Consider the following 144179-nt stretch of genomic DNA (forward strand, 5'->3'; position numbering starts at 1 on the left):
GTTGCTTCCTGACCTGCATACAGTTTTCTCAAGAGGCAGGTTAGGTGGTCTGGTATTCCCATCTCTCTCAGAATTTTCCACTGTTTGTTGTGATCCACAATAAAGGCTTTGGCATAGTAAATAAAGCAGAAATAGATGTTTTTCTGGAGCTCTCTTGCTTTTTTGATGATCCAGCAGATGTCGGCAATTTGATCTCTGGTTCCTCTGCCTTTTCTAAAACCAGCTTGAACATCTGGAAGTTCACGGTTCATGTATTGCTGAAGCTGGCTTGGAGAATTTTAAGCATTACTTTACTAGTGTGTGAGATGAGTGCAACTGTGCGGTAGTTTGAGCATTCTTTGGTATTGCCTTTCTTTGGGATTTGAATGAAAACTAACCTTGATTTAAGTCAACTTAAAAAATAATCAGAATTATTTTTACACTGACTGAAGATTTAAGAAAAAATAATCTTGCTTGGTTTCCAAGGAATAAATTTTACCTTTATAATAAATTTTACTTGTAAAGTCATTCCATATTAGAAAGTTCAAAAACATTTTCTTGTATAGTTTATGAGAGTGACCGAAAATGAATTACCTCTTCTCTCAGTGAAGCAATGCTAAAGGAAATTTTATTCACACAAATACACATACCTCTCGAAGAAAAGGAGGAAAGAGAAGAGCCATGTGGAGGACAGACATTAGGGGAAGATAAAGTAGATGAGAGTATATAATATATAAACCATAGCAAGAAAAACAGAATGAAAACAGAACAAAAACTAACATTCTTAGTGCACCAAAGAAAGAATGGCTGTGGTATTAAGAACCACATTAAGAACCACAGCCATTCTTTCTTTGGTACACTAAGAATATCCAGTCTTGGCAATTCAGGGATAGGGTACCAAGTGAAACAGAAGTTAGGTTGATTGTTTCAAGGAATGTTTATAGCTTTTAAAGGCAGTATCCTACTTTTATGTGACAAGCAAAATTTTAGCCCAATGAAAAGAAAGAAGAAATTCAAAATATCCTAAAAAGTGGGGAAAAGCCTATCTATAATAAAATTACATTGACAATCAAGGCTGCTTATTATAAATATTTACTTGACATTAGAAAAACAATTGAGAAATACCTTGAAATTGTTGAAGGTAAAATATTTTTTAACATGATTTTATATCCAGTAAAGCTATCAACTAGGTGTGAAAGTAAAACTAAGGACTGATTTTTTTTGAAATGACTGCTTGAATATATTCTCCTTGCATGCCCACACAAAATATATTAATATATAATATTTACTGGACTTCCCAGGTGGCACAGCGGTAAAGAGTCTGCCCGCCAATTCAGGAGACACATGGGTTCGATCCCTTAGTTCTGGAAGATGCCCTTGAGAAGGGAATGGCAATCATTCCAGCACTTCTTGCCTGGGAATCCCATGGACAGAGGAGCCTGGACGGCTATAGTCCCTGGGGTTGGATTGGAGGAACTGTCACTGAAGTTCAAATACTTTGGCCACTTGATGTGAAGAGCTAACTCATTGGAAAAGACTCTGTTGCTGGGAAAGACTGAATGCAAAAGGAGAAGGGTGTGGCAGAGGATGAGATGGTTAGATAGGATCACTGACTCAATGAACATGAATGTGAGCAAATTCCCAGACACAGTGAAGGACAGGGGAGCCTGGTGTGCTGCAGTCCATGGAGTTGCAAAGAATTGGATGCAACTTAGCCACTGTACAACAACAAAAAAGCTATTAAAATATATTTAATTCCATAATAATATAAAAAATTCCAACAGAATATCAAATGTTGATGCTTAATGAAACCTGGATTGTAATAAAAATGCTTAATACACATTAGTTCTCATAAGAATAATTGTATACATCAGAAAACATGATTTTAATTTGCCCAAGGTCGAATTCATCAAACTGATACATTCAGGAGTCAAATCACTCAAAAAATGCTTCCATAGTCCATATTCCTAAATAATTATTAAAAGATAATTAAACAGCTCTTATAAATATAAGAGCCATTTAAAAATATGGCTGCTATTTCTTAGAACTATATTGATATGAAGCTATGCAAGAAATAGGATAGCTGTTTTATTAGAAATATGAGCCCATGCTGCCATCATTTTCCTCACTCAATGTGTCCTATACATTTACCCATCAAAATTTTTTCATTTGTACAAAAGCATGTACTCATTGGAAAAGTTGGATGCATGTAAAGACTCTGGAGTCTTTCTTCATATGTAAATTATGTATAAATTCTTCTAGCTATCACTTATATGGAACAATATGAACAGAAATCAAGAAAGATCAGACAGAAATTTTACTTCCTGAACTATTTCTGCAACATCATGAGAATTCAGAAAAACAATATTAACAGAACTCCACCAGTAAGTTCTGGGAAGGAGAAAAATTACTCCATTCGGCAGCTAAGGGCTCAACCAGCAACAGGTTTGGTTTGGTCTGGTGTGATTTCACGCTGAGGACCAGCAGCATCCATCAGGGCTGCATCTGTCAGAGATCCCCCTGACACAGACAGTTTCTCCACACCTCCTCATTCCTGTGAATGTGGAAAACCACTGAAATTTGGGACATCAGTTCAGTTCAGTTCAGTTGCTCAGTCATGTCTGACTCTTTGTGACCTCATGGAATGCAGCACGCTAGGCATCCCTTTAGGATGGACTGGTTGGATCTCCTTGCAATCCAAGAGGCTCTCAAGAGTCTTCTCCAACACCACAGTTCAAAAGCATCAATTCTTCAACACTCAGCTTTCTTTATAGTCCAACTCTCACATCCATACAGGACTACTGGGAAAACCATAGCCTTGACTAGACAGATCTTTGTTGGCAAGGTAACATCTCTGCTTGTTGATATGCTGTCTAGGTTGGTCATAACTTTTCTCCCACAGAGTAAGTGTCTTTTAATTTCATGGCTGCAGTCACCATCTGCAGTGATTTTGGAGCCCCAAAATTTGGGACATAATTGAATATAAATATCAAATTGGATAAATAATCTGTATTGGCATTTAATGCCATTTAAAAGTTTAACTAAATGAATATTATTACATTTAATTTAAGTGAAAATAAATGGGACTCTATTTTTATTTTCTAAGTGTTCACATTTACCTTTCCCTTTTGATCATTATTGAAACACTGATTTTTGGCTTTTGACTTGTTTATTTCTGTCTGTCTGTCTATGCTCATACATGGAATGAACAGAGAAAAAATTAAATAAGATGGTACAGAGAAAAAGGACACAAAGAGATGGAAAACTTGTCATGAGGTAATTATAGATGTATGAAGTGCATTAGGGACAAGAAACTAGCTAGAAATAATGCTCAGATAATGAACATTTATAAACTGGTGTTAACAGAAATGTGCCAGGCTCAGTTATGGGATGGTACATATACAGTCCTTATTTAGTGGAGGATCTGGGGCAGGATAGGCAGACATATGTAGCTTTTTCTTATCTTTGTGGTTGTAGGGAATGGATTGATACCAGGGTGGAAGGGTAAAAGGAGAGGGAAGACAGAAAACAATTTAATTTCTGTACTGAAATACATGTGGAGTGTGAGGGGAAAGAACAGTAAACACATGACAATTTTACATTTATCTAAATATCTGTGCTTACTGAAAAGATGTGGGAGGCTGAGCAAGCGAAACAAACATTTATGATATTTAAATAAAATGGTTTATAACTGAGGAAATCTCATAAGCCTTACATATTGTGTACTTCTGTTATATATTTTATTTGCACAAAATTGAGCTCATGCTATAGAAACTAAACAGAATATGTTTTAAATAAGAAATTTACTGTCTTCTAAAAATAATCTTGATAGTTCATAATTTTCTTTTTCCAAGAGTGTGTGTGCCTACATGCTAAGTCACTTCAGTCATGTACGATTCTTTGTGACCCCATGGACCATAGCCCAACAGGCTCGTCTGTCCATGGGATTCTCCAGATAAGAATACTACAGTGGGTTGCCATGCCCTCCTCTCCAGTAGTGTATTTTTTCTAATTAAATATTTTTTCAGAAAATTTATAACACAAATGATGCCTTAATATCTATTTACATGATCTCCTAGATCCTCTGAATACACATTCAAAACCAAATATTAAAAAGGTAACAGATATTATCACATATCTGGATTAGGACTTTTTGACATGAAGCCTTTTAAAACACCGGTGTTTCCAAGTCTGAAATACTAGTACGCTCAGTTGTATGATACAAAGCTAAAAGGAATACCTACCACAAGGAGAGTGTTTTGCAAACTGGAACTGCTAATGAAAGAATAGTTCACATAGGTATTATATTAATAATACCATTTCTTTTCAGCTTGAAATCCACCATGTGTTGCTCATAGTCTTTGATACATAGGTTTGAGTTCCAACAACTAGGTCTCTCTTATCCCTTTGAGATAGTTAAATTGAATAGCAGGCAGTTTTCTCAGTGGGTGTCTTCAAATGAGACCTTAATAACTCAGGACCTGCATTTTGACCATAAAAGTAGAATTTGGATTTATACACTACATGAAGCATGCCACTATGTTGAGATTTGTATAATACCAAACGAAATTTAACAGTGATCTTTTTTACCCTCATAGTGTCAGAATTACCAAAGGGGCATTGTGATACTGTATAAGCATTATCTTGAATATCTGCCTCAATCACTAGCAAAGCATACACAATATGCTTATAAAAAAAATAGATGTTAGCTTCACTCCATTTTATAATCATATACTAATCAAAAACAATTTATTTATTTGACTCTACTCTGTAGGAATTATAACCTAATGGGCAAATTTTCATACAGCTAGAATATTTTTACTGAAGCAAAGGATATTCATAAAACACCAGGTAATGAAAATAAATTATGCTTTTTTGCTCCCCAACAATGCCAGGATGCTAGGAATTCAGTAAAGTCATACAGATAAATTAGAGGGTTGGTATTAGAATTAAAGAAGGAGGAACGAGTTTTGCTTCAAGAGCAAAAAATACTAATTTAGAAGAAAGCAGATAATAACACATTTATAAACATTTCAGTTCTTCTTGAGTGTTTGAAAATGACTCGCATAATTATCTTTAATAACATAAACTAAAAAATAAAACTGATAGAATGTGAATAAAACATGCCAAAGAATATAATACTGTACCAGATGCAGATAATTAGCATACATTTGTTAGTCAAGTCGAGCTTGAGGTTTACATGTAAATAAAAAATTTCTCATATTTTAACTAATCAAATTAACAGTTATTTTCATTTGAAATGAAATATAAACTATTCATTATATCTGTTATAAAATAATAAACTATTTATTATTTCCTAATACAAGAATGTTATACAATTACCCAAATTTGGGGGTGATAGATGGATGATGGATATGGGTAGCGAGGAAAGAGGACCAAAGATCTCACTCTCTCTCTTATGGAAGTAAATAATTCTTGGATGTAAGTCTTAATGTGCCAATCATCAAGTAGTTATTTACTAATAAATCCTTTCAATTGTTGTTTTTTGCATTTTAAATAAAAACTACTGACTGACATATTTTCGAACGCATGTGAGTAATTTTCCTTATTCCGCATCACTTTGTTCTATTGTGGCCAAAGGGATATATTTGCAAGGTGAAGAGCCGATTATGAGACACCATCTGTTACTTTACATAATATTCTTTTTGTTTGATGTGCTGTGTAAGGATCACACCCTCAAAGCTGACCTCATCAGCATCATGATCTAGATAATGGATCTAGTTAGCACCAATAACTCATTCATATTCTATTGCTGAACACACTGCAGTCTCAACTCATATTTGATTAAATTTCCATTAATCATTATTAAAGATTCCTCTGTGCAAATGAAATGGCATTTAATTCATTTAACATGTAATTGAGTTCTAATTGAGCAGCAACTGTTTCATAGAATTGTTAAGTACTTTGAATGTAAAATAATACAGGTACCAATTTTGTCAGTAAAGTGTTATGTACCGCTCATTCTGTTTGCTCATTAACTTCCATTTCTAGGGACTGGACCAATAGTTATTGGTTTATCATTATTAATACTCTCCTTGTCACTAAACTCATTCTTCATCCAGTTATGGGGTATCAGGCTTTGAGGAAAATAAATTACACCTTTGGATATCTTTTTAAAATCACATATTTTCAGTTCTGTATGGAGAGATAAATATCCTTATTTATTGTAAAATAAAAGTAGACACAGGCTTTTCTGTCAGGGAAAATTCTTTTTCTTAGAAGATGTTATCTCTGACTTGTGAGACTGTGAGACATGTCTTCAAACAGAAGAAAAAGAATTTTATTTAACTTGCTCAAAATCATAAATCAAATGTTTCCTGCTCAATTTTTTACTATCCATTCCCGTTTGAAAATGGAAATGCCCTTACAAACAAGGTTCGGTTTTTGTTTTCCTATTTTTGTTTTTACATTTATATTCTGTAGATTTAAGACTCAATTTAATTTTCCTTAATTTTCGTTATCAACTAACCCTCATTATTCATGGATTCTTTATCTATGAATTCAGCAACTTGCTAAAACTATGTGTAACCTCAAAATCAACACAAGAGGCACCTCATGGTCACCCACGAGCATGTGTCTAGTTGCAAAAAACTGAGTCACCTGTTTCACACATTCCCAGCTGAAGTCAAACATGGCAAAGACCTACTTTCTTGTTTCCATTCACTGTAAATAAATGCCCCTTTCATGATTTACTCCATGTCATATTTCTTACAATTTTATATTTTGTTGGTGATTTCACTGCTTAAAGTGGTCCAAAGCAGAGTGTTGATAAATTGTTTAGTTTCCCTAGTTGCAAAATGCTGTGATGCGCTCCATGAAGAAAATTGCCTGGTTTAGATGAGTGTCATTCAGGAATGCATTTTAGGGCTGTTGCCTATGAGATCCATGCTAATCAATCAATATGTTTAATTTATATTAAATAATGTGTCTTAAAACACACATAAAACAAGGTTATGTATTGACTGCTCGAAGAAAATGTTGTGACTGGGATCTTCACCTCTATTTTCCCTAGGAGTACTGGTTCAGTGTTTTAAAATCAGCTTTTGTGATGAATTTGTAGAACATAACTAACTAACGCACATAGTGAAAATCAGCTCTACCAATAAGGACACTGAGAAAGTCAGAGAAATAAAGAAAATAGTTTAGAAGATCCAATAGAATCAGCATTAATAACAAATCTTTTTCTAGTTGTTGTCTGTGAAGTGTTCCAGGCAGACTCTCTGGACTTGAGTTCTGACACGACCACCTGCCAGCCCTGTGATCATGATCATGTAATAAAATTTCTTGTGCCTCAGTATCTTCATTTGACAAACAAGGATAATAACGACTCTTACCGATGGGAAAAGTGGTATGGATTAAAGGAAATGCTGTTTGCAGTACCTTAAAATTGTGCCTGATAAATGAGAAATATTATGCAGATATTTTTAAATGATCCAACATTATTAAGGGGAAAATATATCTAACCAAATACAAATACTTTTCCCCCTAAGTGCTTATGAATAATAGTTTGCAATTTTAGAGAACATCTCAATCAAAGTGAATTAAAAAAAAAAATGCTTACATGTGAGAGTAGCTAAGAATACCTGGAACTTAACATTTTATCTCTTGACTTTACAATTCTTCTAGTGTGAATCATCTCAGAGATGAAGGGGCCACACTCTAGGGCTTCTTCAGCTCACATTGGGGGTATGATAACTGTCAGTTGCTCAGTCACGTCTGACACTTTGTGACCCCATGGACTGTAGCCCGCAAGGTTCCTCTGTCCATTGGATTATCCAGGCAAGGATACTGGAGTGGTTTGCCATTTCCTTCTCCAGGGTATCTTCCTGACCCAGGGATTGAACCCAGGTTTCCTGTGCTGCAGGCAGAGTCTTTACCAACTGAGCTACCAGGGAAGCCCCAGGGTACAAAAAGCTGATTTTAAAGCTGCAATGGAAGAGAGCAAACAATAACCTACGATGGACCAAAAAATGAGAAATTCGGGATGGGGGATCAGTATAGCATTTTTAATAGTCTCATTATTTCTAAATCTCAAAGGTTGAGGTATTTAAAATAGTAAAATAAAACTATATTTAAAAAATAAGTTAACTGAAACTAGACTTCCCTTGTGGCTCAGCTGGTAAAGAATCCACCTGCAGTGTGAGAGACCTGGGTTCGATCCCTGGGTTGGGAAGATCCCCTGGAGGAGGGAATGGCTACTCACTCCAGTATTCTGGCCTGGAGAATTCCACAGACTGTATAATCCATGGGTCACAAAGAGTTGGACAGGACTGAGCAACATTCACTTTGACTTTTCATATTTAAACCAGTTTCAGTGCTCCTGGTGTCAATCTCATTTCCTGACTGCTCACTATATGAGCATAATAGCTTGTATATGCCTCTAACATTCTCTTCTTTTCTACTTCTCAGTTATTTTCAGATGTGTCTCGTACATTATATGACATGCTAGTTCACTGCCTACAGGTTGCAGAAGAGGTAGGGTGAACCTGGAAAGAATTCTGTTGTCTTGCTGAATTGTGGAAATGAGGGTACACAGTTTAGGAAGGCAAAGGTGACTAGATTGCTGGGAAGAGTACCTGACAAGGGGAAGTTACATAGGGAAAAAAATGGCTCTAGGTGTGTCCTGAGGTGTGTCTAGGGGTGTCCTGCCCATTAAGTCCTGCCTGCACACAGAGTTTCACACAGAGAACTGATCTGCATCTGTGTGAGTAGAGACTCCCCAAGACATGGGAAAGACACACCATGGGGCAACAGAGACCAACAATTCCTAGCGCTTTCACATGGCTGGGAATCATTTTGTGTGTCCATCAGCTAGAGTGAAGAGACCTTGCACTATACAAGGCATTGAGGAGAATTCTAGGAGAGTCATCTCTTAGTAGTGGGGTGGATTAGTACCAAATAAGACAAGGTTGTTCTGGATATGCTAAGCAAAAGGCTGAAAAAAAAAAAAAATCATGGCAAGACAAAGCAAAAGTAATCTGAAGTAACAGACCAAAACATATTTCTGGAAATAAAGAGAGACATTGCAAAATTAAAAAAGGGATAAATTCATTAAGAGGGCATGTGTGTTAGTTGCTTAGTCGTGTCCAACTCTTTGCAACCCCATAGACTGTAGCCCACAAGGCCCTCCATCCATGGAATTCTCCAGGCAAGAACACTGGAGTGGGTTGCCATTTCCTTCGCCAAAAGGAACTATAGAAAGAAAGAAAATGAAGTCGTTCAGTCATGTCTGACTCTCTGTGACCCCATGGACTGTAGCCTACCAGGCTCCTCCATCCATGGAATTCTCCAGGCAAGAGTACCGGAGTTGGGTGCCATTTCCTTCTCCAGAAGGTGGCATAATAATTCTACACTACATGTATCTAATAACAGACCATAGACAAATATGAAAAAAATACTTATAGAAATAAAAGGAAAAATGGACCCCATTTATTACAATTAACTTAATTGTAAATTATATTATGCATAATTTTTATTACCTCCTTTCCTCCCATCTTAAAATAAGCATTCTGAGTGCAGATATTTTGTCTATTTTGTTCTCAATACATATTTATGAATAGAAAGAAATAGAATAGTATTCAATATTTTGAAGCAAAGTCTCCCCTCCAAATCTACCATTTCATTTTTGTTCTATCCTTAAAACCTTACTTAGAATTTTTCCATGTTTTTCTCATTGTACATATGTATTATTACTCTAAACTATTTCTACATTTTCAAGAATACTTTCAAACTTCCTAAACTCTCTTTTTCTCAAGTATCTATCTCAGAATTGTTTTTTTAATTGAAGTACAGTTGATATACAGTAATGTTATATAAGCTACAAGTACATAATATAACGCTTCACAATTTTAAATGTTCTATTCCATTTACAGTTATTATAAGATACTGGCTATATTTCCCATGCTGTGTAATATATCCTTGTAGCTTATTTTATGTATAATAATTTATATCTCTTCATCCATACCTTTATACTTTTGCTCCCTCTACCTCTGATGACCCCTAGTTTGCTCTCTGTACATGTGAGTCTACATTTTTTGCTATATTCACTAATTTGTTATATTTCTGGATTCCGCATATAAGTGATAGCATACAGTATTTGCCTTTCTCTGTCTGATTTACTTCACTTAGCATAATGCCCTCTAAGTTCATCCATGTTGTTGCAAATGGCAAAATTTCATTATTTTTTATGACTGATTAGTATTCTGTACTGCCATCATCCTTATCCTTTCATCTACTGATGGACACTTAGGTTGCTTCCATATCTTGGCAGTTGTAAATAATGCTGCTATGAATACTGGAAAGCATCTGTCTTTATGAACCAGCATTCAGAACCTGGGCTTTTTGAGTGTCTGACACACAGAATGAGTTCCTTCTCACATGTTACAACTAACAGAAGAAAGTCAAGCTGAGGTTTCCTCTTGCCTAAATTATCAGTTCCACTTTTGCATCAACTTTCCATCTTCCAAAATGTATTATTATCTCTTCTTTCTTGATTACCCTATTTTAGTACATGTGGTTGGTTTAGTTCTTCAGGATCATACATTTAATGCAGTATCTTAAAAATGAAGGGTTAATGTATGTGGTGAGGCAGCTAACAGAATTAGGAACCTTGCAAATGTGAATGTATTTTCTATGTGTCAGCCTTCATTTCACATTTGAAAGGAAAATACAGAGTATTTTGTTGGAAATCAACTTTGAGCAACAGTTTCAAAATTTGATAAATGTGTTTCTCCTGTTTTTAACTTTTTCTTTTTTTAAGTAATTATATATTCAAAAGGCATTGTAAAGATAGTACACCAGGCACCATGTACCCTTCCTCAACTGAAGTGGGTAAAAGTCCTGTCTTCTCAGGCAGCCTCTTAAAACATCGTCTCAGAGGGAAGCAGAGGGGCGCTCATTAGTGCCAGGTGGTAGGGGTCCAGACACCTCTTGTGCCCCTGCTGGGAGGGGTCAGGGTGGAGCGATAGACGGTAGGGTTGCACTGCTGAGTGTTGGTGAAAGCTCTGGCTTTCCCTCAGTGTACTCTCACACCACCCTGTGGGGAGGGGAAGATGGAAGTCTGCTTCACAAACAGCCTTTGTGAAGGTGTGTATAGGTGGACCACAGGTCTTTCCCAAGGTGTTTATTTGGAGTAGGGAAGTCATATCCAGCAGCTTTCTGTTCTTCCAGGCTTCCCCTTTCCTGGTTGTCTGGCTGGAGAAAAAGGGTTTTTCTTGGGGCTTTTATTTTTTGGTCTGATCTTGATGTTTTTAGGCTGTGGGCTTCTTCAGGACACAATCCAGGATAAAGAAGGCAAAAAGAAAACCCTGTGAACTCACTGCCTTGTCATTCCTCGGTTACAAAGTCTCTAGCTGGTCTGCCTTCTTCTCTCCAGTACGGTCTTAAGTGTATTTTTGTTCCTTCATAATTTTAGCTGTACTCAGCATGAAGAATGCTGAGGAGTTTGGCTATTCGGTCTTGTTGAGGACTTGAAGTAGTCTGTTCCTCTTTAACTAGTTTTAGTGCATGAAAATTAACTTTCAGAGACATTAGGTTATAAATATTTACTTAAAACTAAAATTGTTCACCTTGCAAAATATTTCACTTTGGAATTACAGTAACACCTCTCCTAAATAATGTGCGATACAATTTCACTGAATGTAAAAATACACCTGGCTTTTCAAAAATACATCATTATATAAAATGATGCTATTTGTATTGAAAAGTCTAAGGATGGCACTAGGATGATGGTTTTAGACATTGCTTTCTTAATTTTCTTAAAGAGAAAAACCACAGGTCCCAAATGGCATCATTTGTGTTAAAGTTCATGATACTGTTAAGTTAGGAAGTTAGGCAAGAGCAAGGGGTGGCCTAGCAAAAAGGATGCAAACTGATTTCTAAATCCCACCCCAGACATCCACCCAGGAGAGTTCACAAATACGCTATAAAACTAACCCCAGGGGCTTCTCCAGTTTCTGCACATGAGCCCTTGATGCACAGCTGTGTCCTCAAGTAACCTTAGGCTGCTAGGAGTCAATTAAGGGTTTGTAAATACTCTATACATACATATATATGATTATAACAGACTGAATTATGGGAAAGACAGCACAGTAGAGTCTGTTTCTAGGTAACTTGTAACTGTCAATAGGCCTGAGTATATACCCATTTGCATTCTCTTTCCTTATTGATAGCGGGTGCAAGCCCTATTTTGCACAGGGCAGAACCAAGAGGAGGAGACAGGAAGTATGAAATGGGAAGCCAAGAGGAATCATGGCCACTCTTCTGGGGCTGGCCTGCTCCCATGTCTCAGGAGTGTACTATCCCCTATCTGCTTAATAAAATATCTGTCTGAGCTGTGACTGTTAACAGTCCCTTGCTTTGAGTTATTGGTGTGATGAGACAGGAGCTGTGAAATCCTGCCTGCTTGAGCTATAGTCAGTCCATCATTCCAAATCATTGTTATTGCGAGACAGGAACAGAGGGAGAGAACTAAACCAACAATACCAAACCTAGATATAATACCTAACCTAACTGTAATTCCAACCTTCACCAGAAATGCAGTTCTAGTCAATCAGTCCAAAATTTTCTAGTTTGCAGCAGTGAGGTAATCTGTCTCTATGCCTCAGAGGAAGATAAGTAATTCCACATGGTAAAACCCTTACTGTTCTCTCCCCATCATCAACCACAAGATGTCTTGTCCTAAAAATAATCTCTCTGTTTTTTTGTGTTTTTTTTTGCTAATAGTTCCTGTGCCTGCTTCCTCCTTCTATTAAAATCGTTCACTTTGCCCAATCCCTCTGAGTGCCCTTCTGGTTACTATATGGGAGCCTGTCTAATTCATGAATTGCAAAATTAGAATAAATCCATGAATAAAGCAAATTAAATGTTCAAATTTACTCAGTTGAATTCTGTTTTTTTACAAATTGGTGGCAACAGTAGGATCTGAAGTGAACCTTAAATGGCAGGTGTGGCACCCTGGGAACACTTCTGAGTTCACTATCTTTCTTACCATTTCCAAGGGTTGTTGTGAGTTTCTCTTGGTTAGGTTCCACTTTTGTGTTAAAGCCCTGATCTACCTGGCTTTCCTTTATGGCGGCAGATCAGGTTGAACTGGCAGACAATTCTTCCCAGATTTCAGACAGCAACTCCACAATGGAAAACCCCAGCCCTAAGCTCTGTCCCTGGATCCCCTGTTGGGACCTGCTGACAGTTTAGTCTGTGATTCACCGTTGGTCTGGAGTCTTCTTCTGTCTTCTATGGTGGGAACTATCAGTGGCAACCGCAGCTCTTTCATCTGTGCGGAATTGGTCCATAGTCTCACTCTTTGAGGATTGTTGGTTCAATGGTTCAACTGTTTCTTCCAGTCAAATCTAGACTGGGTCTGATTTCAGAACTGGACTGGGTCCTGGATAAGATTGGGTTCAATTTGAACTGGACAGGGCCCAGTGGGAAGCTTCAGACTGATATTAAGTAAAGGCTAGTTGCTAATGAGAATTTCAGAAGTACCCAGATATTGCTAAGTGCGGCTCTGAGAAATCCAAGGTCCTAGCTAAAAGAAGAGAATCTTTATGTCTAAAGAGTTGAGTATGCCACCTTCTGGTGCACCTGCTTATATTATGTTTAAGAGCCTTGGTCCTGGAAGCTGCAGATATTGAGTAAAATGGCAAAGTTTTATCAAGTCTTGAATTACAATGGCCATTATTGGGAACATTCCAAACAGATTTTTAAAAAAAATAGAAAAAGCACATAAAAGAATTATGTAGAAACCTTCAAAGATTCTGAGATTTCAAAATAGCTTCATTGAAAAATTTATTACAAAAGAGTTATAAAAAATTAAAGAGATAAGATGTGCCTAAAACAGAAGACTATAAGACTGACCTATAAAACTGAGGTAACTTCTACTGCTCCCTTCTATCCTCCTTTATCTGGCTAAAATTCATGTTAAAATTAGACCACCCAAAGCTACAGGCAACACTCTTCAGATACCTTTCACTCCTAAGTCAAAGGCCAACCTACGGGTCATAGTAAAATAATTTCTTAAACCCAAGGAGAATACTCAAGTTTTTGTAAATGAATTATCTCTTGAGATAAGTCGGTAAAAAAGGTGGAAAATAAAATAGAGGCCACCAGTCTGACTGAACTCCTATGCTAACTGATATCCAAAGCCTGGCAGGAATTTTCTCAGGTCTTCTCTCCTAAAATAAATGTACCCAGAGAGAGAGAAACACTTCACAAATGGGTAGATGTGTGAGTTGGTCCTTTTTGCCAATCCAAAAACCTCCTCTATTTTCCCAAAATACCTGTAGATATTAAGACATTACAAACAGAACTGTCCTGAGAATATGTGCCATCCCTCAAAATTCCATCTTGGAGAAATCATGGATCCCTTCGTGAGGTAGGTGTTCCACCCCCATCTTTTCTAGAACTTAAAATCCATTGCTTGAAATGCAAATGCTTTTCATCAGAAGGAGAAAAAGGAGGGAGAGGCTATTTGAAAATCTGGCTAATTAAGAAATCTTACAAATCTTCTCTCTATATATTAGTAATTATAAGGTTTCTGTGTCTTGTCTGATCAACACACATATACATTGAGGATGTGTTATATTTTTCTACCTTCAGATGGTATTATCTAAACTTAATCTGTAAATTGAGCTCTCTTAATTAAAGAGGGCTGAGGGTCAAGCTCCTCTGAAGATTGGCTATTCTAAATCTCATCAGAAACAGAGAAGCTAATCAAATGATTCTTTCAAGTTCATGGGATCTAAAATAATCTTTAATAAATAAAAGGTAGTTTGCTTCTTGGTTTAATTAAAACAGACGTGTTTAGAGTGTGTGTGCTAAGTCGCTCAGTCATGTCCAACTCTTTGTGATACCATGGACTGTGGCCCGCCAGGCTCCACTGTTTATGGAGATTCTCCAGGCAAGAATACTGGAGTGGGTTGTCATACCCTCCTCCAGAGGATCTTCGCAACCCAGAGATCAAACTGAGGTCTCCCCTGCATTGCAGGCGGACCCTTTATCAGCTGAGCTACCAGGGAAACCCCATTTTTAGAGTTATCAGCATTAAGTGCAATACTTTTATGCTGCTTAGTTTCTTACAATTTTTCAGCATAAAAAGTAACTGGATATGAAGACGTTTTCTCAGGTAATCTAAACCTAATTGTTGGTAGCAAATAACTTAAACAGATGTAGCTGTTTTAAGAATTTATAAACTTTTTTAGTAACAATTATATTTTATGGTTTACACACTTGAAAATATCTTTCCAATTATTTTTGGTACCTTGAAACCTTAGTGTTTTGCTCAGTCAAGTTAAATGATGGAAATTCACAGAATAGCTATAGTATTTCAAAATAAGAATAAAAGTACTGAGACATTAATGAATGTAGGTTTATCTACTTTTGGTTTCTTATTATATAGAAAATAAGATGTTCAATGTCATGCTGAGAAACTTTCCATGAGAAAACACTTTTCTAGAAATTATAAGTGATTATAAACTTGTCAGCCTAAAGAACATTAATGTAAGAGACAGTTAATGATTGTTTAGCTTCTAAATGGAAATTACAGTTTCTAGGTGTTAAGGATTCTAATGTAACTAAAGCTACTAAAATCATGAAAGGAAACATTTTTGTATGCAGGAAAAGCAGAATGTGTTTTTGTCTAAGAAGAAGTATGAGGAGTGAAGATGCATTTTGTTAAGGAAAATTAGAGTAATTTTATCTGAATTAGAACTTTAGGTACTAAAGGACAAACTCAAAGTATACAAAAGGTTGAAAAGAAAAACAATTTTACCTTGTGCAATCAAGCTGGCTAAAACTGAATTATTATTATAAAGATTATTCAAATTAAGTTTTACTATCAAAAGTGTAGTTATGTAAAACAGGAACTTAATTTTCTTTCAGATGCTAAATAGACAAATATCATTTCACATGGAGTTGTGATCCCATTTAGACATGTCCAAACCTTTTCATATCTTTGACAATTTTCCCAAAATAAAATTCTAAATATAAAGTGTTTTATGTTTGGTTTTTTTTAAACTTGGAAGAAACTTTAGGATTTTTCCAGAGGGCTCCTGAAACATTCTAAAAGATTTGTTAAACTAATTAGACTTACTAGATACATTAACCTACATGGGAAGCATTGTCAAGTAAAAAGTAACATTAAGCTTTCTTTGGAGAAGACTCTTGAGAGTGCCTTGGACTGCAAGGAGATCCAACCAGTCCATCCTAAAGGAGATCAGTCCTGGGTGTTCATTGGAAGGACTGATATTGAAGCTGAAACTCCAATACTTTGGCCACCTCATGTGAAGAGTTGACATATTTGAAAAAACCTTGATGTTGGGAAAGATTGAGGGCAGGAAGAGAAGGGGAAAACAGAGGATGAGATGGTTGGATGGCATCACCCACTCAATGGACATGAGTTTGGGTAGGCTCCGGGAGTGGTGATGAACAGGGAGGCCTAGCGTGCTGCAGGACATGGGGTCACAAAGAGTTGGACATGACTGAGCGACTGAACTGAACTGAACCTTACGTCTCTACAGGCATATGTCATAATGTTCCAGAAACTGTGTAAAATTCTTTGACTTCTGATGTGTCCTGGCATAAAATTTTGTCTGTCATCATAACTGAAGCTGAAGAACTGATGCTTTCAAACTGTGATATTGGCAAAGACTCTTGAGAGTCCCTTGGACTGCAAGGAGATCAAACCAGTCAATCTTAAAGGAAATCAATCCTAAATATTCATTGGAAGGACTGTTGCTGAAGCTGAAGCTTCAATAATTTGACCACCTGATATGAAGACCTGACTCACTGGAAAATACCCTGATACTGGGAAAGATAGAATGCAGGAAGAGAAGGGGATGACAGAGGATGAGATGGTTGGATGGCATCACTGACTCAGGACATGAGTTTGAACAAGCTCTCTCTGGGAGACTGTGAAGGACAGGGAAGCTTGGCGTGCTGCAGTCCATTGGGGTTGCAAAGAGTTGGACATGACTGAGCAAATGAAAAACAGCAATAACTGAAGCTCACATTAAAAGGACTGAACCTGAGCATCAAGGAAGTGTCCTAGCTGACTTTCATACAAAGGCAGTGATGACAGAATCTATACAGACTGTGGCACCTGTGAGGTGAAGTCCAATGAATGAAGTCCATTCTGCTTCTGCAAAAATGACTCCCTTACCGACAGACTTTCGTCATTCTGATAACCCATATGGCCTCTTGGTTCTTCTCAGCTACCTGTCAAATCCTGCTTATCTCTTTTTACATTCTTTCAGCCCCTACAGTGCAAATTTTATTTTTGTTCTTTGGGGCCCAGACCTCCTTCCTCTGGACTCCTGACATCTGCAACTGGACTTCCTTCAACTGCCACTTAGTATGATTTATTGGGAATATTGGTGGTGGTTTAGTTGCTAAGTCATGTCTGACTCTTTTAACCCCATGGGCTGCAGCCCACCAGGCTCCTGTGTCCAAGGGATTTCCCAGGCAAGAAGACTGGAGTGGGTAGCCATTTCTTTTTCCCGGGGATCTTCTGATCCAGGGATCGAACCCATGTTTCACACATTCCAGGAACATTCTTTACTGATAAGCAACCAGGCGCAGGGGGCGGGGGTGGGAGCAAGGAATCCGAAAGAATTTTTTGGCCAACCCAATTTAGTCTTGCTTCTGTATGCTTCCCATAGAGATTGAAGCCTTCCTCTGTTCCCTGAGGCATTCTCCTTATTTCTTCTCTAATGTTCCAGCCTTAGGGTGCCTGTAGTAGCTTTCCCTGCTGGTCAGCAGTTGTGAACATGCATTTAAACCTTTTGAGAGAATACAATGCACCAGGGGATTATTGCTGTTAACTATAAGCAGTATATTCCCTAATATTTGGAGTGTATTTCACTGCCATATTCTCCAAGACCCAAACCAAAGAAAAACCCCACTGAAGAAGTCACTCGGTTAATCCAAGTGACTTACTAGGTGACCATATATAACTGAGTTTCAACTTCCCCAGAAGTGCCAATCCTTATAGACCCAAGGAGAATGATAACCACCACAGACAAAGACAAGTCCTGTAAGAGCACAGGCCACTTCTGTTTATCATTTATGGATTTGTTCACCAGGACTGACATGTTTACCCATTCAAGCCAGGGGTCAGTGAGCAAGTTGACTTGTAGCAAGTAATCCTAAATTTCAGAGCTTAGCTTCCCATCTTCCCTGCACCCCTATTATCAATGGTCTGGGAGATAAAGAAGTGGTGTGCTTTCTTTCCAGGCTCATGCCAGACTGAAAGAAAGACAAGGAACAAAGGGTTTTACGTTTAGATACAGTAGGAAATCCACTCAGTGCAGTCTGCCTAACTTTGCAGGCTATGGTAGAGTCTGTTTTTCCATCACCTCCCTCTATCTCCTCTACTTTAGTCTTTATCTCCCAGAGTCCTAAACCCTATACTGTTGAGATCTTGGTCACTTTTCAGGCTCATATACAGTTACTATTCTGCTTCATTTTGGAGAGCATCATCATTTTGGCTTCACCTCAGAAAACCGGCAATAGTTTTTTTTACTGGTCCCACTGTGTTACTGCAGCTTCCAGATTCTTTAAAACACACACACACACAAACCATCCTCTTTATAATGTTGAGCACATTGACAACAGAACTTGAATGAACCATGCTCATGGAGTCTGTTTTTCACTCATGCCCAGATCAAACAGAAACAAGGAAAGATGTTGAGGTAGAATGAAAATTTTGTTTTGCCATATGTGGTTTAAAATTTTTAACTTGGTCTTAAATTTACTTCTATCAAAAATGGCCAAGAAGATTAGAAACACGGTCTGTAAAGTCAGCAGGAATTAAACATATGTAATCACACCCCACTCCAGTACTCTTGCCTGGAAAATCCCATGGGTGGAGGAGCCTGGTGGGCTGCAGTTCATGGGGTCACGAAGAGTCAGACACCACTGAGTGACTTCACTTTCACTTTTCACTTTCATGCATTAGAGAAGGAAATGGCAAGCCACTCCAGTGTTCTTGCCTGGAGAATCCCTGGTGGGCTGCTATCTATGGGATCGCACAGAGTCAGACACAACTGAAGCGACTTAGCAGCGGCAGCATCACAGTATATCTACTAATTACTTTTGTATATGAAAACACATAAATACAAATATTTGGCATATATACATATTTATATCATATATTATTCAGTCAAATAAAAATCAAGCAAATGGCCTTCTCCTGAGAAATCAACATCTTAAATATAAAATATCCTGTATGAGTGACTTCTTTTATCAGGATCATAATGAAGTTGTGAGGGAGCAGAGCATAATTTGCTACCCCAAAATGTCTTCTTTGGTGGGAGGATTAATTTAGGCGGGTTCTTTTTAAGAAATATAAGACTTTTGGAGGTCTTTTTTTCGTTTGTTGTTGTTCAGTCACTAAGTCATGTCCAACTCTTTGTATGAACTGCAGCATGCCAGGCTTCACTGCCCTTCACTATCTCTTGAAGTTTGCTCAAACTATGTCCATTGAGTTGGTGATGCCATCCAACCATCCTCTGTTGTCCCCCTTTCCCCCTTCCCTCAACCTTTCCCAGTATCAGTGTCTTTTCCAATGAGTCGGCTGTTAGTATCAGGTGGCCAAAATATTGGTGCTTCAGCTTCAACCTCAGTTTTTCCAAAGAATATTCAGGGTTGATTTCATTTAGGATCGACTGCTTTGATTTCATGGTCTTTCTTTTCAACTTCCCCTTAGTTGCTTAAGAATTTAGATAAAGGGCCTGTCCTTGAAAAGAGCTATTAACAGAGATATCTGCAAGTTATAGGAGTTGAATTTGTTGAGGGGGATGGGGGTGGAACCTCTGCAAAGCCTAAAGAGCAGAGTCTACTCTGTGTCCTATTGTCTCTATATGGCCCAGTAAATGTTTCTTTTCCAAACAATTGCTTCTGCAGCTCCCTGTGAATTGCCTTCTTCCCCTCTGAAGTCCTAAACCACTACCCCAACATCCTCTTTTGTCTTTATCAAGAAGCGTTATTTAACACAAGGGTATCAATTATTTTGGTGAGTTACTCAGTTTTCTTGGGTCTCTCCCATGTATAAATGTTAAAATTTTAGTTTAATTTTCTCTGGTTAATCTGTCATTATGTCAATTTAACTCTTAAGCCAGCCAGAAGAACCTAGAAATGTAGAGGAAGATTTCCTTCCCTCTGACAAAGTCCATAATGAGGCCTACTGTTGTACTTTATACTGCACATTAAGGAAGATGTGGGGAGGGGAGCTGATAAGAAGTAGACACCTAGAGATGGGAGAAGTATAGTTTTGTCACCCAGAGGAAGTGTAGCCATTTGGCTACTCATATCCCTATTTCCCAGAGAAGGCGATGGCAGCCCACTCCAGTACTCTTGCCTGGAAAATCCCATGGACGGAGGAGCCTGGTAGGCTGCAGTCCATGGGGTCGCAAAGAGTCAGACACGACTGCACTTTCACTTTTCACTTTCGTGCATTGGAGAAGGAAATGGCAACCCACTCCAGTGTTCTTGCCCGGAGAATCCCAGGGATGGTGGAGCCTAGTGGGCTGCCGTCTATGGGGTCGCACAGAGTCGGACATGACTGAAGCAACTTAGCAGCAGCAGCAGCAGCCTCCCTATTTATTTTCTTGTTTTATGTGTTATTTTTTCATTGACTAAGTGGACAAGGTTTGAAGACAGTTATGTAGATCCAGCAATCCATTATCTACTTCCTTCAGCTAAAACTGAATATATGAGTTCAAAGGGCTGTATTTTACAACAGGAGATAGGTCAGTATTTTGGACTATAAGGCTAAGCAACACATTTTCTAAGCTAGCTTTACCTTTGGCCTAAAAATTTGCTCTTTCTTTCTGTATACTTTTCTTTGGGAGACATCCTATTTGGCACATAAATCCCAAACTGTAGTAACCTTTAGTAATCTGTATAAAATACAGATAAAAACTCCAGGAATGATGGTAATAGTACTCAGCAAGAACAAATTCAGTGTGTATATATTTTCATTAAAGAGCATTCCAGGTGAAAGAAAAGCGAAAGTCTTGGCTACTCAGTGGTATATGACTCTTTTGCCAGGCTCCTCTTTCCATGGAATTTTCCAGGCAAGAATACTGGAGAGGGTTTCCATTCCCTTCTCTAGGAGATCTTCCCAACCCAGTCTGCTGCAAATGCAGAAGACCCAGGAGATGCTAGTTTGATCCCTGAGTTTGGAGGATTCCCTGGAGTAGGAAATGGCAACCCACTCCAGTATTCTTGCCTGGAGAAGCCCATGGATAATAGTACTCAGCAAATACAAATTAAGAATGTGTATATTTAGTATCACAAATGCTAGTATTGAGGCTGATGTTGTAGATAGAAAAACTGATTGAAACCCAAGTTTCTCACTTGTTTCAGTGAATTAAATTTCAGAGAAAAGCTGGACACTTGAACTGGGGAGACAAAAAGTTTTCATAAGTTTAGTCATGAACAGTTTAAACAGAATCAAACTATAAGGATAAGATATAGAGTGGAGATATATATATACACACACACACACACACATATATATGGTTAGAAACCTATGTTTTATAAGTTTATAAAATTACAAAAACATAACATTTCAGGAAAGGAACAGGTATAATTGTTTGTATTATTCTTCATACCTTTCATAAGTGCTGACTTGAGATATATTTTAAATAATCCTACTCCAAATTAAGAAAAAAGCACTATCCTAAGAAAAAATAAATGCTACTCAATATTTATCAGTATGTATGCATAAGTGCAGGAAGTAAAAATACTAAAAACCATTGCTCTTGACCTATGGTCTTCCAATTTTACTAGAGAACAGAAAGAAGATAGGAGGCAGAAGAGAGGAGAGTGTTCAATGAAAGTGATGTAGAAGTGGAAGAAAACAGAAGACAAAAATGCCTAATAAGGAAGACATAGCATAGTGATGAGAAAGAGAAGCAAAGAAGCTGACTGGTGGACACCGACAAGAGGGTACTACAAAGGAAGGATAAATAAATGCAACAGGAAGGCAGACAAGGATAACGCAGAAAGCATCAGAGGCAAATGAGACTGCAGAGTAGGACCAAAGGGAACAAGAATACAACTAACTGTTCTTATATCTGCTGTAATTAATTCAGTGAAGTCAATGATATGTGCTTTTACTCTGATATCTTCAAGTCAGTAGTAACTAACTTGGAATTAAGATATGTAATTTTGAGATTTCTTTTCAAAATGTTAAATTGGTGGCACTGATTAATAAATACCCACTAGGTAAAACAGTAATGATCAGCATTTAGAAAATAAATACCTGACAGAAACCTGCTGTAATAACGATTGCTATCTTATGTAACAAATACAAAATTACTATTAGCTCCAATTTAAATCAAACTGACAGTTCTCACTAGGAATTTGCTATGAACACTAAATATTTTTGTAAAATTATGTAATAAAGAAAGCTTCCATTACAAAATAGGAAACATACAAATGAAATAAAACATAGATGCTAGTTACCTTTGGCATTAGGGGTTTATAATCAGCCATAATGTATGTATGTATATATATATATATATATATATATATATATATACACATATATGTAATAATGCAATTTGTTCCAAAAGGCACTCTCTCTCTCACACACACACACACACACACACAGAAGTCTTCTATCTGGATGATTTTCATCGCTGTTGACACTCTTTTTAAGTGTCCTTATGATCCGCATTTACTTTTTTCTGTGACTAATTGCTCCCCACTATTGGAATGTAATGAGATCTGATAATAAAGACAAAAGTCATCCACTGGTTTCTCTCCGCTGTTCTCTACATCCCTTACCAAAAATCATCCGCAGCTTTTTTATGCTAATGATAAAAAAAAAACCTGATTAGAGACAGCCTCTGTCTCCTGACTGCAACAGTATATATTCACCATCATCGCACCATAAACAATATGAGATTGGACCAGACACCGGCATTGCTTATTTGTATAGCCCACGCCTCCAGCACTGGGTATGAACTAGCTTCAGGTATGATCTTGCCCTGGGTGGATCTAAGTACATCTATTATACTTTCAGAAATTCTAAAATCTAAAACTGACTAGTGAAAATAAAACACATGCAATCTGGTTATTACCTTTAGTAGATTGTTATTTCAGAATATGCTAAAGAGTGTGGAATAAGTTGTTCATTAATATGTGGGATTGACAATATCTGGAAATGTGCCTAGAAATCAAAATGTAACCTAATGCCATTAAAAAATGAGAATGAGGAAATAATTGCTACTGGGCTGATAAAAAATAAATGTTGTTTATTATCATTTGCTAAATCTTCATCTGAAATATTTTATTAGTGTACGATGACTGACATACAAATAATTCTCATCACTGTGGGGTAAAAAGACAATTAAATTATATGATTACGATCTGAATAAAGAAAGTATTCGTAAATAAATAGTTTGAGAAAAGTGTAATCTTTTATTTCTGAAGACTTAACTGAGTTTCCTAAACAGCCAGTGTATTATTTTAGATTGGGAAGGAGGAAAAATCCAGGAGGGTTTCACCTAGTGGCAACCCATATGAGTATCCTATTTCACATAAATACGTACACCCAATGTGGGTTAACCACTGCCATAGATTTGGAATGTAATGTTAAGAAGAATCATTCTCAAGCATGCTTCTATGTTTAAAAATGAACTTAGCCTTTCTCTGATATTTCAGCTCTACTACAATATGATAAAAATACTTGTCTGCATTTTCTCCCTGTTGTGCTCCTCTGTTACCTGCGTTGTGTTAAATCGCTGTTGTGTCTGACTCTTTGTGACCCCACGGACTGTAGCCCGCCAGGCTCTTCTGTCCATGGGATTCTCCAGGAAAGAACACTGGAGTGGGTTGCCATTTCCTTCTCACCGCATCTTCTGACCCAGGGACGGGATCTGGGTCTCCTATGTCTCCTGCACTGGCAGGCAGTTTCCTTTCCATTAGCGCCACCTGGGAAGTCCTTCTGTTACCTACTGTTTTCAAATAAATTACTCTGTCTCCTGAGTATGCCTCAACTTTCTACCACTCTTACCATGGAGTTCCAGAACCTTTACAATCACTCACCAGTTTCCATGATATCTGGGAACTTATTACTTCTCCAATCTCCTCAGCATTGCTTGAGTCATTTTCAAAAACTCCACTTGCTTAAAATCTTAAAAGATTAGATCATGCATTCCCAAAGGGGTGATATTTCCCCCTAGGTTTAAAATCGCTCTGAGTAGGCAAACCATTCTTAGCTATCACATTTGTTGTGAGTCGCTGAATCCTAAATGTATGCATCCGAATTTTCATTCTTACTGTTTAATTTCATGGGGTGGGGAAGTTATTAAGAAAAAATTCTCAAAAATCTCCTTCTGAGGAGAGGAGTGTTAATAAAAAGAAGACTGAGGAAACACTGGACTAGACTATGTTTCCCAAAATCCCCATGTATTTGTAAAGCTCTGCATCAATATTCACGTTGATTTCTCTGTTTGAAACAACTTTAATTACTACTTGGTTAGCTCTCCTTAGGAAATGATTCCATTTTTCTAGATATAGCTCAAACGATAACAGCTTTCATGTGTACACTCCATTCACCTTTCCTAGGAAGAGTTTTTTTTCACTTATGTTCTTACAATATTTTACAGGTATCTTTGCATCACTATATATATAAATATTTATTTATATATTGCTTTTCTTTCATGAGAATAAAAGTACATTAATCTTAGGGGTCATATGTTTTCAGCTTTGGAAATTCTAGCTCTGAAGATCACATCTGATACTTAGCATGAATTTAATAACTGATAACTGTATTGTTTTCCTACATCCGAATAAGACATTTAGCTTAGTGTTTATACATGTAAGTGATTAGCAAACACATATATATTTAACTTTAAAATGCATGATAATTGGATAAAATACTCTTTCTTCCATAATTTCTCCGTGTCAATCTGTAATTCATCTTTGAGCTGTTTCCAAAGTGAAATGTTCAATTCAGTGTTTTTCGCGTTTTCGTTTATTGCATTTAGATCTCATACATACAACATCAATTATATATGTAACTATTTTATCTCGTTTAATACAGCTTTGTATATCTTTCTCATGATTTTTGATTCACAGAGTTTTTAAGCATTGTGTCATACCCAGATCATTTACTCTTCCTCAACACAAAATGCTCTGGAGGTTCATTATTCATGATATCACATTTAATATGTTATATTACATAATGATTAAAACAGACCAGCTTGTTATAAGTGAATAAAAGTATGTAGAAACACTTACCCTTTGAAAATGGAATGATAGCTCTTTAAACAAGCATGTAGATACCATATTTGTAGAAAGGAGTTTTGCTTTTATAGAAAAGAGCTTATGAGAAGGCATGTATGTGAGTAAGAAAGAAGTAAACAGGTATACTAAGGATATTTTTAGCACAATAGACAAGATGGGAGAAAAAATTATGAAAAGAGGGTACTTTTAATAGAAAAATACAAACTGAAATTTGATGATTTTGATATGAGGAACAGGTAAATATATAGGTTTGCTTAATTCTAGATAAATTATAGCGCATTCTGCTCACCAAGTATGACAAAAAAGAGTATCAAACTTACATTTCCAGAACAGAGATGTAAACTGATTATGTGCTTTACAAACCATACTGGCATCCTAGCGCACTGTATAATGAGCGTAACTATGAGAGTGTGTAGATGACAATACAAAGTCTTACAGGAAAGAAAAACAGGTAATATATATGTATAGACATCTGTATCTGTCTATGTATATCTTTATCAGTGGATCAGTAAATATAAATTAACTGTGTATCTATAGCATATATATTACACTTATAATATATTTACACAGTATATATTTATATGTATATCTTTAATAATGAATATAAAGCATTGTGATAGTTTTATATTTATTAAAATATGTCTTCTAAGTATAGAATAAATTTGACTTAAAGTAAATATTTCTTTATTTTCAAGGGTTAATGAAAACATGAAGTGAACATATTAATAATGAAGGTCAGATTATAAATACAGTCTTTCTGTCAGCTAACTTAAAAATGGCATTTTAAAGAAAAATCAAATATATTAACTAGATCATTGAGGGTAGTCAAAGGGAAAGTTTAAGATACCAACAAAAAAGAAAAACTTTTCATGTTTACTTAAATCACAAAGATAGACAAATGTAATTACAAAAGCCAATGGAGAAATTTAGTAACAGAACAAAATAATGCAAAAGATTAAAAGTAATTAAAATCCCAGCTGAATGTTAGAGAAATGTAGGAACTTGATAAAACACCTTCATATTGGCTTATTTTTCAGACTGGAAAAGATTATAAAACTACAAGGAACCAATATGTGTGAAGAAAACAGGAAATAATGAAAAGAAAAGATTGCAATTAAGATTTGTATCTGATCCCATGGTATTGAACATTTCTAGAGATGATAATGTAAATCCTCCTATATTTCAAAATGTTTCTCAATATATGTGCTGTGCTATACAGCATAAGCATAAATTAACACTGACACTTCTTAAATAACAAAATTATAAAACATTTCTGAATTTAGTTGAAAGTAATATAAATGCCCCTTCTAAGCTGAAATTAAAAAAAGTCCATCACACACATTAGCAGAGTGGGAATTCTAAGTAAATCGGGGTTAGAGATCAAATAAATATACTTAGAACAGTTAGTTCAATCAGCATTCTCAGTAGGTTGCAAACTTCCTTGTTGAATAAAAATTGGAAAGATCACCTCCAATCTTTTCATTTGTTAAGAACTTCACTTATCACATACACAAAATGTTCTCCTATCTTGGTAATTAACACATTTCTTGGTAGAAGCCCGCTAAGTAGAAACAGTTTTCTCCGGTACTGTGCAGTGGACTTAATCTCAACAGGACGCCCCTCTCTGCCCACCCTAATTAAGAGAACTGGCATATGAAACTTTCTGCAGATGGATTAACAGCAGGGGCTGCATAGATTTCCTTCATAGGTTTAATAGTTCTATCAGCAGCCCACATCAATTTAAAACTGGGAGTTCTGTCTACACTTCAGAGGCTTTCTTGAACCCCATAGCTTCCTGCCAATGCTTCCTCTACAATGACTATTCAAATTCCTCTCAGGGTTCTCCAGAATACTCTTCTACTTGTCACTTTTTTTCTGGCACCATTCTATCTTTATTTTCTTTTCCCTTGGCTCCCACACACTGGTGTTGATCTGGCCAAAAGATGCTTTCTGCCATCTTAACAGTCATACTTCAGAAGTACAAGCCACTGGTTTTGCAGAAGATAATGAGCAAAATGGAGTAACTTTTAGCTAAAAAAGTTTACTTGGTTCATTTTATTTTTTTTAATCTTGGAGAGCAACTAGAATGTGTCTTTCTCTTTCTGAGTTTTATATATACATATATATATATATATATATATATATTTTTTTTTTTTTTTTTCTTTTGCAAGTTTCATCTATAGAGGCAGATATCCTGGCTTAGTTCTACCCAATTTATATTTGTCTCCTATGGACAAACTACAAAACAAAAAACAAGTATCATAATTTCATCCCAGCTTCTCCCATAGGATATCTCATCCACTTTTCTTTTTGTGAAACATGATTAGCACAGACCCACTCTAGGTTTCTTACCTCCTCTTAGTGCTGGTCAAAGATGGAGCCTGCTGTAGAATGAGTAGAGCTGACAGGGGTGGTATGTTTTGACCAAGCTCTCATCATCTTTATGGCATCTAGTCTTCACTTAGAAACTCTAATATAAAGAGAGACAGAGAGAAACTTACAGGTACAGGCTGATTTTTGTTATTCTTATCAGCAACATTTGGAAAATCTTGATAAGACTTCTGCATGTATGATGAGATATTTTAATTTTCAATCAAGTCAACACTTTGAAAATGTCTCATGTAAGAGTTTAGAATAATTAAATAAATAAATGTTTTATCAGTCAGAATTATTACTTGCATAAAGCATACCTATTTTATTTACTAAAGTAAAAGGCATGTAATTAAGCCTCTGAATGCTCACAATCTCCAGGAGGACCAGAAAGCTGGGTTTGGAGTTTACACAACCAGGAAGGACATCCAAACCATACAGGTGAGGATGGTACCATGGTGCATCACTCTGATAACCCCTCCCTCCGATAACCCCTCCTCTGGCCAAGAGGCCAACACTGTTGGATGCTGAAGGCTCAAAGATGAGTTTATCTCAAGGCATCACCTTACGCCAAGGGTAGCCTCAGCTAAGACTGTATCCTACCTTAGTGAAAGTGAAAGTGAAGTCGCTCAGTCATGTCCGACTCTTAGCGACCCCATGGACTGCAGCCTACCAGGCTCCTCCATCCATGAAATTTTCCAGGCAAGAGTACTGGAGTGGGGTGCCATCGCCTTCTCCTACCTTAAGACTAACTTAATTCCAATGACTGATTTTTAAGGATACAAAACCTGCCCCATCCCTTCCTTCATTATTGTCATTTGGAAAAACTCTAAATTGCTATTTCAACTGTGGAGTGTCCTGTGGAATAGGCTGAGCGCTCTGATTCACCTTCGTGGCAGTTCTCTTTCTCTCCACTTTCCTGTATCCTTCACTCTTTTAAAATTGTGGTACTTGAAAGCACTCAGTAGTACTCTTTGGCTGGGTTATCTTCTATCATAATTTGTTTCTCAGGAAATTCTACCAAAGACATGGAAAGATTTTATACCAATCTGACCTCACAGATGTTGCCCAGGTCACAGACTGGCACCACTTCAGTGAGCAATGAATTCCAGAAATTGCCACTGGCATACAAGAAAGCCACAATCCTGAATACCAAATGTACTTGCATGTCACCTGCATCCTCAGATTGCTAACTTCCAAGTGAAAGTATTAAAATTTTAGAGATTGTTCAGTTAATTTCCTTGGGTAGGCTTTATTAGCTGCCATGCCTCGTGACGGGTCAGTATTTTTAATTACACTTCCTTTACGAAGAAACCGACTATAGGACAAGTTCTTCTTCTTCAAAGTATAGGCAAAAAACTTCATATCCCAACCTCCTTTGCTGCAAAATGCACAGAATTACAATCTCTGCAATGCTGGTTACCTATATTCAAAGAGACCTTTCTTTTAAGGGGAAAAATAGTGAAAGTTCTAAACTCCAAACATTACATTTTTTTCTATCTCATTCATAAGTTTAAGTTTCCAAATTTTCTATCTGGTGTTATATTACTAATAATTTTGATAAAATAATATCCAATAATTATGTGGAATTCTATATTCAGTGAATCCTAAATAAGGAAATATCTACCAGTGTTTTATTCTTTAATGAAATTATTATAGAAGTGAAAGTTATACAGAAGCAAGGAAGGGAAAATGGACTTGCTGGGGGCTCTGATTCAATTTAATTCTTGAAATTTATCTCCCTTGCAAAGGTAATGTAAATGTCAAATTCCTGCTAATTTTAGAGTTGAACGAATAAGCCTAATTTAGCCAATTTTACCAGTACTTATAGCTTTTATTTCATTTTTATTGTGGTTAAGCAACAATATCATATTCATTTCAGGTGTACAACACAATAATTTAAAATTTTTATAGATTAGACTCCATATAAAGTTATTATAAATATTGGCTATATTCTGTTTTGTACATTATATTCTTGAAACTTCTTTATTTAACACCTAGTAGTTTGTACCTCTTAATTCCCTTCACCTATATTGTCCCTTCCCTTCCCCCTTTCCCCAATGGTTATCACTGTTCTCTCTGTGAGTGTTCTTCCATTTTTGTTATGGTTGTTCATTTATTTTTTAGATTCCACATGTAAGTAAAACATACAGAATTTGTCTTTCTCTGTCTGCTAATACCTTCCAGGTTCAACAATATTATTGTAAATGGCAAAATTTCATTCTTTTTAATGACTGAGTAATATCCATTGTATGCATATCACATCTTCTTTACCCATCCATCTGTTGTTGGGTCTGGAGGTTATTTCCATATATTTGCTATTTTAAATAAGACAGCTATCAACACTGGGGTGTTTGCATCTTTTCAAATTCATACTTTTGTTTGCTTTGAATATGTACCCAGAAGTATGTTTGCTGAATGATATGGTAGCTCTAACTTTAGGTTTTCTGATGGACCTCCATACAGGTTTTCATAGTGGCTACACCAATTTACATTCCCACTAAGAGTGTGCTAGGTTCTGTCTTCTCCACATCGTTATCAACCTTGTTATTTCTTGTCTTTTTGAGGAGCTATTCTGACAGGTATGAGGAGATATCTCATCGTGGTTGCAATCTGCATTTCCTTGATGCTTAGTGATGAAAAGCATATTTCCATGTGCCTGTTGGCCATCTGTGTGTCTTATATGGAAAACCTTTTATTTTCTGAATAAAAAGTACTGTCAAAACCACACATATTTCTCACAGGCACTCTTCCCATATATTAATTATTTTATGATTTAATGTAAGATACACAGTAAGACATTAGATTTGAGTGAAAGATTCTATGTAAGCTGTTAACCAACTACAAGTAAGTAAAATAAAGATCCTTTATTTTTTCATATAATGCAAATATTTTATTGCATAATGTCTGTGGATATTTCTGTTTCTAATATGCTTCCATTCTGTGATTCCAGGTAATGCTGTTGAAATTAATTATGATAAACTTCAGTTGGAGTACTGATGTAAGTTTTCATTTTGGCAGCCAACATTAAATATGGTTCTTTCAAGACAGTAGGAGAAACCAGCACTCTTTACAGGATAAATGTTGATGAATTTAGTAAGCAACAAGACTGGCTGGAGGCAACGTTAGAAGACTGCAACATCTGTGTGTGGCTTGTCTCCAATTCTTCAGTTTTCTCTCATCAGCTCCAGCCATCTTGGTCAAAAGAATCTTTCTAGCTTCAGGCTTAATTGTGTTCATGTTTCTGAGTACATTCTGACTGTAGGGAACCATAATTTTATCCAAGAAACTCTTACGACTTTGCATCTTGTCCAAATGCCCAGACCCAAATTTGTTATCCACTAAGGGTTCCTGGAGTCCAACATTGTTTCTTTATTGCCATAAACCAAAAATGATAACTGTGCCCCAATTTTATCCTATAACTCAGTACCCCTTCTCTTCAAGTTATCTCATTTCTAAAAAATGAGCTTCTGTGTATATTCCCTTATTTCCCTTGCTCTTGCTTTCCCCATCACAAACAGATAATCCTCTATTATTTTGTTCCCAAGTAATTATTCTCTATTGAGAAAAATTAGTGAGTAACTAAAATACGGTAAACATAAAATGGTCACTTTGGTAGCTCAAACGGTAAAGCATCTGCCTGCAATGCAGGAGAACTGGGTTTGATCCCTGGGTTGGGAAGAGCCCCTGGAGAAGGACATGGAAACGCACTCCAGTACTCTTGCCTAGAGAATTTCATGGACAGAGGAACCTCGTGGGCTACAGTTCATGGGGTTGGAAAGAGTCGTACATGACTGAGCGACTAGCACACACACACAACTCTACTATGATCTATGAATTTTGTTCTCATAGGCAGAGGAAGAAAGTATCTCCAGAGAAGCCAAATAAGGCTATACTTCTTAATAATGTTGGGAGTTTAAATGTATATTTTATTCTGCAATTCATTCTTGAAACATCCAGCTGTGGGACAATTACCTAATCTTATCTTTCTCTTCCACTGAGATAAACTGCTTTAATTTTGACTGAGGTTACTAAGTGACTCTGATGGGTAACTACCATATTTCTAGCTATTTAATCTGCTCCCTCATTAATTTTGCCACCTAAATTTTGGTGGGCTTCAGCATTTCTCCATCATAACCCAGAGCAAAATTCCTATTAATTGGTGTTAAAAATAAGCTATCATTTAATCCCAATCTATGTCATTTCATTCATTAGCCTCTACACCAGTGTTGTTACCTAAAACCTTCAGACAACATTAGAGTCATAAGTTTTTGTCAGCTATTCCAAACCCATGCCATTTAACATTCCTTTCTGCAAGATGAGGGGCTTCCTTGGTGGCTCAGCTGGTAAAGTATCCACTTGCAATGTGAGAGACCTGGGTTTGATCCCTGGGTTTGGAAGATACCCTGGAAAAGGGAACAGCTATTGTCACCCTGCTTATTTAACTTATATGCAGAGTACATCATGAGAAATGCTGGACTGGAAGAAACACAGGCTGGAATCAAGATTGCCAGGAGAAATATCAATAACCTCAGATATGCAGATGACACCACCCTTATAGCAGAAAGTGAAGAGGAACTAAAAAGCCTCTTGATGAAAGTGAAAGAGGAGAGTGAAAAAGTTGGCTTAAGGCTCAACATTCAGAAAACGAAGATCATGGCTTCCGGTCCCATCCCTTCATGGGAAATAGATGGGGAAACAGTGTCAGACTTTATTTTTTTGGGCTCCAAAATCACTGCAGATGGTGACTGTAGCCATGAAATTAAAAGACGCTTCCTCCTTGGAAGAAAAGTTATGACCAACCTAGATAGCATATTCAAAAGCAGAGACATTACTTTGCTGACTAAGGTCCATCTAGTCAAGGCTATGGTTTTTCCAGTAGTCATGTATGGATGTGAGAGTTGGACTGTGAAGAAGGCTGAGTGCTGAAGAATTGATGCTTTTGAACTGTGGTGTTGGAGAACTCTTGAGAGTCCCTTGGACTGCAAGGAGATCCAACCAGTCCTTTCTGAAGGAGATCAGTCCTGGGATTTCATTGGAAGGAATAATGCTAAAGCTGAAACTCCAGTACTCTGGCCACCTCATGCGAAGAGTTGACTCATTGGAAAAGACTCTGATGCTGGGAGGGCTTGGGGGCAGGAGGAGAAGGGGACGACAGAGGATGGGATGGCTGGATGGCATCACTGACTCGATGGACGTGAGTCTGAGTTAACTCCGGGAGTTGTTGACGGGCAGGGAGGCCTGGTGTGCTGTGATTCATGGGGTCGCAAAGAGTCGGACACAACTGAGAGACTGAACTGAACTGAACTGACCCCCTCTTGTATTTTGGCATAGGGAATTCCATTAACTGTTTGGACTAAGAGGTCCCAAAAAACAGACAGGACTGAGCAACCTTCACTTAACTTCACTTCTGCAAGACAATATACTTTCTCTTGCTAGTCCTTGTCTCTCTTATCAGTAAAGAAAGAAACAATTGCTTTACATTAACTTTTAATGAGGGCTTCCCTGGTGGCCCAGTGGTAAAGAATCCACTTGCAATGCAGGAGACGCAGGTTCAATCCCTGAGTCGGGATGATTCCTGGAGTAGGAAATGGCAAGCCACCTCAGTATTCTTGCTGGGGAAGTCCCGTGGACAGAGGAGCCTGGTGGGCTACAAGCCATGGGGTCACAAGAGTCAGACATGACTGAGTGACTAAACACCACATCACAACTCTGAGTGAAATGTTGCTTCACAAAGGATTAAGTTGAATTTAAAGCAAATTTAAAGATTTTTTAAAATTGTACTTTGTAAACTTTTTTCAATATAAATTTATTTTAATTGGAGGTTACTTTAAAGTATATGAAGAAGTGAAAAAAAAATAGTATAGTAGCTCTAATCTACCAAGAAGCCAGCTTCAAAAGTTAATTCATTAACACTGTGATTCCAGCTTTACCTCCTTGGAGTATATGGAAGCAAGTATATAATCCAAAAATTGTATAATTCATCTACAAATAATTCTATACATATTTCTAAATTATTAGAATTATTAAAAAATATAATGTCATTCATCACATTATCACATTAATAATAATGTCTTAACACCATAATCCTCTAATCAGTATTCACATTGCCCTATACTTTCTTTGTTTCTTTCTTTTTTTAAGTTCGTTGGTTTACATGAGTACCCAAACAAGTCCACATAATGCATTATATTGACATGTTTCTGAATATTATTTTAATATACAGGTCTTCTGTATATTACATTGTCTTCTTTTATTTTTCTTGTAATAAAAATTTATTTCTGAAAAAACTAGGTAATTTTCTTGTACATGTCTCATATTCTGAATTTTGTATCCCTTGGTACTATTTAATCTTTCCTTGCATTTCCTGTGTTTCAATTAAATTGATATTTTTGGTTTGATCCAACTCAGATTTTGTAGTTTGGACTACAAGTGTCACAGGTAGTATTCAGTACTTCCTGTCACAGAAATTGTGTATGCAGTCTTCTTTCTTTCTCTTTTTCTGTTAATATTAATCAGTGGGTTCAAGTGTAGTTAGCTTAATCCTCTTGAGCCTCTTTCCTAATACCTGGGCAGTCATTGATAACAATTTTCTATGTCAATAACTTCAATAGCTGTTGCAATATGATGATATTCCAATTCCCACATTCTCTTTACCCTTTATAAACTGGAATGCTCAATGTAAAAAGTAACTTCAATTAGCTACCTTTACTTTTTTTTTTTTTCAAAAAAATTTTTTTTATTATTTTTTTAGTTTTAAAATCTTTAATTCTTACATGTGTTCCCAAACATGAACCCCCCTCCCACCTCCCTCCCCATAACATCTCTCTGGGTCATCCCCATGCACCAGCCCCAAGCATGCTGTATCCTGCGTCAGACATAGACTGGCGATTCAATTCTTACATGATAGTATACATGATAGAATGCCATTCTCCCAAATCATCCCACCCTCTCCCTCTCCCTCTGAGTCCAAAAGTCCGTTATACACAGCGTGTCTTTTTTCCTGTCTTGCATACAGGGTCGTCATTGCCATCTTTCTAAATTCCATATATATGTGTTAGTATACTGTATTGGTGTTTTTCTTTCTGGCTTACTTCACTCTGTATAATCGGCTCCAGTTTCATCCATCTCATCAGAACTGAATCAAATGAATTCTTTTTAACGGCTGAGTAATACTCCATTGTGTATATGTACCACTGCTTTCTTATCCATTCATCTGCTGATGGACATCTAGGTTGTTTCCATGTCCTGGCTATTATAAACAGTGCTGCGATGAACATTGGGGTACATGTGTCTCTTTCAATTCTGGTTTCCTCCGTGTGTATGCCCAGCAGTGGGATTGCTGGGTCATAAGGGAGTTCTATTTGCAATTTTTTAAGGAATCTCCACACTGTTCTCCATAGTGGCTGTACTAGTTTGCATTCCCACCAACAGTGTAGGAGGGTTCCCTTTTCTCCACACCCTCTCCAGCATTTATTGCTTGCGGATTTTTGGATCGCAGCCATTCTGACTGGTGTGAAGTGGTACCTCATTGTGGTTTTGATTTGCATTTCTCTAATAATGAGTGATGTTGAGCATCTTTTCATGTGTTTGTTAGCCATCCGTATGTCTTCTTTGGAGAAATGTCTATTTAGTCCTTTGGCCCATTTTTTGATTGGGTCGTTTATTTTTCTGGAGTTGAGCTGCATAAGTTGCTTGTATATTTTTGAGGTTAGTTGTTTGTCAGTTGCTTCATTTGCTATTATTTTCTCCCATTCCGAAGGCTGTCTTTTCACCTTGCTGATAGTTTCCTTTGTTGTGCAGAAGCTTTTAATTTTAATTAGATCCCATTTGTTTATTTTTGCTTTTATTTCCAGAATTCTGGGAGGTGGATCATAGAGGATCCTGCTGTGATTTATGTCTGAGAGTGTTTTGCCTATGTTCTCCTCTAGGAGTTTTATAGTTTCTGGTCTTACATTTAGATCTTTAATCCATTTTGAGTTTATTTTTGTGTGTGGTGTTAGAAAGTGATCTAGTTTCATTCTATTACAAGTGGTTGACCAGTTTTCCCAGCACCACTTGTTAAAGAGATTGTCTTTACTCCATTGTATATTCTTGCCTCCTTTGTCAAAGATAAGGTGTCCATAGGTGTGTGGATTTATCTCTGGGCTTTCTATTTTGTTCCATTGATCTATATTTCTGTCTTTGTGCCAGTACCATACTGTTTTGATGACTGTGGCTTTGTAGTAGAGCCTGAAGTCAGGCAAGTTGATTCCTCCAGTTCCATTCTTCTTTCTCAAGATTGCTTTGGCAATTCGAGGTTTTTTGTATTTCCATACAAATCTTGAAATTATTTGTTCTAGTTCTGTGAAAAATATGGCTGGTAGCTTGATAGGGATTGCATTGAATTTGTAAATTGCTTTGGGTAGTATACTCATTTTTACTATATTGATTCTTCCAATCCATGAACATGGTATATTTCTCCATCTATTAGTGTCCTCTTTGATTTCTTTCATCAGTGTTTTATAGTTTTCTATATATAGGTCTTTAGTTTCTTTGGGTAGATATATTCCTAAGTATTTTATTCTTTTCGTTGCAATGGTGAATGGAATTGTTTCCTTAATTGCTTTTTCTACTTTCTCATTATTAGTGTATAGGAATGCAAGGGATTTCTGTGTGTTGATTTTATATCCTGCAACTTTACTATATTCATTGATGAGCTCTAATAATTTTCTGGTGGAGTCTTTAGGGTTTTCTATGTAGAGGATCATGTCATCTGCAAACAGTGAGAGTTTTACTTCTTCTTTTCCAATTTGGATTCCTTTTATTTCTTTTTCTGCTCTGATTGCTGTGGCCAAAACTTCCAGAACTATGTTGAATAGTAGCGGTGAAAGTGGACACCCTTGTCTTGTTCCTGACTTTAGGGGAAATGCTTTCAATTTTTCACCATTGAGGATAATGTTTGCTGTGGGTTTGTCATATATAGCTTTTATTATGTTGAGGTATGTTCCTTCTATTCCTGCTTTCTGGAGAGTTTTTATCATAAATGGATGTTGAATTTTGTCAAAGGCCTTCTCTGCATCTACTGAGATAATCATATGGTTTTTATTTTTCAATTTGTTAATGTGGTGAATTACATTGATTGATTTGCAGATATTGAAGAATCCTTGCATCCCTGGGATAAAGCCCACTTGGTCATGGTGTATGATCTTTTTAATGTGTTGTTGGATTCTGACTGCTAGAATTTTGTTGAGGATTTTTGCATTTATGTTCATCAGTGATATTGGCCTGTAGTTTTCTTTTTTTGTGATAAAATTGACAAACCACTAGCCAGACTCATCAAGAAGCAAAGAGAGAAAAATCAAATCAATAAAATTAGAAATGAAAATGGAGAGATCACAACGGACAACACAGAAATACAAAGGATCATAAGAGACTACTATCAGCAGTTGTATGCCAATAAAATGGACAACGTGGAAGAAATGGACAAATTCTTAGAAAAGTACAACTTTCCAAAACTGAACCAGGAAGAAATAGAAAATCTTAACAGACCCATCACAAGCACGGAAATTGAAACTGTAATCAGAAATCTTCCAGCAAACAAAAGCCCAGGTCCAGACGGCTTCACAGCTGAATTCTACCAAAAATTTCGAGAAGAGCTAACACCTATCCTCCTCAAACTCTTCCAGAAAATTGCAGAGGAAGGTAAACTTCCAAACTCATTCTATGAGGCCACCATCACCCTAATTAGCTACCTTTAATTTGTTCAAAAATGTTCGGATGATTGCTTGAATGCTTCCCTTTATTTCTCAACTTTCAGAACACTCTGGCTTCCTAGAATCTATCAAATGTGACTGAATTTTTCATTAAGAGACATTATCGATTAATTAACTTATATTTTATTATTACTTTCAATCATTTTATTTATTTGGTTCCACTTGCTTCACTGCTCAAACTGTGCTATCCCATTAATAGAAGCCTCTTTATATTGGACAATAATCATTTTGATATGCTCCTAGCTTTTGATAGATTCTTTGATTTGGGGGATGTTTAACCAAATTTTTAATTTCATGGCTGCAGTCACCATCTGCAGTGATTTTGGAGCCCCCCAAAATAAAGTCTGACACTGTTTCCACTGTTTCCCCATCTATTTCCTATGAAGTGATGGGACCAGATGCCATGATCTTCATTTTCTAAATGTTAAGCTTCAAGCCAACCTTTTCACTCTCCTCTTTCACTTTCATCAAGAGGCTTTTTAGTTCCTCTTCACTTTCTGCCAGAAGGGTGGTGTCATCTGCATATCTGAGGTTATTGATATTTCTCCTGGCAATCTTGATTCCAGCTTGTGCTTCTTCCAGCCTAGCATTTCTCATAATGTACGCTACATATAAGTTAAATAAGCAGGGTGACAATATACAGCCTTGACGTACTCCTTTTCCTATTTGGAACCAGTCTGCAGCCATGAAATTATAAGATGCTTACTCCTTGGTAGGAAAGTTATGACCAACCTAGATAGCATATTCAAAGCAGAGATATTACTTTGACAACAAAGGTCCATCTAGTCAAGGCTATGGTTTTTCCAGTGATCATGTATGGATGTGAGAGTTGGACTGTGAAGAAAGCTAAGCGCTGAAGAATTGATGCTTTTGAACTGTGGTGTTGGAGAAGACTCTTGAGAGTCCCTTGGACTGCAAGGAGATCCAACCAGTCCATTCTAAAGGAGATCAGCCCTGGGATTTCTTTGGAAGGAATGATGCTAAAGCTGAAACTCCAGTACTTTGGCCACCTCATGCGAAGAGTTGACTCATTGGAAAAGACTCTGATGCTGGGAGGGATTGAGGGCAGGAGGAGAAGGGGACGACAGAGGATGAGATGGCTGGATGGCATCACCAACTCGATGGATGTGAGTTTGAGTGAACTCCGGGAGTTGGTGATGGACAGGGAGGCCTGGCAAGCTGTGATTCATGGGGTCACAAAGAGTCAGACACGACTGAGTGACTAAACTGAACTGAACCAAATTTTTACATTTTTTGCACTGTATCTTGATTTAGCGAATTCTTTGAAGACCTTTGATTCATTTCAATGGGAGCGCACAGTCTGTTTGCCAAGGTGCACATTGCTACTGGGTTGGCCATTGTATCTAGGCTATTAGCTTTGAAATGTGCATCTATACAAAGGAAAAAATGTGTGTGTGTTATTGTTATCACTAAAAATAATTTTCCATTGCTAAATCTAAACTAATAATATGTCATAACCAGCATAAATATTCTAGTGATTGAAATATTATTATGTGGGGGTGGGCTATTCTGTTTCCTTTTGAAATAAGCACTTTCATACAAACTTCTCACAACTCAGTCTTTCGGATCTTAGCCCATTCATTTGTAAAGTGAAAAAGTTGTATTTCTTTTTGTATATATGACGGCATTATGATGACATATTTTAAAAAATGTGGAAATGTTCCAACAATAAAAATGCTGCAGTTAGCTTTCAATCATCCGTCTGCAGCATGCTCTTTGGTACAGCGTAGGTGTTCAGCTTTCTTCGGCACTCAGTTTTCTTCACAGTCCAACTCTCACATCCATACATGACCACTGGAAAAACCATAGCCTTGACTAGACGGATCTTTGTTGGCAAAGTAATATCTCTGCTTTTCAGTATGCTGTCTAGGTTGGTCATAATTTTCCTTTCAAGCAGTAAGCATCTTTTAATTTCATGGCTGCAGGTTGGTTCCAAATAGGAAAAGGAGTACGTCAAGGCTGTATATTGTCACCTTGCTTATTTAACTTATATGTAGAGTACATCATGAGAAACGCTGGGCTAGAAGAAGCACAAGCTAGAATCAATCTTGAAAGCTTAGCTTTATAGATTATCGACAAGGAATGGCTAAATGATTTATTTTATTGGCAACATTTTCTGAAAATGACCCAGAAAGAAAAAAAAAATTAATAAACCACAGATGTAAGACTAGTTAATAGCCAAGGAGTGTGGTTATAATAATCAAAGAGGACACAATTGCTGACACACTGTTTGCCCAAGTATAAAGGTAATAATTAAGGTACCTAATGAATTCTATTGCAAAAAGCAGGATGCTATTTTGTGCATCAGATTGCAGCATAAGACTCAATACCTATAAAGACAATTTTGAACAATGGGAACATCTGTAGAGGAGTGTTTGATGACATTTTTGAAGCATCTGTGATGAGATGGGTCACTCACCCAGACTTCAACTATCTCACCCTCACTGGGGTTCGGTGGAAGAACTTTGAAGCAACCCAATGAATAGCTACTATTGACATTTTCTAAAAATAAGACGTGAAAAAGAAAAGTTTCAACAAACTTCTTCAATTCATTTCAACTCAATAAACATTTTTGAAGGCTCACTAATGTGCACTGTCTTTCCTGCTCTCTGCATCTTTCGTGTCTATTAAAGGTTCTTCATGCTTCAGATCCCTGTCGGATTCATCCTTCATGCTGCTGACATAATAATCTTTTTCAAACCTACCCCTGATAGGGTCACTTCACCATCTCAAATCCCCAGGATAAAATCCAATACCTTTACAAGACACAAAATGTCATTAATGATTCGTCTCCTCCATTTCCTCTTATATCTCTTATCCCCATGCCCTCGACATGCAAAGCTATTTATATGTCTTCTGGTGTTATGCCCTTTTGAGTCTTTTGTATAATCCTTATGCTATATCCTCTTCCTGAAATGGTCATCCATCTTCACAGGACTATATACTAATTGGCCTTGAGATAACCACATGTTGTCTTTTACATAGAGTCTTACATGGTTTTTCAACTTTGCTTAAATATTTGAGCATTCTTTTCATTGGAATATGAGCAATTATAATGTAGGATGCTGGGTAGTGTTTCTTTGTATAAAGAACCTTCTTCAGAAGTACCAGTAAAAACTATTTTTCAGATGGTGATTTAATTATTTAATCAGTCCTACAATATATTAAACAGTTGCTCTTCCATCAGAGAAGTCCTTGGTATCTCAAAGACTTATACAGAATCTCTATTTCATGGGAATTTGACAGAGAAAATTTCTTAGTAGGAAGCTCTATAACTGACTGGAAAGCAAACCATGAATGTGAAGCACGAAATACATTATACAGAGAAGTTTTATACTCGTCAGGAAGGAGATTGATTAGCTTTCCGAATCTTTAGAGTGGTAGTTCATTATTTTATTGGTTTCTAGCATAAAGGAGACACTCAAATTTAAATCCAAGTAACAAAAGGATTCCATAAGCAGATACAAGTTGCATTTGCATTGACAGACATCATTGCTTCATTGTCTCTGAAGGGTGCCAAGATATTGTCCAAGCTATCTTGCCGCTCATGTCACTGAAAAAGCAGAAGACTTGGGGATTAGATGACTTCAAATATTTGGGTAGTGGAAGAAACTGAAAAATGCCTCAGATTCCGACATCTTAAAGCACTGCACATTTTACCATAAAGAAAACGATCACATTGTGAAGAATATATATCACTGTAAATCACTTTCATTAGGTATTATTAGCTCCAAAGTTAAAAAAAAATCATTATTGACTAGCATTTACTTTTAGATTAAAAATTAATAAACATTAGTTATAACTTTTTCTGCTTTACATATATATTTAAAAGCCTCCTCTTATATGTTACTTTTTTTTTCTCAAATTGATTTCTGTTATAGTCTTTTATACAAGCAGCTTTATAGACCTTTACAAGAGGTAATATGTTGGGTAGACACATGAAAGAAATTCAGTCCATAGGTTCCCAAAGGGTTGGACACAACTGAGCGACTAGCATACACATAGAGTGCTGAGTAAGGATAATATGTTACAAAAACAATGACAGGAGCAACCAACTTTCTATATAAGAAGGCAGACATTATTTGAAGGGAAGTAAACAAAATATCAAGAAGAAAGAATATCAGAAGAAAAAAGACTTGCAAAAGGTAAAAGTAAATAGAAACAAATGAGGCATTATAATGTTTAATACTGTTAATTAAGTAGAGGGTATAGAAATGAAGGTAATATTGATATAAGAAAATATTTTTATATCTGAAGGCTCAGTAAAAAGGAATAATTCAGTGATATGTCAAGGCTGACAGTTTCAAACAACATCAAATAACACTAAATGTTATCAATGTGTACAAGAAGTGGTTGTAGAATCTCTGAAACATTTTAATAAGTTTTAGATTAACACTTATCTGCTTGAAAGGGAGAGATTCAAAGTCAGTTGCTGAAAGCAGACAAAACTGAAAAATCTTTCAAAAATACTTTTTATTCTGCAGGCACAGGGGCTTCCCTGGTGGATCAGATGGTAAAGAATCTGCCTGCCAATGCAGGGGACAAGGGTTTGATCCCTGGGTCAGGAAGATCCCCTGTAGGAGGGCGTGGCAACCAACTCCAGTATTCTCACATGGGGAATTCCATGGACAGAGGAGGCTGGCAGGCTACAGTCGGACATAACAGAGTGCTGCATGCACATACAGGCACAGGTTAAGGTAAGAAGGCAGTGTATTAGTATAGTATAGTATAATATAATAAGTATCATTGTTTAGTCGCTAAGTCACGTCCGACTCTTTTGTGACCCCACGGACTGTAACCTGCCAGGCTCCTTTGTCCATGGAATTCTCCAGGCAAGAATACTGGAGTGAATAGTGCTGCATGGAACATTGGGGAACATGTGTTTCTTTCACTTTTGGTTTCTTCTGTGTGTATGCCCAGCAGTGGGATTGCTGAGTCATATGGCAGTTCCATGTCCAGTTTTAGCAGTCTCACTGCTGGTCAAGCACACTGAAGAAACCAGAATTGAAAGAGACACATGTACTCCAACGCACATTGCAGCACTGTTTACAATAACTAGGACAAGGAAGCAACCTAGATGTCCATGGGCAGACGGATGGATAAGGAAATAGTGGTACATGTACACAATGGAATATTATTCAACTGTAAAAAAGAACACGTTTGAGTAAGTTCTAATGAGGTAGATGAAACTGGAGCCTATTATACAGAGTGAAGTAATTCAGAAGAAGAAACATCAATACAGTTTATTAATGTATATATGTAGAATTTAGAAAGATGGTAATGATGATCCTATATGCACGGCAGCAAAAGAGACACAGATGTAAAGAACAGGATTTTGGACTCGATGGGAGAAGGCGAGGATGGGATGCTTTGAGGAAATAGCACTGAAACATGTATATTACCATATGTAAAACAGATGACCAGTGCAAGTTTGATGCATGAAGCAGAGTACTCAAAGCTGGTGCTCTGGGACAACCTACAGGGATGGGGTGAAGAGGAAGGTAATTTCAGGATGTGGGGACACATGTGCACCCGTGGCTGATTCATGTTGATGGATGGCAAAAAACCACCACAATATTGCAAAGTAATTAGTCTCCAGTTAAAATAAACAAATAAAAAAAGAGAAAAATGTATACTGGAGTAGCCATTCCCTTCTTCAGGGGATCTGCCTGACCCAGGGATCAAACTCATGTTTCCTGCATTGGCAGGCTGATTCTTTACCACTGAGATACCAAAGACTAACACAGTATGTGCTCATTCACTCATTGTGTCTAATTCTTTGTAACTCCATGCACTAAAGCCTGCCAAGCTTCTCTTTCCATGGCATTTTCCAGGCAAGAATGCAGGAGTGGGTTGCCATTTCCTACTCCAGGGGATCTTCGCAACGCAGGGACTGAACCCATGTCTCTTGCACCTCCTGTATTTTCAGGTGGACTCTTTACCATTGTGCCATCTGGGAAGCCCATGATATAATATATAATAATCATGATGTAGTGAAAGTGATTGTTCAAATTTATACAGTACATACCTGGTGATATAGATAATTTGATACAAACAAATAACATACCCTGAGGATGTCTGTAAATGTTAGTGCTCTTTTTTTTAATTGGTTAATATGTATATATTTATGGCTTTTTTCTCTGTAATTATACTACATTTACCTTTTAATTTTATCATGAAAATGGCCTGTAAAATTAATATATTGTATATTGTTTCCCGCTTAAGATATTACTCTTATGACTCTCCTGTCCCTTGACCCTGCAAAATAGTAGACTTAAAATCACTGTATTCCATCACAGAATTTTCCTCATCTGGAAGCACCCATACAGAGTCTTAAAGGAGCAATTCTCCTCCCAAGATTCCAATGACTGCTGGTTTGTTACAGAGGCTGTTAATTTATCTTTGCTTTCTTCCATTGATGTTTAATAATATCTCTTATGGGAAGCAATTTCTTCTAATAATAAAATGTTTACTCACTGTACTCCACTACTGGGGAATATTAAAAATCTTATTCATTTGAACTAATAATTTCTCTTTCTTTAATATATTTTGGAAAATTAATGAGAACTAGATTTTTAAATTTTAGAGTCAATGTCATATATCTCAGAATAAATTTCCCAAAATTTAATGCATATTATATTGAGAGTCTCAGGTATACTTTAGTTTTCTAAATTTCTTTTCACAAGATCAGCTTCACTTTTAAGACAGGTTTATAGGCTTAGCAGATATACATATCTGAATCTTCAAATGTTTAAGGTAAACTATACAGTCTACATAAAAATAAGCTTGCATTAAACTTTTTTAAAGCAATACAAAGTGCTTAAAATTTCTTTCCATATAGACAGAAAAGTTATTCTATTTTTTGAGAGCAGGATCTACTACCAGTTGTATAATTAAATTATTTTTAATTTTTCTTATACTTACTTGTCTGTATTTAAATTAATGAATAAATTATGTATAGTGCATTTACCAAGGCCATCTTAAGAAATTAGTTCTTTTTGGAGAGAGATGTTTATCACTTTCACTGGAACTGAAATACAAATTGACTTGTCTGCAAGGTGGTAAACACCTAGTTTTTCCAAAGTACAAATATAATAAAGATATTATAAATGAGATGCACTTATAATGCATATTATAAATGAAATGTAATTATAAATGCATTTTACTATAAATAAGATAACCTAATACAAAATCTGAACATACTCATGAATGATAGCTAAGAAAAATTTTCCACTCTTTTTTATATTGGATTTAAGGATATGACAGAGGGTGAAATGGTTGGATGGCTGGCATCACTGACTCAATGGACATGACTTTGAGCAAGCTCTGGGGATGGTGATGGATGGGGAAGCCTGGTGTGCTGCAGTCCATGTGGTCGCAAAGAGTCGTACACAGCTGAGCCACTGAACAACAACACTTTCATATTTATATCAAGAGATTGTTTCAGAAGCATATTGACATCTCACTGGGTGTGTGTAGTATATCTCTCAGATATACTACCAACTCTGGCATCTGCCCTATAAGGACAGGGGTTTAGGACAGATTCATTCACTGTGGTTATCACCAGCCACAGAAGCATACCTAGCACCTTATGGGGACTCAATACGTATTTGTAGAATGAATTTAAAAGTCAATAAGTAGATACTAATTCATAAGCGAATTAAGTGTTACATAGAATTCTGTTTTTAAAATTGCATTTTTCTGTGATAACACGTGATGACTGCCCTCAAAGACATTACCTTACACTATGGAATAAGCTCTAAAATCTTAAAATCTGTAAGCATGCATACACATGTCCCTGATTTCACTAATAGTTAGCAACAGTCAGTTGAAAGGTCTAATCAAAAGATGAAGTGACACACATCCAGGCCATGGAATAGAAACAATTAGAGTTCAGATATCCTCTACGTCCAAGGCTGCGTTTCAGTTCAGTTCAGTTCAGTCGCTCAGTAGTGTCCTACTCTTTGCGACCCCATGAACTGCAGCACGCCAGGCCTCCCTGTCCATCAACAACTCCCGGAGTTCACTCAGACTCATGCCCATTGAGTCAGTGATGCCATCCAGCCATCTCATCCTCTGTCGTCCCCTTCTCCTCCTGCCCCCAAGCCCTCCCATCATCAGAGTCTTTTCCAACACCTCAACACTTCGCATGAGGTGGCCAAAGTACTGGAGTTTCAGCTTTAGCATCATTCCTTCCAGAGAAATCCCAGGACTGATCTCCTTCAGAATGGACTGGTTGGATCTCCTTGCAGTCCAAGGGACTCTCAAGAGTCTTCTCCAACACCACAGTTCAAAAGCATCAATTCTTCAGCACTCAGCCTTCTTCACAGTCCAACTCTCACATCCATACATGACCACAGGAAAAACCATAGCTTTGGCTAGACAGACCTTAGTCAGCAAAGTAATGTCTCTGATTTTGAATATGCTATCTAGGTTGTTTATAACTTTTCTTCCAAGGAGTAAGCGTCTTTTAATTTCATGGCTGCAGTCACCATCTGCAGTGATTTTGGAGCCCCCCAAAATAAAGGCTGCATTTAACAGAACCTTAAAGCAAGGCCACAACCCTTTTAGTTTGAGTCTCTATTCTACAGGGTGTTTATTTCAATAGAGATGGTCTATCTAGCTTGACAAGTTATTCTAATTTCCTCTTACAATGTTTTAATCAACATTTTAGCTACTGTACTTAAGTCTGATATCAAAATAAGGTTCTCATAATTTGTTACCTTGTGAAACTCTACCTACCACATAAAAAGCAATAAATCCAAAAAAGAAATCTGTCAAACTTAAAACTATGGATCAACATGTCTTTAGTGAGATCAGTGAGATATACTTAGGTTCTGCTATATGAAAGTTTATACTCTAATTTGAAAAACAGTTACAATAATAAAAGGTACCATTGTGTATTGGAATACTTTTCAACTGCCGCACATATGTCCCACTTGGGGAGAAACTCTTTTTATGTGTCTTAGTGGGAGGCAAGGAGGTTAGATCTCTTTCCTTAGCCCCTTGCTGGCAGCAGTGGCTTGAGCTCTTGGCAGGGATTCACTGGATACTTCTATCCAGAACTTTGATACTGAACAAACACCTCTTGAGAACTCAGAGTGCTTGAAGAGTCCGGCACTGACCCCTGCACAACCACCATTAAGACAGAGCAGAAAACTGTTCATTGCCAAAGTGGTGATACAGGAAATGTGATCTGAATGCAGAGTAGATTCCAAAAAAATCTTTGGTGGAGTGGATGGTTAAGCAAATATTCTTCACTTGGTTTGTGTACTTTCTGCTGGACTTCTGCCTGCTAAGTCTGGACTTGTCTTAAAAAAAGTCCATTCTTCTGGTGTCAAAGATCACAGGTGATTTTCTCAAACTGATAACAATTATTTTTGTTTCCCTTTAATGCATTTCAAAGCATTATTCATTTTCTTAAAGACTTCTTAGAGAGTTACATTTTGCTTTTTTGACATCACTCACTACCAAGACAGAGCCAACTTCATGTAGACCTTCACTTCAGCAGCATTCACTCTCTCCTCCATATGATATTTGGGATTCTTACTTTTATTCTTAACACTTATTTTGTAGGAGACACTTGTTTTTCCTGGATAAGGCTTAATAGTGGTTGATGAATTTTATTACTAATTTCAAAGAACCAATTTTTGGCTTTTGCTAATCCTCTTCATTTGCCTCTTTTCCATTCGTTTCATTTATTTCCCTTATAATCACTGGAGATTTTGTGTTTTTCTAAACTCATTAGAGCTGAATGTGCTTTTCTAAAGTATGCACTTAAAGCTACACATTTTCCTTCATATAAAAATTTGTTGCATCTCTCAAGTTTTGATAGTTACTGTTTCATTATCTCCTGGTGCTAAGAAGTTTGTATATTTTCATTATACAGGGCTGTCCAATATATATTGTACAAAGATGGTAGTGTATAATCAGTACTGCCCAGTATGTTAGTCACTAGCCATATGTGGTTATTGAACACTTGAATGAATGTGTCCAGTGCAACTTAGAAATTAAATTCTCATTGTATTTTATTTATGTAATTCAAAAGGTAACACCCACCTCATAGGACAGTTTGGCCTAAGAGAGATATTGACATTAGATGGCAGAGGATGGTTATATAACAAAAGTTTTATTTATTTATTTTTAAAATATAAATTTAGTTTTTTAATTGGAGACTAATTATAAAAGTTTTTTTTTTAATTTTTATTTTTACTTTATTTTACTTTACAATACTGTATTGGTTTTGCCATACATTGACATGAATCCACCACGGGTGTACATGCGTTCCCAAACTTGAACCCCCCTCCCACCTCCCCATAACATCTCTCTGGGTCATCACCATGCACCAGCCCCAAGCATGCTGTATCCTGCGTCGGACATAGACTGGCGATTCGATTCTTAAATGATAGTATACCTGTTACAATGCCATTCTCCCAAATCATCCCACCCTCTCCCTCTCCCTCTGAGTCCAAAAGTCCGTTATACACAGCTGTGTCTCCTTTGCTGTCCTGCATACAGGGTCGTCATTGCCATCTTTCTAAATTCCATATATATGTGTTAGTATACTGTATTGGTGTTTTTCTTTCTGGCTTACTTCACTCTGTATAATCGGCTCCAGTTTCATCCATCTCATCAGAACTGATTCAAATGAATTCTTTTTAACGGCTGAGTAATACTCCATTGTGTATATGTACCACTGCTTTCTTATCCATTCATCTGCTGATGGACATCTAGGTTGTTTCCATGTCCTGGCTATTATAAACAGTGCTGCGATGAACATTGGGGTACATGTGTCTCTTTCAATTCTGGTTTCCTCCGTGTGTATGCCCAGCAGTGGGATTGCTGGGTCATAAGGGAGTTCTATTTGCAATTTTTTAAGGAATCTCCACACTGTTCTCCATAGTGGCTGTACTAGTTTGCATTCCCACCAACAGTGTAGGAGGGTTCCCTTTTCTCCACACCCTCTCCAGCATTTATTGCTTGCGGATTTTTGGATCGCAGCCATTGTGACTGGTGTGAAGTGGTACCTCATTGTGGTTTTGATTTGCATTTCTCTAATAATGAGTGATGTTGAGCATCTTTTCATGTGTTTGTTAGCCATCCGTATGTCTTCTTTGGAGAAATGTCTATTTAGTTCTTTGGCCCATTTAGACCTAATTGATATCTATAGGACATTTCACCCCAAAACAATGAATTTCACCTTTTTTTCAAGTGCTCATGGAACCTTCTCCAGGATAGATCACATCCTGGGCCATAAATCTAAACTTGATAAATTCAAAAAAATCGAAATCATTCCAAGCATCTTTTCTGACCATAATGCATTAAGATTAGATCTCAATTATAGGAGAAAAACTATTAAAAATTCCAAAATATGGAGGTTGAACAACACACTTCTGAATAACCAACAAATCACAGAAGAAATCAAAAAAGAAATCAAAATATGCATAGAAACTAATGAAAATGAAAACACAACGCAAAACCTGTGGGACACTATAGAAGCAGTGCTAAGAGGAAAGTTCATAGCAATACAGGTATACCTCAAGAAACAAGAAAAAAGTCAAATAAATAACCTAACTCTACACCTAAAGCAACTAGAAAAGGAAGAATTGGAGAACCCCAGAGTTAGTAGAAGGAAAGAAATCTTAAAAAATTAGGGCAGAAATAAATGCAAAAGAAACAAAAGAGACCATAGCAAAAATCAACAAAGCCAAAAGCTGGTTCTTTGAAAGGATAAATAAAATTGACAAACCATTAGCCAGACTCATCAAGAAGCAAAGAGAGAAAAATCAAATCAATAAAATTAGAAATGAAAATGGAGAGATCACAACAGACAACACAGAAATACAAAGGATCATAAGAGACTACTATCAGCAGTTATATGCCAATAAAATGGACAACGTGGAAGAAATGGACAAATTCTTAGAAAAGTACAACTTTCCAAAACTGAACCAGGAAGAAATAGAAAATCTTAACAGACCCATCACAAGCACGGAAATTGAAACTGTAATCAGAAATCTTCCAGCAAACAAAAGCCCAGGTCCAGACGGCTTCACAGCTGAATTCTACCAAAAATTTCGAGAAGAGCTAACACCTATCCTCCTCAAACTCTTCCAGAAAATTGCAGAGGAAGGTAAACTTCCAAACTCATTCTATGAGGCCACCATCACTCTAATACCAAAACCTGACAAAGATGCCACAAAAAAAGAAAACTACAGGCCAATATCACTGATGAACATAGATGCAAAAATCCTTAACAAAATTCTAGCAATCAGAATCCAATAACACATTAAAAAGATCATACACCATGACCAAGTGGGCTTTATCCCAGGGATGCAAGGATTCTTCAATATCCGCAAATCAATCAATGTAATTCACCACATTAACAAATTGAAAAATAAAAACCATATGATTATCTCAATAGATGCAGAGAAGGCCTTTGACAAAATTCAACATCCATTTATGATAAAAAAACTCTCCAGAAAGCAGGAATAGAAGGAACATACCTCAACATAGTAAAAGCTAAATCTGACAAACCCACAGCAAACATTATCCTCAATGGTGAAAAATTGAAAGCATTTCCCCTAAAGTCAGGAATAAGACAAGGGTGCCCACTTTCACTGCTACTATTCAACATAGTTCTGGAAGTTTTGGCCACAGCAATCAGAGCAGAAAAAGAAATAAAAGGAATCCAAATTGGAAAAGAAGAAGTAAAACTTTCACTGTTTGCAGATGACATGATCCTCTACATAGAAAACCCTAAAGACTCCACCAGAAAATTATTAGAGCTCATCAATGAATATAGTAAAGTTGCAGGATATAAAATCAACACACAGAAATCCCTTGCATTCCTATACACTAATAATGAGAAAGTAGAAAAAGAAATTAAGGAAACAATTCCATTCACCATTGCAATGAAAGAATAAAATACTTAGGAATATATCTACCTATAAAAGTTTTAAAACACACATTCTTTCATAAGGTTGTAGGTTTAAAGGCTGATGTAAATAACTGAGTAGAGAGGCAAATCTTGACGACCCAAAAGAGGCAAGTCACACAAATGAAGTCCTAACAAACAACTGTGAATGAGTATAAAATAGACAACGGTAAGATTGTGCATCAGATATACTTCTAACATACTTTTCAATTTTTATAAAGATCCTAAATATTCATCCAAAGTAGCGGAGATGAAGTGAAATGTGCAGTACATATGGAGATGTGATGATGGAAGGATTCAGCCTCTTCTATACCCAACCTCTCCTTCCTTATTATTGAATAACCCCTGTGGTCCCTGGGTTTGGGAAGATTCCCCTGGAGAAGCAAATGGCAATCCACTCCAGGACTATTGCCTGGAAAGTCCCATGGACAGAAGAGACTGGTAGGCTACAGTCCATGGGGTCGCAAAGAGTCAGACACGACTGGGTGACTTCACTCACCTGTATTACAGAAGTTGTTCAATATTTCCAGTTGAAATGCCATAGCCACCCTTGTAATAGCTTTAGCCAGTGAGAATAAGGATGATTCACTCTCTGTGATCAATGAAACAAGCAATTTCTCCCTGACCCCTTTTCTGTCTTCTTCTCTACAATGAGGAAGAGTAGACTGAAACTTCATCAGGAATCTGCTATAGACATACCTTGGAGGTAATGTGGCTTTGGTTCCAGACCACCACAATAAAGCATATATCACAATAAAGTGAGTCACACAAAAAATTTCCCCAGTCCATACACAAGTGATGTTTATACTATCTGTAGTGTACTGCGGTACAATACTATTCAAGTGTACAATAATAGCTTTATGTCTAAAAAACAAAGTGCATACCTTAATGGAAAAAAATACTTTACTTTTTAGTTTTAGCTAAAAAAATGATAACCATCAACTGAGCCTTCACTGAGTTCTATCTCTTTGTTGGTGGAGGATACTCTCTTGATATTGATGAGTGCTGACTGAGCATAGTGGAGGATACTGACACAATTTCTTAAAATAAGACAACAATGAATTTTGCCACACTGATTGATTAATTTCTTTTATGAAAAATTTCTCTGCAACATACAATGCTGCTGTTTGATAGCATTTTAGCCACAATAGAACCTTCAACATTGGAAATTCGGTTCAAACTCATTGATGCTTTGCCAAATAAGTTCAACCAATATTCTAAATTGCTGGTTGTCATTTCAATGATCTTCTTGGGATTTTCACCTGGGTAGATTCCATCTTAAGAAACTGCTTTCTTTGCTCATTTATAAGAAGCAACTGCTCATCTGTGAAAGTTTTGCCGTGAGACTGGAGCATTTCAGTCACATTTTTAGGCTCCACTTCTAATTCTGGTTTTTGCAATTTTCACAACATCTGCAATTACTTCCTCCACTGAAATCTTGGACTCCTCAAAATAATCCATGAAAGCTGGAATCAACTTTTTCCGAACTCCTGTTAAGGTTGACATTTTGATCTCTTCCCATGAATCACGAATGTTTTTAATGGCATCTAGAGTGTTGAATCCTTTCCAGAAGATTTTCAATTTACTTTTGCCCAGATTCATCAGAGAAATCACTATCTGTGGCAGTTATAGCCTTAGGAAATGTATTTCTTAGATAAGATGACTTGAAATTTGAAATTACTCCTTGATTCATGGGTTGCAGAACAGATGTTGTGTTCAGATCAGTTCAGTTCAGTTGTTCAGTCATGTCCAAATCTTTGCGACCCCATGAACCACAACACACCAGGCCTCCCTGTCTCTCACCAACTCCCAGAGTCCACCCAAACCCATGTCTGTTGAGTCGGTGATGCCATCCAACCATCTCATCCTCCGTCGTCCCCTTCTCCTCCTGCCCTCAATATTTCCTAGCATCAAGGTCTTTTCAAATGAGTCAGCTCTTTGCATCAGGTGGCCAAATTATTGGAGTTTCAGCTTCAACATCAATCATTCCAATGAACAACCAGGACTGATCTCCTTTAGGATGGACTGGTTGGATCTCCTTGCAGTCCAAGGGACTCTCAAGATTCTTCTCCAACACCACAGTTCAAAAGCATCAATTCTTCAGTGCTCAGATTTCTTTATAGTCCAACTCTCACATCCACACATGACCACTGGAAAAACCATAGCCTTGACTAGAGGGACCTTTGTTGGCAAAGTAATTTTGTGTTAGCAGGCATGAACATAATATTAATCTTATACATCTGAATCAGACTCTTGGGTGACCAGGTGCATTTTTGATGGGCAATAATGTTTTGAAAGGAATATTTTTCTGAGCAATGGATATCAACAGTGGCATTAATGGGTATCAACAGTGTCCTTAAAATATTCAGTAAACCATGTTCTAAATAGATGTGCTGTTTGTTATCCAGGCTTTATTGCTCCATTTACAGACCATAGACAGAGTATGCTTAGCATAATTCTTAAAGACCCTAGGATTTTGGGAATGGTAAATAAGCTTTGGCTTCAACTTACAAGTCACCAGCTGCATTAGTCCCTAGCAGGAGAGTAAGCCTGCCTTTTCAAACTTTGAAGCTAGGCATTGACTCCTCCTCTTTAGCTATGAAAGTCCTAGATGGCATCTTCTTCCAATATAAGGCTGCTTTGTCTACATTATAAATCTGTACTTCTATGATATGGAGATAGCATTTTTCCTCAAATCTCATGAGGCAACCTCCACTAGCTCATTCAAACTTTTCTTCTGCAGCTTTCGCCGATCTACCAGCCTTCACAGAATTGGAGAGAGTTACTTTGTCCTGGATTAGGCTTTGGCTTAAGAGAATGTTATGGATGGTTTGATCTTCTATCCAACCACTAAAGTCTGAATCAGTTACAAGGCTCTTTAATTTCCGATAATTCATGTGTTCACTGGACTAGCACCTTTAATTTCCTTCAAGAACTTTGCCTTTTCATTCATAATTTGGCTGTTTGGGGCAAGTCAGTTTTAGTCCTATCTTGGCTTCTGACATGCCTTTCTAGCTAAACTTAATCATTTCTAACTTTTGATTTAATATGTTCCTTTCATTTGAACACTTACAGGTCATTAGAGGGTTAATAATTGGTCTAATTTCAACATGCTCTTTCTCAGGACATTGGGAGATCTGAGGAGAGGGAGAGAGACCAGGGACCAACCAATCAGTAGAGCAGTCAGAACACACATAATATTTACTAAATTCACCATCTTAGGATTAGTTTGTGGCACCCCAAAACAATTACAATAGTGATGTCAAATGTCACTGATCACAGATCACTGTAACAAATATACTAATGATGAAAAATTTTGAAGTACTGCAAGAGTAACCAAAATGTCACACAGAGACAGGAAATGAAGAATGCTTTGGAAAAAAAGCCCTACTAGACTTTCTAGATGCAGGGTTGCCACAAACCTTCAATTTATAAAAAAAAAAAAAAAAAAAAGTAGCATCTGTGAAGTGCAGAAAGTGAGGTACTGTAAAAGGAGGTCTGCCTGTATCTCTGATGTACTGAGAATGGAAGACAATCATTGCATGCATAGTCAGTTGTGTCCAGCTCCTTGAGATCCCATGGACTGTAGCCCGCTAGACTTCCCTGTCCAAGGAATTTTCCAGGTAGGTATACTGGAGTGGGTTGCCATTTCCTACTACAAAGACACTCATTACTAATCTCTAATAAGCATAAAGCTGCCACAAGAAGACATGTGCTGTCTTACTTCATATAAGTTTTATCTAAAGGAAAAATAAGCCTCTAACTTGCCTTTTAAAAATATTTACTAAACATGTTTCTTGAAATAGATACAATTTGGAAGTATTGGTAGTAACACAACCTTAAATGTGGCTGAACAAAAGTGATGAGGAAATATTACATGAGTTTCATATGGTTCAAAATAGAGTTGGTATTAAAATAATACTAATAAACATTTGACCTAATGAGGTAGATGACCCTAGAGCCTATTAAACAGAGTACAACAGGTGAGAAAGAGCAAGACAAATGTTGTATATTAATGCATGCATATGGAATCTAGTCAGATGGTACTGATGGACCTATTTGCAGGGCAGCAGAGGAGACACAGACAGAGAGAACAGACTTGTGGACACAGTGGGGGAAGGAGAGGGTGGGATGGATTGACAGAACAGTACAGAAACATATGCATTACCATATGTAAAACAGATAGTAAATGGGATATGCTGTGTGGCACAGGGAGCTCAACTCATTTCTCTGTGACAACCTAGTGGGGTAGCATATGGTGGGAGGTGGGAAGGAGGTTCAGAGGGAAGGGATATATGTATACTTGTGACTGGTTCATGTTGATGTATGGCAGAAGCCAACACAGTATTGTAAAGCAATTATCCTCCAATTTGAAAAAGAGGAAAAAAAAAATTTGGTCAAACCATTACTTGATGTATTTTTGAGAATAGACTACATACTTATTGAGACTGTAAAACCAAAGAAAATGGTACGGAATGTTTAAGATATTCCATATGATGACTCCTTGTTGTTTTTAGCAAAGTTCATGAAGAAAAATATGAATTAAGGACAAAGTTATCGCAGCTGTAAGCAAGAATCAAAGGAAATCCCATTACGATAGTAGGGGTGCTCTCTCCCTGTGCAGACATCACCGAGAGGGCCATGATTTGGAGTCCTGTACAGGAGAAAAGCCAACTGTTGCTGCTCTGCAGCCCAAATGGAAATTCTTAAAGCAGTTATTGCAGGCAGGTAATCTTAGCAAGAGTGTCACTGATGTATCCACCAGACTTGCTTGCTTTATTTTTTGTTTTATTAATATTGTTAGCCTTATTCTTACATATTTATTTTTTTAAATTTATTTAGTTATTTTAATTGGAATTCTCCAACTACTTTACAATATTGTGAAGTCACATATTGCATATACATTTTGGTCATATATATTTTTAATCATGTGACCAAGATTTAAGATTTATTAATAAAAGTATAGCAAATACTTTTATTTAATAAAGATATAATAAAAGAATGCTGCTCAGACGTTCAGACATGTTTGACTCTTTGAAACCACATGAACTGTAGACCACCAGGCTCCTCTGTTCATGGGCTTCTCCCAGCAAGAATACTAGAGTGACGTGCCTTTTTCTCCCCCAGGGAATCTTTCTGACCCAGGAATAAAATCTGCATCTCTTACTACTTCTGTATTGGCAGGCAGATTTTTTACCACCAGTGCCACCTTTCTAATATAAACAGGAGCTCTGAAAATAATCCTTAAAAATCAGGTTTTGGAAAATATTCTAAAATTATTGAATATATTTTTAAATAGCTCTCTAAAGTAGAAGTCTACATCTTTATGTACTTAGTTGAAAATGTATTCTGAGTAGATGATTGAAAATTTTTAAAAAAGATCAAATGTGATTTAGTTTTACTGACACTAGCTAATAAGGCTATAAGAATATCTGACTCTCTGCAGATTGTATGAATGAAGTCGTATCTATAAATAGTAGGATATTTTTGGCTAAAAACTCCTTTAAGTGAGCAACAGGGGATTAAATTGATATCTGAGATGGTATTCATTAGCAATAATTATTTTAATTATCATTGCTTCTTATTACTTAAAATTTAAGATGACTGAAATTTAATGAGATCATCAGTTCTAATATGTTCCAGATTTTGATAGTATTTCTTGATTTATTAGATAAATATGCATGAAAGTATACATCATGAGCAGAGTAAGGCTAAGTCAAATGCTTACATATTATTTTAGTGAAGAAGAGAGAGAAAATCAGACTTAGTAATAACTCAGGCTGATGGTAACTGAATAAATCTTAGGTATCTATAGAATAGAAGATAATCCTTAGAATTCCGAGTTTTGTAAATTAGAAAATAAACTGAGGTTCAAGTTTAAAGTTGGCAAACATTGCATTTTGTCATTAAAATAAGTTAAATGGTACTTTTATACATATATACACAAAAGGCAACATGTTAAAATATAGGACACTTCTGAAAATATATACCTTAATAAAACTTCTATTCTGTTTGCTTTTCTCACTGTACTGTGGTTATGTAAAATCATACAGTCAGGTGTTGGTCAAAAGATTAGCACCAAGATCCACTGGTAGAGTGGATAGAATTTAGGAAAGAGTCAGGAGACCAAATTTTAGTTAAGCCTCTATTGATATCCTTGTTGGCGCAGTTACATAAAGCCATCATTTCCTTTTTTTGTTAAAGAAAAACAAGCAAACAATAAGAAAAAAAAAACTTCCTTATTCAAAAATATGTGTGAAATAAAATGTCCTTGTGAAAGCATATTTTGAATAGCATAATATAAAAGATTACTTATTAGTTTTCCCTAAATAGTATTTATAAAGGATGACTGCTAAACTAGAAGAAACTCTCTAGGGTTAAAGTTTCATAGAGTGCTACATTTGACTTGGAGTATAAATAGTACTGTTATTAGAAATGACATTGTTTTAAATATTAATATTAATATTAAATTTAAATATCATTAATTAATAGTTAATTGATAATATAAATATAAATATTAATATTAATAACATAGGTTCTGAATCTGGAAAACAGTTCTCAACAGGTTTACACAGATTCTGTAAAGGTCTTAAAATTGGGCAAAACTATAAATCTTCTGTGCATGTGAATACACTTTTTAGAAGTATTAAGGACCACATATTTATAAATAATATTTTTAAGAGGAGAAACTAAAACAAATAACTTAGATGTTCAGAATACACATTCTTTTCAAGCTCATATGGAATATTCTTCAGGATAGATCACAGACTAAGCCACAAAACACGTATCAAAATATACAAGCAGCTCATGCAGCTCAATACCAGAAAAATAAATAACCCAATCAAAAAATGGGCCAAAGAACTAAACAGACATTTATCCAAAGGAGACATATAGATGGCTAATAAACACATTAAAGATGCTCAACATCACTCATTATCAAAGAAATGCAAATTAAAATCACAATTAGGCACCATTTTGGGCTGGTCAGAATGGCTGCTATCAAAAAGTTTACAAACAATAAATGCCGGAGAGGGTATGGAGAAAAGGGAACCCTCTTACACCACTGGTGGGAATGCAAACCTGTACAGCCACTATGGATAATACTGTGGACATTCCTTAAAAAAACTGGAAATAGAACTCCCATTTGACCCATCAATCCCACTGCTGGGCATACACACCAAGGAAACCAGAATTGAAAGAGACATATGTACCCCCAATGTTCATTGCAGCACTGTTTACAATAGCTATGACATGGAAGCAACCCAGATGTCCGTCGGCAGAAGAATGGATAAGAAAGTTGTGGTATGCATACACAACAGAATATTACTCAGCTATTACAAAGAATGCATTTGAATCAGTTGTAATGAGGTGGATAAAACTGGAGCCTATTATACAGAGTGAAGTAAGTCAGAAAGAAAAACACCAATACAGTATATTAATGCATATATAATTTAGAAAGATGGTAACGATGACCTTATATGCGAGACAGCAAATGAGACACAGATGTAAAGAAGAGACTTTTCGACTCTGTAGGAGAGGATGAGGGTGGAATGATTTGGGAGACCAGCATTTTATCATGTATAATATCATATGTGAAAAAGATAGCCAGTCCAGGTTCTATGCATGAGACAGGGTGCTCAGGGCCAGTGCACTGGGATGACCCTGAGAGATGGGATGGGGAGGGAGGTGGAAGGGGGGTTAAAGATGGGGGACACATGTACACCCATGGCTGATTCATGTCAATATGTGGCAAACACCACTACAATATTGCTAAGAAATTAGCCCCCAATTAAAATAAATAAATTAATTTAAAAATAAAATAAAATATATAAGGTCCTGGAATTAGAAAAAAAAAAGATTTAAGAGGATAAAAGAAAATATATCAAGCATTTTTTTTTTCTGACAACAGAAATAAGAAACCAGAAATCAACTGCAGGAAGAAAAATGGGAAAAGCATCAACACATGGAGATTAAACAACATGCTACCTAAAAACAAATGCGGCAATGAAAAAATAAAAAAGAAATCATAAAAAAACTTGAGATGAATAAAGTTGGAAATATAGCACTTCAAAGTCTATGGGATGCAGCAAAAGCAGTTCTGAAGAGGAAAGCTCTCAGGCCTTCCTCAAGAAACAAGAAAAATCCCAATAACCAACCCGATCTACCACATCTTAAGGAATTAGGAAAAGAGCAAACAATGCCCAAAGTCAGCAGAAGGAATAATTATAATAATGATCAGAGAAAAAATAAATTAAATAGAGGTCAAAGAACAGTAGAAAAGATCAATGAAAAGAAGAACACTTTTTTGAAAAGATAAACAAGATTAACAAAACTTTATACTTACCAAGAAGAAAAGAGAGGAATCAAATAAAATAAATAATTAAAGAGAAAAAATAAAATCCAATACCAGAGACACAAAATATTAAGAGAATACTGCAAACACTTATATAGCAATAAATTTGACAATCTAGATGAAATGCACAAAGTTCTAGAAGCATACAACCTGCCAAGACTGAATCAAGAAGAAACAGATGATCTGAACCAACCTATTACTAACAGTGAAATTGATGTTTAAAAAAAAAAGAAAAACTTCCCAAGAAACAAAGTCCAGGACCCGATGGATTTACAGAAGAATTCTAATGAACATATAAGGAAGAGCTAATATCTATTTTCCTCAAACTATTTCAAAAAAATTGAAGATATAACACTGCCAAATCTAGTCTATGAGGAAATAATTACTCCGATGCCAAAACCAGACAAAGACATGACAAAAAGAAAATTACAGGCCAACATACTAATGAGTATAGATGCAAAAATTCTGAAAAAATATTAACAAATCAAATTCAACAACATATAAAAGTATCATATACCATGATTAAGTGGGATTCATTCAAGAGATGGTTCACTGTTTACAAATCAACCAATGTGATACACCACATTAATGAAAAGAAAAATAGAATTTAAAAAAATCACATATATCAAAAAATAACATACATCTTGACACAAGTTGCATATTTCTCAAATTTCTCCACAGCACAAAACAAAAATAAATAGATGGCATTATGATATTATGGGGGACATAAATTCATCTCTGTCAATACAAGAGAGGAGAAAAGTTTTATCAGCATAATAAATAAGGCATATCTTAAAGACCAACATAGATAGCATATTCAAAAGCAGAGACATGACTTTGCCAACAAAGGTCGGACAAGTCAAAGCTATGGTTTTTCCATCAGTCATGTATGGATGTGAAAGTTGGACTGTGAAGAAAGCTGAGTGCCGAAGAATTGATGCTTTTGAACTGTGGTGTTGGAGAAGACTCTTGAGAGTCCCTTGGACTGCAAAGAGATCCAACCAGTCCATTCTAAAGGAGATCAGTCCTGGGTGTTCTTTGGAAAGACTGATGCTAAAGCTGAAACACCAATACTTTGGCCAACTCATGGGAAGAGTTGACTCATTGGAAAAGACTCTGATGCTGGGGGGCATTGGGGGCAGGAGGAGAAGGGGACGACAGGATGAGATGGCTGGATGGCATCACTGACTTGATGGACATGAGTGTGGGTGAACTCTGGGAGTTGGTGATGGACAGGAAGGCTTGGTGTGCTGCGGTTCACGGGGAAGAGGGAAACGGGTGAGATCAAGTCTTTTCAACATGCATATTTGTGTATTCTAACATTTGGAGCAATAATTCTACTATCTATAAATTGAAATTAAAATTGAATGGTTCATTAAAAATGTTTACCTTGACTGTATTCCTGATTTCGTTCCTTGCTGATATAATTTTACCCCATTCTTATTGATTTGAACATATTTGAAACTATATTTATCATCTATCATCTAAGAATTGTTGCTGCTACTGCTGTTAAGTCACTTCAGTTGTGTCCGACTCTGTGCGACCCCATAGACGGCAGCCCACCAGGCTCCCCCGTCGCTGGGATTCTCCAGGCAAGAACACTGGAGTGGGTTGCCATTTCCTTCTCCAATGCATGAAAGTGAAAAGCAAAAGTGAAGTCGCTCAGTCGTGTCCAACTCTTCCCAACCCCATGGACTGCAGCCCAGCAGGCTCCTCCGTCCATGGGTTCTCCAGGCAAGAGTACTGGAGTGGGGTGCCATTGCCTTTTCCAATGAATTGTTAATATATCTCAAATATTAGCTTTCTTATGCACTTTACAATTTCATAAGAGTGGCTTTTAAAGTATACATGGGAAAGGATTTACTTATATATACTCTGTGTGTGTGTGTGCGTGTGTGTGTGTGCATGTGCATGTGTGCGTGTGTGTAGGACACAGGAGAAGGGACATATGTCTCCTATCCCACTGGGAGACATGCTCTGGGTGAGGGTGTGTACAGACATATACATGCAATATTTTCAGACTTTATCTACTTCAAAACTGCATAGAACTGTATGCTAATGAATATGAGAGGAAACGTGCTCTGTACATAAGGATTGTTCCTATGTAGGTTTAGACCAAGCTATCCACTAAAGGGCTTCTCTCTCTAGCAGTTAATTCAGGGCTGTACATGGCTATGTACACATTAGCTGTTGGTTCCATATACACTGGTCAACAGCCTAACCTGGTCAGCAGGCAAACTTGTAGGGTATGAAAGAAGAGGAAGTTTTATCTAAGTGGTTGTTAGACAGATGGTGGATTCATTTCAACTGCATGAGAAATCATATTTTTTGAATAGAGATATAGGTACCCCTGTAACCTGTGCTGGACAAATATTTGCAGATGCCACTACTCTTTTTCTTTCATTTTATTTTTTTAATTGGAGGATAATTGCTTTACAGTATTGAATTGGTCTCTACCATATATCAACATGAATCATCCATAGGTATATTAATACATACGTGACCTGTATGTTTAACTCCCATCTCATCTGATTCCACCCCTCTAGGCTGTCATAGAGCACCTGATTTGAGTTCCCTGTGTCATACAGCAAATTTCCACTAGCTATCTATTTTACACAGTAATTTATATGTTCTGATGCTATGCTCTCAATTTGTCCCACCATCTCCTTACTCCATGTGACTTCACATTCCAGGTTGTCTGCCTCTAGGTGAGTGTTCACACCATCGAGATTATCTAAGTTGTGAAGATCTTTTTTGTACAGTTCTTCTGTGTATTCTTCCACCTCTTCTTAATATCTTCTGTTTCTGTTAGGTCCATGCCATTTCTGTCCTTTATTGAGCCCATCTTTGCATGAAATGTTCCTTTGGTATCTGACCCTGGAATGTGAAGTTGAGTGGGCCTTAGGAAGCATCACTATAAACAAAGCTAGTGGAGGTGATGGAATTCCAGTTGAGCTATTTCAATTCCTGAAAGATGATGCTGTGAAAGTGCTGCACTCAATATGCCAGCAAATTTGGAAAACCCAGCAGTGGACACAGGACTGGAAAAGGTCAATCTTCATTCCAATCCCAAAGAAAGACAATGACAAAGAATGCTCAAACTATTGCACAATTGCACTAATCTCACACACTAGCAAAGCAATGCTCAAAATTCTCCAAGCCAGGCTTCAACAATATATAAACTTCAAGATGTTCAAGCTGATTTTAGAAAAGGCAGAAGAACCAGAGATAAAATTGCCAACATCTATTGTATCATTGAAAAACAAGAGAGTTCCAGACAAACATCCATTTCCGCTTTATGGACTATGCCAAAGCCTTTGACTGTGCTGCTGCTGCTGCTGCTGTGTCACTTCAGTCATGTCCGACTCTGTGCGACACCATAGACAGCAGCCCACGAGGTTCTGCCGTCCGTAGGATTCTCCAGGCAAGAACACTGGAGTCGGTTGCCATTTCCTTCTCCAATGCCTGACAACGAAAAGTGAAAGTGAAGTTGCTCAGTCATGTCCGACTCTTAGCAACCCCATGGACTGCAGCCTACCAGGCTCCTCCGTCCATGGGGGTTTCCAGGCAAGAGTACTGGAGTGGGTTGCCATTGCCTTCTCCACTTGACTGTGTGGATCACAATAAACTGTGGAAAATTCTGAAAGTGATGAGAACAGCAGACCACCTGACCTGCCTCTTGAGAAATCTGTAAGCAGGTCAGGAAACAACAGTTAGAACTGGACATGAAACAACAGACTGGTTCCAAATAGGAAAAGGAGTACTTCAAGGCTGTATATTGTCACCCTGCTTATTTAACTTATATGCAGAGTACATCATGAGAAATGCTGGGCTGGATGAAACACAAACTGGAATCAAGATTGCCGGGAGAAATATAAATAAACTCAGATATGCAGATGACACCACCCTTATGGTAGAAAATGATGAAGAACTAAAGAGCCTCTTGATGAAAATGAAAAAGGAGAGTGAAAAAGTTGGCTTTAACTCAACATTCAGAAAACTAAGATTACGGCATCTGATCCCATCACTTCATGGCAAATACATGGGGAAACAGTGGAAACAATGGCAGACTGTGTTTTTTTTGGGGGGTGGGACTTGAATATCACTGTAGATGGTGGCTGCAGCCATCATATTAAATGACATGTACTCCTTGGAAGGAAAGTTGTAACCAACCTAGACAGCATATTAAAAAACAGAGACATTACTTTGCCAACAAAGGTCTGTCCAATTAAGGCTATTTTTTTTTTTTAACCAGTTCAAAGATTTTTTTTATTTCAGGACTTTGATTCTCCATGTTTGATTATTCAGTGACAGTTTGAATAATATATTAAATATATGTTTGATATCATAAAACCTAATACAACTTAAAATCTTAAATATTTCATTCAACAAAGTCAATGATTTAGTCTTTTTAAAAATCTTTCTTTTTTATAGTAAAGGGAATATTGCCCACTAGGATATAAAAATACATTCATTTAGATGTACAATCTTTTTTTTACAGATGCTTCTAAAATAATTCTTCAGTAAACATGGTATATAGATACATGTGTTCTTTAATTTTTATTCAATAAATTACATAAAAGCCTACTGAGAGCTTACAGTGAATGATGTCAGTTTGGATTCATGATCTCTGAAGAAGAAGATTTAGCTTTGGGACCAGGGACCAAACTTGATCACTCAAGAGCTTTTGCATAGCAGAGTTTTACTAAAGTATCGAAAGGGACAGAGAAACCTTCTGATATAGGCTATGGTTTTTGCAGTAGTCATGTATGGATGTGAGAGTTGGACTATAAAGCTGAGCACTGAAGAATTGATGCTTTTGAACTGTGGTGTTGGAGAAGACTCTTGAGAGTCCTTTCAACTGTCAGGAGATCCAACCAGGCCATCCTAAAGGAAATCAGTCCTAAATATTCTTTGGAAGGACTGATGTTGAAGCTGAAACTCCCAATAATTTGGCCACGTGATGTGAAGAACTGACTCATTTTAAAAGACTTTGATGCTGGGAAAGATTTAAGGCAGGAGGAGAAGAGGACGACAGAGGATGAGATGGTTGGATGGCATCACCGACTCAATGGACATGAGTTTGGGTAAACTCCAGGAGTTGGTGATGGATAGGGAAGCCTGGTGTGCTGCAGTCCATGGGGGTTGCAAAAAGTCGGACATGAATGAGCAACTGAACTGAACCAAAATCCTTCCTCCACTGTGTCCACAAGTCTCTTCTCTATGTGACCATCTCCACTGATGCCCTCCATTTAGGTTCATCAGTATGACATCTTTCTAGAGTCCATTTATAGGTGCTAATATACAATATTTGTTTTTCCTTCTGACTTATTTCACTCTGCATAACAGGCTCTAGATTCACCCACTTCATTAGGACTGACTCAAATGTGTTCTTTTTATGACTGACTAATATTCCATTGTATGTATGCACACAGCTTCTTTATCCATTCATCTCTCAGTGGACATCTAAGTTACTTTCATGTGATAGCTATTGTAAAGAGTGCTGCAGCGAATATTGGCGTATGTGCATCTTTTTCAATTATGGTTTTTTCAGGGTATGGAGGAACTAAAAGGCCTTTGGATGAAAGTTAAAGAGGAGAGTGAAAAAGTTGGCTTAAAGCTCAACATTCAGAAAACCAAGATCATGGCATCTGGTCCCATCACTTCATGGGAACTAGATGGGGAAACAGTGGACAGTGTCAGATTTTACTTTGGGGGCTCCAAAATCACTGCAGATGGTGATTGCAGCCATGAAATTAAAAGACGCTTACTCCTTGGAAGAAAAGTTATGACCAACCTAGATAGCATATTCAAAAGCAGAGACATTACTTTGCCAACAAAGTCAGTCTAGTCAAGGCCATGGTGTTTCCAGTGGTCATGTATGGATGTGAGAGTTGGACTGTGAAGAAAGCTTAGTGCTGAAGAATTGATTCTTCTGAACTGTGGTGTTGGAGAAGACTCTTGAGAGTCCCTTGGACTGCAAGGAGTTCCAACCAGTCCATCCTAAAGAAGATCAGTCTTGGGTGTTCACTGGAAGGAGTGAGGCTAAAGCTGAAACTCCAGTACTTTGGCCACCTCATGTGAAGAGCTGACTCATTGGAAAAGACTCTGATGCTGGGAGGGATTGGGAGCAGGAGGAGAAGGGGACGACAAAGGATGAGATGGTTGGATGGCATCACCAACTCAATGGTCATGAGTTTGAGTGACCTCTGGGAGTTGGTGATGGACAGGGAGGCCTGACATGCTGTGGTTCATTGGGTCACAAAGAGTTGGACGCAACTGAGCAACTGAAATGAACTGAATTGAATGGGGTATATGGCCAGTAGTGGGATTGTTGGTAGTTCTTTCCTAGTTTTTTAAGGAATTGCCATAGTGTTCCCCCATAAGGGCTGTATCAATTTACATTCCCACCAATAGTGCAAGAGGATTCCCTTTTTTCCACACTCTCCACCATTTATTGTTTATAGATTTTTTGATGATGGTCATTCTGACTGGTGTGAGGTGATAACTTCATTGTAGTTTTGATTTACATTTCTCTAATAATGAGTAATACTGAGCATATTTTCATGTGTTTATTGGCCATCTGTGTGTCTTTGAGAAATGTTTGGGTCTTTGGCCCATTTTTTGATTGGGCTATGTGTTTTCCTCATGTTGAGCTGTGTGAGCTGCTTATATATTCTGGAGATGAATCCTTTTTTGGTTGTGTAATTTGCAATTATTCTCTCTCATTCTGAGGTTGTGTTTTAATCCTGCTTATTTCCTTTGCTATGCAAGATGTTCTAGTTTAATTAAGTCCCATTTCCATTACTCTAAGGCCACTACTCCATTTTTAAATGCTGCTTCATTTTCATGATACTTGATCATCAATGTGTCAAGTTCTGTCTGAGCTATTTGCTGCTTAAAAGACACTCAGCCATTCTCAGCATACCTCGATGCAGTACAATTCACCTCAGTCCTGATGATGCCATCTGAAGAGACTTTTTAATAAAGTTGTATTCAGTTTATTTAAACTAGAAATATATACATATATACATAAGTATATAAAATATATAATATACATGATAAAATATATTTTAAATTATGTAATGTTTATCACATTATATAAAATCTTAAAATGATGCATCACATGTTAACACATTAGATGTGCCACCCAATAAGAATCAGAATAATTAATTGAATATCATATCATATCAGTTTAGTAGGTTAAGAATAATTTCCTTTTATTGGTAAGGGCATACATTTTTTCTGCTAGCATGCGATAAAACCATTCCTTCGAGCCAAGTGTATTACTAAGTATTGCTTTAAAATGTCACTTTATATTGCCTTAGTAAGCAGTGAACTGATAATACAGTCAAGCTCACTGTATTACAACTGTTTCTGAGATGATATTAAATTATTTGTGAATGAACAATTCCTTGAAATTTAGGTCACTCATGAAAACATTTACATTTATTTAAATGTGTGGGAAAGTAAAACTTTAATTCTTCATGCTTTCTGCACATATATTGAAACTTTTGAGAAAGGATTCACACAGTATTAATATAATAGTTATATACAGAATATTTTTTAAAAGTCAAATGTAGACAAACGGATAGAAATTAGAATTGACTAGTATCAATCTTCTGAAAAAGAATTATATTATAATTTTAGAAAATTATAAAAATACACAAGAGAAAGAATAGCAATTGCTATTCTATGAATATTTCATACATCTATACCAAATAAAAAGTATATTCAAATCTTCTATCCAGGTATTTTTCTTCAAGGTAAAAAGCATCGTATGTCTTCCCTAAACATAGAAATAAGAGTATACAATATGTGTCAGTTTGTTTTCTAAAAAAAAAAGCAAAACAAAAAACACTGAGTTCAACAAATATGAGAATTAGAATAAAACCTGAACACTAGAAAAAAGCCAGGTTATAAAAAGCCTAGGTTTAGAATGTAAAGAAATATAAATATTTCACAAAGACAATGTATACTGAGAATTAAGCTTTAAAAATAATGTTTAACAGCTAATGATATGGAAATGATGGTGTAATTATTGAAAATGTAAGGATTGGAGAAGATCAGTTAGAAGAAAGGTTAAGAATGCCAATTTTATTGACTATTAAGAGAAATGATGTCAGCAATATAAAATTGATCTATGTACTAAAAAGATTGTTACTTAAGATGTTAGTGTTTTTCATGCTATTTTGCTTAATTTTTATAAATTAATGGATTGAAATTATTCTACAAATTCAAGGAAATCTCAACTAAAATACCAACAGTAGTGTGCATGCATGTGTTTGTATAAATAGACAAGGTATTCCTAAGTTTTCATGAAAATGAAAAGAGCCAATATGTATTTTATTTAGCCATAAATAAAATATAAATTTATGTATATATATATATAATTTTAAAATGTTTCATATATTTATTATCAAGTACTAAAATAGTTATGTTCTTGTAAAGATTTGAAACTTTTAAGTTAATGATATTTAGATGAAATTTGTACTTAGAGTTAATGCTGTAATCGGTTAAGGCTTCTGGAATGCTTGAAGGCAGTAAGTGTATTTTGCATGTAGGACAAATGTGAATTTTGGGATATAGAGAGCAAACTATATTGGGTTAAATAGTCTCTCTCCAAAATTCACATCCATGCTGAATCTCAGAATGTGACATTATCTGGAAATAAAAGCTTTACAGATGTGATTGCAACCAAGCAGAATCCTATGGGCCTTCATGGAATAGACTCTCCTCAGTACCGTATACTCTACCTTCCACTTGTAGAAAAGGTGATCTCCAGACCTCCTCTGAATCACAAAACCTTGGCTCAAGAATTAACTATTCAAAGAATGTAAACATCTAGCAACAACAACAACAAAAACAGTGTGGCCTGGAGAAGTGGTAACAATTTGACCAGTAAATATGCCATGTGACAGTCAGAGCATCATTGGTTCCACCTTGAAAGTACACAAATAACAGTGTCTGATGAACATTACTGAGTTGTTTCACAGATACTAAAACCCGTACCAAATGGAAGAAGTAAACAAGATGGTCACGGACATCCCCTACCCTTCACCTTGCCTTTAAAAATGCTTTGCTGATATGCATCAGAGTCTTGGTTTTCTTGAGTGTGAGCTGCCTGGTCTCCTTATTTGGAACTTACAATAAACATTATTGCACTTTGCTTCACTGCAACCCTATGTCAGTAGATTGGCTTTCACTAAAGCATATGAGCAAGTTCGGTTTACTAAAGTGTGGGCCCAACTTTGGTTTGGTAACTTAATTAGTTCAGATGAAGTCATATTCAATTTGAGAAGGACCAAAATCTGCTGGCTGATGTCCTTATAACAGAGTCACATGAATACAGACACTCAGAGAACAAAGATGACCAGGAAAACGGACATATAAATTGAAGTGATGCAGTTACAAGCTAAGGAAAGCCAAAGATCGCTGGCCATCACCAGAAGTTAAGAAGAAGCAAAAAAGAAATCTTGGATAGAGCCTTCAAAGAGAGCATGGGCCTACTGAGAGTTTGATTTTCAATGTCTAGCTACCAGAAATGTGAGAAAATAAATTTCTTTTATTTTAAGCCATTCAGTTTTTGGTACTTGGTTAAAGAAGCCCCGTGACAGTGATACACTGAGCTTAACATTTGCAAGGTTTTTCTGTATTTCAAGAGCTAGAGACTTGTGACTCAGCTTTACTATGTTCCTAAGGAAATAAACTTGGAAAGAGGGAAAGGGAAGTACTTCTAAATTTCAGTTCAGTTCAGTGGCTCAGTCATGTCTGACTCTTTGTGACCCCATGGAATGCAGCACACCAGGCCTCCCTGTCCATCACCAACTCACAGAGTACACCCAAACTCATGTCCATTGAGTTGGTGATGCCAACCAACCACCTCATTGTCTGTTGTCCCCTTCTCCTCCTGCCCTCAATCTTTCCCAGCATCAGGGTCTTTTCAAATCAGTCAGCTTTTCGCATCAGGTGGCCAAAGTATTGGAGTTTCAGCTTCAACATCAGTCCTTCCAAAGAACATCCAGGACTGATCTCCTATAGGATGGACTGGTTGAATCTCTTTGCAGTCCAAGGGACTCTCAAGAGTCTTCTCCAATACCACAGTTCAAAAGCATCAATTTTTCAGCACTCAGCTTTCTTTATAGTCCAATCCTCATCCATACATGACTACTGGAAAAACCATAGCCTTGACTAGATGGACCTTTGTTGGAAAAGTAATGTCTCTGCTTTTTAATATGCTGTTTAGTTCGGTCATAACTTTCCTTTCAAGGAGCAAGCGTCTTTGAATATCATGGCTGCAGTCATCATCTGCAGTGATTTTTGAGTCCCCCAAAATAAAGTCAGCCACAGTTTCCACTGTTTCCCCATCTATTTGACATGAAATGATGGGACCAGATGTCATGACCTCAGTTTTCTGAATGTTGAGCTTTAAGCCAACTTTTTCACTCTCCTCTTTTGCTTTCTTCATGAGGCTCTTTAGTTTTTCTTTACTTTCTGCCATATAGGTGGTGTCTTCTGCATATCTGAGGTTATTGATATTTCTTCTGGCAATCTTGATTCCAGCTTGTGTTTCATCCAGCCCAGCGTTTCTCATGATGTACTCTGCATAGAAGTTAAATAAGCAGGGTTTACGTACAACAGCCTTGACGTACTCCTTTTCTTATTTGGAACCAGTCTGTTGTTCCATGTCCTGTTCTAATGCTTGCTTCCTGACCTGCATATAGATTTCTCAAGAGGCAGGTCAGGTGGTTTTGTATTCCAAACTCTTTCAGAATTTTCCAGAGTTTATTGTGATCCACACAGTCAAAGGCTTTGGCATAGTCAATAAAGCAGAAATAGATGTGTTTCTGGAACTCTCTTGCTTTATCCATGATCCAGCGGATGTTGGCAATTTGATCTCTGGTTCCTCTGCCTTTTCTCAAACCAGCTTGAACATCTGGAAGTTCAAGGTTCACATATTGCTGAAGCCTGGCTTTGAGAATTTTAAGAATTACTTTGCTAGAGTGTGAGATGAGTGCAATTGTGTGGTAGTTTGAATATTCTTTGTCATTGTCTTCTTTGAGATTGGAATGAAAACTGACCTTTTCCAGTCCTTTGGCCACTGCTGAGTTTTCCAAATTTGCTGACATATTGAGTGCAGCACTTTCACAGCATCATCTTTCAGGATTTGAAACAACTCAACTGGAATTCCATCACCTCCACTAGGTTTGTTTGTAGTGATGCTTCTCAAGGCCCACTTGACTTCAGATTCCAGGATGTCTGGCTCTAGGTGAGTGGGTTTTAAAATATTTGAAGATTTCAAATTGTTTTGGTTATATGCATTATATATGTTTTTCTGTATTGTTCAGGAATCTAACCAAAAATTTTGTAAACATTTCTTTACAAAGTGCTTGAAAAATTAAATGTAATAGAAGTAATGTTTTATCCAGAATTTTATATATTTATCTACTTTTGTAAATGCAAATACTGCTCACAGTAATCACTTTGCATGATGAATATCAGACAGCCAAACAATCAAAACTAAGTTATTACTGAGTGCTTACAGTGCTTCCCAATGGTGCAATTGGTAAAGAACCCAGCTGCCAATACAGGGTTGGGAAGATCCTGTGGAGGAGGGCATGGAACCTACTCGAATATTCTTGCCTGGAGAATCCCATGGACAGAGGAACCTGGCAGGCTATAGTCCATGGGGTCATAGGGAAACAAGTGTAAAACAGATAGCTTGATTCGTAGCTTAACAAAAAAAAAATTCAATTCACAGATTACATTTAGTGAATATCGCTAACCCTTAGAGCCATTAGTTTGCTATTAGTCAATAGGTTTTCTCAATTGGTAATATATTTTCCACTGTGAGTCTTGAGATAACATAAATTTTTGATAGCTAATATATTAATTGAATTTGTTAGGTATCTATTGGTCTTCACAGGTGGCACAGTGGTAAAGAATCCGCTTCTAATTCTTGAGATACAAGAGACATGTGTTTGATTCCTGGGTCAGGAAGATCCCCTGGAGGAGGAAATGTCAACCACTCCAGCATTCTTGTTTGGAAGATTCCATGGAGAGAGAAGCCTGGGGGGCTACAGTCTCTGGGGTTGCAAAGAATGGACATGACTGAGCAACTGAGCACACACACTCACACAAACAGGCATCTCCTGTGTGATATGCATGGTACTTATTGTTTGATTTTTACAAAAACATAAAAAGCAAGATATTATCTCCATTTTGCTGATAAGACACTGAACCTTACTGTAGTTACCAATGATTTCAAGTTCACCAAATGGTAAAAGTAAACGGAGGATCTAAGTTTGTCCAAATTCAATTTTTTCCCCAATATATTATGCAGTACTACACTCATGTAGAATCTTGAATTCCTGCCCCAGCCATTCTGCTCTATGATTATATTAAGTAGGGCTAGCAAATCAAAAGCACTGAATTTCACTTTTGATTAATGAACCTGAATTGGATTTTATTGGCTATATGTTGTCAACACAATTAGAGCTGAGCTATGCACTTTTCTTCCTTCTACAAGCCAAATGGAGAAAGAAGAAAAAGGAATAAATTTAAGGAAGACATTTTACAAAGATTTTGTGATCCCAAATCACATATTTTATGTCTTCACTTCTACAAATGCTTCCATTGCCATGGAAACCCATATAACCACAGGGACATCAAGAAAGATTTAGACTGAAATCAAGTCAAGGTACTTGTCTTTTCCTTTGATATCTGGAGATTAACACTTTAACAATACATCTGTCTTTGTGATTTGAAGATCACAAATTACCAAATGTTACACATCCCTAAGGAAGATCACATCAAAGGATGATATTAAATAACAAGATTTCTTAAACAATTATTTGGAGCATCTAGAAGAAAGGAAACCATGGGATGATATTATGTAAATTTATGGCAACTTAAAGCAATCTAATGTCTTTATGCATTAAAGGGAAAGGTTCTAATCTAAATGGAATGTGTCTCCTTATCATATCCAAGTTGATTTTACCTTCTAATCTTCAATATCCTTCATTAAGTAAGTAAGTGTTAGTTGCCCAGTCGTGCCCGACTCTTTGCGATCCCATGGACTGCAGCCCACCAGGCTCTTCTGCCCATGAGATTTTCCAAGCAAGAATACTGGAGTTGGTTGCCATTTCCTTCTCCAGAGGATCTTCCCAACTCAGGGATCAAACCCAGGTTTCTGACACTGCAGGCAGATTCTTTACCGACTGAGCTACAAAGGAAGCCGCAATCCTGCATTATCCCTGTTCTAAATAAAAATTTCTTTATTTTTTCACCTTCCTGAATTTTCATCATTTACATAAAAAAAAAAATGTGACTGGTCAAATCGTGAAAGAAACTGAAACAAGTAGCTCCTATAAGTTTGCAAAAGATCAGGTTCCCTCAATCTCAGGTCAGTACAATTATCCAGTAAACTGGCTCTCAATTTACTTTGAACAGAGATTATTAGCCTCTGTGTGATTCATTTGATAATAGGAGATTCATTTAGTTACTTCAGTTAATCTGGATTTCATTCCTCTTCCCAGGAAGGCAGGCCAAATGATGGTCTATTATGGGAGCCAAATATTACCAGATTTCACTACCTAGCCTTATTATATATTAACAAATAGAATGACACAATTAAAAGTAATAGATTGAATTTATTTTTGAAATATAATTAAAGACAAAAATTTTGTCCAACCCAGAAATTCTTTTCACATAGGTAGTAAAGAAAGACAAACTTTTATTACTGAACAAACTGTTGGAAGGGGAAATTTCCCCCTCTACTGATTTTGGGTTCTTGTGGATAGACTGAAAATAAGATTTATGCAAGACAGATTAACAGAAGAAAAGAAAAAAAAAAAGTCTAATTTCTGTGCACAAAGGTATCATAAAAATGAGACCTAAGCAGTGACCAAAGCAGGAAGGTTTTATACTTTTAGACAAAGAAACAATAAATTTGTAAGCAACTGACATGGTGAAAAAAATTTAGGCTTTAGGTGCTTAATTAGCAAGGAATCTAAACAGAGGATGGGCTTGAGATAGTAAATTAAAGAAGCAGCCAGTTTTGTTAATACAGGTTTCCAGGTCCTGAATTCCTTATTTTCTGGCAATAAGGGTGTCCTTCTACCTCCAGATGCAGGGAGGGCACCTTCAGAAGGGCAGAGTAGGGTCAGGGTGTGTCTTACATGGACTATTTCTCAAGTAATATCAATTCAAAGTAATTAAATAGGCCATTATGACATATATTGGGTTTGTCCTCCTGAGGCTCCACAAAGTATTAAAATCAGAATGTGATGAGCATCATAGACAATTCACCAAGAGATAGGAAAGATAGAAAGAAAGCTCAGTCTTTGTAGATTCAAGCAGATACATCCCATTACACACTTCTCAAGATAATAACCTGTCCTTGTCAGATGTACGGACACCACAACTGCTCACACATAGTGCATTCCAACTTCACCTGTTTGGGGCGACCATCTGTATTAGCTAAGCATCTTCATCCAGAGGAAAAACACATTTCTCAGATTTTGAAGACAGAAGGTATTTTTGTAACTTGGAGCATGGAGCCAGCCAACAAAAACAGAAGTGGAAGATGGGGTAAGATCTCCCCTGATTTTTACATTTCAATGAGGTGGTTCGCATATTATTAAAAAAAAGAAATTTGAGTCCTAATGTTAGTAAAAGGCTGTAAAATACAATTCATATTTTATGGCAAGACAAAAATTTAAACATAAAAACTGTATCTGCCTTTAGTGTCCACATTCCCCTCTACTGTGCATTGTACCTGCATTATGCCTGGACCAGATCTCTCCACTGGCAGAAATAACTGCTCAGCCATGAAGAGCAGCATTCCCTTAGCATCAACAAGACAATTCCTTAAAAGATATGATTACCAAACAGGAAAGTGGGGTGTTGTGATGGATACATTATGAGGTTGGGAATAACATATACACACTACTTGATAGAAAATAAATAACAAGCAAGCATCCACTGCATAGCACAGGGAATTATACTCAGTATTTTCTAATAAGCTTTAGGTGAAAAGAATCTGCAAAGGGATAAATAGTAATATAGACATTAATATATATATGATTTATATATACATTATATAATTTATCTACACATTTATATATATATACTTTATATATAAAATTGAATCACTCTGTTGGACTCCTGAAACTAACACAGTATTGTAAATCAACTATACTTCATATGAGATCAGGTGTGTTCAGGGTGTATGGCTGTAGACTCAACTATACTTTAATAAAAAATAAAATAATAAAAAATAAAGCAAGAAAAAGAACAGCTTTTTTTGAGACATTCAAACTTTATTATAAAATAGACTTTGTACTAGATGGTTTTGCTTAACTGTAGACTAATATACGCATGTACAGCCGTGGTGGATTCATGTCAATATATGGCAAAACCAATACAGTATTGTAAAGTAAAATAAAGTAAAAATAAAAATTAAAATAAATAAATAAATAAATGTCCTGGGCATGTGTAAAGTAGGTGAGGCTAAGCCACAGTGTTCAGCAAGTAAAGGGTATTAAACACATTTTTGACATGCTATTTTCAACTTATGATGTGTTTATTAGAATGCAATTTCATCATGAGCCAATGAAAATCTATAATTAAAAATCAACAAATGATTTAAAAAGATAACATTCCTTCTTTATCCTGTAAGGTGTTATGATGACCCACTACTTTGTACTTACAGATCTGGACTTTGCAAATTTTGTCATATAATGGATAGCCCTCTTTCTCAAAAGCCTATATAACTGTGCTTTGACCTCTAATCAGAGGAACAGTTCCCAGAGCTTTCTAAGAGGTTGTTCCCAGGTTATAATCCTCAATTGGCTTTAATAAAATTTTCCATTTTTTTCTTAAATCAACTGATTGTTTTTCATTAATAGGTCTGTCTTGTTTTCAAAAGTACACCCACACACACATACATTTCAAAGAGAGAACTGACAATTTCAAGTTTTCTAAGGCAAGTGAGAAAAAGGAGGGAGGGAACTCTTTCAACATAGGTAACTAAGTCTCTTATTTTCAAGATATTCTGGCCATTAATGATTTTATCATTTCTAAGAAATCTAATATTTTGTATCTCTGCTATAGCTTTCCTTTATATATATGTATATATATATCAGGAAAAAATCAGAAATCAGATTTAATTAATTTTATAGAAAAGATTATTTTTCAAAAAGCTATCATGTCAATCAAAATCTATTAAAATATATGCTCTTTTAAACTTGAGTTTATTATCACATATTAACAGGATAATGTACACAGATCCTTACAGTTCTTTTACTAAAACCTTTTTCCCCCAAAAATAACTAGAAAGCTCTCCTTTGATGTGCATCTGCCCAACATAATTAAAATATAAATACTATAATTTTTAAGGTTCGTTTTCTAATACATCAGTAAACACTGATGATAGTTTTGATCTGATAGAGCAGAAATTTGAATTTCCCATTGAACTGTAACCTAGAAGGAGCAGTCTCTTTGGTTTTTTTCCCTAACAGAAACTGGAGTAATAACGCTTGCTACTTTGTTATCACCAGGATTACATAAGCTGAACATGTATCTAATGAGGCCTTACCATGTAACAGATTCCTCCTAGGTAAGAGATAAACAGCTGTAACAAAAGAAGTCTCCCTCTTCATGAAGCTCACATTACTGTAAGATAGACAATATACTTATAAACAATTGCATACATCAGAAGTTTATGTGGTGACAAACAGCATTAAGGAAAACATCAGAGAAATAAGATCGGTATGAAGGGATGGTAATTTAGGTAATGGAGCCAGGAAATTCTTATTGTGAAGACAGCATAGAGCTGAGAAGCAAATGAAGTCAGAGAACCAGCCACAGGAATACATGATTGGAGATATGAAAAGGAAGTGCAGAGGTTTTAAAACAGGGGTCTATTTGACATGTCAATGCAATGCATTTAGGAAAGAGTAAGAGATGAAACTGGAGAATTAACTGCAGGCCAGATTACACAGATTTCTGTATAATTTTATTAAAATTTTAATCTTATTCTAAATGTGATGAGAAGTCATTGGGGGACTTTGAATTTAGAGTTTACATGTTATAACTAATATTTCAAAAGGATGACATGGGTTACTTTATGAAAATTAGACTGAAGTTGGGAAGGGAAACTAATGGAGACTATCATTGCATCTAGCAAGAAACTGGTAAAGCTGAAACTAGGAACTGTGGTGAAATTGGTGGGTATAGGAAATTATTTTGTGTTTTAGGCCAAATTTATTTTTCCATGAATGAAATAAGGCACATGAAAGGGAAACAAAATTTAATCAAGACTGTGATTTTTGGCCTGAACAAACAGATGCATTTTAGAGTCATTTATTGAGTTATGATGTAGCACAAGCAACAGGTTTGGAGTAAAATTCAACAGCTGAACTTTTATCAGGTTAATATGAAATATCTGCCAAATCAGTCAATTAATTTAGAATTATTAGAATATTAACATAGATGATTTTATATGATTTAGACACTTAATTTTGAATTACGTGGGGCTGCTTTATCCCATTCTTTAATCTTCAAAATGATTAAAAAGGGGACAGACCATATCTGTCTACTTAGTACAGACCATACCTTCTAATACTAGAATGCTTCTTACAACATATAATACCTACTTTCTTCATTGGAGAAACACCAAGTATAAGTAAGAGACAAACTGAGGACAATATCCATTGCTGATATATAAAACTGCTGGATTAGAAGTTTTCAATTTTATTTTTATTTAGGACACATTCCAAAATACCCAAGGCAAGACAACAGTCTAATTAACTCTTTTATATTAATTTCACAGTTTTTGTAATTCAATCTTTATTGCTAAGATTTTTTATTGCTAAGTGGCTCAGTTAGCATGATCCTACATAATTTTATATGTCATATAAATAATGATTATTTTACATTTATTCAAAATGTAATTTCTGTATGAGCAACTGATTCTCCCTAGGTCATAGAATTAACTGGTTTACTCGAACACTAGCACAAATCTGGTGTCAAAAGACACTTTTCTTTTGTTAGGTTATGGTATAATGTATCTGAGAAATATCTAGAAATTGTATGTGTGTGATTATAGACAGAGAGAAGAAGAAATGGAAGAGCAGGAGATGGAAGTGGAAGAAGAGAAAGACAAGGCTGAGAAATGAATTTTAAAAACTTTATAAAGATCATACACTTAAATTATTTTTTAATTTAAAAAATGTATCTTCTAATTCATCCATATATAAAATAATCTATGGGGCTTCTCTGGTGGCTCAGGTGGTAAAGAATCCTCCTGCAATGCAGGACCCCTTGGTTTGATCCCTGGGTTGGGAAGATCCCCTGGAGGAGGGCATGGCAACCCACTCCAGTATTCTTGCCTGGAGAGATTCCCCATGGACAGAGGAGCCTGGGGGCTACAGTCCATGGAGTCGCAAAGAGTTGGAGTCAATTGAGTGACTAAGCACAGCAAGCACAAGATAATCAAGGAGAAACAAATATAAAATATATAGTTAAAAGCTTAAATAATGTTTTGGGAAATGGCAAGTATTAATACCATTTTAAATTTATCTAAAAACAAAGAAAAACATTAATTTCAGAACAGGAACATAGAGCTACACTGGAGAATTTTCTGTGTGTACTTATTCATTATTAAGTTTGAAAATAAGTGTAAGCATCCTTAAAGAATGTTTAATCAAGGATATAACTTGCTATATAGGAGTCAGTCAATTTAGTTCAAATTATTTTAGGTTAAAAAATACTTTAACACCCAAAGTATATAAGTGAACTTATAATCCCATGTAAAATTTAACTGCAGAGCAACTGGGCCAGTGTGCCACAACTACTGAGCCTGTGCTCTAGACCCGGAGAGCCACAGTAGCGGAGCCCGTGTTCTGCAGCCCATGTTCTGAAGTCCGTGCACTAGAGCCTGTGCTCTGCAGCAAGAGAAGCCGCTGCAACGAGAAGCCCCTGCAGTGCAACCAGAGAGCAGCCCCTGCTCAGCACAACTAAAGAGCCCAGGCAGCAGCGAAGACTCAGCACGGCAAAAAATAAGTAACAATTATTTTTTAAAAGATTTAGAATGTTAAATGTGTATGTGCTAGTCGCTCAGTTGTGCCTGACTCTTTGCAACCCCATGGACTGCAGCCCACCAGGCTCCTCTGTCCATGAGACCTTCCAGGCAAGGATACTGGAGTGGGTTGCCATTTCCTACTCTAGGGGATCATTCCAACCCAGGGATCAAACCTGGGTCTCTGGCACTGCAGGCAGATTCTTTACCAACTGAGCTACAAGGGAAGCCCCCTGTAGATCTGAATAAATACCGAAAAGTAATTTCAATACACCTGCTTGATAAAAAATGTTAAATTATGGCTATAAATGACTTTGGATTAAAAGATAAATTTATTAAAATTGATACCAAATTTAGATATAGTTATTGAAATATAAGAAGTGTTTTCATTATAGACTCACTTAGAATTCATCTTATGTATTAATTAATCACAGGCACAATGGACTTCTTTATTGATTATATAAAGTGGTTTCACATAGTATCACATATAAAGATCAAAAAAAAAATTGGTGTTCTCAATAAATGAGACAAAACTTCACCATCCATCTTCAAGTTTTGTTAACTGGGAACAAATTTTAAATATTTTAGAATTTCCTTATTTCCATGTATTCCCTTATTTCCAATTTCATGTTGGTTTCCATACTACAGGGGCTTCCCTGGTAGCTCAGACTGTAAAGAATTCACCTGCCTTGCAGGAGACCTGGGTTCAATCCCTTGGTCAGGAAGATCCCCTGGAGAAGAGAATGGCTACCCACTCCAGTATTCTTGCCTGGAGAACCTCCATGGACAGAGGAGCCTGGCAGGCTACAGTCCATAGGATTGCAAAGTTGGACACAACTGAGAAATTTCATTTTCACATATAGGTATATAGTGAATGTATCATTACAAAAAAAATCTGAAGTTTATACAGACAAGCACCTACATTTTTAAGCACAAAGTGGAATGTAAAATTTAAATTTCACATTGTTGAAGAAAAATTGGTTTAATCACAGGCTTCTACTTCTTATTTACAAAGCTCTTGAGGAAATATTTATTACAACAATACTATTAATAATTCCTTAAAGAATGATATATTATTGCATCAAAGCCTACATTTAAAAAATACATAGTTTATATAAACCTACAGAAACTAAACTTTTTCCAACTTGATAATTTCTTTAGTTATTGAAACACATCATCACCAGATAAGATGGCAGACTTTTCGGGTGGTGCTATGAGCCGAATACTTGCACCCCTTGCTAAATTTGTATGTTGATATCCCAACACACAAAGTGAAGATACCTGGACATAGAGCCTTTGGGAGGTAATTAGGTCAGGAAGGTAGAGCCCTGGTCTGATAGGATTAATGCTTTGATAAGAAGAGACATCAGAAAACCCTGTATGCGAGACAGCAAAAGAGACACAGATGTACAGAATAGTCTTTTGGACTCTGTGGGAGAGGGAGAGGGTGGGATGATTTGGGAGAATGGCATTGAAACGTGTATAATATCATATAAGAAACAAATCGCCAGTCCAGGTTCGATGCAGGATACAGGATGCTTGGGGCTGGTGCACTGGGATGACACAGAGGGATGGTACAGGGAGGGAGGTAGAAGGGGGGTTCAGGATGGGGAACACGTGTACACCTGTGGCAGATTCATGTTGATGTATGGCAAAACCAAAACACTATTGTAAAGTAATGAGCCTCCAATTAAAATAAATACATTTAAATTTAACAAAAGAAAAAAAGAAAAATCTCTCCTCTCTTTCTCCCTCTCCCTCTCTCTCTGTCAGGTGAGGATACAGTGAAAGGGTGACCAGGTGCAAAAGAGGAAGAGAGCTCATGTCAGAAACTCTCCACGTGGGCACTCTGTCTCAGAATACCAGCCTCCAAAACTGTGAGGAAGTAATGATCTGTTGTTTAAGCCATGCAGTCCCTGCTGTTTGGTTACGGCCGTTTAAGCTAAGACATGCTACCTCCACCACACTCTGGTTTCACCAGTTATGCCTTTGTCTCTGAGAAATTTTGGCAAAGGGCAAGTCTCTGCCTTTTATTCTAAATTTCCGAATGGAAGTGGGAAGAATCAAAAATAAGATGTGCAGGTTTGCTCTCTTAGTCTTTCTTCTTTCTTCTATATCCTCAGTAAACATGGTTTTATTTTTTTATATTGAATGATTCAACATTTTTCACTATATTGCTTCAAATTTTAAAATATGCTTAAATATAATTGAGTTAATATGCCCAGATATTATCATAAAAACTTCATTTTATTAGGTTCTAACAATGTGCCAAGAGCCAATAGTGGAAAATGCAAAAGATACAGAACCAATACCATACAATCTTCACATATATCCTAACAAAAAGGCATAGTCAGCCTTGTACTCATGATAAAATTAAACCTTAGCAAAGTTAAGCAAAATTTTCAATGTCATATGTCTAGTTAGTGGTAATGCTGAGATTTATAGTTAATTTTACTAGATTCTAAGTTTGCTGAAATTATTAAGAATGTAAGGATTCCTTCCTAGGGAATGTCAGGGAAGAGCCCATGTATGTTATACTAAGCTTCTTCAGAAACATAAAGCTCTGCCTGTACTCCCCCCAAAGTGACAAATGGGCCTGTTTATGGACATTCCTTGCCCTCTTTGCTTCTTTTGTCCTTGCATAAAAGTTGGAAATCCATTTTCTCACCTTGGTTTCAATCTAAACAGTTAAAGGTTTTCAACACGATCATCACATTTTTATTTACCTTTTATTGCTATAAACCATCTTTATCTCAGCTTGTGACATCTCATTTCTATTTCTACAACTTAAAACACTTCCCAATGTAAGTGTAATAAAAAGAATAATCTAACTGGTTGTATTCATGAATTTATTTTCTCCTTATTCCTTGTATTCTCAATTTTCTAGATATGATTATGTTTCATTACATTTATTTTGCCATTTTCAATGTCTAATAAATACAGAATTAAATAAAATTTAATAATATATGTAAATATAAATGATATTCCATAAAAAACATGATATGAACAATTCACTGGCATATATTTTAATTCCTCATTGTCATTGTTTGTTACATTTAAATTCAGAAATAAAAGTTCCTGATACTTCAACTGATCATGAAGGTGAGCCTAGGAACTTCACAGAGCATATGGACATGAGTCATGATCCATACACTGAGCAGCTGAGGAACTGCCCCAACACAAACCAGGCAGGAAAATGATTAGCTCTCTGCAGAAGGTAAATAAGAATAACTGGATGCTTATGGAAAACAGGAAGAAAAAGAGTAAAAGTAGGATACTGAAAATCTTCAAAGTAAGACCACCAGTCCTTTTCATGAGATTGCATTATTGTTGACATAAATATACTGCCTCTCACTGGGGAATGATTCTTTTGCAACTATCAACAACAGTTTACTCATGTTAATTAATTGCATCTAAGAAATGTAAAGGAAAATGAGATGTCTAACTTTTGATTAGTAGATTTTAAATCACTGCTGTAAAAAGACTGATCCACGGGTCTTGGAGTGAAGGTGGTAATGGAGAGGAAATGGAGTTGATCCTTAAAAAAAAACAAATATGTGAGACCAACATAAAATCTGTATAAGTCACTCAAATCTTGGGACCATTTTTAACTGCAGCATAAACTATGTTTCTATGATTGAGAAGTGTTCTTACAGTTGATTCCAGAATTCTAGAGTATGGTTTATGATTTCCAGGAAGAAGGTTATAACACATTATACTGGGGAAACTGATTGGTTGAGAGAAAAAGAGAAAAAGACCTAAAAGTTCTGCTGGCAAGTGGATGAATCTTAGTGATGAACCTGATACTCCCAGAAGGAAATTCTAATCTTTCAGTAGGAAAAGCATTAACTGAGATCTCAAATAATGCACATATTTAGTTTTCCAACAATATGATTACACAAATATGTACACACAAATCTGGACACAACCCTAATAAGTGTAATTCAACTAGAAACATTAGCCCTTTAGTCCCCTACTCTTAAATAGGGACAGGCAAGCAAAAGCAAAAATGGCTTACAAAAATTTTCTTTAATAGAAACACAGATTAAAAAAAAAAAAAGACAAGAACAACTCTTAGGAATTTGGTAGAAATTTAGACTAGTTTTCAAGCAAAAATTTAAAAACTCATTATCTCCAGAAAAGAAAAAAATAGAGGATCCATGAAGCTTCAATGGAACACTACAAACAGAATATGCAAATAGTAAAATGGAGCGCTTGAAAATTATGATAGAAATTAAAAAAAAATAAAGTTACTAGAACAGAATTGGTGAAATAAAGAGAAGTAAAAATTAGAAGAGCTGGTTTAAATAAATTAGAAAATCATCGCAGACATCCAACATCTCAATAGCAGGAGTTTCTGAAAGAAAACACAGTAAAACAAAAAGAAGAAAGTGTCAAGGAAGTAGCACAAAACTAAGAATTACAAGAATTAAAGGATTTCAGAACAGATTTCCGAATAGAAAAGGCGGATAGAGTAGACAGCACAAACACTCTACAAAGTGAATCCAAAAAAGAAATCTATTTCTGGATTTTCCGTGAACTAGACATACTCAAGGGTTCTTGCTAAAAAGCACCAAAAGTGCTACAGAAGGCAAAATATTAAAATGATTAAAAGGGACTGAAAGAAAATAAGGGCAATCATTTCTGAAGTAAAAAAAACTGCGATCTTGGATATTAGGAGTGAGAACTGGAGACACTGCTAGTCTCTAGTATCTACATGCATTATTCTGTCTGAGAGTTTTGGTTCACGAATAGATAATGAAAGAGTTTTCTTGAACACACACACAGTAAGAAGCCTCATTATAGATCATATTGTATAAAGTTAGGACTTAGGAAAAGTTACATGGGGAAGGTGAAACAGCAAAAAAAAAAAAAAAAAATAGAAGTGATACTCCTTGATGGTTCAGTGGGTAAAGAATCCGCCCGCAATGCAGGAGACACAGGATGCTTAGGTTCAATGAATGGTTGGGAAGATAACTCAGTGAAGGAAATGGCAATCCACTCCAGTATTATTGCCTGAAAAATTCCATGGACAGTGATGTCTGGTGGGCTACAGTCCAATGGGCTGCAAAGAGTTGCACACACTGAGTGACTAAGCATAAATGCACTCAACTGAAAATACTGTCTCAAGTTTGGTTGCAGGCTGTCTGTGTCTGAGAACCAGTGCTGATAGAAGTTAAGACCCTACAACATGGTTTAGCAGATAAACACAGTTGGACACAACTGAGCAGAGGTCCTACAGAGATCAGACAAAAAGGGGTCCCAAGGAATGGGAATGGCTCCCAAGTCCTTTAAAGAGTCCCTATGTATGCTTTGCTATGAAAAGTTGCTTCAGTCCTGTCTAACTCTTTGCAACCCTGTGGAATATAGCCCGTCAGGGTCCTCTGTCCATGGGGATTCTTCAGGCAAAAATACTGGATTGGGTCCAGGGGATCTTCCTGACCCAGGGATCGAACTCACATCTCTCATGTCTCCTGAATTGGCAGGAGGGTTCTTTACCACTACTGCCACAGGTTGCTGTAAAAGACACATACACATTTCAAAGGCATCAGAATGGATTTACAATTGCCAAGTTTTCTAAAGTAAATACTCTAAGAAAAAGGAAGAAGAGGTCCATCAGGTTCTGTCTAGAATAAACAGTAAATAGTTTTAGCAGTCTCGAACTTTCCTAGGTGGAACTAAAGGAAAGTTTTGAGAGTCATTTCCTAGGCAGGTTGATAAGAAGTCTAGGGGTCCCCAAGGAGAGAGGGGTCTGGAATTCTCAAGGAGGAAGAAAGGACAAACTTTTTTGTCCCTCTACATTCCTTAGGATTATATAACAATTATGTATCCTGCTTGAAGACAATCTCTGGAAAAAAACCTTCTGGCTAATCCTATGATCTTAAAACGTAAATTATGGGAATACGTCTAGTGAGGTCTTTACAACCTCCAGACATTCTTTTGATTCACTGTAATAACTAATTAGAGAGTGGTATGACTCCATGGCTAACAGTAGCAAGGGGGTACTCTTTCTGCCCCCTTCTGAGGCCTATGTCAGAAGCTTTCTCTGTCTCCTTTATACTTTAATAAAATTTTATTACACAAAGCTCTGAGCGATCATGCCTCGACTCTGGCCCTGGATTGAATTCTTCTCCTCTGGAGGCCAAGAATCCCGGGGTCTTTTCCGTGGTTCAGCGACAACCTTTCAGTTTTGTTATCCTATGGACATTTCTATAGGCTGGTAGAGGCCATGCTAGAGTTGGGTCAAGTCTCTTAGTGGAGATGATTGATACCATCATTGGTGTTGAGAGATCTGAACTTCTCCTGTGATTTCCATTTTCTGAGCTTTAATTTCCAAGCTCAAGATAAAGGTTAAGAACCAAATAATAACACTCTAGTCCCCAGTTGGTGCTAGTGGTAAAGAACCCACCTGCCAATGCCAAACACTTAAGAGATGCAGGTTCAAATCCCTGGGTTGGGGAAGATCCCTTGGAGGAGTGCATGGAAACCCACCCCAATATTCTTGTCTACAGAATCTCATGGACAGAGGAGGCTGGCGGTTTACAGGCCATGGGGTCACACAGAGTCGGACACAACTGAAGCAACTTAGTATGCATAGTTCTAGCTTTAAGGAATTCTTATCTTATAGTTGCGAGACAAGTTTTCTGAATAACAAACTCAGTTTTTAATTTTTTGGGTGGCTGGTAAAGATAAAAATTGAGTTCACAATGTTAAAGGTCTCATCAAATATACAGATGGCATGGTTTAGGAAAAAAAAGAAGCCAATGAACTGAAAAGGAGGTGTCTATTTCAGTATTTGTAAGTATGTGAAACCAAGTCTTCCTAAGTTCTCTCGCCTCATTGATGATTAATCTCTCTATTCAAAACTTTATTTCCTTTCTTGTCTTTTTCTTGTTCTCTCAGAACTGATGTCTATCAAAGAAAATGGGGGGTTAAAACCAAGTAGGACCCCGAGGGGGCTTTCTGGGTATAAAAATCCCTCTGTGTCTTCTGGTTCTTGATAGAAAAAAGGCTTTAGTCTCCTAGGCCTTGGCTCCAAGTTCCAAACAGCAGACTCAAGCAGTTATTGATTAGACTCAACCATTAGTAATTCCTGAGGTGATATAGATAACAATCTGATGTATATCTCTGAGTTGTGCTGCAGAAATTTAGAGTTCCCATCCAGTGGAGAATTGTGACTACACACTGACCACAAGCACTTGACCCAGACTGGTTGGAACCAGAAGGTTGATGATTGAGATTCCTGAAACATCACCCTGTTATTTCACTGCCAACCAATCAGAAGAAGACCCACAAGCTGATCAGGCACCCTATAAACCTTCCCCAACACTGCCTTTAAAAGCCCTTGCCAAGAGGGAGTTCAGGTCTTCTGAGCATGAGCTGTCTTTTCTCCTACAAATAAACTTCAACTTTTCTGCAAACACTTGCACTCAAAGTTTGGCTTTCTGCTCTGTAAGCACATGGTCTCTTGCTCTGGAACATACGTCAAACTCTCCAGTTGTATTAAGATTCCTTTTACAGTGGGAGCAGCCTTCCCTCCACGTTCTGAGGAAGTGTGGTAGAGTTCATGGATGGGTCATTCAGTACATCTGCAGCCATACACTTCTTTCTTAGAAACTTGCAGTCCACTCCCCGACTCCCACTGTGGCTCTGGTATTGACCATATGACTTGGTTTGGGAAGCCGGATACTAGAAAAGACACAGGCCGAAGGATGAAAAAGTCCTTGCTCACTTTTACTTCTGCATGCTCCTCTGCATTTATCATGAAAATATGTCTAGACTAGTTTTCTTAAAGAAGAGGGACCAAGTGAGGCAGAACTGAAGGGTTTAATCAAGACCCAATGTAAAACTGTGATTTACAATATGAAATATATATTTGGTCTTTGTCCCATTTCTGACACAGAGCTCCTAAAACCCTTGTGATTTCACAAGTGGTGAGAACCATACAAGTGTATTCTGTTATAAATAAGGTGACTTCTGGAAAGCACCTAAGAATGGGAGGTGGCTGCCTGGAGAGCCAAGCATGTGATTATAGGGTCAGAGCCTTCAGTCCTACCCACTGACCTCTGGGGAGGGCAAAGGATGGGAGGTTGAATCAACTGCCAGTAGTCAATGATTTGATCAATCATACCTGCATAATGAAGCCTCCATTAAAAACAAAACCAAACAAAAGGACCAGGTGCAGAGAGTTTTCAGGTTGGTGAATATATAGAAATTTCAGGAGAGTGGAACACTTGGAAAGGGCATGGGTACTCTGCACCCTCTCCCCATGCCTTAGTCTGTGTACCTCTTCCAACTGGATGTGCCTGAGTTACATTCTTTTATGATAAACTGGCACTCTAGTATGCAAAATGGTTCTGAGTTCTCTGAGCTGCTCCAGCAAATTAACTGAACCCAAGATGAGGGTTTTTGGAACCTCTGTTCTACAACTGATCAGTCAGAAGCATGGGAGATAACTTGGAATTACTAGAGAAGTCTGAAATGGTAGGAGTGGAAGGCAGCAGTCTTATAGGACTGGGCGCTTAACCTGTGGGATCAGATGCTATTTCCAGAGGATAGAGTCAGAATTGGAGCTTCCCGGGTGGTGCTAGTGGTAAAGAACCTGCCTGCCAATGCAGGAGATGAAGGAGATGTGGGTTCAATCTGTAGGTCAGGAAGATCCCCTAGAGGAGGGCATGGCAACCCACTCCAGTATTTTTGCCTGGAGAATCCCCATGGACAGAGGTGCCTTGTGGGTATAGTTCATAGGGTCACAAAGAGTCAGACATGATGGAAGCGACTAAGAATGCAGGCATGCAGTGTCAGAATTGAGTTATTTGGTGGTGTGGGGGTAAAACCCCCACCACTGGATTTGCACTGCTATTTACTACCATCCTAAGCAGTCATCTCTCAGCATAGTCTCTCAGCCATCTTGCATCTCAGTCATCTCTCATCTTGCTAGCTGACTAAGACACAGGAACAAGCCCAGATCAGCTAGAGCTAGTGTTCAGAAGTGCTCCTTGCAGTCCTACTGAAAGAGCAGCTGGGATATGTGTAAAAAGCACATTGATATATATTTTTGGATGTAACCCTGGCAGCAATCTCTCTCTTTCCTGAAGTAAGCAAGAGGCTTAGCTTAAATGATATCAGGTTAAAGGACACGTCCAAGTTGTCACATTTAGTTTGCTTCCTATACATTTGAGTCCTAAAAAAAAAAATAAAAGGCTGCTATTTCTCCCTTTCCTCTTCTTTATCTGTTTCTTACTTTCCTTTTTTTTTTCTTTTTACCTCTCTTTCAATGAATAATTAATAACTTGGCCTCCATAGTATTAAACAAAAATCCCTCCACAATTAAACCTTAAAATCATGGTTGGAATCAACTCTACAATATATTTTACACAAAATTCCCCATGGTATTATGCTTAAACTTAAAAATAACTAGTGAATGCCCATAAGTTAAATTGTGAAAAGAGAAAAATAATATTTTTAGAAGTGTATGTAAATACTTTAAATACATTATTAATGCATTTAAAAACAACCAATCACTTTTGGGAGATAATAATTAATACAGAGAGTAAATATATTTGGAGGGCAGTTTCATTTAATTAAATTGATACTGAATACATTCAGCCATTAATTACTAAGCATGTTAAAAACCTACATTTTACTATGCAAAATAACTGTATTTGAATAAACAAGAATATAAGAAAGACTTTATTTAGATCTTCCCATTTTGATTTACATTTTGGGGAACTAAGCCTACTTGGTATACAGAGAAAGAGGTGATTATCTATTTTTTCTTATAAAATATTTATTTTATTTCTTCTTACATTCAAAGATTATATTTAATGAATAAAAGGCAGAAATAAGTGTAGAGCTTTTTTCTTATATTATTTTAAAAATCCAATTTTTTTCAGAATGGCTGTGAAAAAGGTCTACAAGCAATTAATGCCAGAGAGAGTGTGGAGAAAAGGGAACCCTCTTACACTGTTGGTGGGAATGAAAACTAGTACAGTCACTATGGAGAACAGTGTGGAGATTTCTTAAAAAACTGGAAATAGAACTGCCTTATGACCCAGCAGTCCCACTGCTGGGCATACACACCGAGGAAACCAGAATTGAAAGAGACACATGTACCCCAGTGTTCATCACAGCACTGTTTATAATAACCAGGACATGGAAGCAACCTAGATGTCCATCAGCAGACAAATGGATAAGAAAGCAGTGGTGCATATACACAATGGAGTACTACTCAGCCATTAAAAAGAATACATTTGAATCAGTTCTAATGAGGTGGATGAAACTGGAGCCGATTATAGAGAGTGAAGTAAGCCAGAAAGAAAAACACCAATACAGTATACTAACACATATATATGGAATATAGAAAGATGGTAACAATAACCATGTATGTGAGACAGCAAAAGAGACACAGATGTATAGAACAGACTCTTGGACTCAGAGGGGGAGGGAGAGGGTGGGATGATTTGGGAGAATGACATTGAAACATGTATATCATATAGGAAATGAATCACCAGTCTAGGTTTGATGCAGGATACAGAATGCTTGGGGCTGGTGCACTGAGATGACCCAGAGAGATGGTATGGGGAGGGAGGTAGGAGGGGGGTTCAGGATTGGGAACCCATGGCGGATTCATGTTGATGTATGGCAAAACCAATACAATATTGTAAAGTAAAATAAAGTAAAATTTAAAAAAAATTAAAATAATAATCCAAATTTTTTAAATTCATAAATACTAGTTATTTTCTAGGATTTACAGAGGATTTTTAAAGGTTAATTTACACATACACAGACATATAATATACATAGAATATACATATGTAATATGCTACTACGTGGGAAAGAGAGTCCTATTAAACATCATATTCAGCTCTAAATTAACAACGTATTCTTGTAATGAAAATTTTGTATCCTAAAACTTATTTTATAAATACCACTACCATAAAAAATCCTTTTGAGATAAACAATTACTCCTCTCTCAGTCAGCCCCTCCTCTCCAGGTGCCATACATATGCTATACAGATTGAGTTTTAAAAGAATGTGATTACTTGTTTCTGATTTACATTTAAATCAAAAAATTTGAGTAAAGATATGCTCTATAGCAATGCATAAACCACTGTTTCTTAAGATTTTTCTCTGAATGTACAAAATCTGGATATATACCTCTCATGAAATTTTGTTCTGAAAAGAAGTAATTTGGTAACTACACCCCACTAGCCTAAGAACATATGAGGCTTCCTAAAGCACTTTTACTTCTGCTGGTTAAAAGAAAATATATAATAACTGTAATATAACAGGAACTGTGCTGGGCCCTGGAAGTGTAGAGATGAAATACACAAAACATTCTCCCTGTAGGATGTCACAGCCTTGGAGGAAAGCAGACAGGCACTCACAATTTTAACAGACAAAAATACATATTATATTTGAAAAACTCAACACGCTGTATAGGAACTCTTCCCACCAAGAGAGATCTTACTAAAACAATTAGTCACTTGGAATTGAGAGAGAGAGAAGGCAAGGCAACATAGAAGTTGGTTTCATTCACCAAGATGTGAACTAAATGCAGGTCCAGATTTTAAATGTGCATTTTGAGAAGGAAAATGACCTAGAACTTTGTCAAAGGATTGTTACTTCATATTATTTTTTATGTGATTAGGTTTACTCATCCACAGAGAACACAAAGAACTATAAAGGGTGGAGAAGTAGAATTCTGTTTTCAGTATCTTTCAAGTAGCTATCCTGTGTAAGCCAAATAGAGATACAATGCAAATAATGATAAAAAAATTTGTAAAATTTATGTAGAAACAATGCCATGTGGTGGCTTAGCGATATGCACAACTGTTTCATGGACTTATGCAGCTGGAACAGGGAGAACAATCATCGAATTTAACCACTTCATACATTACAGATTACTTGAGAAATTAATAATTTGCCCAAGGTCAAGCAATGAGTCTTCTTGGTTTCTAGTTCAATTTGTCCACTTTCTGACTCTAATGGGAGCTCAGAGGTAAAAGAGAAGCAATCCTATCTCATCTGGAGGAATGAAAAAAAGGAAGCAAATATTTTTCAGAAGTCTTATTTGGCCTGTAATTTTACTGCCTTCTCCATTATGCTTCAGAGAATCTGACATAGAAGCTTTGAAAGCAGTGAGTTCTGAACACAAAAATAGAATGTCTATGGTTTTATTCATATTTAGGAGCAGCAGTTTGAAGGAAGTGAAGCTGCAGCTGTACTTTTCCACGTTACTTAGCAACTGGTATGAGTCAAGAAAAATCACTGAAACTCACAGGCACTGGTGGGAGCACGACAAATGCCATTAAAAAAAAAAAAAATTCTACGGGGTGGATCTACCTGTCGACTTTCAACATGCTACTAAGCAATAAAATAAGGGTCATTCCTACATTAATGATGTAAATTCAATTTTAAAGGCTGGCAGTGACTGCATAGGGAGGCTCCCACAGGCACACTGCCTGTCAGTTAGATTCTCTGGTCAGATTTATTGAACTGAATTATTAGGCAAATATTTTTGGCCCGAAACACTGATTCACTTTATAGAAGATAAGTTTGCATGTTTGCATTGATGTATTCTGGGGAAAACTTATTAATAGTGTGTTTATGGTTTGCTAAAATGAAAAATAGGAAATGTTTTAAGATATTTAAAGTGTCTTAAAAATCACCATATCTGAATATGCACAACTAAAATACAAAAGACTTTTCAGCTCAGCTCAGCTCAGCCGCTCAGTCGTGTCCGATTCTTTGTGACCCCATGAATTGCAGCACGCCAGGCCTCCCTGTCCATCACCAAATCCTGGAGTTCATTCAGACTTACGTCCATCCAGTCAGTGATGCCATTCAGCCATCTCATCCTCTGTCGTCCCCTTCTCCTCCTGCCCTCAATCCCTCCCAGCATCAGAGTCTTTTCCAGTGAGTCAACTCTTCCCATGAGGTGGCCAAAGTAATGGAGTTTCAGCTTCAGCATCATTCTTTCCAAAGAAATCCCAGGGCTGATCTCCTTCAGAATGGACTGATTGGATCTCCTTGCAGTCCAAGGGACTCTCAAGAGTCTTCTCCAATACCACAGTTCAAAAGCATCAATTCTTCGGCACTCAGCCTTCTTCACAGTCCGACTCTCACATCCATACATGACCACAGTTCAAAAGCATCAATTCTTCAGCGCTCAGCCTTCTTCACAGTCCAACTCTCACATCCATACATGACCATAGGAAAAACCATAGCCTTGACTAGACGGACCTTAGTCGGCAAAGTAATATCTCTGCTTTATAATATGCTGTCTAGGTTGTTTATAACTTTTCTTCCAAGGAGCAAGCGTCTTTTAATTTCATGGCTGCAGTCACCATCTCAAGTGATTTTGGAGCTCAAAAAAAAAAAAAAAAAAAAAAAAGTCTGACACTGTTTCCACTGTTTCTCCATCTATTTCCCATGAAGTGATGGGACTGGATGCCATGATCTTCGTTTTATGAATGTTGAGCTTTAAGCCAACTTTTTCACTCTCCTCTTTCACTTTCATTAAGAGGCATTTTAGTTCCTCTTCACTTTCTGCCGTAAGGGTGGTGTCATCTGCATATGTGAGGTTATTGATATTTCTCCCAGCAATCTTGATTCCAGCTTGTGTTTCTTCCAACCCAGAGTTTCTCATGATGTACTCTACATAGAAGTTAAATAAGCAGGGTCATAATATACAGCCTTGACATACTCCTTTTCCTATTTGGAACCCAGTCTGTTGTTCCATGTCCAGTTCTAACTGTTGCTTCCTGACCTGCTTACAGATTTCTCAAGAGGCAGGTCAGGTGGTCTGGTACTCCCATCTCTCTCAGAATTTTCCACAGTTTATTGTGATCCACATAGTCAAAGGCTTTTGCATAGTCAATAAAGCAGAAATAGATGTTTTTCTGGTACTCTCTTGCTTTTTCCATGATCCAGCGGATGTTGGCAATTTGATCTCTGGTTCCTCAGCCTTTTCTAAAACCAGCTTGAACATCAGGAAGTTCACAGTTCACGTATTGCTGAAGCCTGGCTTAGAGAATTTTGAGCATTAATTTACTAGCATGTGAGATGAGTGAAATTGTGCAGTAGTTTGAGCATTCTTTGGCATTGCCTTTCTTTGGGATTGGAATGAAAACTGACCTTTTCCAGTTCTGTGGCCACTGCTGAGTTTTCCAAATTTGCTGGCATATTGAGTGCAGCACTTTCATAGCATCATCTTTCAGGATTTGAAATAGCTCAACAAAAGACTTTTAGGTAAGAAGAAATAAAGTCTAAAAGATGAGATATAATATAAAAAATTCAAGAAGGTAAAAGGGGAATCATAATGTATGACTTAGTTGATATTTAGAAAAGTATTTTGCTTTTGAAAGTAAGAAATGCTTTCTGAAAACATAGAGGAAGACATTATTTCCAAATAGGACACTATAATATTTAAAATTTGAGGGCATCACAGATTACATGAAAAAATACATACTATGAAATAATTTTTAAAATCCTAGAAAGAAAATATTTCAGCAAATTTTGTAGTGAATCAAAATATATGGAATTTGTTTATACTGTCACACAGAGAGAGTTTACCTGAAAATATAAATTATAAAAAGTTAAAAGGTGTTATTTTAGCGATTGTGATCTACAAACATTTTGTATCAAAACAACTTGTCAACAACTTAAACTAAGCTTTTTCTTCCTCCAAATTAAAGCAGATGGACCATTCCAAAATCAGTCTCTGAGCTATCCACAACCCTCTTTCATCACTGCCTTCACTTCACCAGATAACAAGTGTTGGCCCCATCTTTTGTTATCTGAACTATAAAAATAGCCTTCTAGTGATAGCACTACTGCTTTCCCTAATGTCCTTCAGAAATCTCCAGAAAGAGTCAGAGTGATGTTTATAAGACATATCAAATACCTATCAGGGCAGATACTCTGGAAAATAAAATGGCAACCCACTCCAGTATTCTTGCCTGCAAAATCCCATGGACAGAGGAGCCTTGCAGGCTATAGACTACGGTATCACAAAGAGCTGGACAAGACTGACTGACTTAGCACACACACATATACGTATCATTAGATCAATCATTTCCTTTTGATTGTTTCAAATGTCCTGTAGAGCTCTCTAACTTCATCTCATAAACCACTTACTAAGCTTAGCTATTCAGCCTTTTTTATTTTATTCTAGAATCCCTCAGGATCTGGCTGTAAGTTTAAAATTACTTTTCACTATTATTTTTAATTCCTTCCAACACGTGCATTCAGATTTTCCCTACAAACAGCCTCACTTTACCTCAGGGACTATTTTATTTGCTGTTCTCTCTGACTGGTATATTTTTACCCTATATCCCTGAATAGGGCCTCAACTCAAATATTTACTCTTTAGAGATTTCTCCATCCCTCCAAATGCTAAACAGGTTCTTCTCCTAAATAGCTACTGTAAAATATGTTGTTGTTTAGTCACTCAGTCCTGTCTGACTCTTTGCAACCCCATGGACTTTAGCCCACCAAGCTGCTCGGTACATGGAATTCTCCAGGCAAGAACACTGGGGTAGATTGCCATTTCCTTTTCCAGGGGATCTTCCTGATCCAAGGATCGAACCCATGTCTCCTATTTTTGCAGGTGGATTCTTTATCACTGAGCCACCAGGGAAGCCCACTGTATTACATATACCACCTTTTAACTTATTTTTGAATGTACTGATGTCATACTAAATTATTTATTTTTACTTGTTTATTGTCCCTATTCCCTTATCAATTTGCAAGGTTCTTGAAAATAGAGGTTTCTTAGGAATGGTTCACTGTTTTCAAGAATCTATGAGTTGCACGTTTTGCATCAATAAATATTAGATGAATACATGACGAGTGATTAATACATTCATCGGTAGAATGGAAATAGACAACAAAGCATAGGACATGATGTGAAATGAAAGAAGTAGACAAAAAAGAATATAAGAACATTTAAATGCTGGCTTTCAAACTGTAGGCATGGAATAGCTGTCCTCATGTCCAAAGGATGTTTTAGGGCTAGGTCCTGATGACTCAGGCTCTTTTCTCCACTGGGGCAAATGCAGAAACCTTGTGTTGAGATGACAGCATCATAACATGTTGGTGACTTTTTTCAACTTGTATTCATTAAGTGGCCACAGGAGAAAGAAATGAGTTTTGCTTTGTTAAGAAGTTAAATATGTGTCCTGAATTCATAAATCTATGGACAGACTTTGCAGAGTTAACACATCCATCTAAATTATACACAAAATGTTGAGTGTACAGGTATTTCTCCGAGAAGTGTACTCATAGTTTTGTCAGAACTTCAAAGGGATCCTTCATCTCTTTGTTGTCATCATAGCCTCTTGCAAACTCACAAAATAAGCAAACCAAACAAAGGTCAGAACAAAGACAAGACACCTTTGTTTATATATATGTAGAAGAATTTCACACCAAGTTAGAATGAGTGACATGAAATTAAATTAAAATCCAAGTTGCATTACTAATCTTCAAAATCCTCCTAGGGTACATATTTGGTATATTTTATCTTCAGATATGCAGTTGCTACACTCTATAGGCACAGAGTATGCCTTTAGTTCCTTTAGAGGAACTGAAGAACCTCTTGATGAGGGTGAAAGAAGAGAGCTAAAAAGCTGGCTTGGAACTCAACATTAAAAAAATTAAGATCATGGTATCTGTTCCCATCACTTCCTGACAAATAGATGGGGGAAAAGTGGAAATAGTGACAGGTTTAATTTTCTTGGGTTCCAAAATTACTGGGGTGGTGACGCAGCCATGAGATTAAAAAGACACTTGCTCCTTGGAGCAAAGTTTTTCCAGCAGTCATGTACAGATAAGAGAGTTGGACCATAAAGAAGGCTGAGTACCAGAATATTGATGCTTTTGAACTGTGTTGTTGGAGAAGACCCTTGAGAGTCCTTGGGCTGAAGGAGATCAAACGCATCAATCCTAAAGGAAATTAACCCTGAGTAATAATTGGAAGGATTGATGCTGAAGCTGAAACCCTGACACTCTGGTCACCTGATGTGAAGAGCTGACTCACTGGGAAAGACCCTGATTCTAGGAAAGATGAAGACAAAAGAAGGGCATGGCAGAGGATGAGATGGTTAGATAGCATCACCAACTCAATGGATATGAATTTGAGCAAACTCTGAGAGCTAGGGAGAACAGAGAGCCTGGCATGTTGCAGTTCACAGGGTGGCAAAGATTTGGACGTGGCTTAGCTACTGAAGAACAGCATATTTTATCTGTTTTAGAGAGAGTATCTTCTGCATTTAGTCATTTGCATTGAACATTATGAAGTACTGAGGTTCTGAAACTAATTCATCTCTTTACAAAGAGTTTAATACTACTACTCTAATGAAAAAAATCACAGAGGACAGGAAACCTAATGTGCCCAGTATATTCATTTATTTAGAATACTAGAGATAATAGGGGTTGTGACTAAGAGCACAGTTTCCAAAACAGATCATGGATTTGAATCCTGCTTAACATATAATTATGACCTTGAATGAATTACTTTGCAGTCTTGTGCCTCACTTTCCTCATCTGTCAAATTAGCAATGCAACATTGCTTGTTTATAATTATTGTGAGAATTTAGTATAGAGAAGCTGGAGGTGTGGCATATATCAAGTATGAGAGTTCTCATTTTGCATGGTTCTGATATGCAAATAACATCAAAACCCCAAAACACAGTTCATATTTCAGTTTCTGTGCTGTATTAAGTATTTGCTTAAGTACAATAATACTTAAGTATTTGCATTAAGTATTAATGTATTTGCATTAAGTACAATCTTCACCACTTACTCTTCAGTACACAAATCACTATAGAAACAACAGACGTACATCATGATCAGTGACCATCCACGCTGCTTCTTTCAAGCCTGTGGCGATTGGTCCCTGCACATCTGTTGTTCAATTCACACACAGGAAGCAAAACATTTAGTTGGGTCTCTTCCTCTGGCTGAGAGAAACCATGTGCCATTATAAAAATGGACAATTGAAAGAGGAAATTGGACAACAAAGAGGAAACCAGCAAATAAATGAAAAGCAAAAAACACACTGAAATTAGAATCATAATGTAAATGAAGTTTCAGGAAATAGTTATTAATATATATGAGTAAGATGGTTGTTAAAAAAAAAAAGCAAGAAAAGGATGAAGATAGCCCAGAGGAAGTAGGGCTGGCAAAAACCACCATGTTAAAGAAATTCTCAGGGGCATTTCAGAACATTGAAAGCAAAAAGAATGAAATGTTGGAAACTGATCCCAACTTGGAAAGGAAAATAACAATTTTCCAAGGCACAGAAAAGATGTTTACTCTGGGTCATATATTAAACAATGTGAAGTAAAACTGCTCCTGATAAGTTTTTCATAAAGAACTAAAATATTGATTCTCAACTTTTCAATGTTTTAAATCACAATCTACTAAATAAATGCCAATTTTACTAATTCTACTTTCCTAAAAATATACAACTAATAGTAAGAGAGTTTTTAAGTGTTTTGACAAAAGAAAATTTAAAGGTCATAGGACAACTGTAATATTTCCCATGGAAGATGATTTCTTAGCATGATTTCAGCTTTTATGGTAATTTTTACAGTGTGGCACTACCATGCAAAGAGCTGCATTATTAAATAAAAACTAGCTATAGATAATCAATATAATTTTATTTATTATATCATTATTATCTGCCTTAGCCATTTTTAAGCTTTTTTTTTTCCCTACTGTTGGATTTCATCTTGCTTGTGCAGATTTGCAAAAGTACTTTGTTAATTAAAGTCCCTAACCTTCTTCTGTTAAAATAATTAAAACACATTCCCTTTTCAGATGTTAGCTCATTCTTGAGCTTGAGCATGGCATTTTTTTATGTAGAAATTTAGACATTTTAATTAATGAAATTGTTTAGACTTTCCTTTTTAGCTTCTATACTATGTACACTAGTTAGATAGTGATTGAGAAATTAACCTCTAAATTTCTTATTTTATTATCTGTAGAGATTAATACTTACCTCCCACAGTTATTATGCGAATTAAATGTATATAAATGTGCTAGCCTTATAACATGCTGTCTCATAGGAAAAATTATATATCAAAGTTATTTCTATTATTAGTAAGTATAAGTGAATCTATTAGACATTGAACTAGAGCTAACATTTCCTTAGAAGGCTCACAGACTCCTGGGAGACAGAAGAGTGACGGAGCTTCAAGAGTGGTAAGGGTTAGGACTGAGATAAAAAGCACATGGGACTAACAGGGCACCCATGATCATGAGCCAATCCATATGGCTCGCACCAGAAAAGTGATTCCAGAGAAGGTGATAATCACACATAAATTAAAAAAAAAAAAAAGACTTTTAAAAATTGTGACAATAGGATGTGCAAAGAGAAAATGTGTAAACAAAGAATGACAAAATTTGGAAAGTACATGTGGTTGAGGATGACAAACTAAAGAATTTGATGGTTGGAATTAATGCTCCAACTGCTCCAATAAAGAAATAAAAGGCTGCATTATACAGTGTCAGGTAAATCATTATAGGGACAACTGAAAGATACTGAACAGAAGATGATCAAAGACATATTTTCAATTTAGAAAAATCAACCTGGACACAAAAAGAAGATTAACTAAAGTAAAAACAGACACAGCAAAACTAGGATGTTAGAAGCAGTTGCAGGAATGATCAACATTAAAGATGATGGGAATCTGAATGAAGGCAGTAGTAATGGCTATGTGGACTGGGGAGGAACTGGGGAAGATAAGAAAGTAAACTTACAAACTTGACCGAACTCAAAGGTGAATTCCTAAGAGGAAAGATCTGATTATGGAATTTAGTAGCATCCAATGTTATTAAAATATACGATCCTTTTTTTAAAAAAAAAAAAAATAAGACTACTTTTAAAAGTAGGTTTAGCAGTATCTCTTTTATTTCAACTATATGCCACATATTTAACTACAGACAAAGACATTTTCCAATGAAGATAACCCGGAGGAATTTTTTTAGAAAAAGTGATGAATCGCATAACAGCACTTTATCTCAAAAGGTTTAAGTTTCTATAACAAAGAAATTCTCAGCTCTTGAGAGCACAGTGTGACATTCTGGGGACATCTGATTCATTTGCATCTCAACGCCCTTTTCATGAGGACCCTCAGGAGAAAGCAGTGTCTGACTTTAGTATGACGTATAGTGTAGTTCTCCTTAGCAATTGTTTTGTTTGTATCTCATGGATGTTGTAAATTTTACAACTTAGAAGCTTTTGAAATTTGTAAGTCAGATCTATTTTTTGTGGTTTATCTCTGGTAAACTTGTGGGTTATTATGACATTTTCCCTCGTTTTTTTTTCAATTCCATTCTGTTCCTACATCTTTTTTTTTTTTTTTTTTTCTTGAAATGGCACTCTTAACTTTTCATCGTATGCATACTTGTAAGATAGCTAAAATCATTTTGGGAACAATATGTGACATGCATAACAGATAAAAATCATTCCCATGTCTTGATTCTTTCTGCATTGAGAAAGGTGTTTTCTATTCATTAAAGGTTGAAGGGTCCTTTCTATCCCTTTTGTACATTCTGTCAAATCCTCCCATGCAGGATCACCTTCCAAGAGTTGATGCTTTGGACATAAACTTTACAGAAAAGTATCTGAGGTACACAGTTACTACCTCTATGACTCTGAAAGCTTTATCCAGTTCCTTCCAAGAAGTGTTTCAGAAAACGACAGATGCTTTTTGATAAACGAGAAGAAGAATAGCCACTGGAGGTACTCATCTCTCTATAGAGACCTACACCCTTCCTCTATACGTAATCGGACTCTGGGCTGCCCCCTCTCAGTTAATAAGGCTGAGGTATAAGTGTGTATTAAAGCAAAAGTCTCACTGATACCACTGTTTCCCTGGGTATTGCTAAATGCTCCTCACAAAACTACTGAGAATTTCAAATTCACCATAGTATGGAATAGTGATTTAATTAAAAAAGCATTTCTGCTTCGATAACTTAGCTGTCTTTAAAAACCACATTCCTTATCTCTGTTTTCTGGCTGCATAGGAGCTAAAAGAGAACATATTTGAAAATGTTTGAAATATAATTGATGGTGACAGAGAAAATCATATAGCTTTGAACTAGAGCGGAAAAATGACAAATCCATTACATGGGATTTTTTTCTCACTCTCTATCTGTAGGTATTTGGCCCTAATATGGATATAATTCACATAAAAAGACAGCATTGTGATACAACTATTAGAGCTTAAAAGTCTGCTACTAGAAAGTGAAACATATATTGTGAACGACATGAAAGTGCAAGAGACTCTCTCAAGAAAATTGACATTTTCTTCCAATGTACTGTCTTTAGGGTAAAAGATGCTCCATTCATATTTTACCTTCTCAGGGTTAAAAACAACAACAACAACAAAAAACGGTTGGAAAGAAAATAAGTTGGAAACATATTCTACTCTGTTCTTAGTACTCAGTTCAGTTCAGTTGCTCAGTCGTGTCCGACTCTGCAACGCCATGAATCGCAGCACGCCAGGCCTCCCTGTCCATCACCAACTCCTGGAGTTCACTCAAACTCATGTCCATAGAGTTGGTGATGCCATCCAGCCATCTCGTCTTCTGTCGTCCCCTTCTCCTCCTGCCCCCAATCCCTCCCAGCATCAGAGTCTTTTCCAATGAGTCAACTCTTCGCATGAGGTGGCCAAAGTACTGGAGTTTCAGCTTTAGCATCATCCTTTCCAAAGAACACCCAGGACTGATCTCCTTTAGAATGGACTGGTTGGATCTCGTTGCAGTCCAAGGGATTCTCAAGTCTTCTCCAACACCACAGTTCAAAAGCATCAATTCTTTGGTGCTCAGCCTTCTTCACAGTCCAACTCTCACATCCATACATGACCACAGGAAAAACCATAGCCTTGACTAGACGGACCTTAGTCAGCAAAGTAATGTCTCTGCTTTTGAATATGCTATCTAGGTTGGTCATATCTTTTCTTCCAAGGAGTAGGCGTCTTTTAATTTCATGGCTGCAGTCACCATCTGCAGTGATTTTGGAGCCCCCAAAAATAAAGTCTGACACTGTTTCCACTGTTTCCCCATCTATTTACCATGAAGTGATGGGACTGGATGTTCTTAGTACTAGAGCTTGCTAAACTTATTCTCTTAATTAAGAATGAAGATCAGTGAAATAAATTATTTCCATTTTTGGCATATTACCTTCCTTATATCAAAATGGAACTTCTCACATTTTTCTTATATAAGATGAAATGAATGATACATAATGATATATTAATTGCTGTGACATTTAAACAAGCTCCTCTACCACAGGAAAAAAAAAAAAAAGAAAGTTAAAAAAAAACCCTCTAAAAGTGGGTTCTGGTAGAAGGTTATATGGGAAACTAAACGGTCTTTCTTCACCAGAAGCATGAGTTTTCAAGGGATTTGGGTTATTGTTCTTATTAGTATCTAGAGAAAGTAATGGATCTTGTAGCCACAGCTTCTCAATGTTTGTTAAACTCTGATTTTTTTCTAAAATAATGTTAACCAAAGTAAATTAAAATAATAAGCTTAATGGCTTTTGAGATATATGTGAGAATTCTAGAACATGATGGCTGAAGTTGGTTCTATTCTCTTCTGATTCCAATTCTATGGAACTTCCCTTTTATCACACGACAAACTCTAACAATCTTTGGGCAGTTCGGTGCAACTGGGGCATGGATAAAACTGGTGAAGAATAACTTCATAAAGGCATTAGATGGGTTGGAAAACAAATCATCCAATTAAAAAAATTATAAATGGATGTTAAGTTTATGAGTTTAGTCTTTCCTGCTTTGACACTGAGAGAATACAGGGATTTTGGAGAGCAGTGAAGTTTTCTCTGGGGCCTATGTAGACAGCTGACAGCCTGCTCTTAAATGCAAGGAGCTAGAGACAAACTCCATCGTCTTTGAAGTTGCAGGGTTTCCACAGTAAGGGGTGCTCTCTTCAACAGACCCAAGTTTCCAGGAGCAATCCGCTCTAAATAACAGCCCACCAAAGGCACCCCAGTACCAAGGAGAGGGTAATCAGGAAGAGTAATCAGCACATCAGTTCAGTTCAGTCGCTCAGTCGTGTCCGACTCTTTGCAACCCCACAAATCACAGCACGCCAGGCCTCCCTGTTCATCACCAACTCCTGGGGTTCACTCAAACTCACGTCCATCGAGTCAGGGATGCCATCCAGCCATCTCATCCACTGTCGTCCCCTTCTCCTCCTGCCCCCAATCCCTCCCAACTTCAGAGTCTTTTCCAATGAGTCAACTCTTCGCATGAAGTGGCCAAAGTACTGGAGTTTCAGCTTTAGCAACATTCCTTCCAAAGTAATCCCACGGCTGATCTCCTTCAGAATGGACTGGTTGGATCTCCTTGCAGTCCAAGGGACTCTCAAGAGTCTTCTCCAACACCACAGTTCAAAAGCATCAATTCTTCAGCACTCAGCCTTCTTCACAGTCCAACTCTCACATCCATACACGACTACTGGAAAAACAGTAGCCTTGACTAGACGGACCTTAGTCGGCAAAGTAATATCTCTGCTTTTGAATATGCTATCTAGGTTGGTCATAACTTTTCTTCCAAGGAGTAAGCATCTTTTAATTTCATGGATGCAATCACCATCTGCAGTGATTTTGGAGCCCCCCAAAATAAAGTTTGACACTGTTTCCACTGTTTCCCCATCTATTTCCCATGAAGTGATGGGGCCAGATGCCATGATCTTCGTTTTCTGAATGTCGAGCTTTAGGCCAACTTTTTCACTCTTCTCTTTCACTTTCATTAAGAGGCATTTTAGTTCCTCTTCACTTTCTGCCATAAGGGTGGTGTCATGTGCATATCTGAGGTTATTGATATTTCTCCCGTCAATCTTGATTCCAGCTTGTGCTTCTTCCAGCCCAGGGTTTCTCATGATGTACTCTGTATAGAATTTAAATAAGCAGGGTGACAATATACAGCCTTGACATACACGATACATTCCATGAAACCAAAGAATTTAATGAGAGAACTGAATAAAACAAGGGGACGGGGAGAAGATAGCAAAAGAAAATGAGGAGATCAGTGAGCAGCACACAAATCCAATACTGAAACCAAAACAGAAAACAAAAACAACATACCGCCACATCCTAGCAATCAGTTCAGTTCAGTGCCTCCGTTGTGTCCAACTTTTTGCGACACCATGAACCACAGCACACCAGGCCTCCCTGTCTATCACCAACTCCCAGAGTCAACCCAAACCCATGTTCATTGAGTCGGTGATGCCATCCAACCATCTCATCATCTGTCATCCCCTTCTCCCCCTGCCTTCAATCTTTCCCAGCGTCAGGGTGTTTTCAAATCAGTCAGCTCTTCGCATCAGGTGGCCAAAGTATTGGAGTTTCAGCTTCAACATCAGTCCTTCAAGTGAACACCCAGGACTGATCTCCTTTAAGATGGACTGTTTGGAACTCCTTGCAGTCCAAGGGACTCTTAAGAGTCTTCTCCAACAGCACAGTTCAAAAGCATCAATTCTTTGGCACTCAGCTTTATTTACAGTCCAACTCTCACATCCATACATTACTACTGGAAAAACCACAGCCTTGACTAGATGGACCTTTGTTCACAAAGTGATGTCTCTGCTTTTTAATATGCTGTCTAGGTTGGTCATAACTTTCCTTTTCAGAAGTAAGCGTCTTTTAATTTCATGGCTGCAGTCACCACCTGCAGTGATTTTGGAGCCCAGAAAAATAAAGTCAGCCACTGTTTCCACTGTTTCCCGGATATTAAATAATAATAAGAGTGCTGCCCCCCAATAAAAGCTACTCTGAAGCTTAAAAACCTAACTTTATCTTAAATTTAACTTTGAGAATCACAGGAGACTTGATCTAGAAGAAGAATCAGCAAAGTTTTTCTGTCAAGGGCCAGATAATAAATATTTTGGCTTTGTGATAGCTTGCAAATAGGATAAGTTTTCAGGGCTTGATAGGAAGCACAAACCCAGAGACAATTTTTCAAAGATATGAGAGAACATTCTGAGTAGCAGAAAATGAGTAAAGATGAAATAAGTAAATTTAAAAAATAAGTAAATTGACAACAATAAGTAAATTACTGACTAGATTAGATACGTGCATACTATGCTCAGGTAGTATATATTGCAATATACACTTTACCCAAAGGAAAAGGGGGGTAGTTTTTTTAGTTTAGGGAGAAGGTTCAGGAAGGAAGGAGAGACCAGGCATGAAAAAAATAATTAAAAAAAGATGTATCAAAGCCCATGTATAAGAAGAAAACCTCACCTAACATGAATTTGCAGCTATAGCATTACTGCAGAATTTGTATCCAGTGTGTTATGTTTACCCTTGCTCTGCTCAAAATATCATTATTTACACAAATGAGTCACATGAGGAATGAGGCTCTTGAATTCTAAGACAATTGGAAGATGGATTTTGGACCAAGAGAGACCTTGGGAATCGCATGAGTCAGTCACCTCATGATACACGTGAGGATATTATCATGCAATACACTATACGGAATGTGAGCACATCTGCTATATATATACACATATTTTAACATCTGCTATATATATACACATATTTTAACATCTGCTATATATATGCACATATTTTAACATCTGCTATATATATACACATATTTTAACATCTGCTATATATTAACAGGTAATGAAAAATAATTTTACTTAGGATTTCTAAAAACCATTTAAAAGAAACCAGTCCCAGCATCATTATGCCAGTTCTATTTATACCGACACGCCAGGTTACTCAGGTTTGTCTTTTCTCTGGATCAGTGGGTAGAAATTCACAATCAAAATCAAAACAACAGGAAACAGCTCTAAAGGACACACATTTCGAAGACCTTGAAATCTTCTCTGGTTCTGAGGTAATGTACTAGTTGTTGTATTTTCTGACGGTATTTAAGTGTTCTCTTTGGGGTTCAAGTCTAGTATTTGACTTATTTTTTTCTATTCTAACAATTGTGGTTCAGTTTCTCTTCTACATGAAAAAGAAAAAAGAAAAAAAGAAAAATACTACCCAGAATTCAGTAGGATGAGTTTGTTAATGTTTTTAATTTTAAAAATATCTAAAAAAAGATTTTCATGCTTGTAGCAATAGCATGCATGTCAATTGGAACAGATTCCAGTTTCTGATGATTTTTATAGAATTCTGGTGCCTTACATTGTCGTCTCTCTTCAAACACAATGTTAATGGTCATGAATTCAACACAAGTACAGAAAATACAGTAACTCAGGATGTGACTCTGAAGAATGAGGGCATGTATGTTTGTGTGTGTGTGTATGTGTACACTTTCACCATGTTGATTTGTACATCTCATTTGGTTTGCTTTTTTTTAAAATCAGAAATATAAGACTGTTATTCAAAATGATCTCTGACCACACATTTAATAGAAATCAGGCTGTGCTACTACTATTGCTATTCCAGCCTCTAGAAAGAAAAAAAAAAAATAGCCTGGTGAAATCAGTTTTGCTGGAATTTTGATAGCTGTGGAAGCTGTCTCAATTGACATTACAAGTGTGAGGGGAAGAAGGTAGTTTAAAGTAATAACTACAGAATAAAAGGGGTCTGGGGGAAATACAAACATACCAGTGCTCTTGATATTTTTCAGAAATATTTTCTCAGTATTTCTTTGGTTGAAGATCTTTGACGTTTCCCCGTTTTCAAAGCTTATTTCATCCCAGGCATTCAGAACGGCAAATGTTAAACTTTTTTCTTTCATAAATATGCATTCGTATTTGGAAATTTCAGTCTTTTGAAGACACACTATTAAATATTCTGACGTGTTTAGAGTAAGTTCTTTTCATTGCTTTTCTGTTAATCTAATTAATGTGATTAGCATTTTAAAACAGATAAATAATATAAATATGTCTTCCTTGATAAGTAGGAAAAAAGGCACAAATGGCGAATAATGACTTAACCAATCTGACTGAATTTTAATTAAAACCCTACCTCTAGCTAGCCCTTTACATTTGAGAAACTTTTAAAGTATCTCTGCTACACAACTTTTTCATCACAAAATGAGGGTAATAATATAACTGAAAGCACAGTGCTACTGTAAAGATAGGATAAGACATGTAAAGATCTTGAAAATGTCCTTCCATAAAGTAAGTGCTGAATAATGCTGTTATTGTTATTACATGGTAAAAATTTCTCTTTCTTAGAATTTCCAGGGCAAGCAGTAAAATATGAAAAACACTCTTGCTGTCACTTAATTTTACTATTTCAAATATTTATAACTAACATTCAGTTCCTATGGATCTTTATTTCAGTTGGCCAGAAACAGGCTTTAATATTTTCAGAATAAAGCCGGAGATATAAACAAGGAGAGTCAGATGAAGAGGTGAGGGCCAAGAGAGGGTTAAGGTGTGCAGTTAAATTTTACACAGTGTACCCAAAGCTTCCTTAAGTTATTAAGCTGGGTGAGACTTCTTAGAATCACCCACCTTGTGTGTTTCAAACAGTTTTAACTCTCTTAGTTAAAGTTTGAGTTTACCAGAGAATTAGTCTTATTCTACCATTGCAACAGAAGTATTTCCTAGAGATAAGAATTCATTCCATGTCATACAGGTGGTGGATAGTATTTTGTCCATGGCCAGCACAAAGACAGGTTAAGCATATCAAACTGACATATTCTTTAGAAACTGTAATGAACTGAACATTGTCACCCCAGAATTTGTATATTGAGGACTTAATACTTTAGAATGTCACTATATTTGGAGCTAGAACCTTTAGAAAGAAAATTAAGGTTAAAAGAGCTCATAATGGTGGGTCCCTGATCCATTATGACAGCTGTCTTAATAAGAAAAGGAGAGACCAGGGGCAGGTACACACAGAGGAGAGGAGAGACCATGTGAGGACAGAATGAGGAAGTGGCTATCTGCAAGCCAGGGAGAGAGGGCTCAGGGGAAACCAAACCAGCCTCCAGAACGGAGAGAGAATGAATGCTCATTGTTTAAGCCACCCACTTTATGTTATTACTGATGACAGTCCTTTGAAACCAATACAGGTATTAGACACAATGGGAAAAGACTCTAGGGCATGGGTGTATTACCATTGTGCAATAGTTCCCAGTGTGTTACTGTGGTAACAATACACAATGGCACAATAACACAATTGTATCTGATAGGAAGGTATATGGGCAAATCTACAAATACCAGGACTCTTTTACATTCTATGTAATATCTCTCCAATTAATAGAGAAGGACTATCCTATGGACTTTGCCATAACAACTTCTTCCCATCCTGAGTCTCTAGGAAAGAGTACAGATAAAAACACCCTCATCTCTCAGTGCTAAGCTATATATACATGAGCTTGGGACTGTCGGCAAGTGAGATTCAAGGACTTCTTTTTGTGTCTCCAGTCTTCTCATAACGGTGATAAAACCTGGAATGAGCTAAGACCAAATGCTGCTATCTAGTTCTAGAAAATACTAGGTTAATACCACAAGAGGGTTTGTATCAGCTACCTTGGTCAGACCTGAAGATTCTAGCAGACCAAAGTGATACTTACTATTACTTCCACAAAATTCTCTAGGAAGTGGAGGCTCTTCTCATACTTCCTGTGTATGAATAGCTGTTTTTTGAAAAATCTTGAGACCCAATGCCATCAGGTTTTTAGTAGCTGATATGTCAGTTTCTGTTCATATAAAACCTAATAATGAAAGCCTGCTGAACGTCATATGGTATGGATTCCCTTCTATGAGTTTTCCTCTTGGTGTATCTTCTATTCAATTCTGGTTGAAGGGCCTTCAAGAGTGAACATCGACATTCAAGGAATCAGCGAACTAGATGGACTGGAATGGGGGAATTTAACTCAGATGACCATTATATTTACTACTGTGGGCAAGAATCCCTTAGAAGAAATGGAGTAGCCATCATAGTTAACAAAAGAGTCCAAAATACAGTACTTGGATGCAATCTCAAAAATGACAGAATGATCTCTGTTTGTTTCCAAGGCAAACCTTTCAATATCACAGTAATCCAAGTGTATGCCCTGACCAGTAATGCTGAAGAAGCTGAAGTCGAACAGTTTTATGGAGACCTATAAGACTTTTTGGAAATAACACCCCAAAAAGATGTCCTTTCCATTATAGGGGAATGGAATGCGAAAGTAGGAAGTCAAGAAACACCTGGAGTAACAGGCAAATTTGGCCTTGAAGTACAGAATGAAGCAGGGCAAAGGCTAATAGAGTTTTGCCAAGAGAATGCACTGGTCATAGCAAAAACCCTCTTCCAACAACACAAGAGAAGATTCTACACATGGACAATCCCACATGGCCAACACTGAAATCAGATTGATTATATTCTTTGCAGCCAAAGATGGAGAAGTTCTATACAGTCAGCAAAAACAATACTGGGAGCTGACTGTGGCTCAGACCATGAACTTCTTATTGTAAATTCAGACTTAAATTGAAGAGAGTGGGGAAAACCACTAGACCATTCAGGTATGACCTAAATCAAAACCCTTATGATTATACAGTGGAAGTGAGAAATAGATTTAACGGACTAGAACTGAAAAACAGAGTGCCCTATGAACTATGGACAGAGGTTCATGTCATTGCACAGGAGACAGGGATCAAGACCATCCCCAAGAAAAAGAAAGGCAAAAAAGCAAAATGGCTGTCTGAGGAGGCCTGACATATAGCTGTGAGAAGAAGAGAAGTGAAAAGCAAAGGAGAAAAGGAAAGATATACCCATTTGAATGCAGAGTTTCAAGGAGTGGCAAGGAGAGATATGAAATCCTTCCTCAGTGATCAATGCAAAGAAATAGAGGAAAACAGTAGAATGGGAAAGACTAGTGATCTCTTCAAGAAAATTAGAGATACCAAGGGAAGATTTCATGCAATAATGGGCTCAGTAAAGTACAGAAATGGTATGGACCTGACATAAACAGAAGATATTAAGAAGTGGCAAGAATACACAGAACTGTATCAAAAAAATCTTCACAACCAAGATAGTCATGATGATGTAATCACTCACCTAGAGCAAGACATCCTGGAATGTCAAATGAAGTGGGCCTTAGGAAGCATCACTACAAACAAAGCTGGTGGATGTGATGGAATTAAATTTGAGCTATTTCAAATCCTGGAAGATGATGCTGTGAAAGTGCTGCACTCAATATGTCTGCAAATTTGGAAAACTCAGCAGTGGCCACAGGACTGGAAAAGGTCAGTTTTCATTCCAATCCCAAAGAAAGGCAATGCCAAAGAAGTCTCAAACTATTGCAAAATTGTACTCATCTCATACGCCAGCAAAGTAATGCTTAAAATCCTCCAAGCCAGGCTTCAGCAAGTTCTTCAGCACGTGAACCATGAACTTCCAGGTGTTCAAACTGGTTTTAGAAAAGGCAGAGGAACCAGAGATCAAATTCCCAACATCCGCTGGATCATGGAAAAAGCAAGAGATTTCCAGAAAAAAAATATCTATTTGTGCTTTATCGACTATAACAAAGCCCTTGACTGTGTGGATCACAAAAAGCTGTGGAAAATTCTGAAAGAGATGGGAATACCAGACCACCTGACCTGCCTCTTGAGAAATCTGTAAGCAGGTCAGGAAGCAACATTTAGAACTGGACATGGAACAAGTGACTGGTTCCAAATAGGAAAAGGAGTACATCAAGGCTGTATATTATCACTCTGCTTATTTAACTTATATGCAGAGTACATCTTGAGAAACGCTGGGCTGGAAGAAGCACAAGCTGGAATGAAGGTTGCCAGGAGAAATATGAATAAACTCAGATATGCAGATGACACCACCTTTATGGCAGAAAGTTAAGAATAACTAAAGAGCCTCTTGATGAAAATAAAAGAGGAGAGTGAAAAGGTTGGCTTAAAGCTCAACATTCAGAAAACAAAGATCATGGCATCTGGTCCTATCACGTCATGGCAAACAGATGGAGAAACAGTGGAAACTGTGGCTGAGTTTATTTTGGGGGGCTCCAAAATCACTGCAGATGGTGATCTTAGCCATGAAATTAAAAGACACTTACTCCTTGCAAGGAAAGTTGTGACCAATCTAGACAGCATATTATAAAGCAGAGACGTTACTTTGCCAACAAAGGTCCTTCTAGTCAAGGCTATGGTTTTTCCAGTGGCCATGTATAGATGTGAGAGTTGGACTGTGAAGAAAGCTGAGTGCCGAAGAACTGATGCTTTTGAACTGTGGTGTTGGAGAAGACTCTTGAGAGTCCCTTGGACTGCAAGGAGATGCAAACAGTCCATCCTAAAGGAGATCAGTCCTGGGTGTTCATTGGAGGGACTGATGTTGAAGCTGAAACTCCAGTACTTTGGCCACCTGATGCTAAGAGCTGACTGATTTGAAAACACCCTGATGCTGGGAAAGATTGAGGGCAGGAGGAGAAGGGGATGACAGATGATGAGAAGGCTGGATGGCATTACCAACTCAACGGACATGGGTTTGGGTAAACTCTGGGAGTTGGTGATGGACAGGGAGGCCTGGTGTGCTGTGGTTCATGAGGTCTCAAAGAGTCGGAAATGACTGACCGATTGAACTGAACGGAAGAGCTGGAGATTTTAATAATAGATGTATTGGAATGGGACACATAGTACCCATATGGGTTGGAATTGTAGATCTTGGATTCCAGGAACTTCACAACATCTGTACTACCTCAGTTCAGTTCAGTTCAGTTCAGTTCAGTCGCTCAGTCATGTCCGACACTTTGAGACACCATGAATCGCAGCACACCAGGCCTCCCTGTCCATCAACAACTCCCGGAGTTCACTCAGTCCATCGAGTCAGTGATGCCACCCAGCCATCTCATCCTCTGCCATTCCCTTCTCCTCTTGTCTCCAATCCCTCCCAGAGTCAGAGTCTTTTCCAATGAGTCAACTCTTCGCATGAGGTGGCCAAAATACTGAAGTTTCAGCTTTAGCATCATTCCCTCCAAAGAAATCCCAGGGCTGATCTCCTTCAGAATGGACTGGTTGGATCTCCTTGCAGTCCATGGGACTCTCAGGAGTCTTCTCCAACACCACAGTTCAAAAGCATCGATTCTTCGGCACTCAGCCTTCTTCACAGTCCAACTCTCACATCCATACCTCAAGCTCTACTAAGTCATTACTTAGCAGGATATAGATTACATCATGCATACCTAATACTGCAACCATCTTCTGTCAAGGAAGAATCTTGCAATATCTTGCTCACTCTTGCTTTTAGTATGGTTATTAAATCCATCTACCTCTGCATCACTTGCTGTGGAACAGGCTTGTAGAGCTTACCCCAAGTCAGCTTCCTATTTTTGCTGGGTATGAAAAGACTGAGAATTCTAGGTAGTCCTCAATTCTCAAAGCAACATTAAGAAGCTGTCAGTTTCATCTCCATTTTACACATGAAGACACTGTGATGTCAACATAAGAACTTGTTGTTTCTGGTCACCAGTTGGTTCGTGGAGCTGAGATTCAAACATAAGCAGTATAGTTTCCAAGCCCACATCCTTAAGCACCCATCTACTGTCTATTGCTCTTTCTTTAAAAATTAATTCATCAGATTTTTTCAGTCTCCTGTTGTATTCCACAAACTTGTTCATGATTTTAATCCTGCTAAGATTATGTTGGTTAAAAACACTGTAGAGTAATGGTACGGGGTAGGCAGGTTGTGAATGGCAAGGAATCTGTTCTAACAGGAAAGGAATTTAGCTTTTAATGCAGGATATCATTAGGATATCATTGGAAACTCCACCTCCTTAAATATTGCTACTGGACCTATCAAACTCTCAAGTAAAAAACTAATCAGACATCTAATTTAAAGGGAAATAATAACTTTAAGTATATATCTGACAAAGAGACCATTTAATTGATGATCATCTTTCTTAACTCACCTTGGATCATTTCTTTACACTTAATCACCTTGTAAAATGCACTAAGGAAGGGAGTACAAGTTCAGTTAAGCAGTGGGCTATTAGAGATGATCTGAGCCTGGCATCTCCTGCTTAATATTATACTATCACTGCCTGTCACATTTTACCTTTGGATTCCTGAATTTATGAACAGATCTTTTTCTGCACCATTTCTATTTTCAGCTCAGATTCCATGCTTATTGAATCATGAGGGATGTTTAAAGGAGATATTTATGTCTAGCTAATCTGACATCTGACTCTTTCAGGAATTCTTACTTGTTTCAAAACCTCCTAACCAGTTTCCCTGATTCTATTCTTGATTCCCTCTATCCATTCTCCTAACAGCATCCAAAGTGATTTGAAAAATGACACACAAGCACATAAGTAAATAAATTAGATTATGTCATTTTCCACTTAAATCCCTTTCATGGCTTTCCTTTGCATTTAAAATAAAATTCTAACTCCTCATTATAATTTCCAAAGCTCTGCTTTGTCTGGTTAAGGCTACCTCACAATTCAAGACACACTATAAAGCTACATTAATCAAGATACTATTGTATTGGCAAAAGAATGGACAAATAGATAGATGGAACAGAAAATGGAGCCTATAAATAGACCTGTGGAAATATTTCCAACTGATCTTTGACCAGAAAGCAAATGCAGTTCAATGGAGAAAGGACAGCTTTTTCAATAGATGATGCTTCATATATGTATACACGCAAAATCATAAATGTAAACACAGTCATTACACCTTATGCCAAAAAAAGTAGATTATAGACATAAATGCAAAACACACACACACAAAAACAAACTCTTAGAAGCTATAGGAAAGAACAAAATTGCCCTTAGATTTAGATACAACCAGAAGTACTACGAAAAAAAACAAAAGAAAACTTGAACCTCATTGAAATAAAACACTTTTGCTCTGTGAAAGACACTTTAAAGAGAATGAAAAGAAAAGTCACACACTGGGAGAAAATATCTGAAAAAACACATCTGATAAAAGGACTGATTAACTATATGAAGGATTCAAAACCTAGCAGGAAGAATACAAACAACTCAATAAATTACAGAAAATACCAAAGTAAGCATCTTACCAAAGAAGATATATGGATGACAAAGAAGCAAATGAAAATATATTAAACATTTAAAATCATTAAAGAAGAGCAAATTAAAACAGTAATGAGATACCACTACACACCTGTTATTAATAGAATATCTAAAATACAAAACTGAAAATACAAAACAAAAATGCTGGTGAAGACATAGAACAGTGGGAACTCATTTTTGCTGGTGAAAATGCAAGATAGGATTCATTTTGCAGGACAGTCTTGTAGTTTCTTAGAAAGTTAAACAGAACCTTAGCATACAGTCCAGCAATTGTATTTTTACCTAAAGGAGCTAAAAAATTTACATGCATACAAAAAGCTTTACCAAATGTTTATAGCAGCAGTATTCATAATTGTCATAACTTCAAAGCAGCAAAGATATCTTTCAGTAGGTAAACAGATAAACTGTGACCCATCTATGCAATCGAATGTTATTCAGTGTTGAAAAAACAGGGAGAAATCTCAAATGCATATTATTAAGCAAAAGAAGTCAGTCTGAAAATCCTACATACTATTATTCCAACTGTATGACATTCTGTTTAAGTCAATGGTTGCTAGGGCTTGGATGGAGAGAGGAAGGGATGAATACTGGGTATCTGAGGGATTTTTAGCTTAGTGAAACTATTCTACATTGTAATGGTAGACATACAACTATGCATTTATCAAGACTCATGGATCTATGCAACAGTAAGTGTGAATACTTTATACAAACTACGGGCTTTAGTTAATAATAATGTATCAATATTAGTACATCAACTATAACAAATGTAATACATAAATGTAAGATATTAATAATGGGGGGAAATTGCTCTGAAAATTCAATGCTGTTAATTACAAATATGTATATGGCTGATTCATTTTTCTGTAAAGTAGAAACTAATTCAACATTCTAAAGCAACCATACTCAATTAAAATTAATTTTTTAAAAAGGTAAAATATATCTATATGACATATAGCTAAATAATAATATACCTGATAACTGCCATTGGAGGTCAGAGAAAGAGGTAACCTTATAGTTACCATAAAGTAACAGAGGTTATGTTACTTTAACTGAATATATGAAATATCTGTCCAGTGATAAAGGGGCAAACTGAGATTTGGATAGCATCTTCAAGTTGCTTAGAATGGAGAGTGGTAAAAGAGAGAAAATAGAACATGCCATATAAGGGGGGCAAATACAGCAGGAGTTAGTGGAAAATTCTTTGAACTGTTATATAAGCTAGCAAAATGACCACTGAGGACAGACTGCTACTATGGTCTAAAGGTTTGTGTCCCCCCAAATTCGTATGCTGAAATCTGGCCTGATGTGATGGTATTAGGAAGTGGGGCTTTTGGACTCTGTACTCAAGAATGGAATTAGTGCTTTCATATGAGGCCTGCCACATAGCTTTCTAGCCCTTTTCACCATGTGAAGTTACAAGCTAAAGTCTGCGACCTGGAAAAGGGCCTTCACCTAACCAGGCATCTCAAACTTCCAGCCTCCAGGAATATGAGAAATAAATTTGTCCTTTATAAGCCACTCAGCGGAGAAGGCAATGGCACCCCACTCCAGTACTCTTGCCTGGAAAATCCCATGGGTGGAGGAGCCTGGTGGGCTGCAGTCCATGGGGTCGCTAAGGGTTGGACACGACCGAGCCACTTCCCTTTCACTTTTCACTTTCATGCATTGGAGAAGGACATGGCAACCCACTCCAGTGTTCTTGCTTGGAGAATCCCAGGGACGGCGGAGCTTGGTGGGCTGCCGTCTATGGGGTCGCACAGAGTCGGACACGACTGAAGTGACTTAGCAGCAGCAGCAAGCCACTCAGTCTGTGGTGTTTTGTTATAGCAGCCTGAATGGAATAAAACACCTACCTTTTCAAAACACAACATTAGTGTTTGTCAAGATTTGTTTTCAGAAACGAGATGAACTTTTTGTTTCCAAAGTACTTGATCATGGGCTGATGTATTCATTCAGTTAAACACCAAGGGACAGACTACAGCCAACTGGTCTAATGGGTGACTGAAACTGGTCCTGAGTTGTATTCTCTCTGGAAACTACAGTCAACCCTGTCACTATGAAGGAACCATTTGACTACCACCAGAAGGAATGAGTACAGTTAAAATAAAAGACTGACAACATTTTCAGCATGACTGCAGATATTTCTGTTCCCTCTCCCACAATGTCCCAGTCACTAAACCATGACTCCCAGGGGCACAGTCTCTTAATTTGTATTCTCTGAAACAACCACACCTAGGAACTCTTTCCAATCAGCTCCCACTTTGACCCCATGGTAACTTAAACCAAGTTACTTAAATCTTCTCCTTGTTAAGAAAAGACATTATAATACATAGGTCAATAAAATGACCACAAAATTCTCAAGCTTTAAAAGTCAGAAAGTTTCTGGCAACTGGATTATTGGTCTTTTCGAACTAATTCTTGGTCTCCTTGCCCTGCAGTGGATCTAGCCTGGATTCCCTGCCTTCAATTTCCCCGCCCTGGAAATCCACAAACCTGCCCCAACTTCTCTTTGGAGACCACACAGATTTCCTTAGCAGCCTGCCCTCAGACTTTTAACATTGTTTTCCCGGGCTCCTGGGCCAGACACTAATTTGTTCATTCTTTACAGGGAGGAATATGTGAAAAACAAAACAAAAGAAAAACTAGGTGCATTTATTACCATGATATCATTTAAGCACTCATGCTCCAGATCCAGTGAGTAAATGGTGATTAGTTTTTCAATTCTCATTAAAAACAAACAAACAAACGAACAAACAAAAAAACTTCGTGAAGTGAGTATTAGTATTACCTTCGCATCCCAGAGATTGAAAGTACAGAAGGGTTAAATCATTTAACCAGTCCTAATTAGCAAGGAAGGTTTCAACCCAGGCCATGTGAGCTGACCGCACTTTTACCCCTTTGCGCGGATGGTGATGGCCATTCAGGGGATGAAGGCCCGCTGGGTGGGAGGCTTGCGGAGACACTGACACCTGGCTGCCTGGGGAAGAGCCTTGAGACCAGGAGCCTTGGAGGGTGGGGCCGCACCCGTCCCCACGGCCCTCGGCGGGCACGTGCCTGACTTCGTGCTAGACAATGACCCTGCGTGTCCCACATGCACTTGCTGGGGCCTCCACGTGCCGCCAGCCCCTTTGCGCCCTAGAGTCACGTGTGCTCCAGCCCAATGTGCGCCTGTGCAGGCCCCACGTGTCACCTAGCTCTGGCTCCACGTGCTCCTGTCCCGGCCTCCACTTTTGAACCGCTGCGGGCGGGGCGGGGCCTTGTCCGAGCCCCACCCGGGGAACCGGTTAATTGGCGGCATAGATGGAGCACTAACTTTGCAGGGTTTAGAAGCTGGTGTTGGGCAGCCGCAGCCCTGACAGCTCTGCAGGAGCTGGGGCCCCTCTGAATCTCTCAATTCTTCCCAGGACTCCGTGACCCAGTGCAGAAGCGTGCGGGTAGGTGCTTGGTGGGGATGGAGAAGCGGGAAGGGGCACCTGCGCGGGACAGGCGGGAAGCGGAGTGCAGGGCGCGCCCGCAGTGAGTGCTCAGTGAACAGCCAGTTCTGAGACTTCTGGAATCCGGCACAGCCAGGCCCCTTGTTCGGTGTTTACACAGTTAGGCGGATGGAGTTCCTTTTTGGCTGGTGGGTTGCTTTCAGCACAGCTTATGTTACTTTAACTGATCTTCATGGTGCCTTTGTGTGCAGTGTGCTGGGCACTCGAATAGTTTGCGCATCATTTCTTGTGCCAAATACGCGGATTTCTGAAATTTGTAGAGCTCTTGACTCCCGTCTCAGCCTTTAACCTTGGCTTCCTCCCCAACGTGACTAGAGACCCGTTGTGGTTCTTATCCACCTTGTTTTCCAGGCTGATAGGACTCTGGTGTCAGGTTTTTCTCCCCAGACTCTTCCTGGGAGAGACCTAAGTTCTCTTCACAGTTACTTGGCATTAAATGTTACTTGCATTTCCTTTGGATAAGCGATATTTCAATGTACTGTAGAAGTTTTTGACTTTTAATACTAACAGAATATTCAGAGAGAAGTTGGTAGATTTCATCAACCAACTAAATATTATCTTTGGGGACATTTTACCCGGGAGTTTGGTTTCTTCAAATGTGCAAATTAATGAATTGAGTCAGATGAACTGTTTTAAAAATCTTAGTTCTGGCATATCCATAACTCAGTAAATGGATGTGATTCATGTGACTGTTAGGATGCCCGGATAACAGTTGACTCTTTTTTTCTTTTAGGTTAATTATGACTCTTTCTCTTTCTGAAGCTACAGTTTGGGGTAATCTAGGAACTGTGTTCTCCATCTGACAAAAGGCTTTATTTTGCAGAATACCTATCAGTAAAACTGTCTTTTTCAAGGCAACAATGGTAGTGGCCTAGGTCAGGTAGATGCATCCCAGTCTTGCATTTGAGTTGCTAATTTTCCTTTAAATCTTCAAAATGCTAATAATAAATGGAAAGAAAATCACTTTTCATTTGTACTGATTTAAGAAAGACCTTAATATTGGCATTACTCTTCTTACATGTGAAAGCTTCATATAAGTACTTGATGGCAGAATTCTGAATTTTACCTTATTTTGCATTGTGGAATAAGTTTAATTCAATATTTAAGAATTTTCAACTTCTTCAAAAGATAGTTGCAAACAGTTGAGAAATCTTCAGGTTTACTGAGTGAAGAAAATCACCAGACTTCATTTAATGGAGAACATGGCACCTGTTTTCTCTTTAACAGCAGAAGTACTAAATCTGGGTTATGGGCATTTGTGAATAGGATCCTAGATGCTATTCCTAAGGGAATATTTGCTCAGTAGTCAAACTGATGGCTCTACAGGGGAGGAGTAGAAGTGGGAATTAGTGGATCTGAACTCAAAGAAAAGACTACTCTCCCCTTCACACCAGGTAGAGTGGGCAGGGAGGGCTCACTATAATTTCTCACCTGTTCTGCTTGCTACAGTTAGACTCGCTACCTGCTGGCATTTGTTTGGCCCTCTGCTATATTTGGCTGCTTGTCACAGTCCTGGTGACACAGTAGTGAAAGCCAATATTTCTGAGTTCCTTACTGTGTTAGTTTCCTAGGGCTGCTATAATAAGGTGCCATAAACTTGGTATATTAAAACAACAGATTTGTTGACTCCCAGTGTTGGCAGCTAGGAATCCATAATGGAGGAGTCAGCAGGCCTCAGGTCCCCTGACGGCTCTAGGGGAGAATCTTTCCTTGCTTCTTCTCACCTTCTGGGTGTTTTCAGCAGTCCTTGGTATTCCTTCCCTTGAAGATGTCATGACAATCTTTGCCTCTGTCATTTTGTTGCCTTCTCCCTGTCTGTCTTTTCTCTTATGCTGCCGTCTATGGGGTCTCACAGAGTCGGACACGACTGAAGCGACTTAGCAGCAGCAGCAGCAGCAGTACCCTTAGGTTAGGGATGAGTGTAATGACTTAACTGATTACTTCTGCAAAGATCCTATTTACAGATAACATCACATTCACAGTCACCTAGGTTAGGACTTCACCTTATTTTAGGCAGATGTGATTCAAGTCAAAACTCTTACTGCTCCTTTTCTGTGTGTTGTGTCAAGTGGCTTTGCACTTTTAATTCTCTTGTTTGTAACTCTTCTGTACCCCTAAAGGGGCTGTAAAAACCAGGGGCATGGATTAGGTGAAAACAAAAACAAAAACAAAAAAAGCCTGTACAGCGCAGGGAACTCAACTCAGTGTTGTGTGGTGACCTAGAGGGTGGGATGGGGGGTGGGGTAGGAGGGACCGCCAAGAGGGAGGGGATATATGTATACATATAGTTAATTCGCTTTGTTGTACAACATTGTAAAACAATTATACCTCAATTTTTAAAAAAAGTTTTTAAAAAACGTCTTCTTTAACCTTCAGCCAATGTTTCAAAGTCACTTGATACTTTTTAAAAAAATGTGGACAGATACAACCAAAAAATGTTATGTTGTTTTGTTATTCCTTTGCACTGTAACTGAATTCTTCTGTTGCCTGGAATCACTTTTTTAGAGAGCTCAAAGTAATCCCATATGCTCTCATTAAGTTGTTTGATTTAAACAGGGGCCAGTACTTTTGTTTATTAGCACTTAATTGTTTTTGTTAGTAGAGATTTACTTTACTTATTTTAACCATCTGCAGCCTTTACCTGTTTTCAGAGGCGATCTCAGTCTTCAGCATAAAATCTAATACCACCTAGAAGGATAGGTAAACTTTGAATTAGCAGAAACAATATTCAATAAATTTGCTGTAATCTTGATCACAGATAAGAAGGTTTTTCTACTCAGGGCACCCAGTTTTAACACCCATATCACTTTTTACTTTTGTTTTCATGAGTTTCTGCTTACTATCCAATCAATGTAGTTCTTTTGTCTTGACAATCCTGTAATAAAAGAGTGAAGTCACTCAGTCGTGTCTGACTCTTTTCGACCCCATAGACTGTAGCCCACCAGACTTCTCAGTCCATGGGATTTTCCAGGCATGAATACTGGAGTGGGTTGCCATTTCCTTCTCTAGGGGATCTTCCTGACCCAGGGATTGAACCCAGGTCTCCTGCATTGTAGGCAGACGCTTTACCATCTGTGCTATCAGGGAAGCCTGGTGTAATATTAAAACTCTTTTGGAAAAATTCTTAGAACTCTTATATCCTAAATGTTTTAGGACTAAACATATGTTCTGATAGAGTTAAACCCTATGCCTTGCCACATCTAGCCTCCAGTGTCCTGATAGTCTTTAGCAGACTGAATACTGTTTGGAGGTGGATACCACCATCTATCCAGGTGGTTAGAGCAGGTAAAAGGAAAATTCATTTAGTGAGGACTATGCAGATGAGTTCTAAGGAAGGAAGAAGCATAGAAATACCTCTTTTAATAAATTTATGTTAGAATAGGTTTAAACTTATAAAAGTCATGAAGTCAGTATGTTTCTTTATATCTCACATCCAAATTTTTACTAATGTTTTACATCAATATGTGTGTGATAAGTAATGAACAATATTGAAATATGATTATTAACTTAAAGTCCATAACTTATTTAGATTTCCTTAGATTTTACCTGATACTCATTTTCTGTTCCAGGATCCCATCCGTTATATGGTATTACATTTAGTTGTCATGTTTCTTTAGGTTTCTCTGTGCTGGCACATTCCCATGTTTTTAATTCTACCTCCATTGATTTCTGGTCACTTTTCTGGCCACGTTGCTTATCCATCTCATTTACTCCTCAGAATAACTGAGAGAAGTAGAATTAGTTCTGTATTGGAACAGAACAGTTGGGCAGTTTGTCCAAAGTTGCATTATTAGAAAATGTTGAGTCTGCAGTTTGAACCCAGGCTCCTGGAACTCCAAAATCCATGCTTTTCTTCTTTGAGTTTTAGCAGTTACTACTGTGTCTGCTGTATTAGCACAGATTTCCATATCTGAACGTAATTTGGTAATTTAAGTCAGCTTAACTTGGTAAGCTAAGTTTTCTTAGCTTTAGCACTCTTGGCATTTTTTATTGTGGAGGGGGCTGTTGTCTGCATTGTAAGATGTTTAAAAGCATCCCTTCTCTTCTCTCTTTGCACTAGATGCAGGTAACATACCTGCCTTCTCACGCTCCTCCAGACACATAGTATGACAACCAAAAGTGTCTCCACATGTTGCTCTTTTTCCTATGGGGGTGTTCAGTCATATACTGAGAATCAGTGGGTTAACAGTTCCCTTAAAAACGCTCTGAGTTGATGGCCATGATCTGTAACATGTATTGAATAAACTAGAGCACTCTGCAGAGAAGACAATAGCACCCCACTCCAGTACTCCTGCCTGGGAAATCCCATGGGCGGAGGAGCCTGGAAGGCTGCAGTCCATGGGGTCACGAAGAGTCGGACACGACTGAACGACTTCACTTTCACTTTTCACTTTCATGCACTGGAGAAGGAAATGGCAACCCACTCCAGTGTTCTTGGCTGGAGAATCCCAGGGACGGGGGAGCCTGGTGGGCTACTGTCTATGGGGTCGCACAGAGTTGGACACGACTGAAGTGACTTAGCAGCAGCAGCAGAGCACTCTGAGGCAATTTGAGCTTCTAGAAACTGTAAGTACGTTTTAAAGAAATAATGCATGGCTCACACTTAGTGTTGTGGGAAAACGTGGGTTGTATTTTTTTTGTTGTAGTTTAGTCTGAAGTCTGAGAATGAAAATCAAATGGTTACATTTTCACCTAGAGTTTGTTTAGTTACCCTGTATGTTTGCCTTACATTGGGGTCCATTTTTATAATGTGTGTATTGTTCTACATTTAAGGATTTTAATATAATCTCACAATTTGATATGATACGGAATCTTTTTTGCCCTTAAGTAGTTTTCACAGCAGGACCATAATCAGTGCTGACTGTGTGGATCATGGGTGATGCTGATTATCCCCTTGTAACTTTTGAGTAAATGTAATTTATTATAGCTTGATGTGTCTGTTTTATGACTAGATTTTTTTTAAGGAATTATAATTATTTAGTGTGCATTCTTACCAAAGATGAGTCTCAGTAGTATCACAAATGTTATCACTTTTTAATAAAAGGATTAAACTTCTGAAACAATGTTCAACTTTTTTTTTTTGTGAGAAAGTGAAGGTGTTATAAAAGTGTTAGTTGCTCAGTGGTGTCTGACTCTTTGCAACCCGATTGTAGCCCTGCAGGCTTCTCTGTCCACAGAATTCTCCAGGCAGGAATACCAGAGTGGGTAGCCCCATTCCTTTCACCAGAGGATCTTCCTGACCCAGGAATGGAACTGGGTCTTCTGCATTGCAGACAGATTCTTTATAATCTGAGCCACAAGGGAAGCCCTAAACTTTTTTGGTTAATCTCAAAGCATAAGAAGAATAAATCCCTCCCTAATAGCTATTTTTTCAAGCAAATAGGAGATTGCTTGAAAATGTTACCTACCTTGGATTTATTTAGTGCCTACGAGCATGTAAGCATGCTAGTTTAAAGCAACTTCTGAGCCTCCTTGTTCAGCCTTCTAAAAGCTTATATCTGACAGGGTCAGATTTGTTCCTGTGCTTCGTTTCATAGTTATAGGTCTGTCCTGGTCTGTTTGGCATTCAGTGTTCATATATAAATGGAGGGTGGTACATTTTTGATCTCTAAACTCCTAGGATTACATATAATCCAAAACTGACCTTAGTGTTCAACCCTTGAATCGGTAATTGAAGAATCCAACCTACAAAGATTAAATCTCTTTTTCAGTGTTATTTAAATGAGTCACTAGACTTCTTGATTTCTTTCATCATGGTGCTTTTAGAAGATCCTTGACCAGATGTGAATAAGGAAGCATCAAGATGTATGATGATGGTGAGCTTTAAAGACTTGTCCAGGTCATACTCAAGGCTTCCCGTACAGCTCAGTTCATAATCTGCCTGCAATGTGGGAGACCTAGGTTCAATCCCTGGCTTGGGAAAATTCCTTGGAGGAGGGCATGGCAACCCACTCTGATATTCCTGCCTGGAGAGGAGGTAGGTAGGCTACCCTATGTGGTTGCAAAGATTGAGTGACTAAACACACATATCATATGCAAATGAGGCTTGAGGACAAGCTGAAGCTTAAATTCTGGTTGCTAGACTTCACAAAATGTTCACCGTATCCTTTTCTAGTCTCTTGAATCCTGTTTAAAAATAAAAATAGCCCATCCTACTGGGCTGATGGTCTGCTGTAGCAATATTCATTTCAACTCTTATTTTAACTTAGATGAAAAATATGTAGGTTTCATTCGGTATGCAGTGAATATCATTTGGTAAAGTCAGCATTAAAAACAGGTCCACCTGAAGTAGGTTTGGGGATGTTTGCTTGTCAAGACCAGTGCCTACAGTGTGTTAAATTACTTGTCTGAACCTGATCTAGTTTGTGTCTATGGGTGATTAATGCTCGAGGGGAAGGTGATAATGCTGGAGACGCTGTGCTGTGTCATGCCTGGAGGAATCAGGAAGCAGTTTGTGGTTCACAGGTGTATATTCTCCTCTTCTAAGCTGTTTAGTCTCTTATATGGTCTTATCAATCTGCGAAAAATCTTTGATTCCCCATGTTCAAGCAGCAGGCTAATATGGGCAAACTCACTCTTTACCTCTTAATTACCCTAGGAAGATTATCCTTTTGATGTCATTGAGGCTTATACTTCCTGTTTCTTCACAACTTTTATCCTCTTCAGTTGTCTTATTGATCTCAAATAGATAAGTGACTCAGCCCTTCATTTTAGAATTTGTAGGCTAACATACTTACAGCCCAACTATTTGGATTTATGTTTTATCTTGAATCCCTAGTCCAGAAGTCTGTTTGGGATTTAAAATACAGTCTGATTTGTGCAAGTTTGACTCTTGATTGAATTACTTTCCTGTATTACCTCTTACATTTCTGTATTATGTATAGCATTTATCATAGAAATTTATTATACCCTACTTTATTTGAGGAAAAGTGACTGATAAATGTATTATGGTAATTTGGCTCAAGATCTACAGTTCTTTTTTTCCCCCCGTCTAATGTCTGTGGCTCTCTTAAAGATATCTCACTTAATCTCAGTCTCTAATGAAATATTAACACTAAAATTATTTGGTAACTGATTTTTAATGTTTAAGTGTTTTGAAAAGGTATAAATTTACTGGCAGTGTAACTGAGGTGTTATGGACTGAATATTGGTGACCCTACAAAATTCATATGTTGACATCCTAGTCCCCATGTAGCTGTATTCAGAGATGGGATCTCCAAAAAAGTAAATGTGGTTTAATAAGGTCATAGGGTAGAACCCTGATTCACCGATTTAGTGTTCTTAGGGAAGGAGACACTGGAGAGCTCTGTCTGTTCACCAACATGAACACGCTCTCCCCCAACCCCCGGAAATAGAAAGGCCATGTGAAGGCATATTGAGAAGGCAGACTTCTTTAAACCAAGAAGTGAGTTTTCACCAAGAACCAAACTGATCAGAACCTGGATCCAGCACTTGTAGCCTCCAGAACCAGAACACATTTCTATTATCTTAGTCACCCAATCTTTGTTTTTGTTGGGAGAGCCTGACCAGAACAATACATGAAGGCAAGTTGGCTGAACTTGGCTTTGATTTCCTCAAGGGAAGATTTAGTTACTATTTCACAGGAGTTAATTAGGAAGAAAAGAGAAGGAAGAGACTTGACACATTGAAGTACTCAAATAATAATAAAAAAACAAGATTTTGAAAAAAAATTAAAAAGTAGTTATGGCATTCATTCGACTTCCCTCATAGCTCAGTTGGTAAAGAATCTGCCTACAATGTGGGAGTCCTGGGTTCAATCCCTGGGTTGGGGAGATCCCCTGGAGAAGAAAAAGGCTACCCACTACAGTATTCTGGCCTGGAGAATTCCATGGACTGTATAGACCATGGTGTCACAAAGAGTCGGACACGACTGAGTGAATTTCTCTTTCATGGTATTCATTTAAATGCCCTTTATAATTTCTAATATTTTAGAAAGTTAAGTGTTGCCAGCACTCATTTTATTTGGACATGGTGGATGAAGGTAGTACTGCTGCTCGTGGGTTCTAGACAACAGGTGTGACCTGGGCTTATTTTGAGGTTCCATCAAAAGCCTGCTTCTGGCTCTTTCCAGTAGAGATTAAATCTTATTACCAGTGGTAAATCTAGTTTCAGCTTGATTTATCTAGTTAATTCTCCATAATTCAATTCTTGAAACTGCTTGTACGCTATCTGGAAGACTGGCAACATTTACTTTCCTTGTTAATACTTGCTTATGAAGTCTCTAAGTGTTTTGAAAATTCAAAACAATCTTGTTGATTGTTTTAAACTAAGAACATATTAATGAGCAAGCTGTAAATCACTCTTTTTTGCTATTGGGAATATACAAATATAGTAATGGCTTTATATGTATGTATATTAGAAACTTTTCATGGTAAGTTTTAAAAATAGCTAGTAACTATGTAACGGTTATGCTATGAGTGAACAAGGTGTAGTGGTTCACTGCACTCCTTATATTTATTACAACACAAAGGATGAATTCCGAATGATCCACTTAAAACTTATGACTAGTACATTCAATGGAATTTTAATATCCTTCAGGAACTTATGCTTTCATTTTACACATTTATTTTATCTGAAAAGGTAGGGAGGCAATTTTTAGCAGTTTCTCTAGTAGTTTTAATTCCCCTTAATGCCTTACTATTTTATTGGTGCATATTGCTTTCCTTTTAAGAACATTTAAGGTGAATAGTAGTTCCTCAAATTTTATGACAAAATATCTGCATGCCCCCCCCTCAAAAAATAAGGGATATGCTCAACACAAATGGCAGTCCAAAAATTAGCACCACTAAATTCAGAGGCTTGCTGTAAAGTGTAACATAAAGAGCAAGTCTGGTCATGACTGACTCAGTTCCATTGACTTACTAAAACCATGAAGTCCATCTTGGTTCTCCTCTATGATTTTTTGTTGTTGTTCAGTCTCCCAAGTTGTGTCTGACTCTTCGCAACCCTGTGGACTGCAGCTCCCCAGACTTCTCTGTCCCTCACCATCTCCTGGAGTTTGCCCAAGTTCATGTCCAGTGAATCAGCATTGTCATTCAACCATCTCATCCTCTGTCACCCTCTTCTCCTGCCTTCAATCTTTTTCAGCATCAGGGTCTTTTCCAGTGAGTCACCTGTTCGCATCAGGTGGCCAAATTATTGAAGCTTCAGCATCAGTCCTTCTGAAGAGTATTCAGGGATGATTTCCTTTAACACTGACTGGTTTGATCTCCTTGCTTTCCAAGGGACTCACAAGAGTTTTCTCCAGCACCACAATTTGAAAGCATCAATTCATCAGTGCTCTGCCTTCTTTATTGTCCAGATCTCTTAGAGTTTTACTAAATATCAATTAATACAGTGGAGAATGTGATAGGAAAACATTGCAACCTTGTTTTCTTTTTTATTTGACTAAAATCTTCATTTCTGGGCCCACCTTATCTTTGCAATAGGTCTTAAATTCCTATTAAGAAACGAAATGACTTATTTTCAGTTTAAAAAGTACTTAAAAGCCAAGATAACTTGTTGTTTTACTTGCTAAGTCATATCTGACTCTTTTGCGACCCCACAGATTATAGCTCTCCAGGCTCCTCTGTCCATGGGATTATCCAGGCAAGAATACTGTAGTGGGTTGCCATTTCCTTCTCCAGGGGATCTACTTAACCCAGGGATTGAACCTGCATCTCCTACATTGGCAGGCAGATTCTTTACCACTGAGCCACCAGGAAAGCCCTGAAACCTACATAATAGGATGCTTAAAATATTAATATTAGTCCATTCCTGAAAATATTTTTAAATACATATCTAAAATACATAGATCTAGCTGGTTATATAGACCAGTGGTCCCCAACCTTTTGGCGCCAGAAACTGGTTTCTTGGAAGACAATTTTTCCATAGACCAGGGCAGATGTGTGTGATAGGAGCAGCAGTAAATACAAATGAAGCTTTGCTTGCTTAACAGGGTCCTAACTGGGGTTTGGGGAACCCTGATGCATACCATGAGGACCAATCTCACTACTACCTTTTATACAATTTGTAACTTATGTTTACCTTAATCTGTTTTCTTTTTCTCAAATAGAGTGATACTTACCTCCTAGGGTTACTGTGAATATGAGAAATTTTGAAAGGAGTGAATATAACTGATAACTGCTCTAAGTCCTACCTGAACTCTCCCAACACTTACCACAAACCCCAGCTCCACTCCCTGTGATTTCACTCCTTTCACTTGCTTATGCCACTCAGGCCTAGCTGACCCCACTCCTGTTCTAGCGGAGCACACGTCCACTCAGCCCCTGCTGTCTCTGCTCTTTCCCTAGACTTGTTCACTGCTGTATCCTGGTGTACAGAACATAATTTGCTTTGTAGTAGGTAGTATATTTTAAAAATAAATTTATATTAAATCTTTTGAAAAGGCAAACTAGCTGCATTTGAAGATAGTAGATTGACAAGAATATCATAGCAAGACAATTAGACTAAGAGAACAAATATATTCTCCTTCCAGGTTATTATATAAGATTATTTTAGAATATATTGGCAAGATCATTTCCTACATTTTATGAAACACTGACTGACTTTGTTATTTTCTAAACAGTAAATTAGGCCAGGCTTTATATTGTCATCCTGCTTATTTAACTTATATGTAGAGTATATCATGCAAAATCCCAGGCTTGATGAAGCACAAGGTGGAATCAAGATTGCCAGGAAAAATATCAATAACCTCAGATATGCAAGTGATACAACCGTTATGGCAGAAAGCAAAGACAAACTAAAGAGCCTCTTGATGAAAGTAAAAAAGGAGAGTGAAAGAGCTGGATTAAAACTCAACATTCAGAAAACTAAGGTCCAGTAATCCGGCCCCATCACTTCATGGCAAATCAATGGGGAAACAATGGAAACAGTGACAGACTATTTCTTGGGGCTCTAAAATCACTGCAGATGGTGACCGTAGCCATGAAATTAAAAGATCCTTGCTCTTTGGAAGAAAAGCTATGACCAACCTAGATAGCATATTAAAAATTAGAGACATTACTTTACCAACAAAGTCTATCTAGTCAAAACTATGGTTTTTCCAGCAGTCATGTATGGATGTGAGAGTTGGACTATAAAGAAAGCTGAGTGCTGAAGAATTGTTGCTTTGAAGTGTGGTGTAGAAGACTCTTGAGAGTCCCTTGCACTGCAAGGAGATCCAACCAGTCAACCCTAAAGAAGATCAGTTCTGAATATTGATGGGAAGAACTGATGCTGAAGCTGAAGCTCCAATACTTTGGCCACCTAATGCGAAGAACCCACTCATTGGAAAAGACCGTGATGCTGGGAAAGATTGAAGGCAGGAGGAGAAGGAGATGACAGAGGATGAGGTGGTTGGATGGCATCACCGATGCAGGGAACATGTGTTTGAGTAGGCTGCTGGAGTTGGTGATGGACAGGGAAGCCTGATGTGCTGCAGTCCATGGGGTTGCAGAAAGACAGACATGAATGAGCAACTGAAATGAACTAAAACAGTAAGGCCAAAATCTGAATTCATGGGAAATTTATAAATACAGTTAACTTCTGTTAACTTTACTAGTTATATCCTGTGGCTCTTTTTTATTCATATATTTGACAAAGAATTAACAATCCTTGCTTCAAGTTACATTTCAGTTCAGTTCAGTCACTCAGTCGTGTCCGACTCTTTGCGACCCCATGAATCACAGCTCGCCATGCCTCCCTGTCCATCACCAACTCCCGGAGTTCACTCAGATTCACGTCCATCGAGTCCGTGATGCCATCCAGCCATCTCATCCTCTGTCGTCCCCTTCTCCTCCTGCCCCCAACCCCTCCCAGCATCAGAGTCTTTTCCAATGACTCAACTCTTCGCATGAGGTAGCCAAAGTATTGGAATTTCAGCTTTAGCATCATTCCTTCCAAAGAAATCCCAGGGCTGATCTCCTTCAGAATGGACTGGTTGGATCTCCTTGCAGTCCATGGGACTCTCAAGAGTCTTCTCCAACACCACAGTTCAAAAGCATCAATTATTTGGTGCTCAGCCTTCTTCACAGTCCAACTCTCACATCCATACTTGACTACTGAAAAACCATAGCCTTGACTAGACGGACCTTCGTTGGCAAAGTAATGTCTCTGCTTTTGACTATGCTATCTAGGTTGGTCATAACTTTTCTTGCAAGGAGTAAGCGTCTTTTAATTTCATGGCTGCAATACCATCTGCAGTGATTTTGGAGCCCCCCAAAATAAAGTCTGATACTGTTTCCACTGTTTCCCAATCTACTTCCCATGAAGTGATGGGACCGAATGCCATGATCTTCATTTTCTGAATGTTGAGCTTAAGCCAACTTTTTCGCTCTCCTCTTTCACTTTCATCAAGAGGCTTTTTAGTTCCTCTTCACTTTGTGCCATAAGGGTGGTGTCATCTGCATATCTGAGGTTATTGGTATTTCTCCCGGCAATCTTGACTCCAGCTTGTGAAGACCATATAAAAGGAGCAAGGTAAAGAGAGATGGTAAAGATGGTAAAGGTGGGGGACAGAATGCAATGTGCTTCATGCTACATACTAAGGGGGTTTGGACTTGATCCTACAAGTGTTGAGGCCACAGAAAGATTTTAAGCATGACATTTTCTTCAAAAGGTCATCCCAGCCACTTCATGGAAAGACTGTTGGGGAAAGTTAGTGTCTGCTGCATTACTGCAATCTGTAGAAGATGAGGGTTGAACTAATCAACATAATCAAGACTATAATTGGAATATTATTCCATAATAAATCATGTTTTTACAATGAAATGTAACAAAGTATTTAATTACCTAAATATTACTATACAGAATCAATTTTGTGCTGTAAGTTTCCTTAAAAATCATCTAACCACCTGTCATGCACTTGATAAAGCTGACGACCAGAGACATGCAGTGGCCTAGTCAAGATAACACCTCTGGGTCATGGCAGACTTACTATTCTATGACAGTGGATTTGTAGTCACCAGATAAAGTAACAGTTTAGAAAGTTAACCATTTATTTCTTGAAACCTTCTTCTGAAGCTACCCAGATGGCATTTTACTAGAAATTATGTTTAATATATAATTATCTTGGAACTTGTTTTCTTCTATTCTTTTGTAGCCAAAATGAGATGATAGATCTTACAGACAGCTTTTAAATAAGCAACAATTTTGTTGAAAAAATGATGATTTATGACTTGAATCTGAACTGTAGCTATGGTTGTGACCTGAGCAAGTGAATTAGTTTGATTCTCCATTCTGAATTTTAAAGAGGAGATTTTGATTTTGATGTCTTTTTCAGAATTTGAATAGCTTTTGTATATAGCTTAAAACATTAAACTGAACTCATCATTGATAACTAACTCAGTTATTCATTATAAAGCTTTACACAGATAAATGTGTATATATTTTAGTTGGTTGCAGACATGAAAAGCTAGTAAATTAGATAGTGTGTTTTATTTTTTTCTTTGCTTTTTTTTTTTTTTAAATAACTGTTCAATAGGGAAGACGAGTACCTTTCTGTAGCAGGACTTCTTGGAACACCTCTTCTACCAGATGGTACTGGACACGAGCAGACATTTACAGAAGCAACCAGATAGAAATAACTTAGTGAGAGAACTCCTGTTTGATGCCTTAGCAAATGTTAAAGTATTAGGCAACCTCTGTCGGATCACTTGACTGAAGTTCATAGTGCAATTTGAGAGCTCTTAGGTAAGCTGTTGCTGGATAATAGAGCTTGTCTTTGTGGAAACAGAAAAATGTTGTTTCAACATTAATCAAAAAAATTGGATTACTCTTGTGTATCATCAAACATGCAGTGGTCAAATTCTAATCTCAAATGGTCAACAGTTTTTTTGTGTTTTTGTGTTTTTTTTTTTTTTTTAAATGAGGATTCAAATATAGTCCATAAATTGCAGTTGGTAAATTTGCTCCTTGAGTCTTTCTCAGGATCTATAGATCTTTACTCTCCTCTTTATTTTATTGTTGTTTGTGAAACCCATTGGTTGTCCTTGAGTACTACGGTATAGATTTTACTGATTGAAAGCCCCTTCCTCTGTGTCCTATATCTATTGTAAATTGGTCATTAAAGGCCAAAGTCTTTAACAACTTTTTAATAACATTAACAGTTATTTTGGAACTACTGCATTGTCAAAATGCATTTAGTAAATGCACTTGTACAATTTACCAAATATTACAATTGCAGTAGAATTTTACTTCTTTATTATTGTAAAGATGAACTATTTGAAATCAAATGGTTAAAAAGAGACTATGCTTGATCTTTTTTAAACTTTGACTGTAATGAGGTGTGAAAACTTAAAAGTGATGCATCAGTATGCTAGTATGTCATAATCTTTCTCTATGATCTGATAACTTACACTGGCTGGTCTTTAAATGGAAGGTTGAGGATTTGCATTTACAATATAATCTACAGTGCTAATGAAGCAAGAAATAACTTGTTATAAAAAGTTAGAAGGACTTGTGCAACTTATTGCATACTATAGATAAGAGAATTCAATTCATAACAACAAGGTGAAGGATTGTTCATAATTTGACAATGAGAAAGTCTTTCAGAAATTAGCTTCTGAAACTCTTGTAAAAGAGCTGGCAGAGCAATTCTGTACTATTGACTTGAAACCTCTGTATAATTAAATATCATGAGTACTTCACAAAAATAACCTGTGCCTTTAATGGGAAGGCAGAAATAACTGCTTAGTTATATTCATGATCCTGGAAGCACCATTCTCATAAACACGATGAGTTCATGGAACACATTCTGGTAAAGCTAGTTTTACTAGTTAAAGTTGGTCATGTTTACTGTAAGAATTGCTAGTTTAGAACTGAACATCCAGTGATGCCCTAAATGCCTTGTACTATCTCCCCTGTTTTTATTAGATCTGTCAGTCATGTTGCTGTCTGCATCCTTCTGGATTGCCTTCTAGGGGAACCTCCCCTGCTCATCCAGGTGGAGACTAGGTGACTTGTGAGGGCTTCCACTGCCCTAGCTGAGTTGCCCTAGCTAAGTATCTGGTGCTGAGCACCTGAGCCAAGAGTAGCCTATCTGTAGGCTAGTGAGACTGACCTAGCACAGAATCGACTTGGCCAATCAAAATATACATGGCAATAGCAACTGAGTCACTAGAGAAAGCAGTATGTAGTATAGAGAGGAGTAGAGAAGGCTTCAGTAAGAAGCAGCTATGATGAGGGAGATCTTGTGTGGTCTGGGGTGGTGACAGTAGAAGCTGCGTTTTAAGGAAGCTGCCACCTCTTTCTTCCAGGCCCTATGTAGTATTTTTTGTTGTTCACTTTTTTTTTTCCCCCTTGAGGCAACTTGAGTCTACAGTCCTGGTGGCCATAGATCAAACTGCAATGTGTCAGTGTTTTAAGATCCACCAAATGCAGATACACCATTCCAAATAAAAAGAAGTATTGTCACAGTGTTCTCTTGACAGATGAAAGCTTTACACTGATCCCTCAGGGAAGGTAGTAGACTTTCACAGGAGGTAGAAAATGGGGGTTAAAACTCAGATATGGTTCTAGCCTAGATCACATTAGAATCACATTACTTGGCATCAGATCCAGATATCTCACATGGTAATGTTAGAACCTAATCCCCCAGTTCAGTCACTTAGTCACATGCGTCTCCGTGTGACCACATGGACTGCAGCACACTAAGCTTCCCTGTCCATCGCCAACTCCCGGATTTTGCTTGAATTCATGTCCATTGAGTTGGTAATGCCATCCAACCATCTCATCCTCTGTCATCCACTTTTCCTTGTGCATTGAATCTTTCGCAGCATCAGGGTCTTTTCAAATGAGTCAGTTCTTCTCATCAGGTGGCCAAGGTATCTATCGGAGCTTCAGCTTCAGCATCAGTCCTTCCAATGAATATTCAGGACTGATTTCCTTTAGGATTGACTGGTTTGATTTCCTTGCAGCCTAAGGGACTCTCAACAGTCTTCTCCAACACCACAGTTGAAAAGCATCAATTCTTTGGCACTCAGATTTCTTTATGGTCCAACTCTCACATCCATACATGACTACTGCAAAAACCATAGGTTTGACTAGATGGACCTTTGTTGGCAAAGTAATGTCTCTGCTTTTAAATATGCTGTCTAGGTTTCTCATAGCTTTTCTTCCAAGGAGCAAGGGTCTTTTAATTTCATGACTGTAGTCACAATCTGCAGTGATTTTGAAGCCCCCCCAAAATAAAATCTGTCACTGTTTTAATTGTTTTACCACCTATTTGTCATGAACTGATGGGGCCTCCAGGAGGCTCCAAAATTTTGGGTTGAAGACTGCTGATCCAGAGTTATTATGGTACTTAAGTTTGGACACAAAGTGATAACTTGTGAATCTTAATTCTAATTAGTTAATATCTTAAGGATTCTTTTTCTTCTAAAGTGGATCACCATCTGGTAACTTATTTTTTTATTTTTTAAAATATATAAATACTTGATTTAATGTACTAATTAGTAAATGGTTTGAAGGTACTGAATTGCACTCAGCCTTCAGTGTTTTAAGGATCAGTGCCTAGATGTGATCTATGTAGAAGTAATGTTTGACACTATCTTTTATTCTAGTTAATTTTTAACAAGTTTTCTAGACTGGGTGTTAGAGATGTTATGTAATGTGAACTCTATGTTATTAAAGCATTTTATAAGTAAACAGTTTAGAATTTTAATGCTTCAAGCACAGCAATAACCACCACTTAATTTTACTATAAAATTGTTTTTGTGTGTGTATCAATGTTTGTATGTGTTCTTGGGAAATGGTTGAATGGGAGAAAGAAGCAGATGACCCATGTTGCTTGATGACATGTGTATATCCATGTATACCTGGCTTTTGTTCCCTAGTAGGTACTGAACATCAAATATCTTAAAATGTTTATAACTGCCTAGTATTTAAATAAAGCATATGCTTGCATTTTTATTAGTATTGAAATTATTGCCAATTTTCTTTATCATAATCTTTTAGATACTTGTTGTAAATTGTGAACCTCTACTTTCCATAAACTATGGATATTTAAGGCTCTTGATGTATGTTTTCTCTTGTGTTTATTAACAGTTATTTTGGAGAGTCTAATGGAATATATATTTGAATATTTAAAAGGATAGTACATATAGCTCAGAGTAGACTATTCATTTTGTCTATTTATTAAATAACCAGAAAAAAATTCTCACCTAAGAATCAATACACTCAAACTAGAGACTTTATAGAAGTAGTAGTTGATAGACAATGCTTTGATTTTCCAGTTTATTTTTAGATCTAACCAAAGGATTCTAGAACTCTCTAGTAGTTTGTCATTCTTGTATATTTCTCCTTCAAAATATTTTCATCAGTTCTTTAAATAGATTCTGAATATTTTGCAACAAAATTTTTATTAGCTAATTTCTATTGACATTAAATTGACTATTTATTGACTATTTATTACAGTTCTTTTGCATTAGGGAAGATATTGCTGCTTGTAATTTTACAAATACACTATTGCCTGTCTCAATCCACTGATTCCTTTATGTTTTACGTATATAAAATATTATCTGCAGATAATTTGCCTTTTCACCCTAGTATCTTTTTGCATAATTATTTTTAATGCTTTGATATTCTTTCTCTGTATCACTGTGTTAAATCAGAAAAATAACGGAACACATCCTATTATCCTTGAAGCTAAGAGATATGCTTCTGGTCTTTAACCTGTTTTTTAAAGGTGAATATTTGTGAATATGTGTACACTTTCAACTATCTGTGTGAATATAATACTTTTCATATTGAACATGAAAACAAAGTGCTTTGAAGTGATGTCAACCAGGTCTGAGACATGAAATGGTTCTAAAACTCAATTTTTCACAAAATTATCGGTCTCACTCTTTAAATCAGAGTGTCTGTTGATTATTGGGTCATTCTGATAAGACAAATAAATGCCAAAATAGCCCTTTTCCTTTGAGATTTTATATCTGCACTCTGGAAGCTCTCCTTATGAATATTTGCCAGATTGCTATTTTAGACCTTGACATTGATCACCTGTATATACCGGAATTTAAAACCTCTCAAAGTACATAAAATACTGATTTTTCATCAGTAAAAACACCAAATCAGGCAATAATTCTTAGCTTATGCTAGCATGAATTACAGATATATATTAACACATTGGTTTGTAGAAATCAGGCATGCATAGGAGACTTGCCATTATACCAATCAATGTTGTAGTCTATTGAGCTTTTCATTTCTGAGAGTCATTTTTGTCCTTAATGTGTATCACAGAAAAACCAGTGTTACTGCACACATGATTTTTACTTTTACATGACTTAAATCATATGGTGGGGAGGCTAGATTCTTCTAAAATTAGCTACACCCTAATGAAATCAGTAATTGTAAAGGTGTACATAACTTTATGTATCTACCAAGAAAAACCTGTATAATTATGTATAGAGTATAACTTTTTAAACTTAAAATAATTCAACTGAAACATTACTTTTGTGGTTATTTGATGCTCTTTGGTAAAAAGAACAATAACATATAACTCTTTTCCACTAGTATCTCAATTTTCTGTTGTAGTTTTTGGTGTATATTATTATAAATACCTTCCGGTAGGGTTCCTGCAGCTGAGTTAGAGATAAAATATTTGCATTTGAAGGTCTATAATAAGTAAAATTTCTTCATTCAAAATCTTTATTTTAGCCTTGCTGTATATTCCACTTATGCTGCTCCTCGGGTATCAAAATCATGGTACTTGGTCTCCAACTTATCAGAGAAATTAGAGTTATTTCTGTAAATTAGAGCTCAATAATGTTCTGGCTGTAGTGTTGTCATTTATCCCTTTTTACAAGTGTACCTGACATTTTATATAAACAATCTTATATATGCTTTAAAATATATAGACATATATATCCAGCATTTAATGTTTACCTTTACTGTTAAATATTATATAGAAATACTTTTGTTAGTAATATGTATCTGTGTATACAGTTTCTTAAGAGTCATTGAATAGCAACCCACTTTTGAAGAAGGCTTTTAAGTCAGTTATTTCATTTGATTAAATATTTAATAATATTAACATGGCTTCTAAATTCTAATAGTTGAATATGTTAACTGTCTTAACCTATCACTTCCAATATTTCAAAGCAAAACTGAATTCCACTCTGTTAGTTAATTCCTTTATTTCTGTTCCTTTTTAAAAAAATGTCTTTAATATTACAGTTTCCTTATTCTTGTTAGCACTTTTTCAGATGCTGATACAATGAGAGCATTTATGCTTTGACTTTTCTGAGAGAATGAATTTTAGGGGAAAAAAAGAAATTAGCAAAAGTGATTCTTAACACTTTTGGAAAATTGGTGATGTCATATGGTCAAAGTGATTGAAGAGAGTCTTGCAAAGACTACAGAATTTTCCTTAGCATTCATTATAACTTGCTGTGTTCCCAGAAAGATAATGTATCTAATATAGGATTTTATTAGTAAGATAATGAAAAACATATTAAAAAGTGATGTTTATAATATGTAAAATCATAACTGTCCTGGAAATGCAAGTATTCAGGCATGAGTTCAGAAATTCAAATATTAAACTATATATTAAACTAAAATATAGGCTCCTCTGTCCATGGAATTCTCCAGGCAAGAATACTCGAGTGATTTAAGGTGTGTTTGATTTAGAAGGATTTTATTAAATTCTATAATATTTGTCTACCATTCTGTGTATGTTAAATATAAAATCAGTGTAAAATCTTTTAATATACCTTCTGTTCATTACTATAATAGCACCTGTAACAGGTTATCAAGTGGAGGCACTGTTTGTTCTTCAAAGAAAAGAACGCTAGATATCAACAGGTTAATTGAAGATTTCAGGATACTAAGAACAAAAATATGTATGGTGAAAGGTATTACTGTATTTCTAAACTGGATGCCTCTCAAAGCATAATTCAATCAAGAGAGATTAACACACTTCTCTTTTAGGGAATCTTATAGGACAGCATATAGTAAAATAACATATTTGAATATATATAGTAAATTATTCACTGCTGGAAATGGATTCTTCTGAACTTCCTTAATGTTTAAGGAAACTAGTCTTTTCATTCATTAATAATGTAAATCAGTGTGGACTTAGAATTTCAGGTCATCTCATTTGCACCCAGATAGGTGTATCTAATTTTTTGCATCATCTAACAGATTAACACCACTCACCTGAATGTTCACTCAGTGAGAATGTTAAGCAGTCTTCTACAAATTGGAGTACTTTAGAAGTGCTTTACAGATTTTCTCTGTGCTAACTGGGCACTTGAGAAGCATTTTTAGTGTTTCTCAAATTCCCTTGACTACATGTCAGTCAGACCTGGAAAATCGTTTGCTAAGTCACTTTTTGTTCTATCTGATGTTCCTTTTAAAAATGCTATCTTAATCCATAAATATAATAATCAATGTATATGGAAGATGGTTCTTAAAATTTTGGTTTTTGCTTTCTCAATCTTCTTTAAAACCAACACTTAAAACATAATCTTATAAAATTCTTATTTTTTCCTTTGTCTCTTATTGTTAGTTACATTTCATGTTACATATTCTTAAATGGTTCATTAAAGATGAAGCACAAGTGTTCATTAGCTTTATTAAATAACTGGAATATCTAAAATTCTGAATACTCTATATTCAGTAGTTTAAACTCTTAATTGTGGTTAACTTCAAAACAGTGCTTTTAGTTATCCTCCGTTCCAGTCTCTAAAACATAGATGGAAAACATGACTTAGAAATTAAATGACTGATCCAAATTGTTTAGCTAAAATTTGAACCAGATCTCTGGTTTGCCAGTCTGTGAACACTTTATTGGTTCATGGTTATGAATATAACCTCTCTGAGAATCCATAGCAACAATTAATATAAAAGTTAAACTACAGAAGAACATACCTACACACTCAAACATTTGTACCCACACTTTTTTTGTTTTCCTAATATATTTAAAGTGAAAACCGTCCTTTCTAAAAGTTCATGATGAAGCATAGATAACTGGTGAATTAAAAAAAAAATGTTTAATAGTGGCACAGAGGAATATGGTCTTATGAGCTCAGGTTGCAAAAGGGAAGTTACTTATTATCTAAGCACAATCAACTATAAGCAAAGAAAAGCCAAGTTCACTGCAGGGGCATTTCTGGGTATCTTGAATGTGGGTGTCTAGTTTTTATGGACTGTAGCTGTAAAAGAATAAACCCTCATCTATAACTTAGTATGGATGCAGCGATTGAAGTGGTCTTTATATGGACTTTCCTAGTGACTCAGTTCGGAGAAGGCAATGGCACCCCACTCCAGTACTCTTGCTTGGAAAATCCCATGAACGGAGGAGCCTGGTGGGCTGCAGTCCATGGGGTCGGGACTGAGCAACTTCACTTTCACTTTTTACTTTCATGCATTGGAGAAGGAAATGGCAACCCACTCCAGTGTTCTTGCCTGGAGAATCCCAGGGACGGGGGAGCCTGGTGGGCTGCCGTCTATGGGGTCGCACAGAGTCGGACACGACTGAAGTGACTTAGCAGCAGCAGCAGCAGTAGTGACTCAGTTGGTAAAAAAAAATCTGCCTTCAATCCAGAAGATGTGGGTTCAGTCCCTGGGTTGGGAAAATCTCCTGGGGGAGGAAATGCCAACCCATTCCAGTACTTTTGCCTAGAGAATCCCATGGACAAAGAAGCCTGGAAGGCCACAGTCCTTGGGGTCCCAAGAGTCAGACACAACTTAGCAACTAAACCACCAAGAAAATATTAACTGCAAGTTCTTAGTCTAAGCCTTCACAAAAGTATTTGGAACATAGCCCAGAATAGGTCAAGATTATCATGATTACAGAAGATTAGTAAGGCTATGAGAAGAAATATTAGCCTGAATAAAGAAAGATTAGCTCCTTAGCTAAGGTTTGATTTTTTTCACCAGTTCCTTAGTGAGGACATCTAGTTGCCTTACTACCTAGGATTCTTTGTTTCAAAAGCCAGAAAATCACTCTGGCTAACTTGGGCGAAAAATGAAGCTTTTTTTGGTAATATATTAGCTACCCCCAGATTCTATGGGAAGTCTTACAAACCAAACATGGGAAAAGAAAGCCAAGGCAGCAAGAAATAGCTCAAGTCCTGTCTGTATACCTCTCATGATTAAAGCTGCTGCTGAGTCTTCCCATCACAGGAAACTTAATCTGCATGTAGGAAATTCAGGGAAATCAAAGAATGATCAATTTAGAAAGAGGTGGTAAAATAATACTCAAATTACATGATGCATGAGCACATAGCAGTGACATTTACAATATAATGCTTAGTAGGGAAAACTCATTTCCTCTTTTCTGAGAACATTTTTATTTTCAAGTAACTAAAGATACACTGAAGTTTCTTTCTTCCTCATCATTGTTCTAGTATAAGGGTGAGTTTTATGCAAAGAACAACCAAACTTTTCACCAAAGAGTGGAGTGAGTGAGTGAGGAGTGACTATAGTGGCATGTGAAGGAATATGTAGTTCTATATTTTGAAAACAAAGGTTTAATTCAGTCACTCAGTCATGTCTTTGTGACCCCATGGACTGCGGCACATGAGGCTTCCCTATCAGCAGCTCCAAGACTGCTCAAACTCATGTCCATCAGGTCGGTGATGGCATCCAACCATCTCATCCTCTGTTGTCCCCTTCTCCTCTTGTCTTCAATCTTTACCAGCATTAGAGTCTTTTCCAGTGACTCAGTTCTTTGCATCAGGTGGCCAAAGTATTGGAGCTTCAGCTTCAGCATCAGTCCTTCCAATGAATATTCAGAACTGATTTCCTTTAGGATGAACTGTTTGGATCTCCTTGCAGTCCAAGGGACTCTCCAAGAGTCTTCCCCAATATCACAGTTCAAAAGCATCTATTTTTCAGCACTCAGCTTTCTTTACAGTCCAACTCTCATCCATACATGACTACTAGAGAAACCATAGCTCTGATGAGACAGACCTTTGTTGGCCAGGTAATGTCTCTGCTTTTTAATATACTGTCTAGCTTGGTCATAGCTTTTCTTCTAAGGAACAACTGTCTTTTAATTTCATGGTTGTAGTCATGAAAACAAAGGTATGTAAATAAATGCAACACTTTTAATTTAAAAGACATAGTCTAGTTTCAGTTTCACATGTACATATTCAAACCTAAGAAATTTTTTAAAATACACTGTTATTCAAAAGATTTGGGATATTAATTAGGTTGTAAAATTTTCAAATTATAGTATAAATACATACTGCATTTACAATGAAATACCCTACAAGTCAGTGACCTAAACAGTAAGCAGTCATTACTATTCATGATTCTAAATCTCATTGTCTGTGCCAAGGTTATTCATCTGTCTGTCATGTGTCTGCAGTCTGCTGTGTGTTGGGCAGACGGATCCCCAGCTTTGGCTGGATGCCTCTACATGTATGAGTTAGCTGACCAGTAGGCCGATCTAGTACAGCCTTGGTCTGGGGCAGCTGAGCTTTCTGTCATGTGACTTCTTCACTCTTTGTGGGCTCCTTCAAGTTTGTTCATATGACAATAGCAGATTCCAAGAGTACTGCTCAAGAATCTTGAAGCCACACTAGGCTCAAAAGTGCCAAACTGTCTTCCCAATGAGACGCTGAATGTAACTTTCAGACAGAGGCCAGATTATATATAAAAATGGAATTCTGACCCACAGTCTGCAGCACCCAATCCAGGAAGTCAATCCATTATCTGTAGTGACCAGTCCAGCAAACAAAGTGCTTTTTCTGTCAACCAAACCAGGAGGGCAAACAATAGCCCTGTAACCATCATCCCTGAGTGGCTAGGACTTGATTAGTATTATAACTGACAACTTCCCTAATTTTTATCCCTACTTCCAACTTCAAACCAACTGGAGAAAGCCAAATTATGCACCTGTCACCAATCACATAGGATATCTCACTTTTAGTTAGCCTGCCTAAGGCTTCCTTATCACAGCAGTCACCTATCAGGACATATCTGAAACCATCCCCTTTTTTGCCCACTGTAAAGCTTTTCCTAAAAAGCCTCCTGATGAAAGTGAAACAGGAGAGTGAAAAAGTTGGCTTAAAGCTCAACATTCAGAAAAATAATATCATGGCATCCAGGCCCATCACTTCATGGCAAATAGATGGGGAAACAGTGGAAACAGTAGCTGACTTTATTTTTTGGGGCTCCAAAATCACTGCAGATGGTGATTGCAGCCATGAAATTAAAAGACGCTTACTCCTTGGAAAGAAAGTTATGACCAACCTAAACTGCATATTAAAAAGCAGAGACATTACTTTGTCACCAAAGGTCCATCTAGTCAAAGCTACGGTTTTCCCCGTAGTCATGTATGGATGTGAGAGTTGGACTATAAAGAAAGCTGAGTGCAGAAGAATTGATGCTTTTGAAGTGTGGTGTTGGAGAAGACTCTTGAGACTACCTTGGACTGCAAGGAGATCAGTCCTGGGTGTTCATTGGAAGGACTGATGTTGAAGCAGAAACTCCAGTACTTTGGCCACCTGATGCGAAGGGCTGACTCATTTAAGAAGACCCTGATGATGAGAAAGATTGAGGGCAGGAGGAGAAGGGGACAACAGAGGATGAGATGGTTGGATGGCATCATCAACTCAGTGGACATGAGTTTGGGTAAACTCTGGAAGTTGGTGATGGACAGGGAGGCCTGGTGTGCTGCGGTTCATGGGGTCGCAGAGTCGGACAAGACTGAGCGACTGAACTGAACTGAACTGAAAGCTTTTCCACTGTTGTTCATTGCAAGCATCAGTGTCTGACTCCCTTGCTACAGCAAACTCTGATTAAATAGCTTTTGCTTGTTCTCATTTAGATGGTCTTCATTTGTTTTTCACAGCATCTTTTTTTGTTTTTTGTTTTTTCTCTTTTGGCCAGAGTCGTAAGATCATCCAGATTCAAGGAGTGGGGAAAGAGGTTCTACCTCTTTATGGAAGGAGCTACATTTTAAGAAAAAAAATCATGAATACGAAGAGCGTGTATTTTTGTAAGAATCTACCATGCCTACCTCTGTGGATAATATATCTTTCAAATAATACTGAACTCCTGATGTTCTGTTATAATCTACCAATCAAAGGAACACAAAGGAAATAGCTGCTTATAATTTTAATATTTTAAGAATTTCACTTTAAAGACTCAGTAAATTTTATAATGGCCCCCTCTTTTTCCTGAGTAGGTCTCTTATGTTGACTGATTTTGATTTTCTGCAAAACTCAATCTGAACTGCACTTAAAGTAGCAAAAGGCATGCATTAAGTAGTGCCGGATATTAATGCTTACTCAAGAGGTTTTTTCCCACTTAAACTTCATTTCAGCACCTTCTATATTCCCCAATAGGCTGCCCTTTTCTGTTTGTTAACACAGGTTTTCATACCATTGAATTGACAACATCTTATAATGAACTTTGATTCTGAGTTTTGGAAAAAAAATAACAAGAACTAAAATCTTCACTGAGCAATTTTCTTACTGGGTAACACGCAGCACTTACTGCCAGGACCAGGGAGACAATTTTCTGACTGATTTGAAAAGCTATGAGAAAGAAAAAATCTGAAGAAACAGCACATCTGCACAGATTCTTCCTTAATTGTCTGTGTACAGTTAAACTTCAATAAAATAACTGACTCTCTCCTCAGTGGAGACATTAGTCCATTTCTCTCTGGCAAAGGCTGTTTGTCCAAATTCACCAAAAAATGTTTTATATATAGGCCACCATCAGGGTACTCACAGAAGACTCCTACAGTTTCTGATAATTTGGTTAAAATAGTAATAGACAGTAGACACTTCATGCATACGTAAAGTATTTTTTCTGTGGGGGAGGATCAGAGAGTTTAAAACTTAATCATTCTGTAAGCCAAAAGTATATGAAACACACAGTTGTTGAAATTAAAGTCTAGATTCCAAGACTTGAGTTTAGTGTGTTGTAAACTTCACATTTGATTATATTATGAAGAAATGAGGCAATTACCTTAACCTCTTACCTCTTTATTAAGCAGATTTTCCTATGACTTATGATATTTCAGCATATTAAAAACTTAAAATCCTACAAATATTGAAATATTTCTATATCAAAGGTAAAGTGTTATTTTTAAGAAACAGAATATGTGGAAAATAAATTACAAATGCAATTTAAACATCCCCTGAAACTACAGCCGAGATGAGAGAACAGATAAGAAACTATCTCATTGTGCTTTGATTTCCATTTTCCTGATGAGTAATGTAGAGCCTCTTCTTGTGTTTTGTTGACCACCTGTGTATCTTTGGAAAAACATCTACTCAATTCCTCTGCCCATTTTTTCAATCAACTTATTTTTTCATGTGTTATACTAGTTCTTTGTGTATTTGGGATATTAACTACTTACTGGCTGTATTATTTATTTCCCATTCAGTAGGCTAACTTTTTGTTTTACTGATCATTTCCTTCACTGCACAAGAGCTTTTTAGTTAGCAGTCTCATTTATTTTTTGATTTTGTTTCCCTTGTTGGAAGAGATAGATTGAAAAAATATTACTAAGACTGGGGTCAGTGTTCTGCCTGTTTTTTCTAAAAATTCTGTGGTTTTAGGCATTACATTTAATTTTTTACCACATTTTGAGTTTCTTTTTGTACTTGGTATGAGATAGTGGTCTGGTTTGAGTCTTCTGCACATAGCCATCTAGTTATCCTAATACCAATTACTGTAGTGGTTGTCTTTTCTATATCATACATTTTGGTCATCTTTGCTGTGGATTGATTGACCATATAAGTGTGTGTTTACTTCTGGGCTTTCTGCTTCATTGTTCTGTGTGTCTGTTTTTATGCTAGTCAATACTGTTTTGATTATCATAGCCTTTGTAGTCCTGATTGAAATCAGGAAGCGTGATAAATCTAGCTTAAAGATTGCTTTGGCTATTTGGGGTCTTTTGTGGTTCTGTTCAAATTTTAGGATTTTTATGTATTGTCTCTTTATCTTGCAACTTTACTGAGTTTATTTATTCTAACCATTTTGGGTGAGGTCTTTTAGGGCTTTCTGTGTATAATGTCATTTATTGAAATGAGCCCTTTATATAAAATAAATTTAACATTTTTATCATAATCATTGTGAATATTTTACTTCTTAAATGTACTCATCTACTAAATTGGATAAACATTTTTAAATCTGAAGAAACTACACATATCCAGCTCGCTTTAACTGCTATGAAACTTTGGAATACAAATCAGTGAATGGCCCAGACCCGGGTCTTGCAGATAGAAGATTCTTTCATATTTTTTTCCTGTTTTTTCCTCATTAGACCACATATCTATTGTAAAAGAAAAGCAATTTCAGGTCTCACTATGCTCAAAGGCTTGTGTTCTGTGGTGTACATGAGCACAATATATTGGAAGGAGGTGGCCAGCCTCCAATAAACAGGTGAACTGCTCCTTATCCATAGATGGGATGTTCTCATGTTTGGACAGTTATATTTGGGACCTACAGAATTTTACATAGTGTATTAAAATTATCGACAGCCTACTGGTTTTTGATTTATACAGAAAAGAAAAATAGTGTCTAGGATTGTCACTCCCACCAACAATGAGTTGTATTCTCCAGCTGAAATGTTTTACATGCTTCAAAATGTACATGTGTAAAGCCCTGGAATTCCTGGATGCCTATATCCTGGAAGTGTTTGATGAGGACTGTGGTGTAGCCGTTATCAGTCTTCCATAAAGTACTTGTGATTCACAGAAAGTGAAAGAGTTATATGCTATGAAACTCCTAGTCTCTTCTCTGTTCACAGCAGTGTTTGATAGTCATTTTCCCAATATCCATAAAATTGGTCTCATTACAGTGTCTAGAATACTTTCTCAGCCCTGAGTATTCAAAAAAAAAAAAATCAACTTAAACTTCACTGGGCATTTCATTCAAGAGAGGTAGAGAGCTTTGAGGTAAACCACTGAATTCAAATCCAAATCCCACAGTTGTTGCCTTGGGTAAATCATCTAATTTTTCTCATTGGTGAAATGGTGATTATAATGTTGTAATGACTATTGTGTGTCTTGACAGTAGAATAGATGATAATTCCCTGCACCGTTTAGGGCATTAATAAACAGTAGTTTCTAGGAACCTATTGTATAAGTAGGCAATAATCTAGTAAAGAAAAAAAACCAACAAGACAACTTTAAGGTGAAAGATCCTGAAAGAATTGTAGCAGTGAAAAAGTGGCCATTATCTTGCAATGTCACGCTTCTCTTGGATTTAGCACTTGCAGGTCCCATTGCCTGGGAATATTTTCCCTGATATTGTTGCATAGTACTTCCTTTATTTGGGCTTCCCTGGTAGCTAAGGAATAAACAATCTGCCTTTAGTGCAGAAGATGTAGATTCAGTCCCTGGGCTGGGAAGATCCTTTGGAGAAAGAAATGGCTACCCACTCCAGTATTCTTGCCTGGTGAATCCTATAGAGAGAGGAGCCTGGAAGGCTACAGTCCAAAGAGTTGCAGAAGAGTCGGACACAACTTAGATACTATAAAGAGCAACACTTGTTTTATTCAGATCTTTGCTCAAATATCACCGCACAGGAGCTCCTCCATCATTCTTATTTCCCTTACTGTGCTCTATTTTTTTTTTTCTCACTATAGGATATTATCTTGAATGTTTACATTACCTATAGAATGTGAATCTCTGAATACAGGCACCATGTTTCTAAATTGAAAATATTGTAATTATCCTCATGACCTTTTTTGACTCATACACTTGCCTCACTATAATCCTAAGTTTTTGCTTTAAACTTATAATTGCAGTTTTCAAATCAGAGCATTTAAAAATCAACTCCTTGCATGCATGGCAGTATTCATACCTTTACTAAAAATCATTGCTGCTCATTGATGTATTCTTCTACCACTTTTATGTCCAAATGTTCTTGTTGTTCTAGCAAATAGAATTTTTTAATGTGGTTAACATATCAAGAGTCTAACTGGACTTTGGAGGAAAAAGAATGAAATGGAG

At 37.1% G+C, this 144179-nt stretch overlaps 1 pseudogene; it reads right to left on the reverse strand.

Annotated features, from left to right (window-relative positions):
* Positions 1 to 51300: 51300 nt before the first annotated feature.
* LOC128057586 (tigger transposable element-derived protein 1-like) lies at positions 51301 to 114853 on the reverse strand (annotated as a pseudogene).
* Positions 114854 to 144179: the final 29326 nt, after the last annotated feature.

The sequence above is a fragment of the Budorcas taxicolor genome, chromosome 12, assembly GCF_023091745.1.
Source record: "Budorcas taxicolor isolate Tak-1 chromosome 12, Takin1.1, whole genome shotgun sequence".
Taxonomy (NCBI): Eukaryota; Metazoa; Chordata; class Mammalia; order Artiodactyla; family Bovidae; genus Budorcas; species Budorcas taxicolor.